Below are 144,179 nucleotides of genomic sequence, written 5' to 3' on the forward strand. Positions count from 1 at the left end.
GAGAAGCTGTCCTTCTCCAGCTTCAGGGACAGGCGCCCTCTAGCTGAGCCACTGTGCGCTGCATCCCGGCCAGCAGCCCCCTCTCCCTGCTCTCAGTGGTTTTCTCATGCCGGCAGTATCACATTGCTTACTACCGCTCAGATCTTCTTGAAGACAGGGAGGGCTTGGCAGGCAGGGAGAGCTGACCCACCTAATCCAAGCAGGCTTTGTATGCAGTGTGCACATAAAATACCGGTACATCGCTTGCCGTGATTGGCTGGTTGTTGTATACTGGGTTGGATTGGGGATTCTGAGGGAAGGCAGGGGGAAGCAGGAGCATCTGCACTTCAGACAATTCTAATGTTGGAATGGCAGATCTCTAATGAAGTTTGGTGTGCATCTTATCTGTGGTGAAAAAACAGAGTTTATCTGTGGAACAGATACATCTGGTGGTGAATACAGTACAGCACCAGTATCTGTACCGGTTCATACAGTACAGCACCAGTACATACAGTACAGTATACAAATGGCTAACAGTCAAGACCCCATCATGGCTCTACCAGCATTTTCCATATGGCATATACAGTACACAGTAAAAATTGGGCTGGGCATAACATTTTCAATAGATGGTTCCGCAAAAACGGAACAGATACGGAAGACATACGGATGCATTTCCGTATGTGTTCCGTTTTTTTGGCGTACCCATTGACTTGAATGGAGCCACGGAATGTGATTTGCAGGAAATAATAGGACATGTTCTATCTTTCCACGGAACGGTAAAACGGAAATACGGAAACAGAATGCATACGGAGTACATTCCCTTTTTTTTTTTCGGAACCATTGAAATGAATGGTTCCATATACGGACTGTATACGGAACGCAAAAAACAGCCAGCAAAACAAAAAAAAAACAAAAAAAAAACTGTAGTGTGAAAGAGGCCTTAAAGTTGTAAACTTTGCCATGGAACATAATAACTGCGCTGCTACAAGACAATATGGTGTAACAGAAAAGATGGTTTGGGACTGGAAACCAAATGAAAAAGCATTAAAGAGTATGCCAAGGGGTAAGTGTGCATTAAGAAGAGGCACCCCACATTGGCCAGAACTCGAAAAACATGTAGCAGACATGGTGAATGAGCATCGCCAAAACGGGTATGTAGTACCCGAAATAAAATACGTTTGTTTGCTCTTCAGTGGGCCAAATCTAACCCAGATCACAGCAACAGATCTAAGGCCACTGTATTCTGGTGTACTAGATTCTTGGAAAGGCACAATATGGTACTGAGGCAAAAGATGAAAATTGCACAACAATTACCTCCAGATCTTGATGCCAAAGTAAATAGCGTTGGAGGGGTAGTCTTATACGGCGAGTATAGCCCAAACCCTATATTTTAACTGGAAAAGTTGGGGGTCGTCTTATACGCCCAGTCGTCTTATATGCCGGAAAATACAGTATTTATTTGTTATAATTACAATCAGTATATTTATAAGAATTGTATTCCGATAACCTATTTATTCATCTACATCGTATACTAGCTCTATGCTCCCATACATATAATTATGGAACACTAGTGTCACAACCAGACAGCTGAGAAGCTCTGACAGAAGCCTTTCAGAACCTCCTCCTTGAGTTTTCTTTGTTTTTGGTTTTCAGTTCCTCATCTCGTTAGCCTCTCTCAGCTGTCATGTAGTTGGACTGATTGCATCCCTTTAAATTCCTCCCCATAATGCATTAGTGTGAGGTTTATACAGCTTCCTGGAGTGTGTGTGTGCATGCATGCTGATCCTATCAGTCTTCTACAAGTTAAGTGTTTTACATTCATTTGTGATTTTCTGTTTGCTGGATCCCAGGTGACTCTGACTCCCTCCGTGTCTAGTGTAGGGAGCCGGTGGTCGTGTCCCTTCACTATTGTAGGGTGTTCAGGTGTTATATAGTCGAGGTACGAGGATATGCGATCATCCACCATTGGGATTATTGCATAGGCTGAGCAGTAAGGGAGAGAGCCAGGTCTGATGCAGGGGTCTCCCTTTTTGTTCCTTAGTTTTGGATCCAGTGAGTCATATATTCATTTTGCATTGTCTTGTTTCCTGTACACCTTCCGTGACATTATAAACCGCCAAAACCCTCTCAAGCATGGATCCAGTTTCACTTTTGACTGAACGCTTCCAGGGTCTTTCATTGGAGGTAGCTGATCTCCGTAAGACTCTTTCTCAGTTTCTAGTGACCGGTTCAGCTTGCGTTCATGGAGTTTGTTCTGAGCCTAAGATCTCGCTCCCGGATACGTTCTCCGGGGGTACTGAGAATTTTGTGCGTTTCAGAGAGGCTTGCAAACTCCATTTTCGCCTTCTTCCCCATTCCTCTGGTGATGAGGAACGGAGGGTGGGGATCATTATATCGCTGCTCAGGGGTAACGCTCAGTCGTGGGCTTTTTCGCTGCCGGTGGGGGCACGGCCCCTCCGTTCAGTGGATGAATTCTTTTTAGCCCTGGGTCAGATATATGATGATCCGGATCGTGTTGCTTTGGCTGAGTCTAGACTACATCTGTTATGCCAGGGTAAACAATCCGCAGAGATATACTGCTCAGAATTTCGGAGATGGGCAGCTGATACTGGTTGGAATGATGCTGCACTCCGAAGTCAATTTTGCCATGGTCTTTCAGAGGGATTGAAAGATGCATTTGCCTTTCATGAGAGGCCTATCTCCTTGGATGCTGCTATGTCTCAGGCCGTTCGTATTGACAGCCGTCTTAGAGAGAGAGGAGAGATCTCTCCTTCCTGTCATACTCAGTCCCAGGACAGTGCGGCGGTCTCATTCAGTGCGCAGGGGTCTCAGTCGCTGTCAGCCCCTTCTGAGCAGGAGCCCATGCAGCTGGGGTTCATTGCCTCTGACAATAGAAGATTCAGCCCGCATGGGAAGGTTTGTTTTTGTTGTGGAGGTATAAATCATTTGGCAAATGTTTGTCCCTCTAGGAGATTCAGGCAGTTTTCTGGGAGTAATAAAGAAACAAAAAGGAAAAAATCTTTTAAAAATGTTCCATCTGTTACTATTGGCAGGGTTGAGGCGGAAATTGAAGGTTTTCCGTTTGCTTGTAGTTCCCGTTTTGTCCTGGCTGCCAGGGTGGCGCTAGAGAGCAAGAACATTTTTTGTGAGATTTTTGTAGATAGTGGAGCAGCTGTCAATCTCATTGATAATCATTTTGCGATAACTCATGGTTTCCAGGTGTGCTCTTTGGGAAAGGATATTCCTGTTTTTGCTATTGATTCCGCTCCACTTTCTCAGAAATCATTAAAGGGCATAGTTCACAATATTCGTTTAATTGTGAGTGATGCTCATGTTGAGGATGTGTCATGTTTCGTCCTTAGCGGATTACCTACTCCTCTTGTGTTGGGGCTACCCTGGCTCACTAAACATAACCCCACCATTGATTGGCAAGCGAGGCAAATAAATGGTTGGAGTGACTTTTGCAGAGAGAATTGCCTCACGACATCTGTTTCTGAGGTTTCTACTAAGACTGTACCACCTTTTCTCTCTGAATTTTCGCATGTCTTCTCTGAGAGTGGAGTTCGGGATTTGCCCCCGCACAGGGAGTACGATTGCCCTATTAATCTCATCCCAGGCGCCAAGCTGCCTAAATCTCATTTATACAACCTCTCCCAACCTGAAAGGGTCGCTATGCGTGCTTATATCTCTGAGAGTCTGAGAAAAGGACACATACGACCCTCGAAGTCACCTGTTGCCGCTGGTTTTTTCTTTGTTAAAAAAAAAGATGGTTCTTTAAGACCTTGTCTGGATTTCAGGGAGCTGAACAGTATCACTATTCGTGACCCTTATCCGCTTCCTCTGATCCCGGACCTGTTTAACCAGATTGTTGGGGCTAAAGTCTTTTCCAAGTTAGATCTAAGAGGGGCATACAACCTGGTCAGGGTCAGAGAAGGAGACGAATGGAAGACGGCCTTCAATACCCCTGAGGGCCATTTTGAGAATTTGGTTATGCCTTTTGGTTTGATGAATGCCCCAGCCGTTTTTCAGCATTTCGTGAACAGCATTTTTTATCATTTAATGGGAAAATTTGTATTAGTGTATTTGGATGACATTTTGATTTTTTCTCCTGATTTCAAAACTCATAAGGAACACTGACGTCAGGTCTTGCTCATCCTGCGGGAGAATAAATTATACGCGAAACTGGAAAAATGTGTGTTTGCGGTTCCAGAGATTCAATTTCTGGGGTTTCTTCTCTCCGCTTCTGGTTTTCGCATGGACCCCAAGAAGGTCCACGCTGTGCTTGAGTGGGAGCTTTCTGAGAATCAGAAGGCGCTGATGCATTTTTTAGGGTTTGCCAATTATTACAGGAAGTTTATTTTGAATTATTCCTCTATTGTTAAACCACTCACTGATATGACCAGAAAGGGGGTCGATTTTTCTTCCTGGTCGGTAGAGGCGCATAAGGCCTTTTCTAATATCAAGGAAAGTTTTGCTTCCGCTCCCATCTTGGTACAACCTGATATTTCTCTACCCTTCATAGTTGAGGTTGATGCTTCTGAGGTGGGTGTGGGTGCGGTCTTGTCTCAGGGTTCCTCTCCTGCCAAATGGCGACCGTGTGCCTTTTTCTCGAAGAAACTCTCCCCCGCAGAGAGAAATTACGATGTGGGAGATAGGGAATTATTGGCCATCAAATTGGCTTTTGAGGAATGGCGCCATTGGCTAGAGGGAGCCAGACACCCTATTACCGTGTTTACTGACCATAAAAATCTGGCCTACTTGGAGTCAGCCAAGCGTCTGAACCCGAGACAGGCCAGATGGTCTTTGTTCTTTTCAAGGTTTAATTTTGTTGTCACGTTCCGCTGTGCCTGTTTGTGCCTCTCGCTTTAAGACACAAGATTTTTAAGGAACACCACGATACGGTCCTTGCTGGGCACCCGGGGGCAAGAGCCACAGTGGATCTCATCGCTCTGAGATTCTGGTGGCCTGCGCTTCGTAAGTCGGTTGAGGGTTTTGTGGCAGCCTGCGAGACTTGCGCTCGTGCCAAAGTCCCTTATTCACGGCCATCAGGTCCTCTCCTTCCCTTACCCATTCCTTCCCGTCCTTGGACACATCTGTCCATGGACTTCATAACGGACCTGCCTCGTTCCTCGGGGAAGACTGTGATTCTGGTGGTGGTGGACCGTTTTAGCAAAATGGTGCATTTCATCCCTTTTCCTGGTTTGCCCAATGCTAAGACGCTGGCACAGGCATTTATTGATCACATTGTCAAATTGCATGGTATTCCTTCAGACATAGTCTCTGATAGGGGCACGCAGTTTGTTTCCAGATTCTGGAAGGCTTTCTGTTCTCGCTTGGGGGTTCGGTTGTCATTCTCTTCTGCTTTCCACCCGCAGTCGAATGGCCAGACAGAGCGCGTCAATCAGAATCTGGAGACATATCTGCGCTGTTTTGTGGCGGAGAATCAGGAGGATTGGTGTTCTTTTTTGTCCCTTGCTGAGTTTGCTTTAAATAACCGTCGTCAGGAGTCCTCTGATAAGTCACCATTTTTTGGTGCATATGGGTTTCATCCGCAGTTTGGGACTTTCTCGGGAGAGGGGTCTTCTGGTTTACCTGATGAGGACAGATTCTCCTCGTCTTTGTCATCTATTTGGCAAAAGATTCAGGATAATCTAAAGAGCATGAGTGAGAGATATAAGCGTGTGGCAGATAAGAGACGTGTGCCTGGTCCGGACCTGAATGTTGGTGATCTGGTGTGGTTGTCTACCAAGAATATCAAATTGAAGGTTTCCTCCTGGAAGTTGGGTCCTAGGTTTATTGGGCCTTACAAAATCCTGTCTGTCATCAATCCTGTTGCCTACCGTCTTGATCTTCCTCAGACTTGGAAGATCCATAATGTTTTTCATAAGTCCTTATTGAAACCTTATGTTCAACCCATTGTACCCTCGCCTTTGCCTCCTCCTCCGATTATGGTTGATAGAAATCTTGAATTTCAGGTCTCTAGGATTGTGGATTCTCGTCTTGTCCGCGGTTCTCTCCAGTACCTCGTTCATTGGGAGGGTTATGGTCCTGAGGAGAGGATGTGGGTCCCAGTGACGGACATTAAGGCCACTCGTCTCATCAGGGCTTTCCATAGGTCCCATCCTGAGAAGGTGGGCTCTGAGTGTCCGGAGTCCACTCGTAGAGGGAGGGGTACTGTCACAACCAGACAGCTGAGAAGCTCTGACAGAAGCCTTTCAGAACCTCCTCCTTGAGTTTTCTTTGTTTTTGGTTTTCAGTTCCTCATCTCGTTAGCCTCTCTCAGCTGTCATGTAGTTGGACTGATTGCATCCCTTTAAATTCCTCCCCATAATGCATTAGTGTGCGGTTTATACAGCTTCCTGGAGTGTGTGTGCGCATGCATGCTGATCCTATCAGTCTTCTACAAGTTAAGTGTTTTACATTCATTTGTGATTTTCTGTTTGCTGGATCCCAGGTGACCCTGACTCCCTCCGTGTCTAGTGTAGGGAGCCGGTGGTCGTGTCCCTTCACTATTGTAGGGTGTTCAGGTGTTATATAGTCGAGGTACGCGGATATGAGATCATCCACCATTGGGATTATTGCATAGTCTGAGCAGTAAGGGAGAGAGCCAGGTCTGATGCAGGGGTCTCCCTTTTTGTTCCTTAGTTTTGGATCCAGTGAGTCATATATTCATTTTGCATTGTCTTGTTTACTGTACACCTTCCGTGACAACTAGCCCCCAAGTGTTCTTCCACAAGTATAAATCCCTTATAGCGCTGCGAACAGCAGCGTCCCCAGTGCCATGAAAACATATCACGTGACCGAACAAGCGGCAGCGATTTTTCATTGGTAAGGGCCATATCTTTGTAGTGTCCTTTCTACCATGGAGATGGGTCACGTGACCGGGCTGCTTTCGATCAGATGACCCTCCTCCAGGCCCTGCACGTTCCCCCTATATGCAGATTAACACTGCATCTCTGGATTCAACACATAGGCTAGTTTATCTCCGCCCCCTTCATGAATATATACATCACGTGACCACCAAGATAGCGGTCACAAGACCCCAGGACCCGATATGCATATTTTGAATATAGAAATACAACATTAAATGCTCGTTTTCACGTAAAAACGTATAAGCTATATGTTTTATTGAATACTCTATCTAATATTGAACATTGATTCAATTTTTGATGACTTTTGTGCATTCTGCCTTAAGAATGAGACTTAGTGACATTCCCTCCTATTGAGGGTAGTTCACAGTTGCGTTTTTTTTGGCGATTTTTCTTATCCATCCATAAATATCCACCTTTTTCTATACAATATAATTTGCTTAACCTGATGAAGGGGAACTATTTGTCCCCGAAACGCGTAGTTTTTATTTACATGCGCTTTCTTCAAATAAAAAAGTATTTCATTTGAAGTACCACGACCGTCTCCACCAGTGAATTTGCACCATTGCAGAATCTTCTCCATGACAAGCATTCTTCGGGGGACTGGACATCCTTTCCAGAAGAAACCTTTCTTGCGGCTGCAATCCTGGGTAATCGGTCTATACCAGTGGTCGGCAAACCTTGGCTCGCGAGCCACAAAGGGCTCTTTAGCCCCTTGAATGCGGCTCTTACAGGGGCCCCCCAGAGCGGCCCACAATACTAGCGCTGCTAAGTTTTCTAACTCCGCTACGCTAAGCGCAGCTGCGCATGGAGTCCTGGGCGGCACGTGGTCCGGACTAATATGGAAAGGAGGGGGCCCCCCACCGGCGGCCACTCTGAGCCCTGATCTGCCTGCCTCTTTAAGAGACTCGAGCGGTGGCTGTGAGTGAGCGTGCCGCCGCTGCCGCACAGGCAGGCACGTCTTCGCGTCTGTCTGACGTTGCCACAGCTTCGCCCCCAGAGCAGAGAAGAAGAAGAAGGAGCGAGCAGAGCCAGTGGCAGCCAGCCACAGCACAGACTCTGCCAGGGAAGGCCCGCTGCCCGCTGCCCGCCGCCCCCACACAAAGAAGAATCTTCTGAGACTGTGACAGGAGGCAGCCAAGTAGGTAGGTCAATTAATTACAACAACTAAGTTACTGGATCCCATTCCTGCCATCTCACCCGTCCCAGTAATGCCAGCCAGTGTAATAGCCCGCCCTGATTCTGTTTTTTGGACTGTAGAAATGTGCATTGGATTGGGGGGGGGAGTCATGAGAGAGATGTCTGTGCATGTGCTGGCACTGGCACTACTGGAGAAATGTCCCATGGGGCCGCCCTGGTTCTGTTTGAACTGGAGAAATGTGCATGGGGGAGAGAGATTTGACAGAACCAGTGCGGCCCCATGGCACATTTCTCTAGCAGTGCCAGCACATGCATAGACATCTCACTCATGACTCCCCCCCCCATGCACATTTCTCCAGTCCAAACAGAACCAGTGCAGCCCCATGGCACATTACTCTAGCAGTGCCAGCACATGCGCAGACATTTCAGATTCAGGAGAGAGATGTCTGTGCATGTGCTGGCACTGGCACTGCTGGGAAAATGTGCCATGGGGCCGTGGCCGCCCTGGTTCTGTGTGGACTGGAGAAATGTGCATGGGGGGGGGGGGGGGGGAGTCATGAGAGAGATATCTGTGCATGTGCTGGCACTGCTGGAGAAATGTGCCATGGGGCCGCCCTGGTTCTGTGACATCTCTCTCATGACTCTGAGTCATTTGCCCCCCCCCCCCCCATGCACATTTCTCCAGTTCAAACAGAACCAGGGCGGCCCCATGGCACATTTTTCCAGCATTGCTAACACATGCACAGACATCTCAGATTCATGAGAGATATGTCTGTGCATGTGCTGCACTTCTGGAGAAATGTGCCATGGGGCCGCGGCCGCCCTGGTTCTGTTTGGACTGGAGAAATGTGCATGGGCGGGGGGCCTTATTGTTTTTCATGACTCTGAGTCATTCGCCCCTTCCCCAATGCACATTTCTCCAGTCCAAACAGAACCAGGGCAGCCCCATGGCACATTTCTCTAGAAGTGCCAGCACATGTACAGACATATCAGATTTATGAGAGAGATGTCTGCGCATGTGCTGGCACTTCTGGAGAAATGTGCCATAGGGCCGCGGACGCCCTGGTTCTGTTTGGACTGGAGACATGTGCATTGGGGGGGCCTTATTGTTTTTCATGACTCTGAGTCATTCGCCCCTTCCCCAATGCACATTTCTCCAGTCCAAACAGAACCAGGGCAGCCCCATGGCACATTTCTCTAGAAGTGCCAGCACATGTACAGACATATCAGATTTATGAGAGAGATGTCTGCGCATGTGCTGGCACTTCTGGAGAAATGTGCCATAGGGCCGCGGACGCCCTGGTTCTGTTTGGACTGGAGACATGTGCATTGGGGGGGCCTTATTGTTTTTTGCCCCAGGGCCTCATTTCACCTAGCAAAGCTGGAGAGGGCGTGTACATCTCATATCACCCATATTTCCTCCCACTATTAGGAACCTCCTCCTTCCAAACGTCGGAACGTGCTGTGTCACAACAGTAAATGACAAGGGTAGTGAAAGTTCCCGGGTAGGGAAAAAATTAGGCTCTTAAAAGAAATTTCAATTGCGGTTTTGTTGATTTTTGGCTCAGTTGACTAAAAAGTTTGACCACCCACTGGTCTATACCTATATATAACTCATCATTTGCACAACCCTACAAGGTGAGCCTCTCTCTTTTTTTATAACAGTTCGGCTGATAACTTGCCCAAACATACTATCCTATTGTACGCCTCTTTTCTCTCTTCTGCTATCCCTCTTGTGGTTTGAGTGGAGGTTAGAGACGTCCTCTTCTGTAAAGCCTCATGTGTGATCAGGACATGTTTTGTGAGAACTAATAGGACAGTGGCCATTTTGTTTCCCCTGATGATTGATCCCCAGACAAAACGATCCATTATAAATAATGAAAGGTATTTGAGAATATATTTATAAAAAAGAAATACTTAAAGGGAACCGGTCACCTCCCAAAACCATCCCAAGCCGCCAGCAGTACCTGCATGTAGCCAGCAGTCTGTTTCTGATGATGCCTTTCTTCCTGAAGGAAGATGCAGCAAAAGTACTGAAAACGTTGTTTTATCCCCTGTCGCTTCTCTACACATGCGTGAAGTCAAGGACGCAGCGGCCTCCTTGCTTCAAGTCACGGTAACCTCGCCCCCTTCCCTGCGACTGACAGCTGGCAGTTCGGCTAGCTTTGCCGAACTCTCGTGCATAAGCGCTGTCAGTCACAGCGAAGGGGCAGGGAAGGGGGCATGGTTACCATGATTTCCTGCATGTGTGGAGAAGCGTGCCGAACAGGGGATAAAAAAACGTTTTCAGTGCTTTTGCTGCATCTGCCTTCAGGAAGAAAGGCATCATCCGAAACACACTGCTGGCTACACGCAGGTACTGCTGGCAGCTTGGGATGGTTTTGTAAAGGGTAACTGTAATTTTTTTTATGTTATTGGATTGGTTTGACCCAGGTCTCATGCCCACGACAGTGAAAAAAAACTGTCGGTTTTTCATGACTATTTTGCATCTATTTTCTATCCGTGTGTCCGTTTTGCATCAGTTTTTCATGTCCGTTAAAAATAGACATGAAAAATTCATGAATTTGACCCACCCTTCTGAGAACACCCACAGGACGGTAGGCCACCAGCTAAATAAATGTCCCCCACAGTGTATATAATTTTTTTAACCGTCCCTAGCTTTAATAATGCCCCCAATGTAGGGCCCCATCTTAAATAATGTCCACCATAGTGTGTTTCTTTTTTTTTTTTTTTTTTAGGGTCCCCAGCTTTATAATGTCCCCCATGGTTTATATAATGCCCCCATAATGTCCCGCAGCCCAAAAAATAAATAAAAAAAATCACCTTATCCACTTGCTCACGCTGCAGCAGTCTCTTCTCTCTTCACAGAACGGGACCTGCCGAAGGTGCGCGAGGACGTCACTGCGCGCTCCCACGTGGTTACGTCAGCACGCAGATCGCAGGTCTATCGGCAGGTCCTGCTCAATGAAGAGACTGCCACACCGCAAGCAAGTGGATGAGGTGAGTTTTTTTAACCCCTAAATGGCCTGGGAACCCATTTTTAACGGCCGTGGACTCCTGTCAATCGGCCGTTAAAAACGGCCAAAAATAGGACATGCCCTATTTTTGGACGGCCGCTATTCACTGGCCGTTAAAAGAACGGCCATGTGAATAGCCCCATAGACTGTCCCTGGTGCTAAAAATGGCCGTGTGACGACGGAGGTCTTAGCCTCAGGGTAAGGGCATCGGTGGCCATCTTGAGAAGATAGTCAGAGAGAAGTCTTGTGAGGAGCGGTTGCTATGGACGGAATCTTATTAAACACGTGGTATGTGAACACAATAATTAGTGATTATAGATTATCAGCACAGCAGCAACAACATACAGGTCCTTCTAAAAAAATTAGCATATTGTGATAAAGTTCATTATTTTCTGTAATGTACTGATAAACATTAGACTTTCATATATTTTAGATTCATTACACACCAACTGAAGTAGTTTAAGCCTTTTATTGTTTTAATATTGATGATTTTGGCATACAGCTCATGAAAACCCAAAATTCCTATCTCAAAAAATTAGCATATCATGAAAAGGTTCTCTAAACGAGCTATTAACCTAATCATCTGAATCAACTAATTAACTCTAAACACCTGCAAAAGATTCCTGAGGCTTTTAAAAACTCCCAGCCTGGTTCATTACTCAAAACCGCAATCATAGGTAAGACTGCCGACCTGACTGCTGTCCAAAAGGCCATCATTGACACCCTCAAACAAGAGGGTAAGACACAGAAAGAAATTTCTGAACGAATAGGCTGTTCCCAGAGTGCTGTATCAAGGCACCTCAGTGGGAAGTCTGTGGGAAGGAAAAAGTGTGGCAGAAAACGCTGCACAACGAGAAGAGGTGACCGGACCCTGAGGAAGATTGTGGAGAAGGACCGATTCCAGACCTTGGGGGACCTGCGGAAGCAGTGGACTGAGTCTGGAGTAGAAACATCCAGAGCCACAGTGTACAGGCGTGTGCAGGAAATGGCCTACAGGTGCCGCATTCCCCAGGTCAAGCCACTTTTGAACCAGAAACAGCGGCAGAAGCGCCTGACCTGGGCTACAGAGAAGCAGCACTGGACTGTTGCTCAGTGGTCCAAAGTACTTTTTTCGGATGAAGACTGGGGAGAGGGAAATGCCAAAATGCCTGAAGTCCAGTGTCAAGTACCCACAGTCAGTGATGGTCTGGGGTGCCATGTCAGCTGCTGGTGTTGGTCCACTGTGTTTTATCAAGGGCAGGGTCAATGCAGCTAGCTATCAGGAGATTTTGGAGCACTTCATGCTTCCATCTGCTGAAAAGCTTTATGGAGATGAAGATTTCATTTTTCAGCACGACCTGGCACCTGATCACAGTGCCAAAACCACTGGTAAATGGTTTACTGACCATGGTATTACTGTGCTCAATTGGCCTGCCAACTCTCCTGACCTGAACCCCATAGAGAATCTGTGGGATATTGGGAAGAGAAAGTTGAGAGACGCAAGACCCAACACTCTGGATGAGCTTAAGGCCGCTATCGAAGCATCCTGGGCCTCCATAGCACTCAGCAGTGCCACAGGCTGATTGCCTCCATGCCACGCCGCATTGAAGCAGTCATTTCTGCAAAAGGATTCCCGACCAAGTATTGAGTGCATAACTGAACATAATTATTTGAAGGTTGACTTTTTTTGTAGTAAAAACACTTTTCTTTTATTGGTCGGATGAAATATGCTAATTTTTTTAGATAGGAATTTTGGGTTTTCATGAGCTGTATGCCAAAATCATCAATATTACAACAATAAAAGGCTTGAACTACTTCCGTTGTGTGTAATGAATCTAAAATATATGAAAGTCTAATGTTTATCAGTACATTACAGAAAATAATGAACTTTATCACAATATGCTAATTTTTTAGAAGGACCTGTATATGAAAATAGAATTTTGAGTGAAAATATGAGTTATCCTTTAAGTATTTTGCTTTTCTTAATTCCCAAAGAACCCCTTTAATTACACCGGGGAGTGCAGAGGTGGTAGTTTAGGAATATTTTCAACATTATCACTTTTAATGTGCTTAATGACATTGGGGAGGGGGGGAAACCATAAAAAAATTAAATAAAATTGCAAAGGTAGAATTGCGTTTTTCTATATATTATTTTAGTTTCTCAATACATTAAATGGTTCCATTCAAAAGTACAACTCATCCTGAAAACAAACAAGCCTTCATGTAATGACTCTTTACCACTTCCTGACAGCCCATTGACTCAACGAGCACTGTGTATACAGCTGAGGAAGCGATCTGCCGTTTCCTGTCCCGGTCCGGTGATCATGTGGCCGCCGGGGGAGTGCAGGAACTGATGGGTCTTCCATAGACCTCGATTAGCCCTGCACTGAGGCTGTACAGCACTGTATTATGCTGTACAGCCTCTCTGGGGGGTGTATTTCCACTGTAAATGGGGCTACTATGTCAGCCCCATTTACAGGAAAAATCAATAGTAAAAAAAAAATTTAGTTAAATGCCCCCCAGAGGTCTTGTATAACCTCATGGGGGACACAAAGTGTAAAATAAAAAATTAAAAAATGTTTAGAGAAAAAAAAATTCACATAAAAATATAATATTCCCCCCAAATCCGTTATTTAAAAAATATTAAAAATAGAAGAAAAAATTAAAATAGACATATTCGGTATCACCGTGTCCGCAACGACCGGCTATATATAATCATATATATATAATATCATATGATCTACCCCATCAGGTGAACTCTGTAAAAAAAAGATTTTAGCTCACCTCCCCAAAAACATAATGTTAATCAATCAAAAAGTTGTATGTACCCCAGAATGGCAGCAATAAAAACGTCACCTAATCCCACAAAAAATGAGCCCCCACACAAGAACATAGCCAGAAAAATAAAAAAATATGGCTCTAAGAAAATTGCAACACAAAAACATGATTTTTTTTTCAAAAAATGCTCTTATTGTGTAAAACGTAAAAAAAAATTGACATATTTCGTATCACCACGTCCATAAAAGTTGACTGTACAAAAATATCACATGATCTACCCCATCAAGTGAACAGTGTATTTAAAAATATATATTTTTGCCAAAACAGCTTTTTTTTGTCACCTCACCTCACAAAAAACAAAATATCAGTGATTTAAAAAGGCATATGTACCCCAAAATGGTAGCAATAACAATGTCACCTCGTCCCGCAAAAAACAAGCTCTCACACGAGACTATATACAGAAAAATAAAAAAATATGGCTCTAAGAAAATGCCAACACAAAAACATGATTTAAAAAAAAAAAAGATTTATTGTGTAAAACGTAAAAAAATTAAATAAATTGACATATTTGGTATCATTGCGTCCGTAATGACCGGATCTATAAATATATCACATGATCTACCCCATCAAGTAAAACGGTATAAAAAAAATAGAAAAATGACACCAAACTGTTTTTTGTGACTTCACCTCCCAAAAAATGAGATAAAAAGCAACCAGAAAGCCAAATGTACCCCAAAATGGTGCAAAAAAAAACAAAATGACAGCTTGACCCACACCAAAAAAAGCCCTTACACAGCTCATTCAACAAAAAATAGTTATCGCTCTTAAAAACCATGACAGAAAATTCCATGTTAGAAAATCCAGATGCCTCTCCTTCCCTTCTGAGCCCTGGCGTATCCCCAAATAACAGTTTATGACCACAATTGGAGTCTTAGGCCCCTTTTACACGGGCGAGTTTTCTGTGCGGGTGCGATGCGTGCGGTGAACGTATTGCACCCGCACTGAATCCTGACCTATTCATTTCTATGGGGCTGTGCACATGAGCGTTGATTTTCACGCATCACTTGTGCGTTGAGTGAAAATCGCAGCATGCTCTATATTGTGTGATTTTCACGCGACGCAGGCCCCATAGAAGTGAATGGGGTGCGTGAAAATCGCATAGCATCCGCAAGCAAGTGCGGATGCGGTGCGATTTTCACGCATGGTTGCTAGGTGACAGTCTATTCACTGTATTATTTTCCCTTATAACATGTTTATAAGGGAAAATAATAGCATTCTGAATACAGAATGCATAGTATAATAGTGCTGGAGGGGTTAAAAATAAATAAAAAAGTTAACTCACCTTCTCCTCTTAATCGCGTAGTTCTCGGTCTCTTTACTTCTTGAATGATGAGCTGTGGGCTAAAGGACCTGTGGTGACGTCAAATCACATGCTCCATCACCATGGTGATGGACCATGTGATTGGAGCATGTGATCTGACATCACCACAGGTCATTTAGCCCACAGCTCATCATTCAAGAAGTAAAGAGACCGGGAACTACGCGATCAAGAGAAGGTAAGTTAACTTTTTTATTTATTTTTAACCCCTCCGGCACTATTATACTATGCATATATCAAGAATATATGGGCTTGCCAGCCTTTTCCGTGCACGCAGGTGTTTGAACAATTGGGTGAGCTGGACTTTTCTTTGTGCATATTATACTATGCATTCTGTATTCAGAATGCTATTATTTTCCCTTATAACCATGTTATAAGGGAAAATAATACAATCTTCAGAACATCAATCCCAAGCCCGAACTTCTGTGAAGAAGTTTGGGTTTGGGTACCAAACATGCGCGATTTTTCTCACGCGAGTGCAAAACGCATTACAATGTTTTGCACTCGCGTGGAAAAATCGCGCATTTTCCCGCAACGCACCCGCCTCTTACCCGGGCCAAAAATAAGACGCCCGTGTGAAAGAGGCCTTAGGCCTAGTTCACACGAACGTTTTTTTTGCGGGTGTACGGGCCGTTTTTTTGTGTTCCGTATACGGTCCGTATACGGAACCATTCATTTCAATGGTTCCGCAAAAAAAACGTATGCCTTCCATTTCCGTTTTTCCGTTCCGTTGAAAGATAGAGCTTGTCCTATATTTGGCCGTAAATCACGGGTCGTGGCTCCATTCAAGTCAATGGATCCGCAAAAAAAACGGAACACATACGGAAATGCATCCGTATGTCTTCCGTTTCCGTTCCGTTTTTTCTGAACCATCTATTGAAAATGTTATGCCCAGCCCAATTTTTCCTATGTAATTACTGTAAACTGTACATGGCATACGGAAAAACGGAACGGAACAACGGAACGGAAACGGAAACGCAACGGAACTCAAAAACGGAACAACGGATCCGTGAAAAACGGACCGCAAAAAACTAGAAAAGCCATACGATCGTGTGAACTAGGCCTTACTGTATTCAAGAGAAAGTGGGTAGCAAATTGGGGGGGGGAGATATTCTCCTGTTATCTTTTGTGAAAAAGAAAGTTAAGGCCTAAAGCACCATTTTCTAGTAAAATAAAAGAAATTAAATTTTTCATTTTCATACCCAAGTATTAAAAATTCTATGAAACACCTGTTGAGTGAAGTGCTCGCTACACCCCAAAAAAATTCCTTGGGTGGTGTAGTTTACAAAATGTGGTCACTCTTTGGGGGTTTTCAGTGCTGGGGAAACCTCAGGGTCTCTTCAAATGCAACATGAGTCCAAAGACCATTCCAGTTCAGCAAAATCTGCCCTCCACAAACCATATGCTGCTCCTGCCTTCTGTGCCTTGTCGTGTGCCCAAACAGTGGTATACGACCACATATGGGGTGTTTCTGCAAACTGCAGAATCAGGGTAATAAATATTAGGGTTTGTTTTGTTGTTAACCCTTGATGTGTTCCCGGAAAAAAATTATTAAAATGGAAAATCTGCAAAAATAAAAAGGGAAATTTTGAAATTTCACCTCTATATTGCTTTAATTCCTATGGAATGCCTAAAGGGTTAACAACATTTCTAAAACCAGTTTTATATAGTTTGAGGGGTGTCATTTTTAAAATGGGGTCATTTATGGGTTGGTTCTATTAGGTAAGCCCAACAAACTGACTTCAGAACTGAACTGGTCCTTAAAAACTAACGTCCTAAAAAACAAGATTACATTACCAAAATTATGCCAACATAATGTAGACATACAGTCAGGTCCATAAATATTGGGACATCAACACAATTCTAAAATTTTTGGCTCTATACACCACCACAATGGATTTGAAATGAAATGAACAATATGTGCTTTGACTGCAGACTGTCAGCTTTAATTTGAGGGTATTTACATCCAAATCAGGTGAACGGTGTAGAAATTACAGCAATTTGCATATGTGCCTCCCACTTGTTAAGGGACCAAAAGTAATGGGACAGAATAATAATCATAAATCAAACTTTCACTTTTTAATGCTTGGTTGCAAATCCTTTGCAGTCAATTACAGCCTGTAGTCTGGAACGCATAGACATCACCAGATGCTGGGTTTCATCCCTGGTGATGCTCTGCCAGGCCTCTACTGCAACTGTCTTCAGTTCCTGCATTTTCCCTTCAAATTTGTATTCAGCAAGTGAAATGCATGCTCAATCGGATTCAGGTCAGATGATTGACTTGGCCATTGCATACCATTCCACTTCTTTCCCTTAAAAAACTCTTTGATTGCTTTTGCAGTATGCTTTGGGTCTTTGTCCATCTGCACTGTGTAGCGCCGTCCAATGAGTTCTGAAGCATTTGGCTGAATATGAGCAGATAATATTGCCGGAAACACTTCAGAATTCATCCTGCTGCTTTTGTCAGCAGTCACATCATCAATAAATACAAGAGAACCAGTTTCATTGGCAGTCATACATGCCTACGCCATGACACTACCACCACCATGCTTCACTGATGAGGTGGTATGCTTAGGATCATGAGCAGTTCCTTTCCTTCTCCATACTCTTCTCTTCCCATCACTCAGGTACAAGTTGATCTTGGTCTCATCTGTCCACAGGATGTTGTTCGAACTGTGAAGGCTTTTTTAGATGTCGTTTGTCAAACTCTAATCTGGCCTTCCTGTTTTTGAGGCTCACCAATGGTTTACATATTGTGGTGAACCCTCTGTATTCACTCTGGTGAAGTCTTCTCTTGATTGTTGACTTTGACACACATACACCTACCTCCTGGAGAGCGTTCTTGATCTGGCCAACTGTTGTGAAGGGTGTTTTCTTCACCAGGGAAAGAATTCTTCGGTCATCCACCACAGTTGTTTTCGTAGTCTTCTGGGTCTTTTGGTGTTGCTGAGCTCAACGGTGCGTTCCTTCTTTTTAAGAATGTTCCAACCAGTTGTTTTGGCCATGCCTAATATTTTTGCTATCTCTCTGATGGGTTTGTTTGGTTTTTTCAGCCTAATGATGGCTTGCTTCACTGATAGTGACAGCTCTTTGGATCTCATCTTGAGAGGTGACACCAACAGATTCCAAATGCAAATAGCACACTTGAAATGAACTCTGGACCTTTTATCTGCTCATTGTAATTGGGATAATGAGGGAGTAACACACACCTGGCCATGGAACAGCTGAGAAGCCAATTGTCCCATTAACTTTGGCACATATGTAAACTGTTGTAATTCCTACACCGTTCACCTGATTTGGATGAATACCCTAAAATTAAAGCTGCAAGTCTGCAGTTAAAGCACATCTTGTTTGTTTCATTTCAAATCCATTGTGGTGGTGTATAGAGCCAAAAATTTTAGAATTGTGTCGCTGTCCCAATATTTATGGACCTCGCTTGTATGGGTGTGAGGGATTGCACCTTCATTTTGTATCCTCGATTCCATTTTACTTTGCTGGTTTATTTTAGGTCAGAATGGAGAATTGCTGAGCTGTGTGTACTTGAGACAAACAAAGATATTTACTTGTTAGTTCTCAGAACTATGTGTGTCTGATGTTCTGGGAGTACAACTGGTTCTAGATACTTCTCAAGAATGAACAACTCAAGGATAAGATACGTTTTTTTGTAATTAAATGTGCTTGACTTGCAAGCATCAAAAAGAAGCTATTATTATTAATCACGTGATGCTTACATAAAATGACGATATCTGTGTTGGCTTGAGTTCTAGAAAATGGGTATAAATATTTTGTATCCGCCCAATGAAGATGAGAGAGATCATTTTGATACAACCTTGAGCCTGTGTCATTTATCTCTTCTGAGTACTCATACCTTTACCTGATTTGGACCCCAGCAGATCATAGAAGTAGCGGCTTTGCCCTACCAATTTTTGACGCCATCAACGTGGGGCTCAACGAGTGGACTCCTCCCAACAACTCCGACCGATTAAAGAGAGGGACCAGGATGCACAGATGATCTAAAAACAGTGCTGTTAAGGTAAGAAGCTTATTCTTACAAATCTATCTGTGTCTCCTTTGCCTTTTTGCCTGGGATCGGGACTGTGGGGAAGTATGAAAGGTCTACTTAAGGTCGAGCCATATTTTGAGACGTAAGAACCCCAACCACGTCATTCCTATGATCGCTGGGTATGGATAATATTGTTTTTTGGAACACTTTTGGGTTTGCACTTGATATCGGGATATATGTCTTAGTAGTCCTCTGGATTTTGTATAGCTTCACAGTGAATGCAGCACAGGTCAATCAGTAACCCTGGAACCCCTTAAGGTACTGCGGAAAGCAGGTAGGGGTTGGTATTCTGCTGTCCTATGTAGTGTACACTAGAGGAAGGAAGTCTAGAGGGAAAGCACCACGAGGAAGGGACAAGCAGGGAATTAAAAATACAGACGTCTGGAGATAATTAGTACATTCGGTTAATGGATTGGAAAGTAAAATGGGAAACTCCCATGCAATCCCTGAGGGCTACAAACTGACAAAGGAAGGTAGAGGATATGGAAGGTAAACAAAAAAAGAAAAAGACAGAGAAAGTGTTAGAAAAGGCTGGGATGAAGTATGGAACTTTAAACCCTAGAACATGGTAAAAGTTTAAGGAGTTAAATGGAGGGTGGATAAAGGATCATGCATGTGAGGAGATAGTGAATGCTTGGTGTAAAGTTGCAAATCATGTGTAGAATCAGCACTGGGTGTGCAGACATATTAGAGGAAATCTGTACTACGATACCAAGTCCGATCCTCAAGGGAAAAAGAAAGGGGAGCATGGTTTTCCCTCTGCCCCTCCTGCTCCACCACCGGCTTATCCGATGATGGTTGAGGGACTGGCCATTTGGACATGCCAAGTATGTGACACTCAAAACCCTGACTGGACTGACGTGTGTAGGGTCTGTGGAGCACCAAGACATAGACAACATTGTGCAGGACTGCTTCCAGTAACCGTGAGAACAAGTTTTGTCCCACAGCCTCCACCTCTGGCCGACTGTGCGGCTGGTGGTGGGGATGGGGAAAATCAAACTCCTCAGGGACCACCTGCCCAACCTCAGTACGCCCAGCAGCATATAGTTACATACGCACCATGGAGTCCTTAGGACCAAATGGGGCTTCTAGGTAGGGTCCCTGACCCACTGACAAGACCAATGCCCGCCCACCGTATGTTACAGCAGATTCAAGTCACTTACAGAGCAACATGGGCTGACTTAAATGATTTAATGGTTTTAAAAATGGGAGAGTCTTCTTACAGCCCCCTTAAGGAGCAGTTGTTTAATGAGAGGGTGAAGAATGAGCAAAATTTAGCATGGGGTGACTGGGAGAAGGCTGAGGAGCCTGAAGGATGTAGTACAGGAGACCAAGGAGGACGTGGTGTCATTTGAATCCAGACTACAGACTATGTGGACAGACATGGGATGGGACACGACAGGACCAATGGGACAGAAACTGTTGACATCTGCCTTCATGGAAGGACTGAGACCTGCTTTGCAGGTAAAATTGAAAGCCTGAAAACCAGAGTGGAGTGTAACACCATTACCTCAAATAGATGCTGCTGCTAAAGGTCTGGAGCTGGACATGTCTAGTTCCAAGCCCTCAAAGATAAACATGGCCCAGGGACAACAGAAACCATGGTCTGGACAGCAAGGGAGACAGAGGAGGAAGGATTTTAAATGTTACAATTGTGGAAAACCAGGACATAGTCTGAGAAACTGTTGTTCCCCTCCCCAACAGCCTCAACAATACCAGGATCATCAGACTCAGGGGCCTGCGTGCGACCCCTGCCTCTGTGGTTTAACAATAGGAGGCCAGCAACCCCGTGTCCTTATGTGCCTTAAAAACAACAAAAGCAGGATGTCAAATACAAATACTGGTTCAGTTGGGGAATCAACAAGTTCCCTTTCTGGTAGACACGGGGGCAGCCAAAACAGTGATAAATCCGGATTATGTTAAACCATGGCAGATAAGTGCACAGCGTTTTCCCCTCATCTGGTTTCACGGGGGAAGTAGTCTATGTTCCAGAAACATTGCCTATAAAGTTGAAGATCAAAGATAGCACGGTGGTAGCCCAGTTGTTGGTCAAAGAAAATATTCCTTTTAATCTGCTAGGCACTGATGTTTTGCAGGCACTGGGGGCACATATTCATTTAAATGAGGACAGTACTACACAGGTAGATATAGGAGCCTCGGATAAGGTTCTGTGTCAAGTTACGGCCCTGTACCTAGAGCCCGAGATTGGATGCCAATTACACTACAAGGATTGTGGGGAGTTACAGGTAGTCCTGGACAAGTTATGGGCATCCACAAAGTTAGACATTGGGAAACTTAATCTTACCCCTTTCATGGTTCATTTCAAACACCCCGTGTTAAGCAGTACCACTTGAGTCATGCCCAAGAGCAGTTAGTAGCCTTACAAGTGAAACAATATGAGAGAATAGGTGTCTTAGTAAGGACCAGTTCACCAGCAAATACACCCCTGTTCCCAGTTAAGAAGAAACCAGTAAAGGGACAACCAGTAACATACAGGATGGTTCATGATCTTAGGGAGGTCAATAAGGTCACGGTGCTGCAGACTCCCATTGTACCAAACCCACACACTTTGTTATCACAGGTACCACCAACTGCTACACACTTCATTGTGATAGACCTGACAAATGTGTTCTTCGGTGTTCCCCTACACCCAGACTGTCAATACCTGTTCACATTTACATTTAAAGGTAATCAATATGCATGGACAGTTTTACCCCAAGGAGCACAGAATTCACCTACCATGTACACACATGCCCTCCAGTCAGTTTTATCTGGATGGCAAATTCCTGATGACATTGTACTGTTGCAATATGTTGTGCACAGGAACTTGGAAAGGTTGCAGGGAAGCCATTCTGTCATTGCTGATTTTTCTTGCAGAAAGTGGATGTAAAGTCTCCAGAGAAAAACTGCAATACTGACAGTCAAGAGTTACATTTCTGGGACATTGTCTCTCAGAGGGTGCACGGCACGTTACTGAGGAGAGAAAACAAGTGGTGAAGGATATAAAACTCCCTCAGGGGCCAAAACCCGTCAGAATGTTTTTGGGTCTGGTCTCATACTGCAGACCCTGGATAAGGCATGCATCCATGCTTATGCAGCCTTTGTATGATTGCCTGTCATCAGAACCTTATTGTCTGACGGAACATGCAATCGAGTCCTTTTTCACTCTGAAACTGGCAATATTGTCTGCACCGGCATTGGGAATCCCAAACTATGATCAACCGTTTAACCTGTTTTGTTCAGAGCTCCAGGGACACAGTACAGCAGTACTCACTCAAAAACATGGTGATAGGCAGAGAACAGTTGCATATTTCTCTGCCAGCTTGGATCCTGTGTCCAGGGGAGCTCCTTCATGTGTAAGAGCTGTGGTGGGTGTCCAGCTCATGGTGGAAAAAGCATCTGACATTGTCCTTGACTACCCTCTAGTGGTACAAACACTAAATGACATTCAAGGCATACTCAGTCAGATTCCCTCCTCATGCCAGATAGCATTACCTTTAAGAGATGCACAACCCTGAATCCTGCTACAGTGTTACCAATCACAGATTCAGAAATGGGTTCTAGGGAGGTACAGGTCCATTACTTACAGAGTTAATGGAAACAAGATCATGATTGTGAGCATTTGATGCAACAAGAGACTTCTGGATTTTCAAATGTAAATGACAAACCTCTTGATAACCCTGATATCAAGGGGAGAAAAACAGAACTGGATCTCACATCCACAATGCTATGCTTTGATCTAATTAAACTCTCTTCTCAGCGCCATAATAAAGTGTATAGCCCCCCATAGTACATGTTGTACAATAGGCACTAGTGTACGTTTTGGTCAAAAGGCATAAGCCCACTCACCACGCCAAGGTCGCCTCTTTGAGTGGGACCTACTCTGACAAAAAAAGGCGCAGCACAATGCTGTGACAAAGCGGCACTGCCCTAGTAGGTGGCAGGACCCAAACAGCAACCCTGCTGTCTGACAATGCTACCCATGGCACTGGGTCCTACCAACCCACCAGCACAGCGCCACAAAAACAGAGGCCACCACGCAGTACTGCACCATGTAAACAGTTGTCTAACACAACATAAAAGAAGATGGAGGCAGCATATCCGGTAAAAAAAAAATCCCTTTAATGGGAGCCGCTTAAGTGAACAGACGTGCAGTAGGTCGTGACGTTTCGGCTGGTTCACAGCCTTTATCAAACACAGTGTAAAATCTAAAAGATCGTGCTTAAATACATTAAAACACACCCACTCTCATAGGAGTGGCCAATAACACAATGAATAGAGTGCTGATGTCATCAAAATGAGTACAATTGTGCCCCTACATCATGTCTAAATGTACGCCCACAGTGAGTATAAGATCCACTGTCCCATATACCTCCATGGCGCACATGTTCCTAGGCGTCCTCTAGCAGCCTGCACGCATGTCCAGGGAGGAGGGGTCACGTCATTGCATGATCCATGCTGGGTCACCCGATCGCAAGCGTCTCCGCCCATGCGATCATCGCGTCATCCCAGACCTCGCCCAGCGCGGGCGCCGTTGCCAGGGACGCCTATGACGCCTGTTAATCGATCCGCCCACCTCCCCGCGGTGTGGGCAATCAACTCAAAGCCGCGCATCCTCAACATCAGGAACCTTAACCCCGTGGTGCGGCATCCGCAGCTCACCGCCAAGACATCCGTGGATCACCCTATCTCGTCCGGCACATCCGGGGATCGTCCGGGGGGCGTGGGCAGAATCTCCCAACCTCCATGTCACCAGCCGAACCCGACCAAGGTGACGTCATGGCTCCGCCCCTCGTCATCCGGACGGCCCCGTGTTGCCAAGGACGCACACGGGATCCAACACCGCCCGCATCAAAGACCTGCAGCTATGGGTCCCCACACGCACATCAGGGGTGCAGGCATGAACAAATCACATAATGCATCCGTGCACCATGATATGATGTGGGTTGGAAACATATGTGCATGTGAATTAATACCAAGACAAGATACAATTAAAAACACTATACAGATAATCAATTCAGATCAAAGGTCACTCGGATCCATTACACATTTGTCACATAGAAGTCTACGTTCATTCCAAAGGGCTGGAGTGCTCTCATCTCAAAGATCCATTTAAGTTCTTTTTTGCGTAGAATCCGTTCCTTGTCCCCCCCACGCCTCAAGGGGCCAACTGAATCAATGATTCTAAATCTGAGTTGGTTGACCGAGTGTCCACGTTCCAGGAAGTGTTTCGCCACCGGTTTGTCAATCTAGGCTCTTCTAATGTTACTCTTATGGGAGTTAATATGTTCCCGGGCTTCCATTGTGGTCTCCCCTATATAAATGAGGCCACACGGGCAAGTGATCATATATATCACGTCCCGTGATCTACATGTAAAGAAATTCTTAATCTTATAGGCCTTACCACTATAGGGATGGGCAAAGGTATCTCCCTTTATCATGTTGCCACAATTGCAACAACCAAGGCAGGGGAAACATACCAACTTCCTTGGTGCCAGATACCTCTGCCCATCCCCATGTGGCTCACCAACCTCGGTCCTTACCAACTTGTCGCGCAGGTTGGCACCTCTCTTATATGCCATCATAGGGAAACCTACAAATTCGTCTATCATGGGAAGTCCTTTCTGTAAAATGTGCCATTCCTTACGTATAATACGCGCTATGTCACCACTGTTGGCTCCATACGTTGAAACAAACGGGATCCGTTTATGATCCCTAACCTTCTCCCTTCCCTGGAACGTGGACTCGCGGTCAACCTCCCCCACCATTTGAGAGATCCTCTCCACCAGTTGTCGTGGATAACCCCTCTTAAGGAACTTCTTCCCCATTTCATCCACCCTCTTCTCAAATAGCTCATCCTCTGATACCACCCGTCTCACCCTCAGCATCTGACTCCAGGACAGTGACTCCACCATCCGTCGTGGATGGTTACTCCTAAACTCCAATAGATTGTTCCTGTCTGTGGGTTTATGAAAAATGTCTGTCTCAATGTTCCCCTCCCTGAGATGTACCATCACGTCCAAAAATTGTAAAGAGACTGGTGAAGCTGTCATGGTGAACCCCAACCCAGGTACCATATTATTAAGAAACTGAAAAAACTGTTGTAGTTCACCATGCGAGCCCCCCCCCACACCACAAAAATGTCGTCGATGTAGCGCCACCAGCACCGGGCCACGTTCGAGCCTATGGCCACACCACGTAATTGTTGGTAATAGGTGCCCCCAAAGCGGAAGTAATTCTGCCTCAGGACCACCTCTAAGAGGTGGAGGACAAACCCACGACCTCCCAGGGAGAGCCCGGTGCCGGTCAGGGCCACATCGACGACATTTAATCCATATGTATGTTCAATTGAGGTGTACAGTGAAACTACATCGAAACCAACGAGGAGAGGTTCAGCAGGAAGACTCAGATCCCTGAGTTTCAATAGAAAATGGCTGGTATCCCTGATGTAGGATGGGGCGCTGGTGGCATGGACACGCAACACCCTGCCCGACACAATCGGACGGCCAGGAGGGTCGACCAAGCTTTTATGTATTTTGGGAAGTACATAGAACAGGGGAGTGACCGGGTGTTTAATCAGAAGAAATTCCCTGACATCCTAATCGATGATCCCCTCAACCAAGGCTTCATCGATAATATTTTCCAAGTTCCGCTTAATGTCCCATTTGGGATCATTCTGAAGCTCAATATACACCTCACGGTCACTCAGCTGTCTATGCACCTCCCGTTGATAGCTTGATGTGTCCATCACCACCAACGCCCCTCCCTTATCCGCTGGTTTAATCGTCAGGGTTTTGTCCTCTGCCAGCTGTCGAAGTGCCTCTCTCTCTCCCCTCGTCAGGTTCGCTGCAGTCCCCCTCTCCTTCTTATCCCTCAATTGATCGATTTGTTTGGATACAATTTCAATATATGTCTCCACAACATGATTATTGCGTGGTGGGGCAAAATCACTCTTGTTACTCAAAACAAGTGTTTTCAAAACAAAGTCAGCACTCTCCACTATATCAGATGTTGACATCGCCTTTTTCTCCTCCTTATCAAGGAAGAAGGCCTTCAGTCTCAATGTACGGTAAAAACGATGGAGATAAAGTTCCAATTCGAACCAGTCCCTTTCATGCCCAGGGCAAAAGGATAACCCAAGTCCCAAGACTAGGAGTTGGTCACTAGTTAGCTGTCTCTTCGAGATATTAACAACCAGATTTGCAGCTATGGCTGGTTGCGTCTCGTCGTCCGCCCTCGTGTGCTCTTGAATTTCTGAAATGGTGGAGGTAGATTTTCTCTGGGGTCTACGGTGTTTCCTTCCCCCCCTACGGCACCTTCGTTTGTGCCGTGTGGCGGGGGACCTAAAAAAGCAGTTTTGCCTATTTCGTCTGAGGAGTCAGATTCACCCGTTGTGAAGCCGAATCGACTCTGCTCAAACCTCCTCCCCTTCTTTCTGCGTGGTTTGTTGTGTGTCTGTTGCTGCCAATTGTAGACCTGGCCCGTCTGGTAATCCTCCTCCCCGGACATGCGTGCAGGCTGCTAGAGGACGCCTAGGAACATGTGCGCCATGGAGGTATGTGGGACAGTGGATCTTATACTCACTGTGGGCGTACGTTTAGACACGACACGATGTAGGGGCACAATTGTACTCATTTTGATGACATCAGCACTCTATTCGTTGTGTTATTGGCCACTCCTATGAGAGTGGGTGTGTTTTAATGTATTTAAGCACGATCTTTTAGATTTTACACTTACACTGTGTTTGATAAAGGCTGTGAACCAGCCGAATCGTCACGACCTACTGCACGTCTGTTCACTTTGTCGGGCATATTTATATCTGCACATTAAGGTCTGACAATATTAGAACCAAAATGGAGATTCACATTACCTTTAAGAGGCCAAACTCTCTGTTGGAATAAGCCAGAGAAGATCATGATGGTCACTGGCACACAATGTATATTGTTTTAAAAGTTATTGCCAACAGATGTGGTATCTTAAGAGAATGTAATGGGTCTCACATAAACTGTCTCAAATACCGGGGTCAAGAGAGGTTATTGCTTAAAAACACTGGTTTCTCTAAACATATCAGTCTGAGGAACAATGGGTGCTTGATGGCTAAGCCAGATCTGATAAGAGACATCCATAAAACACATCTGGTGTGGAATGGGTATCTTTTCGTATATATATATATATATATATATATATTCCTGTGTGCATTTATTTAGCGTTTGAACTTGTTAATGATTCATATATATTATGCAATATTAATGTATTATAACCAATTAATGATGTATCTTTTTGTATTGTATCTCACTGAGGGAATATAGAGAGCTAAGTTGTATGTTCTTAAGAAGGATCTATTCAGAGGAACTGATGGTATTTCAAACATCATTACTCGAATAGCTGTGACAATTAGGTGTATACAAACCAGGGCAAAAGCTAGAAGTTTATGGTTCTCTTATCTGACCATAAATAAGATGGTCTGTTGACTGTCAAAATGGATCCGTGATGTCTGGGAAAGTGATCCTAAAGTGTCAGAAAGAGTACCTCCTAATTGATTTAAGTTGGGAGAGACCAAAGGTTAAGAGGTGTAATAAAGCCGGATATATATGTTAATTCTAAAAATTGCTATATGATACAACAGTGCCATCAAGTGGTAGATGGGCAGAAGGAATGCCAATTAAATGACATCATCCCCATGATTACCATACGTAACACCCACCTTATCTAATTGGAAATCCCTAATCCAAGAGGGGATGGGCATAGATAAGGATGAGGATATCTAATGCAGTTTTTGGAGATGCAAAAAAAGGAGATCACTTGAAAAATCACTTGAGACAAAGAGGACTTGAGCCAAACATCACTTGGAACTTCTTCAGGGAGAACACTTGGGAATTCATTCATCAGCATCACTTCACACGTCAGGAACATACCACAGGACGGGATAGATCTGAATCTTGGAAAGCTGGGTCCCTTCTAAAAGCTCTTTATCCCAAAACAAGGGGTAATGTATGATCTATTTTACTTGCAGTAATTATAAATCGCTCCAATTGGCATATAGTTGAGACCCCATTATTAGTGGGTCAATAGTGTTAAAACAATAATTTTATGGGAAATTTTAATGAACGTGCACATCATTAGAATTTCTGTAATATTGCTATCAGAGTGGAATCTCTGATCGGATTTTATTATCCGTAGTTAGGTCAACGGGCGTATTTATAAGGTGTCTCTTACTGCCATATTCTCTGATTGAGCATAAGGGATTTTCCACAGATTCATTTCTATATTATTATTTTTTTTTGTTGTTGTTGCATTATAATATTTTGATTACCAGTATATTAATCGGTAATAATTTGGTAAAAAGAAAAAGTAGTATTGTATTGTACTTAAGTCAGCCTGTAAACGGTGGAGCACCATCTTATGGTCAATTTTGATATTATCTTTGTATTCATTTGTATGCCATTTATACTGCTTGTATTTATAATAAATTATATTTTGTATAATTAATTGCACCCTGTTTCATTAGATGCACAAATTAACTTTAGATCTCATCAATAAAAGAACTGGCGTTTATATGTCCGCCAATTAAATTTTCATTTTTTTATTTTTTTTGTTTTTCATAAAATATGGAATCATATTTTTATGGTTCCATATCTTATATAAAATAAATACCCGACAACTTAAGCGGCTCCCATTAAAGGGATTTTTTTACCGGATATGCTGCCTCCATCTTCTTTTATGGGACTTGTTACTCAGGGGCCCTGATGAACCTTGGACTCCAGGTAGGCTGTTGCATTCCGGATGACCTCGAGATCTGGTGAGTGCGACTCTACAACTATTTTTTGTTACTGTCTAACACAACATGACATTGCTATCAGGAGCTACAGGTCAATTACCACTCTTGATAACCCTGATTTGGGGTATTTTGTATATGGAAGCAGATTTATGGGAGAGGGTGGCCGGTTCCACACTGGATATGCAGTGGTCACACTGCATGAGTTAGTACTTGCTGAACCACTCCCTCCTCACATGTCAGCACAGGAGGTAGAGTTGAAGGCACTCTCTGAGGCGTGTAAAATGGCTAAAGACAAGAAGGCGAACATCTACACGGATTCCAGGTATGCTTTTGGTATTGCACATGATTATGGACCAATTTGGCCAGAGACTTTTTAACATCGGCAGGCCAGCCCATTAAGAACAAAGACTTTGTATTTGAACGAATGAACTCATTATTGTTACCTGAAGAAGTGGCTGTCATAAAGGTAAAAGCCCACACAAAACAAGTGACTAATGAATCAAAAGGAAACTACAGAGCTGACAAAGTTGCTAAACAAGCTGCCCTCAACCCCAGAGACACTGAGACTGTACCTGTGAATGCCTTTGAGCCTCAGGAGATGTCTGTGGAGATTTTGGTAAAACTGTCTGCTCAAGCAGATGAAGAAGAAAAAGAATCTTGGACTAAGAGAGGCGCTACCCTAAATGAGCAGGGACTATGGGAAGTTCAAGGTAAGATCTGCCTACCCAGAGTCCTGTATCCGATGATGTCCCAAGAAGCCCATTGGGGGACTCACCAGGCAAAAGGTCCTATGATCAACACTGTGGCCAAAAGGTGAATCGCTCCAGGGTTCTCCACCATGGCAAGCAGGTTTGTACAAAGTTGCATGATTTGTGCTTTGAATAATCCAGGTCAAGTGGTGAAGACTCCAAGCAAGCACACTCCGAGGTCGCTATACCCGTTCCAGAGACTGCAGATAGACTACGTAAGGTAGGAGTATATGAGTTTGTTTTCATGTGTGTTGATCTTTTCAGGGTGGCTGGAAGCTTATACCGTGTCTATAGCAAATGCAAAGAACACCGCACAGAAACTGGTCAGTGAACTGATATGCAGATCCCGACTCAGTAGAAGGCACACACAGTCTTGAGCCTGGAGATTGGGTGGTGATAAAGAGGCACATGAGGAAAACCTTTGAGCCCAGATTTGATGGTCCCTTCCAAGTCATGTTGAAAACTGCAACCTCCATAAAGGTGGAAGGAAAGCCTAACTGGATTCACACCTCACATTGCAAGAAAGTGCCAAACCCTGAGGATGGAGATCCTTGCACTGCTATTGCTGGCTCTTCTACATCCAATCTCTACATATGAACCTAAAAAGTGACTGGGACAATGCCCTTATTAGACATTATCAGCTCATGTTAAAGAATATGACAGATGCGGACAATTATAAAAACTGTTGGATCTGTACTCACAGTCCTGTGAGTTCAAAGACTATGCCTTATTTAGTGATCCCGGTGCCATGGTTAGAGCTTGCTAACAAACTGTAGAAACTTTTTATTTATCCATTCGAAGATCAGAGAATGAAAGTCTTAAGTTTAACTATACTGCAGTGCCTCTTCCTATTGCTGGATGGGTAGAGCGCCCCTGGTGGCAGGCCAATGTGACTGCAAAAAAGTACCACACTGTCAGAGTATGGGATTTTGATGGACAGAAGTGGGCCAGAAAGAAAGTACGAAAGCTTTATCTAGGACAGTGATGGCGAACCTTTTAGAGACCGAGTGCCCAAACTGCAACCCAAAACACACTTATTTATCACAAGGTGCCAACACGGCAATTTACCCTGAATACTACAGTCCAATATAGTATATCTTCCATGTACTTTATCACTTACCGTAGCTATAATAGCTACATTCAGTGAGCTGCCTGTGCTGTTCATAGTGCGCCCTGCGCTGATGAATAGCAGGAAAAGTCTAAGGCATATTAGACTTTTTCCAGGGCGTGGGTGCCCACAGGGAGGGCTCTGAGTGCAACCTCTGGCACCCGTGCCATAGGTTCGCCACCACTGATCTAGGAGATTTTGATTTTCCAGTATCAGTCTCTTTTGCACTGGCCCAGGGATACGATCAGACTGAAGGAGTCACTATAGTGGCGATACAAAGGACTCTACATAACGTGTCATGGGAGCATAACAACAAGTTTAAAGGGTCCATAAAGGATAGTGATGATTGTAAAGACAGCCATGGGGCTGTATTGACTCCTAAAACTAATGACAGTTATTCCTGCGGGTTTGGGGGGGAAATAGGCAGTGATAATGATGGTGGCCAAAAAGGTTTTTTTATAATGAAAGTGTAACCATTACTGCAGTTGCTTATATGCTTCTTTATCATGTAACCTATAATTATACTCTTCCTGGTGATCTGTATTTTGCTTCTGGAGTGGCAGCATATAGGTGGATTCCACCTGGAGCTTACGGAACCTATACTCTTGTCTGATTGACTCCAGCCACATTTATACTGTCACATGATAAGCTTAATATAAATGCTGTGCCTAAACATACAGTACATTATTTAAAAGAGCTGACAAATAAGTTCTTTAGTACTCGGTTTATTTACCCAATGATTATGCATATGTGGGATAAGCTAGTAGTAGCAACAGATTATCTAGATGACCAAATATGGGATGTGTTAGGCCTTGTAAATCAAACTAATGATGTACAATCTCAGTTAATCATAGTCACTAACCAGCATACTTTAGTTCTGGATTATTTCACTGCCAGGGAAGGAGGAATGTGTCAAGTGATAGGACCAACCTGCTGTCATTATATACTGTAGATCTACAAGGTAACCTCCAGATGAGGGTAGGTATTGAAAAGAAGAAGGAAATGAGAGATAAATGGTTCGATGAACATAGTGCGAATAAAGATTCTTGGTGGTCAGACACTTTCTCTTTTTTGAACCCAGCAAATTGGTTCAAAAATATTGATGGATGGCTTGTGGGCATAGTGCAGGGGATAAGACAAATTTTGTTGATTATTGCACTTATTTACATTGTGATTAAGCTAGCATTAATGTGCTTGAATAAAGTGTGACACAAAACCGGTAGTAGGAGAGTTTATTAAAATGTATTGAGATTATCCCTCATGCAGGTACGGATATGCAGAATCTGGGAAACCAGCAGCAAAGGGGAATGTCCGGCTGAAGTATGTGTACCTGTTGCCTGCAATGAGTGAATATCTCAAAATGGGGAAATTGTGAGGGATTGCACCTACATTTTGTATCATTGATTCCATTTTACTTTGCTGGTTTATTTTGGGTCAGAATGGAGAATAGCTGAGCTGTGTGTACTTAAGACAAACAAAGTTAATTACTTGTTAGTTCTCAGAACCATGTGTGTCTGATGTTCTGGGAGTACAACAGGTTATATATACTTCTCAAGGATGAACAACTCAAGGATAAGATAAGTTTTTTTAAATTAAATGTGCTTGACTTGCAAGCATCAAAAATAAGTTATTATTATTATTATTAATAATCACGCAATGCTTACATAAAATGACGATATCTGTGTTGGCTTGAGTTCTAGAAAATGGGTATAAATATTTTGTATCCACTCAATAAAGATGAGAGATCATTCTGATTCAACAACCTTGAGCCTGTGTCATTTATCTCTTCCGAGTACTCGTACCTTTACCTGATTTGGACCCCAGCAGATCATAGAAGTAGGGGGAATGTTAATTAATTAATATTTTATGAGGCATCACTATCTGTCTTAAAAGCAGAGATTCAAATTTAGAAAACAGTGAATTTTTTCAAATTTTGGTTAACTTTTGAATTTTTTAATAAATAAAGACATATTGACTCAAATTTACCATTAACATGAAGTACAATGTGTCACGAGAAAACAATCTCTGAATGGCTTGGATAACTAAATAGTCAGGTCCATAAATATTGGGACATCGACACAATTCTAGAATTTGTGGCTCTATACACCACCACAATGGATTTGAAATGAAACTAACACGATGTGCTTTAACTGCAGACTGTTAGCTTTAATTTGAGGGTATTTACATCCATTACATGCATCTGCATGCTACATCTCTCCTGAGCGCAGCACCATCTGGCTACTTCCTCCAGAGCGGCATTTGTGTTTGAAAAAGGCTATTGTGCCGAAACATTACACAAAGTGTTACTTGGCCGCATTACAATAAATACTAAGAATACCAAAGCAAATTTTGCTGGAGTTTATTTTATCCTTTACACGGATCAGTCGTCCTGGTTCCTTTGCAGAAAAACAGCCCCAAAGCATGATGTTTACACCCCCATGCTTCACAGTAGGTATGGTGTTCTTTGAAAGCAACTCAGCATTCTTTCTCCTCCAAACACGAGTTGAGTTTTTACAAAAAAGTTCTACTTTAGTTTTATCTGACCATATGACATTCTCCCAGTCCTCTTCTAGATCATCCAAATGCTCTCTAGCAAACTTGAGACGGGCCTGGACATGTACTGGCTTAGGCCTCTTTCATACTTGCGTTGTCCGGATCCGGCGTGTACTCCACTTGCCGGAATTACACGCCGGATCCGGAAAAACGCAAGTGAACTGAAAGCATTTGAAGACGGATCAGTCTTCAAAATGCATTCAGTGTTACTATGGCAGCCAGGACGCTATTAAAGTCCTGGTTGCCATAGTAGGAGCGGGGAGCGGTATACTTACCGTCCGCGCGGCTCCAGGGGCGCTCCAGAATGACGTCAGAGCGCCCCATGCGCATGGATGACGTGCCATGCGATCACGTCATCCATGTGCGTGGGGCGCCCTGACGTCACTCTGGAGCGCCCCGGGAGCCGCACGGACTGTAAGTATGCTGCTCCCCCGCTCAACACTACACTTTACCATGGCTGCCAGGACTTTAGCGTCCCGGCAGCCATGGTAACCATTCAGAAAAAGCTAAACGTCGGATCCGGCAATGCGCCGAAACGACGTTTAGCTTAAGGCCGGATCCGGATTAATGCCTTTCAATGGGCATTAATTCCGGATCCGGCCTTGCGGCAAGTCTTCAGGATTTTTGGCCGGAGCAAAAAGCGCAGCATGCTGCGGTATTTTCTCCGGCCAAAAAACTTTCCGTTCCGGAACTGAAGACATCCTGAACGGATTTCTCTCCATTCAGAATGCATTAGGATAAAACTGATCAGGATTCTTCCGGCATAGAGCCCCGACGATGGAACTCTATGCCGGAAGAAAAGAACGCAAGTGTGAAAGAGCCCTTAAGCAGGGGGACATGTCTGGCACTGCAGGATTTGAGTCCCTGGCGGCGTAGTGTGTTACTGATGGTAGCCTTTGTTACTTTGGTCTCAGCTCTCTGCAGGTCATTCACTAGGACCCCCCATGTGGTTCTGGGATTTTTGCTTACCGTTCTTGTGATCATTTTGACCCCACAGGGTGAAACCTTGCGTGGAGTCCCAGATCGAGGGAGATTATCAGTGGTCTTGTATATCTTTCATTTTTCTAATAATTGCTCCCACTGTTGATTTCTTTACACCAAGCTGCTTGCCTATTGCAGATTCAGTCTTCCCAGCCTGGTGCAGGTCTACAATTTTGTTTCTGGTGTCCTTCGACAGTTCTTTTGGTCTTAGCCATAGTGGAGTTTGGAGTGTGACTGTTTGAGGTTGTGGACAGATGTCTTTTATACTGATAACAAGTTCAAACAGATGCCATTAATACAGGTAACGAGTGGAGGACAGAAGAAGTTACAGGTCTGTGAGAGTCAGAAATATTGTAGGTGACCAAATACTTATTTTACCGAGGAATTTACCAATGAATTCATTAGAAATCCTACAATGTGATTTACTGTATTATTTCCCCATTCTGTCTCTCGTAGTTGAGGTATACCTATGATGAAAATTACAGGCCACTCATCTTTTTAAGTGGGAGAACTTGCACAATTGGTGACTGACTAAATACTTTTTTGCCCCACTGTAAATGTGTCTTATCCTTTTGTCTAGAAAAGCTGCTTGTTTTTCTAGTCCACCCTCCTACTGGAGTGAGACTGCAAAAAAAAAAAGTCTCAGTGATAAATCTAGAGTGAACCTTAATAAATAACCACACCCACTTTCCCATCGATACTTCAAAATTAAGCCTCACTCACACGTCTGTGCTCAAATCCGTGAGCAATTGGTCAGTGATGCATCCATGAAGGATCCGTGTTGGGTCCGTGTTTCACTGACACTGAACAGCTGAATTCTTTTTTTTCAAAAATAATTCAGTGGGAAGACAGTCTGGGACTTGGTGTCACCATTATTTGGGAAGGGGTACCATCTTTATGTGGACAATTTCTACACAAGTGTGCCCCTCTTCAGGCATTTGTTCCTAAAACAGATTGGCTGCTGTGGCGTCGCGCGGGCTTCCCCCCCCCCCCCCCCAACGGCTCGTTACCACCCATCTTGCAAGGGGGGAGAGGGCTGCCTTGTGTAATGAAGAACTGCTCGCGGTAAAATGGAGAGACAAGCGTGACATTTACATGCTCTCCTCCATTCACGCAGACACGACAATACTAATTGAACGAGCAACCAGTGTCATTGAAAAGCCCCTGTGTCCACGACTATAATTTGCTCATGGGAGGGGTGAACTTCAATGACCAGATGTTGGCTCCGTATTTAGTTTCCCGACGCACCAGATGCTGGTATAAGGTGTCTGTATATTTAATTCAATTGGCTGCATATAATAGTTTTGTTCTCTACAGTAAGGCTGGGAGAACAGGATCCTTCCTCAAATTTCAGGAAGAGATCATCAAGAACCTCCTGTATCCAGGAGGTTCCGTGGCCCCATCCACCAGTGTAGTTAGCCGTCTACACGAGCGACATTTCCCCAGTGTCGTTGCCGGTACCTCAACCCAACCGTCACCCCAAAAAAGATGTCGTGTCTGTAGCAGGAGTGGAATAAGGCGTGACACCCGCTATTTCTGTCCTGACTGCCCTGCCCTATGCTTTGGGGAGTGTTTCCGGAAGTACCACACACAGGTACACCTAAGCATAGGGATCACATCTCACAGGACAGGCACACAGGGTTTTTAGGGCCCATTCACACAGAGCTGATGCAAACCTCTCCTTTCACCTGGGACAAAGTGCATAATGTACTTCACCACATCTTTGGGTGATTTGCGCTTTGCACATTGTCCCATGGGGAAGGAGAGGTTTGTTCTATAAAAGTAAAATAAAAATCACCAGTATGCAAAAAAGTTAACGTTATGTTCAAAAAGTTCAAGTTTATATGTTCTATTCAAAAGTTATTATAAAGTTAATCAATTTATTGTGTTGCGGCCTGGTTTTTTCTTTTTTGTTTTGTTTTTTTTTACCTTCCAGGTGGACCAACCGATCGACTAGCTGCAGCACTGATGTGCATTCTGACAGAAGCATTGCGCTGCTGTCAGATTACACAAAAGTCGGTGTATGAGGCGCTGCAAGACGAGATTTCTCCTCTGCAGTAAAAGATACGTTTGCCAAGGCATATGAGCTGAGGAGGCGGCGGTGTTCATATGCTTTGGCAAACACTTTGTATATATAAAAAAATATATAAAAAATCCCAGCAATGATTTATTCATCCACATCGATTTATGTGAATGGAGAAATCGGGTTTGCCAGGGCATACGCGCTAAGTGGGTATGGATGTTGGGTGGAGCTTCTATGTCCTGGCAGACGCCTTTCCCCTCCTTTTTTTTTTTGCAGAGATTTTTTCATCCACATTGATCAATGCGAATGAAGAAATCTGTGCCGTTCATTTTTTCTTTCAGGCTGAACAGAAAAAAAAAAAATCTCATTACCCATATGTTCAATATAAGGAGAATAGCAGAAACTCCTAATGCTGGCCATACATGTAATGATTGCGGAGACCCTCAAATGCCAGGGCAGTACAAACACCCCACAAATGACCCCACTTTGGAAAGAAGATGCCCCAAGGTATTCGCTGAGGGGCATATTGAGTCCATTAAAGATTGAAATTTTTGTCTCAAGTTAGCGGAAAGGGAGACTTTGTGAGAAAAATTTTTCCACTAACTTGTGCCAAATTTTTTTTTTTTCTATGAACTCGGCATGCCCCTCATTGAATACCTTGGGGTGTCTTCTTTCCAAAGTGGGGTCACATGTGGGGTATTTATACTGCCCTGGCATTTTAGGGGCCCTAAAGAATGAGAAGAAGTCTGGGATCCAAATGTCTAAAAATGCCCTCCTAAAAGGAATTTGGGCACCTTTGCGCATTTAGGCTGCAAAAAAGTGTCAGACATGTGGTATCGCCGTACTCAGGAGAAGTTGGGGAATGTGTTTTGGGGTGTCATTTTACATATACCCATGCTGGGTGAGATAATTATCTCGGCAAAAGACAACTTTTCCCATTTTTTTATACAAAGTTGGCATTTGACCAAGATATTTATCTCACCCTGCATGGGTATATGTAAAATGACACCCCAAAACACATTCCCCAACTTCTCCTGAGTACGGCGATACCACATGTGTGACACCTTTTTGCAGCCTAGGTGGGCAAATTGGCCCACATTCCAAAGAGCACCTTTCGGATTTCACAGGCCATTTTTTACAGATTTTGATTTCAAACTACTTTGCACGCATTTGGGCCCCTAAAATGCCAGGGCAGTATAACTACCCCACAAGTGACCCCATTTTGGAAAGAAGACACCCCAAGGTATTTCATGATGGGCATAGTGAGTTCATGGAAGTTTTTATTTTTTGTCACAAGTTAATGGAATATGAGACTTTGTAAGGAAAAAAAATTCATTTTCCGCTAACTTGTGACAAAAAATAAAAAGTTCTATGAACTCACTATGCCCATCAGCGAATACCTTAGGGTGTCTACTTTCCGAAATGGGGTCATTTGTGGGTTTTTTCTACTGTTTGTGCATTGTAGAACCTCAGGAAACATGACAGGTGCTCAGAAAGTCAGAGCTGCTTCAAAAAGCGGAAATTCACATTTTTGTACCATAGTTTGTAAACGCTATTACTTTTACCCAAACCATTTTTTTTTTACCCAAACATTTTTTTTATCAAAGACATGTAGAACAATAAATTTAGGGAAATTTATTTATATGGATGTCGTTTTTTGAAAAAAAATAAATAAATTTACAACTGAAAGTGAAAAATGACTTTTTTTTTTACAAAAATTTTGTTAAATTTCAATTAATAACAAAAAAAGTAAAAAGGTCAGCAGCAATAAAATACCACCAAATGAAAGCTCTATTAGTGAGAAGAAAAGGAGGTAAAATTCATTTGGGTGGTAAGTTGCATGACCGAGCAATACACGGTGAAAATAGTGTAGTGCAGAATTGTAAAAAGTGGTCTGGTCATTAAGGGTGTTTAAGTTAGGGGGGCTGAGGTGGTTAAAAAGGATGGCCTTGCGCCTCTCAATAAAAAGGGAAGTATTAACATTCCCGGTAATACAAATGGCGCGTTGAACCCAGCCCCGGAGTTCCTCCGGGTCCACCTGTCTGTCCTCAGCTCTAGCGGTTTCCACCAGCTTGAAAATCTTGGGCAAAGGGCCAAAGACATCCAAGAGTTTGTCCTGGCAGGCTTTTAAGGCCAAAATTTTTGCCATTTTAGGGTCCACCACTGGGGTCTCACAGACCTTGTTAGGTACCAGGGGTCTCGGGTATTTCGCCCGTAGCTTATTACGGGCCTTCTTACTAAGGGGGCACCGCACATGGGCCTTCAAGTACTTGGCCACATGATGGTCTACCGGGAGTCACTCCGCCGATCTGGGATGATGGAGGGCATCTGGGTCAAAAAGGGTTCACCCACTATATAAGGGTGGCCGCAGAGGCAGTGGTGGTCTCAGCTTAGGGAGCTGCTGGCCGAAGGGGCTGAAAAGGATCAATCCACCGGAACGTCCCCAAGGTCCCGCGTCGCCTAAGACGTCAGTCGGAGCCTCCTCATCCGAACCAAAGTCTGACTTGGACTCTGGTTGTGCTCTGGCACATTTCCACAGGCGCGCTCTTTCTGCCTGGCGCGTACAGGCCCTTTTGCACGACATAGGCACGCTATCATGGGTGGCAAAAGTCACACCGCTCACATCGTTTCTGGAGGCTGACGGGTCAGGAGCTGATGACCCAGAGTCAAGGGTGGCATGGGAAACCTGAAATCTGGAAATAGAGGGTTGGGCCAACCGGGATAGTGTGGAGGACATAGATCCCATAGCCGCAATGATGGCGTCAATCATAGAGTGCTGGAGCGCAAGGACCTGGGAGTCATCTACCCGGGGATTATCCACTCCCGCAGGGGGGGAAGGGGCCAGGATTACCTGGGGCTTCTCCAGATGCATGGTCCCCAAGAGAAGGAGGGCTAAGGGGCAACCTTTGTCTGGACATAATGAATGCCTAAAAGATCAATAGAAAAAAAAACAATGAGAGCAGCAGGCCAACCAGACCCTGGATCCCTCCTGCAGCAAGGTAGACAGAAAAGGGGCAGAACAGTAGCCCAAGGGTAGGAAACAGAATAAAAGGGTACCAGAGGCCCGAGACCAGGAGCGATGTCAACCGTGACTGTCGGCCAGAATGAAGAGCGGGGCGACCGAAGTCTCGCAAGACTACGGGCGCGACATCCGCAATTGCCAGCCGGAATGAAGGGCAAGGCGCCCGAAGTCTCGTGAGACTACAGGCGCGTCAGCAGAAGAAGGAAGACTGAGAACTAGGAGGCGGGGCCAAGGGAAGAGTAGGTAAGCACAATGGCGGACGGACGCCGAAAGAGAGGAGATTGGGGGGGGGGGGGGGACAAGGAAAAGGGTGGAAAACGGATAAAGACACCAGAAGGAAGAAACCACACCAGTCCCTGAAGTAGAGACTGGTGTGGGAGCGATGGCGACAGGGGAGAAAAATACAAATAAACGCCGAATAAACCAGCCTAGAAGTATATAAATAAATATAACTATAGGCGACACCTGTGAGGGAAGAAAAACCCTAATAACCAAAACCACCAATCAAGTACAAAATACTGAAACAGGCACAACAAAGAAAATAACTGTTATGGAAAGCACTTATCTTGGTGGCAGCAGCAAAGAAAGAGGAAGGACTTAAGGATGTGGGGTCTATTATACTGGCACAAGATGGGGAGGGGCTTGTTGCCATGGTTTCTTTCCTTTAGGTCATGTTTTTATTTGCCGCTATTGGTGGAAAATAAAGAAAAAGAGTTAAGCAATACTCGCCTCCGTGTCCTTCATAAAATCATGACTTTACGTCATAGAATAGGAAAATCATGCAATTCACCGGTTTTCAGTGACTGTACAACAGTATTACTGATATTGTGCATAGATCTTGCAAATAATGTACTGTCGCCAGCAGGAGTGATGTAAGGGGGGAACCTTTCATGTTAGCGCAGTATTGTCTTGTAATCACTGCCATGAATGTAATCTGTCCACAATTATGTATCTATATATATATATTTTTTTTTTTAAACAATAAAGATTGAATTTATAATATATGTGTGTATTTATATATTTGGTGAATCATTATAGGCTGACACACATATTAAGCTACTGTTTTTTTGCAAATATCGGTGCTGCCCTTAATCCTCCAAACATCTCGTCCTGAGTTGTTCTTGGTTGTTGAAACTCCTCCACCTCCATGGTTTCCCTTACTGTCGATAATAATAAGTCCAGATCTTCTAAAGAAAAGATATTTTTTCTGGTCTTCACAAGAACCTGAGGGAAAGATAGATTCTTCTTCTAGCTCCCCATCCAAATAGTAAATATTTTCACCCTGTTCGTCTGAATCCGCTGCTAGCTGGATTCTAGGTTTCTTTGAAACTGGCGGTGAAACCGGTGGAGGAGGAATTAAGGTAGAGACTGAAGCCTGTACTTCCTCTTATCATAAACCTCCGATCAGAGAGGAAGGACAGCTGTTGCTCCTTCAGAAGTTTGGCAATACAATCAGGGCATAACTGTTTTTGTAAGATTCCTGTAACTTTCTTGTTTTCTTTTTATGTTCCGCCTGGGATCTACTGTATGTCCCGGATCCTTTTCCCCCTAGGAACAACCAGAGGAACTCTCCCTTAGTACTAATACATATTAATAAATAGAATAGAGCAGGGTCTGGTAGAGAAAAAAAAAAAAAATACACATACATACATACATACATACATACATACACACACACACACACACACTTACATAGCCCTTAGCAGGGATATCGCTAGCCACCTCAGGCTTGGTAGATATCTGGGCCTCAATCTGGAACAGCAGACAAGCTTAACTGCTTGCCTGTTCCCTTACCTTAAGGGTCCACCCCCCACCTGCTGCCGCTGTGCTCCTCCTTCCTTCTTGGGGACTCTATCCCCTAGGGGAAAGTCAACCCATCATGCGAGGCCCCACACCAGGCCTCCAGCATGGAACGCTGGGCATCACCACCTTGGATTCTAGTAGTGCGACGTCACTTCCTGTACACTGAGCGTTCCACGGGAGTAACGTCACCGCTATGCGCCCACGATGTAGAGGAGGAAAGCGGGGTGCCGAGCCCAGAGCCCCTGGAGGGGAAGCAGCATTGATTTCCAGATACCGTGGCCATATGGGAGAGAGGTAACTGGGAAAGGCTAGGGAACCTCACATAGAGGTACTTGCAGGGCCTTGAGGAACTGGGAGGAATGGCCAGACACCACCCGACCCAGTTCCAGCCCTAGTAACCCTGGCTACTTCCATACTTCTGCTTCTTCACCCTCAAGAGTGCCTCTCTTGCCTCTTCCCTATAGGAACAGGAAGAACACTGGATAGGGGCCTTTTAAACTCTCTTGCTTATGTTTGATATATAGTCCTCTGTCATCACAGAAAGGGCTGATCTGGGTCTACCAAGACTGAGCAGCTATTATATGCCAGAGGCCACCCACTGATCACAAGATCATGGGGTTCAGTAGAGAGATTGGTGGTGCCTCTTATTATGTGTACTCATTGAGTGTTGCGCAGGCTAGAAAGGATAAGACCAAAGTGGTCACCTCCATTGTCTCCTCAGGGAACCCAGCAAGTCACCCGACTGGCTCAACTGCACAAGCTTTAATGCCAACATGCTATAGTGTATATAGCAGTCTAAGGTTCTGTTAATATTGCCATCGCAACAGTTTTTACAGGTACAAATGATCCACTTAAAAGGATGATCCGAATTTGATATTTATTGCCTATTCTCAGGATAAGGTCATCAATATCAGATAGTCCAGGGTCTGACCCCTGCCGATCAGCGGTTTGAAAAGGCCACATTGCTCAGGCCTCTTATTAGGCCAGTGACATCACCATACATGGGTCACATGGCCTAGGTGGAGCTCAGTTCAGTATGCTGTCCGCAGCTGCAAGTCCATTCTGCAAATTATAGAACATGTCCTATTGTGGTCTGCAACATGCAGTCCACGGACCCGTTAAAAATAAAATAAAAAATACGTGGATGGGACACAGACAGTATGAGTATTTTGCAGACCTCAAAATACATTACATCTTAATTGGCAGAATTATTGAAAATAGTTTGTAGCAACAATTGTGCATGAGGCAGTGCGAGTACTGCTCAGCTTGCTTAATTATAATGGCCGCACAATGCAAAACCACCCCCATATGCCAGAACACATGCGCGCTGCCATCTTAAAAGTCCGGCAAGGCACAGGTAAGCCTTTACCTGTGCCGCGAGGCGGTCTGAAACAAATGCTGTCACCGGGAGCAGGCAGTTCCGAGAACAGCCACCAGGGGCCTTCATCAGGCTGTTCTCGGAACTGCCTGCTCCCGGTGACCGCATTTGATTTCAGACCGGCTTGCGGCGCAGGCACAGGTAAGGGCTTACCTGTGCCTCACTGGACTTGTGATTTAAGATGGGAGCGCGCATGTGTTCGCGGGCGAACTGGCCATCACTGTTTGTAAGCCAAAAACAAGGAGGGGGTCCAAAACATAGAACAGGCATTTTCTTATTATACTTTTTCTCTGTAGGGTCCACTTTTGGTTTTGACAAATACTGATCGTATGAAAGTGGCCTTAGAAAAATGATTACTCCTCTTATCGGTAATTTGATTTTCCAGAGTCCAGGACAGCACCAGGAGAGAGAATCCTCCGCCCAGGACAGGAAACCCACAGATATTTAAGAAGGAGGGGCCTCTCCATTTCTCCGTGGTCTTCAGACATAAAAGCATCCATGATATCCATCCGAATCCATTTGAGTTTAATTCGTGGAACTTTTTTTTTTTTTCTTTCATTTTGCGCACCCTGTGCACCATAACCAAGACCCATCACCAACACCATAACAAGGGAGGGAATATAAGAGTGCTCTCATGGACTCTGGAAAATCAAATTACCCCTTTCACACGGGCGAGAATTACACAGGGGTGCAATGTGTGAGGTGAACACAGTGCACCCACACTGAATCCGGAGCCTTTCACTTCAATGGGGCTGTGCAGATGAGCGGTGATTTTCACGCATCACTTGTGCGGTGCGTGAAAATCACAGCATGTTCTATATTCTGCGTTTTTCACGCAAAGCAGGCCCCATAGAAATGAATGGGGCTGCGTGAAAATCACATAGAATCCGCAAGCAAGTGCCGATGCAATGCGATTTTCACACATGGTTGCTAGGAGATGATGTTCGTAAATTGATTAAAGTCAATTTACTGTATTATTTTCCCTCATAACATGGTTATAAAGGAAAATAATAGCATTGCTAATACAGGATGCTTAGTAAAATGTTGCTTGAGCAGTTAAAAAAATAAATAAAAACAATTAACTCACCTCATCCACTTGATCGTGCAGCCGGCATAGTCTTCTTTGGTCGAGGGCCTTTGATGACGTAATCTCGCTCACCACGTGGTGAGCGCGGTGACGTCAGCACAGGTCCTGCTGAATGAAGATAGAAGGATCTTTATTCAGCAGGACCTGTAAGAAGAAGAAAGAAGACCATGCCGGCTGCCCGATCCAGTGGATGAGGCGAGTTAATTGTTTTTATTTATTTTTTAACCCCTCAAGCAACATTTTACTAAGCATCCTATATTAAGAACGCTATTATTTTCCCTTATAACATCTACACAACACCGAACTTCAGTGAAGAAGTTCGGGTCTGGGTACCACATTCAGTTTTTTATCATGCGCTTGCAAAACGCAATGCACCCGCGCGATAAAAACTGAACGCAATGCAATCACAGTAAAAAGTGAACGAATATGTGTGCGCACTGCACCGCAATGCACCCGGGACGCATACAGAGCAAATCCGGGACGCCTGTCTGAAAGAGGCATAAGAGTAATAATCATTTTTCCCTTCATCCTATAACAGCACCAGGAGAGATCCCACAGATAGAGAGTTAGGGTGGGATAACAGCCTGCAGGACCTTACAACCAAAAGAAAAAGGTCAGAAACAGAAGAGAGATCAAGTCTATAGTGCCTATAGAAAGTTACAGCAAAAGACCATGTAGCCACTTTGCAAATATCGTGGATAGACGCATCAGCTCTCTCTGCCCACGATGTAGATACCACTCTTGTGGAGTGCGCCATCCAACCCATAGGTACTGGTTTCTGTAAGGAAAGCTAGACAGATAGCCTGCTTAATCCACCTTCCTATGGAACCTTTGCTAGTAGCCTTTCCTTTATTACAGGCATGCTCAACCTGCAGCCCTCCAGCTGTTGCAAAACTACAACTCCCAGCATGCCCGAACAGCCTACAGCAGGGTATTGTGGGAGTTGTAGTTTTATAACAGCTGGAGGGCCACAGGTTGTGCATGCCTGCTTTATTAGGACCTGAATACTGAACGAACAAGGCACCTGACTTCCTCCATTCCCTAGTAGCATCCAGGTAAGCTAGAACACATCTCCTGGCATCTAAACTCAAACTATTTGACACCTGGGCTTAGTACGAAAGAATCACCTCCTGAGTCTTATGGAAATTCAACACTACTTTAGGAAGGAAATCTGTCTCTGGCCTAAGGACAATTCTATCCTCCTGGATAGAAGTATATGGGGGATTGATGAACAAGGCCTGGATCTTTCCCATCCTCCTAGCGGACATGATTGCTACTAAAAAAGCACATTTAAGAGTCAACATCCTGATAGAGATCTCAAAAATCGGTTCAAAAGGGTCCCTTCACCAAACTCTGCAAAACTAGATTTAAGTCCCAGGGAGGAACTTTCAAAATCCTAGCCGCAATGTCCCTTGCAAGGACTTTACAAAACCTCATGATAAGAGGATGAACAGCTAACCTAATGTCAAACATAAAAACTCTCAAAGCTGAAATCTGGACCTTTATAGTACTAAGGGAAAGAACCTTCTCTAGACCCTTCTGAAGAAAATGCTAACTCCTGGGAATAGAGACTATACTGTGGGACAGGATCAATTCCCAGGAAGGCAAAGAAAGCCTCCCAGGTTCTAGCATAGATCCTGGTGGTTACCGGTGAAGGCCCTTTACCGGAGGGTGGATGACTGGGCCCTGGTTTATTAGGTCTGGGATCTCTGGTAGCACCCAAGGCTCCCTGACTGAAAGAAGTCTCAGCCAAGTGCACCAAGGACGACGGGGCTAAAAAGGTGTTATCATGATCACCAAAGCCCTGTCCTCCCTTATCTTCTTGAGAACCCTGGATAATGACTGAAGAGGACAGAAGGCATAGAGAAGACCTTGGTCCCACGGCTGTAGAAAGGCATCCACTGCCGATGGAAACTCTCCCAGAAAGAGGGGGGGGGGGGGACGTTTCCACCTTCCTGTTGGATCTTGTAGCAAAGAGATCCACCGATGGTTCCCCCCAAAGCTGTACTAGCTGGGAGAAAACCCCCTGATTCAGAGACCTCTCTCTCTGGTATAATTTGTGGCAACTCATAAAATCTGCCTGTCAAATGTCCATTCCTCTGATATGAAGTGCCGACAAAGACAGGATTCTTCCTTCTAGTAAGGAAGAATATCTGAGCAGCTATTTGTTGCAACTATGGACCTGGGCCCTTCCTGACGATTCAGATAAGCTACAACGGAACCATCGTCTGACAAAACTCTTAGATGACGATTCTGGAGCAAGGGTAAAATCTCCTGCAAGGCTAGAAGAACCGCCATCAACTCTTACATTTGAAGAAGCAGCACATATTGATCTGTTCCAAGGGCCCTGCAGAACCCTGCCCTGGACGTGAGCTCCCCAGCCAACTGGACTGGCATCTGTAGTCACTACTATTGGGTCCACAATCTTCAAAGGAACTCCCCTTCCAAGATTGTCTGGATCCAACCACCATTTTAGAGAACTGCATGTCTGTCTGGAAATTGAAATCTTCCCGTCTAACTCCTCTCCCCTTCCTGACCATGTCTGGAGAATCTCTCATTGAAGGCTCCTGGAGTGAGCCTGAGCCCACGGAACCGCTGACATGCCCTTTCTGATAGGCAGAAGGATTCCATAGGTCTACTACTGTCCTTTCTTCTGCCTCCAGAGAAAATCCAGAGAGTGATTTCTGAGATGGACTTCTCCACATTGATTATCCACCCTAGCGAGTTCAGAATGCAGATCACCTGTTCCATCTGGGCGAGACAAGTCTGTTCGGACTGAGCCATGATCAAGAAATCATCTAGATATGGCACAAACAGGATGTCCTTTTCTCTTATATGTCCTGCCATTTCCGCTATGAGTTTTGTGAATATCCGAGGAGCCATGGAAACCCCAAAAGTGTAGCACCTGGAACTAAAAATGCCTCAGACATCCCTGTATCCTGAGTGCCACTCTTAAGAATTTCTGGTGAGCCGGACATATTGTGAGAGGATGATATGCATCCCTGAGGTCCAGGACCACCATAACAGTCCTTATATAGGAGGTCCACTACTGACTTCAATGTCTCCATTTTGAATGTCCTGTATACTAACAACTTGTTTAATCCTTTCAAATTAATGATGGTCCTAAAATCTCCATTTGGCTTTTATTTTTATTTTTTTACAAGAAAAAGGCTGGAGTAGAACCCCATACTTTCTTCTGATGCGGGACATGAGATAAGCACGCCTTTTAGAATAAGCTTCTCCACTTATCTTTCTAGATCCCCCTGAGCCCTCAGGCCCACCTCTGTTACAAAAAAAAAAAAATTCTCAGACAAAATCCCTCCTGTAAAGACTGTAGAATCCAAGCACTTTTGGACCAGGCTGGGAGGAAGTCCAAAAGTCTTCCTCCCACCCTGGCATCAATAGGGGGGTTCATTGTCTTTTTTGGCAGAGGCGGAATTTGGGTTTCCGAACAAGAAACCTTTAGATTTGAGTAAGAAAATTTCCACTTGGAATCTCTTATTCTGTCTCTTCTCTCTACCAGAAAATGTTCTATTCTGGCAAAAGGAGGGATCCTGCTTCCGAAACCTAGTGGGAAATCCTTTCTTCCAATCTCCTGCTTTCTCAAGAATATAATCTAAGGCAGATCCGAACAAGTATTTTCCCCTCAACGGAATATTACATAGCCTTTTCTTAAGCTACTTTCACTTTGTTCCATCATGGACGGATCCGTTCAAAACTGATCCATTTGTATTATCTTTAGCATAGCCAAGACGGATCCGTCTTGAACACCATTAAAAGTCAATGGAGGACAGATCCATTTTCTATGGTGCCAGATTTTATCAGTGAAAACAGATCCATCGCCATAGACTTACATAGTGTGCCAGCACGGATCCGTTTGGGTCAGTTTCATGCAGCGTTTTGGTGTCCGTCTCCAAAGCGGAATGGAGACTTAACTGATGCATTCTGAGCAGATCCTTTTCCATTCAGAATGCATTAGAATGCAAACTGATCCGTTTTGGACCGCTTGCGAGCGCCCTAAACGGATCTCACAAACGGAAAGCCAAAATGAGAGTGTAAAAGTAGACTTAGACGCCACGTCCCCTGACCAATGCTTAAGCCAAAGAGCTCTACATGCCGAATTAGCCAGGGAAGATGAACAAGCAGACAACCTAACAGCATCAGCAGAAGCTTCCACCAGAAAGTCAGCAGCCTTGGCTATAACAGGGATGGCTTCTAATATTGGTCTCTAGGAGTCTTATCCCTAATCTGGTCCTCTAACTGCTTAACCCATAAAATAAGGGCCCTAGCCGTACATGTGGCCGCAATATTTGGTTTAAGGAAATCTCCCGCCGATTCCCAGGTACACCTTAGGAAGCTATCTGCTTTCCTGTCCATGGCGTCTTTAAGCTGCCCTAGATCAATAGGCAAAGACAATCTGCGCAAAACCTTAGCAATTGGCACATCAATTTTCATTGTGCGGTCCCAGAGTATAGAATCCGCGGCGTCAAAAGGGTATTTGCGCTTAACTGACGAGGGAATAAAACTGCGCTCGTCTGGATTCTTCCACTCGTTTATTATCATAGCTGCCGCATTTTTGTGAATGTAAAAAATAAAAATCTTCTGCCTCCCAACCCCTCAAACATTACATCCTCGATATTCATTGTAGCTCTAATGGCTTTCAGAAGTTGATCAGCATCCTGAATGGGGGAAGAACGGTCTACCACCCCTACCCTCCTCCGAGAATGAGTTGGATAGAGCTTCCCCACTTTCTACCGCCAAGGTATTTTCATCTGAACTAGAGCCATCCGAAAAATTATGTACAGAAGATCTGCCTTTGCTTCTATGGGCTTCTTTTTTTAGATTTAAAGGGCATTACCCACTTCTCTAATCAGTTTTTTCATACACTTGAACATTGAGGGTGACTCTTCCACAATAGTGTTTTCTACGCAGGAACAACAGTAGTTTAACATAGGAGGGGGGGGTAATTCAGCTTTACATATCCCACATTCCTTATGCTTTGCCTTCACAGACACCTTCCTGGGTTTATCCTAAAACACAATATGCCATCATACACCCACATGTTAAAAAAAGGGGATGGGGGGGGGGGGGGGAGGAGGAAGAAAAGAAGCCCCTACCGTACATACCCCCCCAACCATACCAAAGGAGCAGGGGTAGACTGTGCCTCTCCAGCATTTTTCATGCTGCCAGAGGTCCAATACACGCCTTGGATCTGGTCCCTCCTGACAAGGATTATCAGACCGCTCTAGCTGGGCTCAAGTGCGGACGGGAGGTGCTTCCTCTACAAACGCATGCGCTCCTGTCCTCTTGCCCAAATGTGCCCCGCGCTACCTGCCTCATACAAAAAAAAAAAAAAGGATCCTCAGGAGGTTTCTAAGGTATGCCACCCTGCCGCTTCCAGTGTCTACAGGGAGCGCGTAGATGTGAACTCACCCAACACGCTTCCCTGCCCAGCCAGCGAATTAACATTGAAACTACTCCCCAGCAAACAGTTTGTAGGAATCCTCCCCCAGGACAAGAAAACTACTGAGGACTGGAGAGGCCCCTCCTTCTTAAATAGCTGTGGGTTTCCTGTCCTGGACGGAGGATCCTCTCTACTAGTGCTGTCATAGGACGAAGGGAAAAATCCATCTGAAAAGCAATTTTGCGCATCTAAAGATTTCTTCACTTTTGGGAAAGGAGGTAGAGCTTTGTGGGAAACCGGATGGGCACCAAGACACCTATTGGGTACCAAACTTGTGTCACCATTCTGGAATACATATCTGTCTCAAAGTAAGTCAACCAATAGTTGGTATAGAGTCAGAAAAGGGTCCATCCCTGCACCAGATTCATCATCCAGCCTGAGCCCCTGTGATAGACCTGGCTCCTTTACACAGACCAATTTTGCAGGCTATTGTCAGGAAGGAAGCGTTGTTTCTCGACAAACGCCTGCTTGTCAGTGAAGGAGACCGTTGCATTTACACCGAGTGATACCCTCCACAGTATGTATGGGCAGCAGACCCCGTTTACACAGCACGATCTGCTACCCCAAAACAATAATTTAGGTGACCGCATTAACAATTACCAGATGAACAACTGTCACTTGTTTATCAGGTAATTGGCAGCAACTTTAAACAACCCAATTTTCGCTAATAAGCATTCATTAGAGAGAGTGTTCACTGGCGACAACCTGCCTGAATATCAGGCAGTGTAAAGGGGCCTTAAAGGGGTTGTCTCACTTCAGTAAGTGGAAATCATCATGTAGAGAAAGTCAATACAAGCCACTTGCTAATATATTGTTATTATCGATATTGCTTCCTTTGCTGGCTAGATTCATTTTTTCCATCACATTATACACTGCTCATTTCCATGGTTACAGATCACCCTACAATCCATCAGTGGTGGTCGTGTTTGCACAATATAGGAAAAAACACTAGCCTATATGCGCTCCCATGGTCCCGACCACCAGAGAGGCTGACGCTTTTTCCTATAGTGTGCAAGCACGGCCACCACTGATGGATTTCAGGGTGGTCTGTAACCATGGAAACAAGCAGTGTGTATAATGTGATGGGAAAATGAATCCAGCCAGCAGAGGAAGCAATATGGACAATCACAATACATTAGTAAGTGCCTTGTATTAACTTTCTCTACATGATAAATGCACCTTACTGAAGTGAGACAACCCCTTTAAGCTTAAGTCATCTTTACGATTAGTACATTTGCGTCAAAAATGACAATTTTTCTAAATTGAATTAGGGAGCTCAGTCCTGCTGTAGACATCAGTAGTTTATTGTCAAATGTTTTAGTTTCAACACATTCAAAATATGGAAACTGAAGTAAAGAGACTATCCAAAAAAGGACTAGATTCTACTGGCATAATGTTTAACACATTACAGCAATAAAGATGGAAAACAAAAATAAAAAAATATTCACCACTGTCCTCTACAGCTAGGTAATCATACTACGCCAATTGTGCTGAAATAGAAGTGCAATGATGATAGGTTACTACAATAAACCAACTGCCCAACACAATGAAAGTGGAAAATGCGGCAATGTTGGATGAGGTACATTTACTGAGCGATTAAGACAATAACACTTAAATGTACACAGTAAAGTAGGTGAACGCTCACCAAGTAAACATTTCAGATGTATAAGGTTTATTCAAGGTATTCAAATATGAAGCAGACTTAAAAGCTTAATGGCTCTGATGCTCCTCTAGTACGGTAGGTTATACTCAGTCCCGTTCTATTTGCCATTAGACAGTTCTGGTTGTGACAGGGGTTAAACACTAACAGAAGAAAAGAAAAAAAAAAGAAAAATCTAAAAAAAATAAAAATAAAATATATAACACGAACTGCTGGCACACTTTCCTGTGGATACATTGGAATGACATGAAAAACCAGTCCAAGCTTTTGCTGTATACTAGGGAATTCAAGTACAATACTTCCAGGTAACAGATTGCAAATGTAAAACTTTTATAACACAAAATATATATATGCATATATAAAATTATAACCATGAGAAATCTGTGTCCCAGAAATGTATGAAATAGTGCAAGACTTGCCATCAAAAAACAGAAGACCTCATGTGACAAAGTAAAAAGGGAAGAAAGGAAAAACCAAAACAAAACCTGACATACGCAAGTTTGAGTTTTGCCTGGTGGACTGGAAAAATACCTTTGTGCACAATCATTAGTTTCAAGAGGCTCAGCAAACAGTTGCATAAGTCAAAAGCAGCATGTTACTCCATGTGCATTTCTCCTAGTACGGCTTCTCAAAGGTTTCCCGCGCTTCCAGAGGCAGCTTTAAGTGTTCACACTTTCTCCTTCAACGTCATCACTGACCATGACTACACCAGGTCGGCATCTTCTGCTACATTGGTCGTTTCATGGAATGTATGCTTATAGGCAGGCGGCTGTGCCAAAACTGTGCAATCCCACAATTTCCACTTGAAGACGTGCATCAAATATTTAAAAGGAAAAAAATAAATAAAAATCCCCAAGGTTATGAGAACTGCATTTCAGGACAGTTTCTTCAATAAAGGAAAATGTGGGGGGGGAATGACAAAAGAAACAATAGTTAAGAAAATGACCCTGTATCAGAATATAAAGAACACACACAGAGCTGCTGCTCGATCATAGGAGCACGGGCAGAATTCCTCTGCTTCCAAGTCCAATGGGATGTGAAGAGGTTAACAGAAAAGTGCGACTGGACGTTAGCGGGGCACCAGATGATCCACTTTATATGCACTTATGGGAGTCACAGTTAGGGCTTCAGAGACAGGACCATTAGTCCTTCTCACACACACTGTATAGCCCCCCCACTATTGGTAGCTGTATACCAATGGTCGTTACGGTGGAACAGAACTTAATAAAAAAAAAATTATAGTAATAATAACTACTGATGTACACGTACTGCAGTTTGGTTAGGCAGATTCCTGAATGTACTGAAGCAGTTTGGCTTTGCAGCACAGTAAATCATTCACTGTACAAAATCACCAGCAAGGACTGGAATGATGTATTCATAGAAGGCACCATCATGCTTATTACATTACCAGAGAACTAAATACAATTGAGTACACTTTGTTAGGTCATTTCACTGTACAAAGCTGGGGGGGGAAAGAAAAAAAAAAAAAAAAGGCTCGGTCAGCAGGCTGGGTCCACGTGAACCAGCCTGCCATCTTGTAGAACAGATGGGCAAGTGCAAGAATTTGTCATTATGAAACCGTTGACTACTTCTGAAGTCGGATCTGTCTGTAGTGGAGATACTTTTTTATAAGCACAGCACAGGTTCTTTGCGTTGATGGACCGCGTGCCATCACCTGACAGACTATTATTCTGTGTTCATGGTAGAAGCTCTTTAGTGGGTGTGAAGCGCAATTAACCGTTCGTTCCTTCATTGACACAGGTTACTACAGGGGAGGGAGGCACAGATTGCACTACTTTTGTTTCCAATAAAGAAACCATAATACTTGCAAAGTGCAACAGAACTGTATTAGGACAGGGGCCTCCAACGTCCATGGAAATACTTGCAGTGCTAATGGTCATCTCCGTCACCGAGTCGGGATGTATAAATTAACATTTTTAAATTTCTGTTGGGGGGAAAAAAAAATAAAAAAATGCGAAAAAACAAACTATGTCAATTGAAAAACAGCAAACAAAAAGATGTTTCCACATCAAGGAACTTATGGGGAAGAAAAGGGAAAAAAAAAAAAAAAAAAAGGCTGTGTCACATTCCAAAGCTAAAAATTAACAAGAATGCAAACACGACGAATAAATGTACCACTGTAGGTTTGACTGTGTTAATGACTGATTTTCAGCGACGTTGGCCAGTGAAACGGCCCTCCATGGATGCTGCTCCTCTGCCTGTATTCAGCTTCTGCACCATTCCACCTCGTGGAGGAGGGCCTCTTCCATCCCTGTCACGCATCATCCCACCCCCAATGATTCCACGGGGTCCTCCTGCACCACGGTCATTGCGACGCAGATCCCTGCGGTCATCCACACCACGAGTTTCTCTTTCACGGGCAGCCCTGGTTTTCTTTTCTTCCACATTCAGTCGGACTTCACCACGGAACATAATTGGCTAGAGAAGGTAACAGAATAAAAGGGAATTCAAGACAATTTAGTACACACGTGCCAGACCAAGTCATTTTCTTGGCTTTTTTTTTTTTTTAAACACTACACAATGAAATGACAGTATTTTTGGTTTAAATTTTTTTTTCCAGGATCCCAATTCATTGTACGGAACATTAAAAGGGGTATTCTGAGACAGTTTTTTTTTCTCATTTCATTACCGGCCCCTTACTGAGACTTTTGCATTGATACTTATTAAAATGTTTACTGAGAGAGCGATATGCTCACTGAATCACGTGCCGTACCTAGTCCACGTCCTAGCAGGTTACAACCCACAATGAACGTGTCCGTCATCATGCAGTGCCAGAGGCTGGTTAGGGGGCGAGATAGTGTTCTTTGCATGTGCTGTAGATATGAAGTGCAGGGGGCAGGCCATTAACGTGTCGGCAGTGATGACTGATGCATTAATTGTGGGTTGTAACCAGGCTCTAGGATCACGTGCACAATGTACGACATGTGATCAAAGAAGCACGAGGAGCATATCATTTTGAACAGGAGCACAGTGCTTACCCAGTAGGCAACTTTGAATAAATATCAATGCAAGATGTGTTAAAAAAAAATATAAAAATAAAATCTCAGAACACCCCTTTAACCACCTCCGGACCGCCTAACGCAGATGTGCAGTCCGGAGGTGGCAGCTCTGCGCAGAGTCACGCATATATGAGTCATCTCGCGAGAGCCGGGATTTCCTGTGAACGCGCGCACACAGGCGCGCGCGCTCACAGGAACGGAGGGTAAGCGAGTGGATCTCCAGCCTGCCAGCGGCGATCGCTCGCTGGCAGGCTGGAGATGTGATTTTTTTAACCCCTAACAGGTATATTAGACGCTGTTTTGATAACAGCGTCTAATATACCTGCTACCTGGTCCTCTGGTGGTCCCTTTTGTTTGGATCGACCACCAGAGGACACAGGTAGCTGTGTAAAGTACCACAAAACACTACCCCCCCCCCCCCCCCGTCACTTATTAACCCCTTATGAACCACTGATCACCCCCCTGTCATTGATCACCCCCCTGTCATTGATCACCCCCCTGTCATTGATCACCCCCCTGTCATTGATCACCCCCCTGTCATTGATCACCCCCCTGTCATTGATCACCCCCCTGTCATTGATCACCCCCCTGTCATTGATCACCCCCCTGTCATTGATCACCCCCCTGTCATTGATCACCCCCCTGTCATTGATCACCCCCCTGTCATTGATCACCCCCCTGTCATTGATCACCCCCCTGTCATTGATCACCCCCCTGTCATTGATCACCCCCCCTGTCATTGATCACCCCCCTGTCATTGATCACCCCCCTGTCATTGATCACCCCCCTGTCATTGATCACCCCCCTGTCATTGATCACCCCCCTGTCATTGATCACCCCCCTGTCATTGATCACCCCCCTGTCATTGATCCATTCAGACGTCCGTATGATTTTTACGGATCCACGGATACATGGATCGGATCCGCAAAACACATGCGGACGTCTGAATGGAGCCTTACAGGGGGGTGATCAATGACAAGGGGGTGATCACCCATATAGACTCCCTGATCACCCCCCTGTCATTGATCACCCCCTGTAAGGCTCCATTCAGACGTCCGCATGCGTTTTGCGGATCCGATCCATGTATCCGTGGATCCGTAAAAAAAAAATCATACGGACGTCTTAATGGAGCCTTACAGGGGGGTGATCACCCCACATAGACTCCCTGATCACCCCCCTGTCATTGATCACCCCCTGTAAGGCTCCATTCAGACATTTTTTTGGGCACAAGTTAGCGGAAATTTGTTTGTTTTTGTTTTTTCTTACTAGGTCTCATATTCCACTAACTTGTGTCAAAAAATAAAATCTCACATGAACTCACCATACCCCTCACGGAATCCAAATGCGTAAATTTTTTTAGACATTTATATTCCAGACTTCTTCTCACGCTTTAGGGCCCCTAAAATGCCAGGGCAGTATAAATACCCCACATGTGGACCCCATTTCGGAAAGAAGACACCCCAAGGTATTCCGTGAGGGGCATATTGAGTCCATGAAAGATTGAAATTTTTGTCCCAAGTTAGCGGAAAGGGAGACTTTGTGAGAAAATACAAAAAAATAAAAAATAAATCAATTTCCGCTAACTTGTGCCAAAAAAAATAATAAAAAAATTCTAGGAACTCGCCATGCCCCTCACGGAATACCTTGGGGTGTCTTCTTTCCAAAATGGGGTCACATGTGGGGTATTTATACTGCCCTGGCATGTTAGGGGCCCGAAAGCGTGAGAAGAAGTCTGGGATCCAAATGTCTAAAAATGCCCTCCTAAAAGGAATTTGGGCCGCTTTGCGCATCTAGGCTGCAAAAAAGTGTCACACATGTGGTATCGCCGTACTCAGGAGAAGTTGGGGAATGTGTTTTGGGGTGTCATTTTACATATACCCATGCTGGGTGAGAGAAATATCTTGGTCAAATGCCAACTTTGTATAAAAAAATTGGAAAAGTTGTCTTTTGCCAAGATATTTCTCTCACCCAGCATGGGTATATGTAAAATGACACGCCAAAACACATTCCCCAACTTCTCCTGAGTACGGCGATACCAGATGTGTGACACTTTATTGCAGACTAGGTGGGCAAAGGGGCGCATATTCCAAAGTGCACCTTTCGGATTTCGCAGGCCATTTTTTACACATTTTGATTGCAAAGTACTTCTCACACATATGGGCCCCTAAATTGCCAGGGCAGTATAACTACCCCACAAGTGACCCCATTTTGGAAAGAAGACACCCCAAGGTATTCCGTGAGGGGCATGGCGAGTTCCTAGAATTTTTTATCGCAAGTTAGTGGAATATGACACTTTGTAAGAAAAAAAAAAAAAAATCATCATTTTCCGCTAACTTGTGACAAAAAATAAAAAGTTCTATGAACTCACTATGCCCATCAGCGAATACCTTAGGGTGTCTACTTTCCGAAATGGGGTCATTTGTGGGGTTTTTCTACTGTCTGGGCATTGTATAACCTCAGGAAACATGACAGGTGCTCGGAAAGTCAGAGCTGCTTCAAAAAGCGGAAATTCACATTTTTGTACCTTAGTTTGTAAACGCTATAACTTTTACCCAAACCATTTTTTTTTTGCCCAAACATTTTTTTTTTATCAAAGACATGTAGAATAATAAATTTAGCGAAAAATTTATATATGGATGTCGTTTTTTTTTTTTGCTAAATTTTACAGCTGAAAGTGAAAAATGTCATTTTTTTTGCAAAAAAATCGTAAAATTTCGATTAATAACAAAAAAAAAGTAAAAATGTCAGCAGCAATAAAATACCACCAAATAAAAGCTCTACTAGTGAGAAGAAAAGGAGGTAAAATTCATTTGGGTGGTAAGTTGCATGACCGAGCGATAAACGGTGAAAGTAGTGTAGTGCAGAAGTGTAAAAAGTGGCCTGGTCATTAAGGGGGTTTTAGCTAGCAGGGTTAAAGTGGTTAAATTGAGCCACAGAGAAAATTGGCTGGGTAATGCTTTTTTTTTTTTTTTTTTTTTTTTTTTCCTTTCAAATTGTGTGTAAAGGAGGACTTACAAGTTATCAGTCACATTTGTGGGAAAGTCTTTGTTCTTATAGACATGTGCAGCTGCAGTATTTGCTAAAAGTAATAATGAATAAGGGAACCCTAAGATCATTTCATAAATTGGTATAAACTGAACTTTACCTGTCGTGAAACAGATCTTTAAGCAAGACTTTTTGTTTTTTTTATATTACTTTAGTTATTTAAAGGGCTTCTGTCACCCCCATTGTGCAATTTTCATTAGCTGACATTAGCCATTTGCTAATGTCAGCTGAGTGCAATAATACATGTCCTACCTTTGTCTGTGGCTTATTTCTTGTAAAAATCATACTTTTTATCACATGCAAATTTCTTCACTACCAGCAAGTTGGGTATGTACTTGCTGGTAGCCGCCGCATCTGCCGCTTCTAGACACGCCCCATCTCCTCTTGATAGACAGGGCCAGCGAACGCTCTCCTCCTCCTTCTGGCCCCATCTGCTGCTGAATTCCCGTGCCTGCGCCATAAAGGTTTCCTCGAACGACGCAGGCGTACTGAGTGAAGGACGCGCGCTTGCCAGCTCCTTCCTCATCGCGGCTGCGCCGATTACGTCACACTACACCCGGAAGAGAAGACTGCCGACATCAGCGATAATCAGCAGTCTTCTAATCCGGGTGTAGTGTGGCGTAATCAGCGCACTGAGGAAGGAGCTGGCAAGCGCGCGTCCTTCACTCAGTACGCCTGTGCCGATCAAGGAACATTATGGCGGAGGTGCTGGAATTCAGCAGCAGACGGGCCAGCGGGAGGAGAGTGCTCGCTGGCCCTGTCTATCAAGAGGAGAAGGGGAGTGTCTAGCAGCGGCAGATGCGGCGGCTACCAGCAAGTACACGCTCAACTTGCTGATAGTGAAGAAATCTGCATATGATAAAAGTATGATTTTTACAAGAAATACGCCACAGACAAAAGGTAGGACATGTATGATTGCACTCAGCTGACATTAGCAAATGGCTAATGCCGGCTAATCAAAATTGCACAATGGGGGGTGACAGAAGCCCTTTAAAAGAATGTTCTATAAAGCATTCAAATAGATACATACTTTTGCAAGCAAAATCCTTTGAACTGGTTCAGAATCATCAAACACGACAAAGCCAAAGTTGGGAAGCTTCCCTCCAACACCTTTGGTATTAATGCGTAGTTCCATCACATTTCCATAACCTGCAAAAGTTCATGACAATCAAATTGTTGGTATAGAGAAGTAAAAGAGTTTTATCAGGAAAGAAGGACAGCACATGCAGGATTTAAGCTGCAATACGCATCAGAAGTGCAAGCTCACGTTTATGATAAAATAAAAAGCTGATTAACATTACAAACAATGTACTGTTCCTAAGTTATAGACCGTTTACTACTGGATACAGTAGAAAGGCTGCAGGAAGAAACAACCTTTTTTTGAATAAGATTCTTATTGAAGATTTTCCATTTTAACAACAAAAGACAGAACACTGTCCCCCCCCCCATTCCCCCCAACATATCCCATGGGACAAGAGAAAGTGTAAAGTATCACAACGTAATATGCGATAAAACATTTCCGTAATTTTACATATCACAGTACTTTAACTCATAATCGTGCAGCTGTGAACAATGTGTTACATTCTAGATGAGTATGTGGATATGCAGAAGTATACAAAAGATCCTCCGTTTTCCCGAGACCCTCCAAATAAATTATCCCACGTACTTTTATGTATTCTCTCTGCCCCCCCATTCCATTCTTTACTAATCATCCCTCATTCACTCCCTCTCTCATACCTTTACATCTGTAGATTGTAGTGTTGAATCCATAGTGACCATATCTTTTCAAACTTCTTTAGACAGTTCCTTTTTTGGTATACATAGTTCTCCAAACTAATCAGCACGTGTATTTTTTTTCCAATTCTTCCACTGATGGCGGTTGTCTACTTAACCAGTGAAATGCTATTACTTTCCTAGCCTGATACAATACTCTAATGATAGCTAATCTTTTCTCCGGCAGTGAATTTGGAATATTCACACATCCTAACATACATTCCGTCACTTTCATACTGGAGTTCAACATCAAAAACTGTTTTCACCAATTTACCTACCCCCACCCAGTATCTCCTCAGCCTAGGGCAGTTCCACATCAAGTGAATGAGATCTGCGTTCGCTACATCGCACCTCGGGCAGCAAATCGTCACTCCTGTACCCCATTTTTTTTCATCAGAACCGGAGTTTTATATACTCTGTGTAGTAACAAGAGCTGAGACACCCTTTGAGCCTCACTAACCGCAACTTGAGTAAAATCCTCCAGGACAGCATCCCATTGTTCCTCCGTTAAGTCAGGGGCATCCCTCTTCCATTTATCATACAGCTGGAATTGTTGCTTCTTAAACTGCGCTTCCACTTGATTTTACCTCCACTTGATTTTACCAGGTCTACTAACTATTTTTTCTGGTTGTAGATATAAATAGAATTGGGACTTCTGCAGCCCAAAATACTGCTGCAGACTAGAGAATTCTTTAAGTAAGTTATTATCAAACAATTGACCCATATACTTCAGTCCTAAAGTATTCCATACCTTTACCCCACTAACCTTGTTTACCTCAGTATACATAAAATTCGGCCATATAGGAGTGATATCTGAGTAGCCTTGAATACCTATGATTTCTCTGGCCTTCCACCATGTGTTGTGAATAGAATGAAGTATCCTAAGTGCACTACCCTTTGCATGAAAAGTACCCTCCTCCAGAGCAGATCTCAGGTAAGAAACAACCTTAAAAGGGCTTTCACCGCTAGGAACGGTGAAGAGAGGCTCACTAAATCAGTTTAATACACTGCCACTTCCAGCAAAGTGCACCTCCCCACCAGTCTGTGATGCAGAAGAGGTCTCCTTATACAGCTGCATCCAACGGCCTCTGCCATCTTGGACTGTTGAGAAAGCGATAGGCTGCAGCTGTCACATATGGTATAAGTGTACATCACCACTGCAGCCACGTAAACAAAAGACCAGCAGGGAGGACTGGAACACGGCAATGATACTGGGACGATTCTACCAAAATCACTTTGGAATATTTAGCAACAATGGCGAGTGCAATATAAACATATTTTAGTTATGAAATGTATTTTCACTTAACACAAAAGTTACTCACTCATAAAAAATTCCTTCAGTTCACTTTCATCAATATCATGAGGTAAGTTCCCAACAAAGAGCTGGTGACTGTCAGGGTAGCGGAACATACGGCGGTTATCAGAATCTCCCTGTTCTGTGTCACCTCGACCTGTCATCAGAATCAAAGATCATTTAACAATTTTATTTTTGAAGAATCCCCATCATTACTTGGGCCTTAAAAGTGTTGACCGACCCACACACTTAAAATGAATGAAGGACCGGAATAAGTTTAACTAAAGAAAGCCACTTACATGTTAAAGTTCTTTGTTCCAACGATGAGGGTCCAGTCCCCTGAGCCCCCTCCCCATACCTAACCACTTAGAAGTCGTGCTCAATAGCACCATCTTAAGGGGGTTAACCTGCCAGTACCCGAGCCATTTCAGATCACACCCATTGCAGGAGCCCAGCTGTGTTCTCTGGTGCCGAGCCCAACGTTGTACTTTTAAGAACTGCTGCCAGTGCCATACTATTATGGTTGTGGATGTTAAAGTGTTGAACTGAGCCCCCATTTAACATGATGTGCTTATAAGCACATTCTGAGATGCAGGATGATGTGGATTAACTCTACCCTTTACTCTTCACTGCCCTTACAGTTCCGGAATATATTGGATAACACCGACAGCATTGTGTCAGTGTTACCCAATACATTCCAGAACTGTAAGGGTTACATAGTATTATAAATCAATATCATGCTATGCGACCCTGGGAGTGATGGATGTTCAGGATGGAAGCGGTCTCATACTTACGCTGCAAGTCTGAAACGTAACACTCTTTTACGTGAAACCAGCCTTAGGGAAATAGGAGGGCCTCTCTATCCTCCTCTCCTTCAATTTATCAGCACAACCCACTATCCCCCCTTCCTCTAGGGAGGCTGCTTGAACTTGGAATATCCCAGGTTGTGTAGCAGCTAGACATGGCCATCTTTAAAACAAAACCTGGATTACATCTAAGCTCACAGGATCGCACTGCTAGCTGCTCTTCAAGCTTTAGAAAATCAGTGTTATCTGCTACACAGCCTGAGATCCAGCCATCAGTAGCAAGGATGTTGGAGATATGCCCTTGGCTACTGAAATGCCACCTTGAAAAGACATAAAAGATACATTCTTGGCAGGGAAAGGGCTAAGGAGCACTCTAAATCTATAGTTGTGCAAAATAAAAATATCCTAGAGTCACCATTTTTTGCGAACCACTACACCCAAAAAGCTAAAAACAACTGTCAGGCATGGCAAACCTGCAAGATCAGGCGAACAGACGCTTTATAGGTTTAATGGTGGTAAATCTCAACTAAATCTTATCCCATCTAGATTGGGACTTGCAGCCGTAGATTGGGACATGTAGTAATTTCACTCCGGCCGCCTCTCTGCATGTTTGCCGTGCTGCTGCCGGAACTCCGGCCCGCCCCCATTATAGTCAACTGGGCCAGAGTGGTAGTCCAGGGGCACGTGTGTACTAGCGGCAGCACAGATCCGACAGGCTGTTCACTCGCCGGAAGAGACTGCCGGAGTTCCTTGCCGCTAGTGTGAAAGTAGCCCAAGTCAATCTTGCATTGAAAAGGATTTGGGGATTCAGTCTTACAACTACAGCAACTATAATAAAACCCAAATCCTGTAACAATGTAAAATATAGACGTACATCATATAAGAACATAGGGCTGCAAAATACACATTATGTTTACCTGTCCTCAGGCCCCTTGGCTGAAATGATGGGCGCTCCCGTGGACGCTGTTCCCGTGTACGAAGAGGCTGTACTTGAAGTTCTGGTTTACCTTCAGGACGTGTCTACATATAACCACAAAAAGTTTAATTAGCTACATTTCTTAACCAAATACCATATGTGTGTGGGCCATATTAACTGATAAGTGAAAGAATTCTAAGTTCCCATTAAAAAGGGGTATAAAGAACTTCAAATAGAACACTTGTTTTAAAATCACTCAGTCAGAACAAATCTGGACAACATCTGCATGGAGGTTGTGTGTTGTGTGGACTTTTTCCCATACTCCAAAAGAGACACTAATAGGGAACTCAGATTGTGAGCCCCACTGGGGACAGCTTGATGTTAATGTCTGTAAAGCTGTGGAATATGTCAGCACTATAAAGTGCATAAAATAAATAAAATGTTATAAAAAAAATAAAAAACTATTTCAACCTCATTTCAATCAGACTATGTCAATGACTACGTCTACTGAACATCAGGCGTTTAAAGAACAGATCAATTACATAACCAAAATGGCCACAGTTCAATTACCTGTGAGGCAGGAGCTTTTATTACGTGGGGTGGAATTCCCGATGATGGGAGAGTCCCACTGGGAGGCAGGTTTTTACTGGTCACTGATGCCCACGAAAAAGCCTACAGAAAACGATGAATGCTAAAAGCTTAGGAAAATGTACACTTCATTCTATTTGGATCAGTGACAAAAACAACTAAGTAAATATACCTAGGACAAACACTGGAACAATATAGATTTACTGCAGCAAAATGAATTAAACCAAAAAACAGTAAAATGAACAGTTCAGGGTTTTTTTGGGCTACAATTCTGCATGTAGACAGTCCTGTGGGATATAAGATTTCGAGGGCCGTCCCTAAATCATTTTTATTTTGGCTCATTACATCAATAGGAGACCAACAGATAGGCTTTTCACCACCAGGAGGTTACAACTGCAGATAAACTGGCGTAACGCCAGAGCTCATTTGAAGTGTAGGCCATTTAGGCACTAAATATAATGTAGGTTTAGCAAGTGCAGACCACTGCTAATCAGTGTTTTATGACAACCCCCTAAATACACTGACTGCATGGCACTGGACCAAGCAAGAGATAATAAAGCCATGCATGGCAATATAAACTATAATAAATTACAAAAACAAAATAGATATAGTTTTCAACGTGGATATAAAAATGGAGAGAAATCACACTGGTCACAACACCTATCCAAGGAACAGCTGCAGTACATGAGAATGTCAGACCTGTCGATGGCAAAGGCTCTGTGGTTCCAGTGTCGCAACGTTTTTAATTACTGTGCAAGTCTAGTAGTTGCAAGTTAAAAAAAAAATAATTGCATGATCCATTCACAGCATGAAATCATTGGTCCATTGTGACCACGGGAATGTTGGAAAAAAAGTTATAGGCAGTTAAAGAGACCCTATCTTCAGAAAAGATTTTCTTCATAGGGTACAGTCCTCACTAGAATAGGGAAAGTATGACAGCTGTATTGTACTCTTGATAGGCCTAGGCAAACATGCCCACTGAAGAGCACTACACGTATCAGTGTGATTCTCTAATGTAATCACTCATCCCCTTCCTTCTCTAGTAGGAGTCAATGGTCTGACTGAGAAAAACGAGCAAGACTGTCTGGCGTTTTACAAATCCTAACAAAGGAGGAAGTCAAGAGTCAGGACAGTATGTAGAATACATGGAGCGACTTCCATAACCTATATCCAAAAAACCATGCACCCCATTACATGGAACAAAATCACATATAGGCCGTTAATACATGATAAAACCAGATTTTTGTACTTGCCGTAAAATCTGTTTCTCTTCATTGGGGGGGGGGGGGGGGGGGGGGGGGACGGGACAGGCGTGACCTTGGGTCTAGCTGTTGCTGCTAGGAGGAGACACTAAGCACAAAGTGGTGAGCTCCTCCTCTTCAGCTATACCCTTCCTACAGGGACCAAGCTATATCAGTTAGTGCTAAAGCAAGACAAAAAGAAAAATCATACCATGTACAAACCCAGAACCACACAGGCCAGAAAAGGCACATAAACAAGAGAATGGGTGGGAGCTGTGTCCCCCAGTGAACGGAAAAGAAAAACAGATTTTACGGTAAGTACAAAAATCTAAATTTTCTCATCCGTATCATTGAGGGGACATAGGTTTGACCTTAGGAGATTACAGAGCAGTCGCCGGGGTGGGCCTAACAAGAAACCCTCCTGTCCCAGACATGAGTCAGCAGATACAAAAAGGTGTGTACCCTATGAAACTTGGAAAAAGGCGTGCAAAGACGACCAGGTCGCCACCTTGCATACCTGAAGGGCCGAAGCCCCGTGATGCACCGCCCACGAGGCACCCACTGCCTGAGCAGAATAAGCAGTCACTCGGAAGGGCGGGCCCTGGTCCTTAAGGCAGTACACTTCTACAATAGCCAAACGAATCTATCGGGAAATGGAAGTCTTCTACGCTGCCAGCCCCCGTCTCAGCCCTTCTGGAATAACAAACAGGGAATCTGTCCGCCAGAAAGATGCCGTCTAGGACAGATGGACTTGAATGGCCCGTACCAAATACAGAGTACTGAGCAACTGCTCTCGAGGATGAGACGAGTACAGACAAAATGAAGGGAGAATAATCTCCTCATTTAGATGGAATGCCAACACCACCTTCGGAAGGAAGGACTGAACAGGACGAAGCTCATCCTGATGGAGGATCAGGAAAGGCAACGGGCATGACAGAGCCACAAGTTCTGAAACCCTATGGATAGAAGTGATTGCAACCAAAAAAGCCATCTTGTAAGACAGGAAGCAAAGACACCTGCTGCAAAGGCTCAAACGGTGAAGACTGAAGAGCGTTGAGTACTAGATTAAGATCCCAAGGATTCAACGAAGGACAGAAAGGGGGCGCAGCATGCACTACGCCCTGCAGAAAAGTCAGAACCGCCGAAAGCGAAGTTAAATTCCGCTAAAAAAGAATGGAGAGAGCTGACCCAAGTTCATGCCCCACTGCAGGAAAGCCAAGAGTCGCAGCAAAGAGAACTGAACGGGAGACCGCTGATGCCGCTCGCACCAACTTAAGTAGGACTTCCAGGTCCGGTGGTGGATCCGGGAAGATGGCTTCCTGGCACAAATCATGGTCTGGACCACGGCATCCGAGAACCCCCGGGCCTTTAGTACGGCGGCTTCAACAGCCATGCCGTTAAATGTAGCAACCCTAAAATCGGGTGGAAGATGCCAGGGTTCCAGCTGTCCGGCGTTTTCTGCCCCCCTGGCTCCAGCCGGATCACCAGTTTGTGTGCGGTCCCTTGGGGAGGGATGCTACACCGGGCTCATTAATGGGCTCTTCCAAGGATTCTTCTACTCCATTGCTGGAAACATCAGCAGGAAATACTTCAATTACTCTTACCGGTAATATGTCTTCCATGACCCCATGACAGCACCTGTGAGAGATCCTCCCCCTTCCGGACAGGAAACAGGAACTTGTCAGCTCTTTAAATTGGTCCACTGCCTTCCACCACTCAGTATTTGACAAGATTCCTGGGACCAGCAATACACCTATATATAGTGAAACTAAGAATACAAGCAAAAAACAAACCAGAAAAAAACTGCACCAAATATATGCCAGGCATATCTCTTCTTTGGCACAATACTAAAATATAGATTTCTCTTTTTTAATTTTTTTTATATATATATATATATATCTATATACACACACTTTTTTTTTTTTAGGGAGGGAATTATGTAGGTACTGTCATGGGCTCATGGAAAACATTACCAGTAAGAGTAATTGAAGTATTTCCATTACGCCCCATAACAGCACCTGTAAGAGACTAGACTTACTATTAGGGAGGGACTACAGCCTGCAGCACCTTTCTCCCAAAATACATATCCTGTACAGATGAAAGGTCCAACCTGTAGTACTTATAAAACGTAGAGGGGGAACTCCACGTTGCTGCCCTACAGATTTGCTCAATGGTAGCGCACCCTTTTTCTGCCCAGGAAGAGGCTACTGCCCTGGTGGAATGAGCTGAAATAAATAAATAAATAAATAAATGGTACCTGGCAATCTGATTGCAAATATGTCAGACCTATCGCTCTCTTGATCCACCTGGCTAAGGTACGGCTTGTGACTTTCGAGCCTCTGTTCTGACCCTGAAACTGAACAAAGTTGTGGGGTTTTCCTAAAGCCCTTCGTAGCCTCTAAATATGCACAGACACACCTTCTGACGTCTAAAGCATGAAAGGACCTTTCCCCCCCTCGTTCTTTGGGTCCTGACAAAAGGAAGGAAGAACTATTTCCTGAGATTTATTGAATACTGAAACTACTTTGGGCAGGAATGCAGGATCCGGTTCGAATACAATTCTATCCTCCAGAATCCGAGTATATGGTGGGGAAGATGACAAAGTGGATAGTTCTACTCGTCTGGCGGATGAAATGGCCACTAAAAATACAGTTTTATAGGACAGCATCTTTAAAGGGATGTCCTCAAGGGGCTCAAACAGAGCCTTGGTTAGAGCGGATAGAACCAGGTTAAGGTCCCACGGGGCTGATTTAGATTTAACTGTAGGACATAGTCTAGAGGAACCCTTAATAAACCTTTTGACCCAAGGATGAGTAGCTAACCTAAAGTCAAATAGAGCACTCAGTGCCAAGACCTGGACCTTGAGAGTGCTGGGTTTAAGTTTTTTGTTAAGGCTTTCCTGTAAAAAATAAAAAATTTAATTAAAAAGGGATGTTGGGCGAGTTCAAGTCTAGGCCTGGCCCTGCAAACCAAAGGAAGGCCTTCCATACCCTCAGATAGATCTCGGAGGTGACCTTTTTCCTACTGGCTAGAAGAGTCCCAATGACTTGTTCTGATAGGCCTCTAGACCTGAAGAATGTCCTCTCAAAATCCAGGCTGTCAGGTGGAGGTTCTTTACTTCTGGATGATGTAGAGGGCCGATATAATAAGTCCTGTCTTTCTGGAAGTATCCAGGGATCGGCTATTGATAGTCTCCTCAACCAGGCAAACCAGACTCTTCTTGGCCAAAATGGTGCCATTAGTATCACTGTTGCCTTCTCCCCCCTGATCTTCTGGATCACTCTGTGCAATAGGCTGATGGGAGGAAACGCATAGACTAGGCCCTTCCCCCATGGCTGTGAGCGCATCTGTGCCTATAGTCTGATCCTCCCTGCTCAGAGAGAAAATAAAAAAAATTAAAAAAAAACACCCTTTTGCACTTTGTTCTCTAGCAAGGCAAATACATCTATTGTGGGAGATCCCCATAGGGCCTCCATTTGGTGAAATACCTCCTGATTCAGACACCAATTCGCCTAGCTGAATCTGTGTCTGCTGAGAGTCCGCCTGGTGATTCTCTGAGCCTTTCAAATGAACTGCTGAGAGAGAAAGATCTTTCCCCTGTATTAGCAAGATCCTGGATGCTAGCTGCATTAGTTGAGATCTTGACCCTCCTTGTTTGTTGATATAAGCTACCACCAAGGCGTTGTCGGATAGGATCCCGACATGTTTTCGAGGTAATGATGGGAGACTTTCCTTTAATGCGCACAGGACTGCTCTTAACACCCTGGCAATTTGGGACTGGGCACTCTGGGTTTTTGACAAAGAGCCTTGGAAAAAAACCAAAACTGAATGGGCCCCCCATTCCCAAGGGCTTGCGTCGGTTATTATTAAGGGGTCGTGTTTCAACCACTCTACTCCCTGACTTAGGTTCTGAATTTTTAGCCACCAAGTTAGGGACCGGGTTACTGACCCCGGGATCACCATCTTGCGATCCATCTTGCGGGATAGCAACCTCCCGTCCCATTTGGACAAAATGTGCCATTGAAGTGTTCTGGGCCTGAATTGGGCCCAACTCACAGCAGGAATACAAGCAGTCATCAGACCCAGAATAGACATTGCTTTTCTTAGGGATACTTCCTTGGTTTTGCTGAAAGACACGATTTTCTGCTGAATAACTTTCTTCTTGTCTACCAGAAGATAAGATTTCTGCGTCTGGGAATCTAATAAGATGCCTAGGAAAACACATTTGGAGGTTGGAATCAGGGACGATTTGTCCCAATTTATTAACCAGCCCAGGCTCATCAGGGTCCCCTACCAAGAGAAGGTCGTCCAGGTATGAGATTATAATGATGTCTGATCTTTTTATTTCTGCCATTAGCTTTGTGAAGAGCCTCGGCGCCTGGGATATCCCAAAGGGAAGTGCTCTGAACTGCAAATGAACAATTGACTCTCCCATCTTCACCGCTACCCTGAGGTATTTTTGAGATGATGGATGGATGGCCACGTGATAGTAGGCATCCTTTATATCTATTGAGACCATCACGCAGTTGGGAAACAGATGGAGGACCGTAGAAGAGATGAATTCCATCCTGAATTTCTGGTAGGTCAGATATTGGTTAAGACTCTTCAAATTTATTATCAGCGTGAACATCCCGTTGGGTTTGGGAACCAAAAATAGGGTTGAATAAAAACCCTCCCCTTGTTCGTTCTCTGGGACTGGAACAAGGACTGCCTTTTCCAGGAGGTTGTTTATTTCCTCCGTAAGTGCCGGCTGTTTTGGACAGCTCTAGGGATAAAGAATTTTGTCGGGCTTCTCCCATTCACCTTTAATCCGGTCTTTGATACAATCCTGAATGGGGAACACCCTAGACTTTTTGGGCTTTAGGCTCTCAAACATTAGTTCTAGCCTAGACCTGGACTCCGTAGTATCCTCCACCATCGTCTGAGCCTTCTTCTGTCTGGTTGAGCTAGGCAGGGATTTTTTTAAAGTCTTCCACAGAAGAACGAACTTCCTTTTTAACCAACTCTTGGATGCTTTGTAATAAATATGGCAACTCATCTGCTATTAACTTATCCAAACATGGTTGGCAACATGTTTTGGGGTAAGACTGGCCCAATTTACGCTTGCAAATTCCACACTCCTTAGCTCGCTTGTTTTGTTGGTAGCTTTTCTTGGGGCTTCTTTAACCTGCATTTAATAAAAACAGCCCTAATCAGTCTAATTCTGACCACAATAATAACTCCCCAAAGGGAGATGGTGGGGGTTAACCCCTCTTACCCCCAGGAGTACCATGCTGGATTCAGAGAGCTGCTCCTGTCAGTGCACAGTTGCACTTCCCCTTCTTCCTGCATGATGCTGCTTCAAGGGGGGCAATGGAGGGAAGAACTGGCCATCCGGACCGGTAGCCGCTTGCTGCAGCTTCCTCCATGCTGGCAGGCCGGCGTTCCCTTTTTCAAATGGGCCGCGCAACGCCCGCCATGTTCAAGCTCCTCCCCTTCCGGCCGGTGGGACGCATGCACCACTTCCGCTGCGACGCGCGCATCTAGCTTGGCCTGCCGCAATGAGAGGAGGAGAAGATCCGCCTCACACCGAAACTTCGCCGGCTAGGCAGGGACAAGTGAGGCAGCTACAGGCATCCCACCATGGCTCTGAAGAAGGGAGAGGGAAAAAAAAAAAAAAACTGGCTTCTCACCGGCCCCTAGTGAAGACTTACGCCGACAGGTACCTCCACTAGGTTTCCATCATTTTAACCCTAGAGGTCCAGGAAACAGGAAAGAACTGAGTGGTGGAAGGCAGTGGACCAATTTAAAGATCTGGGAAGTTCCCGCTTCCTGTCCGGAAGGGGGAGGAGCTCTCACAGGTGCCGTAATGGAAATTGTAAATTAACAATACAAAAACAACCACACTCCCAACACGTGTAGAGGGTTGACTGACTGGTGATGGCAACACGCTATACAGATGGCTGCCTGGCACAAATCATGGTCTGGACCACGGCATCCGAGAACCCCCGGGGCTTTAGTACGGCGGCTTCAAACAGCCATGCCATTAAATGTAGCAACCCTAAGATCGGGTGGAAGATGCCAGGGTTCCACCTGTCCGGCGTTTTCTGCCCCCCTGGCTCCAGCCGGATCACCACCATCGGTGTGCGGTCCCTTGGGGAGGGACGCTACATCGGAACAGAAGGGACTTGCGGTGGATGACCGCGGTGATCCGAACACTGGAGGGGGGGGGCGGGAATAGAGAGTCTTTTAGGAACCTCTGATCCTCCTTTGCTTCTTCAGAACCCCCGGGTCTCCCGGGTGGGAGTGCAGGCAGCTTTTAGGACCAGCAGACCTGGTGAAACTTAGTCCCAGTAGGAAGAGTATAGCTGGAGGGAGGAGCTCACACCTTTGTGTTTAGTGTCCACCTCCTAGCAGCAACAGCTATACCCAAGGTCAAGTCTGTGTCCCCCAATGATACGGATGAGAAAAAGGTTTTGATGGTAGCATCCTTTTAACTACCCTTTTCTATTTTTGATATGACAATATAACTGCAACAGAATGTCATTGGTTTAATAGGACCACGTGACCACATCAGCCTGAAGAATTAGTACAGCAAGAGCTTATTGGTTAGTTCAGGTCACGTGACCAGAGAATTTTATGATAGAAGGCTAACCACGTAGTACTGCTATTGTGTAACAGTTCTATTAGTTTTTCATGACAAAAAAAAAAAACTTTAAAAAAAAAAAAGTTCACTCTGCTCCAATAATGCAGAAATGAGTCGAAAAGGTTATATATATTCAAATTATACTCAAGGTATTATTGAGTAGGTTAACAGACTTGTATATGGATGTCATTTGTGGATGGATTATACAGAATTGGAGATGGTGAAACTGATCAGTTACACATTCCTGCATGTCCTGGAAGAAGCCAAAAAGGGAGAAACCTTGGGTCGGGTTACTGCATTGTCTTAAGAATTTTGAAAGTGAAATTATTATGCACATTCTGGTCTACACTGTTGTGTGGAATTTCTTTAAATTTAATTGCATTTTCTTTTAACTTGGAGGATTAAAAGAGGGGTTTATTCACTACAACTCTGCACAGTAATGAAAAATGCTGCAACACTGCAACTACTTTTGGAAACAGGCGTTCATGCCTCATGTATAGAACTGCTGCTGTTCCTTGCACTATCATTTTTGACCTGAGACTTCTGAAAGCTTTATGCTGTTTTTTTTTTTTTTTTTTTTTTTTGCAACTACAAGTCTTTTTTGTTTTTAAAACTGCATTCCACTGCGTGCACATGTTAGTATATTGGCATCGCTTTTTAACTACTATTTACATATTAAATTCTAACAAAAACACTAACATGAAGCAAAAGTAAACAGTTAATATAACCTTGGGAGGCTCTTGTGGGAGAGCAACTGGCTCAACGGGTGGTGGAGTCGGGGACTTTTCTTCAAGTTCCTCTATGCTCTTCTCTTCCTGCTCAGGTTTCTCCTCATTCTTCACCTCTGGTTCTGGCTCAGGCTCGGGTTCATTAATGGGCTCTTCCAAGGATTCTTCTACTCCATTGCTGGAAACATCAGCAGGAAATTGTAAATTAACAATACAAAAACAACCACACAATCTCAACACGTGTAGAGGGTTGACCGACTGGTGATGGCGACACGATATCCATTTACCATTGCTCTAGTATACACACACAGACAATATGGACACAAGTATTGGGACACAGCCATCACACCTACAGGAGCTTTTATAATATCCCAGTCTAAATCCAGAGGCATTAAAAGGGAGACTGTCACCTTTTTTTCACCAATATATCCAAGAGTGCTGTACCACAGAAGATTGCAGACACATTCCAAACATACCTATGTGTACTATGGGTCTGTATTCCATGTCCAGGAAAAGCACTTAAGGATGTGTGAATGGACCCTAAAGTGTTTTTCAGATCCGCAAAACATGGACACCTACAATGTGTGATCCGCAATTTGCAGACCGCACATCACAGACACTATAATAGAAAATGCCTTTTCTGGTCTGCAATTGCAGACAAGAATAGTACATGTTCTATTTTTTTTTCAGGAACGGAATTGCGGATCCTGAAAAAAAGGAAAAAAAAAAAAAAAAAGGGGGCTCCCGAAAATGCAGATGCAGATTCCCGCCCCATTGAAAGTGAATGGGTCCGCAAATTGTGGAACGAATGCGGACCAAAATTACGGACGTGTGACTGGACCCTTAAAGTGCTTTTCCTGGACATGGAATACAGACCCATAGTACACACGGGTATGCTTGGAAAGAGTCTTCAATCTTCTATGGGGCAGTGTTGCTAGTTGTATTGGTGAAAAGGAGGTGACAGACTCCCTTTAACCACTTCAACCCCGCTAGCTAAAACCCCCTTAATGACCAGGCCACTTTTTACACTTCTGCACTACACTACTTTCACAGTTTATTGCTCGGTCATGCAACTTACCACCCAAATGAATTTTACCTCCTTTTCTTCTCACTAATAGAGCTTTCATTTGGTGGTATTTCATTGCTGCTGACATTTTTACTTTTTTGTTATTAATCAAAATTTAACGATTTTTTTGCAAAAAAAATGACATTTTTCACTTTCAGTTGTAAAACTTTGCAAAAAAAAACGACATCCATATATAAATTTTTCGCTAAATTTATTGTTCTACATGTCTTTGATAAAAAAAAAAAAATGTTTGGGTAAAAGTTATAGCATTTACAAACTATGGTACAAAAATGTGAATTTCCGCTTTTTGAAGCAGCTCTGACTTTCTGAGCACCTGTCATGTTTCCTGAGGTTCTACAATGCCCAGACAGTAGAAAAACCCCACAAATGACCCCATTTCGGAAAGTAGACACCCTAAGGTATTCACTGATGGGCATAGTGAGTTCATAGAACTTTTTATTTTTTGTCACAAGTTAGCGGAAAATGAAGATTTTTTTTATTTTATTTTTTTTCTTACAAAGTCTCATATTCCACTAACTTGTGACAAAAAATAAAAACTTCCATGAACTCACTATGCCCATCACAAAATACCTTGGGGTGTCTTCTTTCCAAAATGGGGTCACTTGTGGGGTAGTTATACTGCCCTGGCATTCTAGGGGCCCAGATGTGTGAGAAGAAGTTTGCAATCAAAATCTGTAAAAAATGACCGGTGAAATCCGAAAGGTGCACTTTGGAATATGTGCCCCTTTGCCCACCTTGGCTGCAAAAAAGTGTCACACATGTGGTATCGCCATACTCAGGAGAAGTTGGGGAATGTGTTTTGGGGTGTCATTTTACATATACCCATGCTGGGTGAGAGAAATATCTTGGCAAAAGACAACTTTTCCCATTTTTTTATACAAAGTTGGCATTTGACCAAGATATTTAGCTCACCCAGCATGGGTATATGTAAAATGACACCCCAAAACACATTCCACAACTTCTCCTGAGTACGGCGATACCAGATGTGTGACACTTTTTTGCAGACTAGATGCGCAAAGCGGCCCAAATTCCTTTTAGGAGGGCATTTTTAGACATTTGGATCCCAGACTTCTTCTCACGCTTTAGGGCCCCTAAAAAGCCAGGGCAGTATAAATACCCCACATGTGACCCCATTTTGGAAAGAAGACACCCCAAGGTATTCAATGAGGGGCATGGCGAGTTCATAGAATTTTTTTATTTTTTTTTGCATAAGTTTGCAGAAATTGATTTTTTTTTAGTTTTCTCTCACAAAGTCTCACTTTCCGCTAACTTGGGACAAAAATTTAAATCTTTCATGGACTCAATATGCCCCTCACGGAATACCTTGAGGTGTCTTCTTTCCGAAATGGGGTCACATGTGGGGTATTTATACTGCCCTGGCTTTTTAGGGGCCCTAAAGCGTGAGAAGAAGTCTGGAATATAAATGTCTAAAAGTGATTACGCATTTGGATTCCGTGAGGGGTATGGCGAGTTCATGTGAGATTTTATTTTTTGACACAAGTTAGTAGAATATGAGACTTTGTAAGAAAAAACAAACCAAAAAATAAATAAAATATTTCCGCTAACTTGGGCCAAAAAAAAAAAAGTCTGAATGGAGCCTTACAGGGGGGTGATCAAGCATATAGACTTCCTGATCACCCCCCTGTCATTGATCACCCCCCTGTCATTGATCACCCCCCTGTCATGCTCCATTCAGACGTTCGTATGATTTTTACGGATCCATGGATCGGATCCGCAAAACACATGCGGACGTCTGAATGGAGCATGACAGGGGGGTGTTCAATGACAGGGGGGTGATCAGGGAGTGTATATGGGTGATCACCCCTCTGTCATTGATCACCCCCCTGTAAGGCTCCATTCAGACGTCCGCATGTGTTTCATGGATCCGTAAAAATCATACGGATGTCTGAATGGAGCCTTACAGGGGGGTGATCAATGACAGGGGGGTGATCAGAAAGTCTGTATGGGGTGATCAGTGGTTCATAAAGGGTTAATAAGTGACAGTGGGGGGGGGGTGTAGTGTAGTGGTGTTTGGTGCTACTTTACTGAGCTGCCTGAGTCCTCTGGTGGTCGATACAAACAAAAGGGACCACCAGAGGACCAGGTAGCAGGTATATTACACGCTGTTATCAAAACAGCGTCTAATATACCTGTTAGGGGTTAAAAAAAAAAAAAAAAAAATCACATGTCCAGCCTGCCAGCGAGCGATCACCGCTGGCAGGCTGGAGATCCACTCGCTTACCTTCCGTTCCTGTGAGAGCGCGCGCGCCTGTGTGCGCTCGCGTTCACAGGAAATCTTGGCTCTCGCGGGAGGACGCGTATATGCGTCCACCCAGAAGAGCAGGGCCGCCGCCAGGACGCAATCCTGCGTACGGCGGTCCTGAGGAGGTTAATATGGAGCCCCCCCGCTCCATATTAAGGGAGTCTGTCACCTCCTTTTCAACAATACAACTAGCAACACTGCCCCATAGAAGATTGCAGACGCTTTCCAAGCATACCTGTGTGTACCATACCAGTTATATCCCTTTGCAGATAAAACAGCTTTCACTCTTGTAGAAAGGGTTTGAAGGAGATTTTAGTCCGTGAACATGGGAATTTTTACCCATTCATCCAGAAGAGAATTTGTAAGGCTAGATACTGAGGACGCTTGGCATTGTGCTTGGTGAAGTAAGGCTTGCATACAGCTGCTCGGCCATGAAAATCCATATCATAAGGGTAACTACACAGTTTTTGTGCTGATGTTAAAGGGGTTGTCCCACAGAAAATATTCTAGTTTTCAAACCAGCACCTGGGTCTGAATACTTTTGTATTTATATGTAATTAAAAAGTTAGCAAAGCCACAGAGTTATTCAATAAAATGTGTCTGTGTAGCGTCACCCGCTGTTTGCTTTTTTTCTTATTTCTTTAACCTGCTCACTGAGATGGCCGCACATGCTCAGTTTCATCCTTCAACTGGCTCCTGAGCTGTGATAGGAAGAGCATGGACACGCCCCCTTAGCTGCAGCAGAGAAGACACTCCCTTTGAGCTGCCAGCTTGACATCAATCTATGGGGAGATCTCTGGATCCATGTGAGGTACAGGGCTGGTTCTAGCTTTGTTAGAAATAGGTTGTCATGTACTATATGATGTCGGATTCGAATTTTTTACATTAGTCATGGGATAACCCCTATAAGGCCAGAAGAAGTTTGGAAGTCAGTAGTTATGAAGTCAGGAGAGCATTGGCAACATTTATGCATCTCAGCAATCTCGACTTCATGGCTGAGTTGCTGTGGTCCCTATACGCTTCCACTCACAGTGGATCAGAGAAAATTTAGGAGGGAAGAGGTTTCATGAACTGACTTGTTACAATAGTGGCATCCTGTGAGCTCTTTAGAACGACCCATTCTTTCACAAATGTTAGTACAGACTGTTCCAACACTTCTGTCCATACAACGTGCAATTCAATATAAAAATAAATAAATATGAATGAAGGGAGCAAATCAGCAGAGACTTACGACACTGGGTGAGCATCATAGTATGTACTGTTTGCACTCTCTTGTACTGGTTCAGGAGAAGGCTGCCTCTCCTCTTGTTCCTCTTCCACTTCCTCCTCAGATTCTAAGGAAAAAAAAATAAAAAATTAATATTACTTTTAGCGGTAATTTGATTTCTTGTAGTCTCCACAACGGCACTGATAGGAGCTTAATCCCGCATCCCAGAAAAGGAACAGCAGAAGCCAAAATAAAAAGGACACCTCCTCTAACCTACCCCAGTTAATAACAGAACCGAAGATAAATTATAATAAAAGACAAAAAGAATATTATGAAAATAAACAGTGAATAGGATCCACCACACATATATACATATTTATATATTCTAAGAAAAATGAGCGGCACTCCAAGAATAAAAGTAGTGAACCCTTTATTCACACCGGTGGTGCAACGTTTCGGCTCTGATCGCGAGCCTTCCTCAAGCCTCAGGCTTGAGGAAGGCTCGCGATCAGAGCCGAAACGTTGCACCACCGGTGTGAATAAAGGGTTCACTACTTTTATTCTTGGAGTGCCGCTCATTTTTCTTAGAATATCATCAGGGAAACCAGTCCATTCCCTTTGGGACGTGCACCCGTCTTTTCCCTTGGGAGCCAGTGCCGCCATTTTTCATATATACATATACAATCGACCGATTATCGGATTTACCGAGATTATCGGCCGATATTCAGGATTTTGAACACTATCGGTATCGGCATCTATTTTGCCGATATTCCGATAGCGTATGGGGAACACAGATCGCGCTGCTGACAGTGCCCTCAGTGTTCCCCTTAGCAGCACAGGGGAGAAGGAGCAGTGTCTCCTCCCCCTGTGCTGCCGCTGCCGCCAATGTAAGGACAGGGGACAGGAGGAGGGGAGGAGCTATGGCCACTGCTCCACCAATGAAGATTAATCTATCATTCATTCATATACAGGAGGCGGGAGCTGCAGGATCACATAGCCGGCTCCCCACCTCTATGAGCTGTAGCTGCGATCTGCGGTAGTTAACTCCTCAGGTGCCGCGGATCGCAGCTACTGCTCATAGAGGTCGGGAGCCGGCTATGTGATCCTGCAGCCAGCTCCCGCCTCCTGTATATGAATAAATGTGAGATTAAGCTTCATTGGTGGCGCAGTGCACCCCCCCAAGCCCCCCAGTATCAGACATTGGTGGCGCAGTGCGCTGCGCCCCCCCCCCCCCGTATTAAGCATTGGTGGCGCAGTGCGCCCCCCTCCCCCCCCAGTATTAAGCAGTGGTGGCGCATAGGGACCCCCCACCCCAGTCGCAGTGCGCCCCTCCACAGGATCCCCTCTCCCTTGCTCCTCCGAGCGGAGCCCCAGCAGTGTAATGCTGGGGCTCCGATCGGTTACCATGGCAGCCAGGACGCTATTGAAGCCCTGGCTGCCAGGGTAAGCTCCATGCTGCTGTGTGCACAGAGCACACAGCAGCAGGGACAGTGTGAGCTCCTATTCACCCCAATAGATCTCTATCAGGGTGAATAGGACAAGGGTTCCAGTCCCTAAGGGGGCTAAAAGTTAGTTAAAAAAATAAGTTACAAAAAAAAAAAAAAAAAAAAAAAAAAAAAAAAAAAAAAAAATATTAAATATAAATGAAAAAGAAAGATTTACAAAAAAAAAAAAAATACACATTAACAATAAACATTAATTTTCAGCAGATTTGTGGGAATTTATTTTTTTTCTAAAATGAAAATTCCCAGAATATCGGTATAAATTATCAGCTATCGGCCTGAAAGTTCACAAATTACCGGTATCGGTCCTAAAAAATCAATATCGGTCGAAAATATATAATATATATATATATATATATATATATATATATATATATATATATATATATATATATATATATATATAGTGGCGGAAATAATTATTTGACCCCTCACTGATTTTGTAAGTTTGTCCAATGACAAAGAAATGAAAAGTCTCAGAACAGTATCATTTCAATGGTAGGTTTATTGTAACAGTGGCAGATAGCACATCAAAAGGAAAATCGAATAAATAACTTTAAATAAAAGATAGCAACTGATTTGCATTTCATTGAGTGAAATAAGTATTTGAACCCCTACCAACCATTAAGAGTTCTGGCTCCCACAGAGTGGTTAGACACTTCTACTCAATTAGTCACCCTCATTAAGGACACCTGTCTTAACTAGTCACCTGTATAAAAGACACCTGTCCACAGAATCAATCAATCAAGCAGACTCCAAACTCTCCAACATGGGAAAGACCAAAGAGCTGTCCAAGGATGTCAGAGACAAAATTGTAGACCTGCACAAGGCTGGAATGGGCTACAAAACCATTAGCAAGAAGCTGGGAGAGAAGGTGACAACTGTTGGTGCGATTGTTCGAAAATGGAAGGAGCACAAAATGACCATCAATCGACCTCGCTCTGGGGCTCCACGCAAGATCTCACCTCGTGGGGTGTCAATGGTTCTGAGAAAGGTGAAAAAGCATCCTAGAACTACACGGGAGGAGTTAGTTAATGACCTCAAATTAGCAGGGACCACAGTCACCAAGAAAACCATTGGAAACACATTACACCGCAATGGATTAAAATCCTGCAGGGCTCGCAAGGTCCCCCTGCTCAGGAAGGCACATGTGCAGGCCCGTCTGAAGTTTGCCAATGAACACCTGAATGATTCAGAGAGTGACTGGGAGAAGGTGCTGTGGTCTGATGAGACCAAAATAGAGCTCTTTGGCATTAACTCAACTCGCTGTGTTTGGAGGAAGAAAAATGCTGCCTATGACCCCCAAAACACCGTCCCCACCGTCAAGCATGGGGGTGGAAACATTTTGCTTTGGGGGTGTTTTTCTGCTAAGGGCACAGGACAACTTATTCGCATAAACTGGAAAATGGACGGAGCCATGTATCGTGAAATCCTGAGCGACAACCTCCTTCCCTCTGCCAGGAAACTGAAAATGGGTCGTGGATGGGTGTTCCAGCACGACAATGACCCAAAACATACAGCAAAGGCAACAAAGGAGTGGCTCAAGAAGAAGCACATTAAGGTCATGGAGTGGCCTAGTCAGTCTCCGGACCTTAATCCAATCGAAAACCTATGGAGGGAGCTCAAGCTCAGAGTTGCACAGAGACAGCCTCGAAACCTTAGGGATTTAGAGATGATCTGCAAAGAGGAGTGGACCAACATTCCTCCTAAAATGTGCGCAAACTTGGTCATCAATTACAAGAAACGTTTGACCTCTGTGCTTGCAAACAAGGGTTTTTCCACCAAGTATTAAGTCTTTTTTTGTTAGAGGGTTCAAATACTTATTTCACTCAATGAAATGCAAATCAGTTGCTATCTTTTATTTAAAGTCATTTTTTCGATTTTCCTTTTGATGTGCTATCTGCCACTGTTACAATAAACCTACCATTGAAATGATACTGTTCTGAGACTTTTCATTTCTTTGTCATTGGACAAACTTACAAAATCAGTGAGGGGTCAAATAATTATTTCCGCCACTGTATATATTTTCCAGTGGGAGCACCAGCCAGAGTGTGGGTGCAGGGTCAGACGTAGGGTAGCGGCAATCCCCAATAATGTAGGAAAAGAAGAAGTAGGACTGCACTCCGGAATAGTGCTAAAAAGCTAACTGAAATTTATTCACCCATTTTATGGCAAATCTTGCGACGTTTCGGCTCACAAGAGCCTCAAGCTTGAGAAAAACATTGCAAGATTTGCCATAAAATGGGTGAATAAATTTCAGTTTGCTTTTTAGCACTATTCCGGAGTGCAGTCCTAATAAATAGATATAGATATATATCTATCACACACACACTAAAGAACACTTATGGAGGGGGGGGGGGGAATACTGATGCAATTGTGGAGGCTACAGGAAAATTACCGGTAAGAGCAATTGTTATCTTTCCCAACACACTGGCACTGATAGATTTTTCAGAGAACAGATTTTAGGGAGGGACAGATGAAAGGACTTTCTGTCCAAACGCCAGATCCTGGTTACCCATAATATCAAGTTTATAACAAGATAAAAAAAAAAAAAATATGCCCTACATATCTGATCCACAGAAGCAGATCCCTTCTGTGCCCAGGAGGTGGACAGAGCCCTAGTGGAATGGGCCTTCAACCCTAAGGGAGTAGAAACATTTTTCTGTCTATTTTTTAACTTTTTAGAACACAGGACTATTGTTCGTTTTATCCATCTGGCTATTGAAGCCTTAGGCCCCTTTTACACGGGAGTCGCGTGTGAGGGCCGGACAATATGCGGGAAATGTGGAAAATGTGCGATTTTTCCACGAGACTGCAAAGCGGTTTAATGCGTTTTGCACATGCATGTGTAAAATTTGCACATTTGGTTCACAGAAGTTCGGGGATCGTTGTGGTGTAGATTTTTATACATTTTCACTTATAACAATGGTTATAAGGGAAAATAATAGCATTCTTAATACAGAATGCTTAGTAAAATGTCCATTGAGGGGTTAAAAATAACAAATTGAACTCACCACATCCACTTGATCGCATAGTGGATTTCCTCCTCTTTCTACTTTCTTCAGGACCTGGCTAAAAGGACCTTTGATGACGTCACTGCGCTCATCACATGGCCCATTACCATGGTGATGGACTATGTGATGAGCGCAGTGACGTCACCACAGGTCCCTTCCATCAAAAAAGAAAGAAGACATGCCAGGCTGAGTGTTCAAGTGGATTAAGGGGAGTTTATTAATAGTTTATTTTTTAACCCCTCCATCACTATTTTACTAAGCATTCTGTATTAAGAATGCTACTATTTTCCCTTATAACCATGTTATAAAGGGAAATAAAGATCAGGTCCCCATCCAGATAGTCTCCTAGTAACCACGCAGCCCCATTCACTTTCTTAATAGCCTGCGTTGCATGAAAAACGCACATTACAGTGGGGCAAAAAAGTATTTAGTCAGCCACCGTTTGTGCAAGTTCTCTCACTTAAAAAGATGACTTAATATCATTTGTATAATGTGTGTTGTACCACCTATGATTTTGGATTGCTTTGTTTTAGGCTTGGTCTCACATGCCTGTATGAATCTGATACATCGTAATGTAACATCAATTGTGCACGGTCCTACAGTGGTCGTGTATTCCATGTTTGTAATACATCTTTTATATGTTTAAAATCAATAAACAGATTTTAAAAGAAAGAAAAAGATGAGGCTGTTGCAGCGTCCCACTCAGGACACATGGGAACTGCAAAATAGCTTTAAAACGGTATTCTCATATTGCATGTCATTTTGTACTACAACACCTGTTGCATCTCTGTTCATAGGCTGGTCTGGTGTAATTTATACATCCCACCACTAGATGGGGATAGCACAGGTCATAAATACCTAGGTCAGGCCTAGTGAGACAGTTTAGTGTTAGTTGAGAGATGAGGAACCGTGGGTATAGCCATGTCCTCTAGGAGGAGTTGACACTAGTAAAAGCTGTTAGCTCCTCCCCTGGCAACTATACCCCCTCCAGCCTGGAGAGAGAGCTTCAGTTTGTGAGAAGCAGTAGGAGAAAAAAAAAGAAACATGGAACACCAACCATGCCAAAAGACCCACTGGGGTTCAAACCAGCAATAGCCACAACTGTGGTCAAACAACAATACTGGGTGGGTGCTGTGTCCCCCAATGAAGAGCGAGAGATTTTACTGGTAAGTTATACAAAAGGGACCGGAGACTGCCAATAATGATCAGAGCTCTGACAACGTCCAATAATGTAACTCCCTTCTGTAGGGAGTGAAGGAGAGGGACAGTGAAGGAAGGACAATTTCTTCATTGATATGGAAGTCAGAGACCACCTTTGGGAGAAGGAATGGGCCGGAGAACCACCTTATTCTTGTAAAGAACCAGGAAGGGTTTTCTGCAAGAGAGCACCCCCAACTGAGACGCCCGTCTGATAGTTGTGAAAGCCACAAGAAACCACTACCTTCTAGAACATGAGCTGGAGTGAGATCTCCCGCAAGGGCTCAAAAGGGAGAAGACTGGAACGCTGAGAGAACCAATTACAGATCCCAAGGCGGTAAAGGACGGTACAGAGGAACCGTATGTTCCACTCCCAAAGGAAGGTTGTCATGGCACCAGAGGATGGTGGAAGCTGTCCAAGGACAGAAGCGCCAACACCTGACCCATCAAGGTACTAAGGCCTAAACCAAGGTCCAACCCTGAATAAGAAGGATAGGACCATGGGGAGAGAAAACGGAGTGAGGGGATGTCCCGGCTGTCACAGAAGCCCAGGAAGGACCTCCGGGTCTTATAATAGATCCTGGGCAATGCAGGCTTCCTGGCCTGAGTCACAGTGCTGATGACGTCCGCTAAACACTGTCTCTTCGTCAGAATGGCAGTAACAGTCACGCAGTCAGCAAAATGCTGATGTAAGAATGCACTTTGGGAAGGTTGTCTCTGAGTGGCAGTAACATCTTCTAGAAAGATAACGAGGTCAGCGTACCACAGGCGACAGGGCCAATCCGGAGTGACTAGGATTTGTCGGAATGCCCTCCGACATGCTCTCCCGTAGAACCCTGGGTAGGAAGGGAAGGGGGAAGAAAAACGTATGGAGGGAAAACACCCGCCAAGGAGATATGAGGGCGTCCCCTCCGCATGCTTCCGGAACTCTTGCTCGGGAGAGAAAGGTGGAAGCTTTCGTGCAGATACCGTAGCACACCCGGACCAATGGAGGAGTCCCTGTAGAAGGAGGGATGTGGTGGCGCCACAGCCTACCAATCTGGGCCGGAGCGTGCCTAGAAATGGAAGACTACTAAGAGAATACCCCATGCAACAGATGAGGGAAGGTAGTAACGCAGGAACTACCAAGGCATGCGGGGTGGCCATGAACCATGAGCCAGAGGAGGAAAAAGACAGAAGAATAGGCTAGGTCTAAGCCCATTTCCCGTCCGAGACCGGCGCTATACAGAAGTAGCCAAGGAATAAGTGGCTGTGTAAAAACTCCACCTGAGGAGGAAGGCAGGCAAGGGGAGTCACACCGTATTGCTAGCCCCATACCCCAGCAGAAAGGGGGGCCACGCGCAGAGGCCACCGAATTCAGTGCTAGAAGAGCCCACCACCTGACAAGAGCTTGCAGCAAGAACCCAAATATGTAGTGGTAACTCAATACCGCTCCTACAGTAGTAGCCGTTGCTTGCCCAGTCAGCGCAAAACTGAGGTTGAGGTCTGACTATCCGTAGAAGCCACATACCATACTGCCCCAGTTAAGTAGAGCTAACCTTAAAGACTCTACCTGGAAGGGCGCTGTAGAGGAGCAACTGCCCAGCCAGTGCCAGGGTAGGGCCCATACCTGAGGGGGATGTCCCACTGCAGCGACTACGAACTCAAGCATTAGCAACAAAACTGCAACTGTGGAGAGTGCCAGCATAAAGCACTACCTAGAGGAGGAGTGGTGGGTAGAAAAATAGTCAGTGAACACTCGACTTGCTGGAACTAGTGCATATGGAGAGTCCTGCACCCCGTGGGAGTGCAATATATTGCACCTAATTAAGGGGGGTTCATACCGCACACAATGTAACCAGTTAAAATGTAATCGCGCCACCTATAGAAGGGGCTAATGCATATGGTAGGTACCGAATCCAGGGGAGATGCAATTTCGCCACCTACAGAAGGGTGCACGTATACGCCCGGCACCGAAATCAGTGTTATTGTACTTAGGCCACCTAGGCAGGGGACAGTGTATAGGGCCAGTACTGCATCCCGAAGAGGTGCGATTACTCCGCCCATGGAACAGGGAAATGCATACGACAAGTACTGCAGGCCACCCTAGACGCAATCCTGGGAGACTGCTTCAGATTCACATCAGGGCCTGGATACGGATTCTTCCCCCCCTTAGACTGACCCTCTCTGGGGAGTGTGAGTGTGGCCCAGGGAGGAAGTCAGCCAAATTGTCAGCAAACGGCCCCAGAGGGCGTATTGGGAATTCTGCAGGGGTCCCTGTATTGCGAAGGTGCATGCAGAATTATCAACCAAGCGGCCGTGTAGGGCGGATTGGGACTATGAGAGGTCCTCCTGTGACCGGGACAGGGCACGGGCCCAGTCTGGTACCGCACGGTTATGATGTAAAGGGTTAAACCTTGAATATTAAGAACTGCACTGTTTATCTAACCCCTTGATGACCCTGCGCCGGCCTAATAAGAAATGGCTGGCCAGGAAGGGTTAAAAGTGCCTGAGACCGGGGCGGTACTCAGCTGGCTTCTGGGGGAGGGGACAGCTAGGCGGGAAAAATTGAGGCCAACCCACGCGCCCCCTCGGGATGAAGTTGCAGCCTAGTGCTGCAAAGCCGGGCGAAGTTAATACATGGCAGACTGTAAAAAGAGCGCCCTGAAAACACTGTCGGACGGCCGGGGGAAAGGAGGGGAGGCTGGAGCGGAGCATCCTGCTTCCGCACAAAATCGCCCGCCCCCGGGAAGGAACAGACGCTACCGCCTGCCGCTGGAACCCAGAGTCAGGCAAGGTAGCCAGCCGGAGTCCCCCATGCCCTACAAATAGTCAGCGGCGCACGAGTCGTCCGCGATAAGTTCGTGCCGGCATTAACCCTTTCGGAGTTGCGTGCTTGGCACCCGCTTCCAAAAGGGGTGGAATATGGTGCTGGGTAGCAGGAGCCGCTAGGCTCTCTCTCCCACCGAGTGAGCAGTCCTGAGGAGGAAAATTTTCCTCGGAGGCCAAACTATTAACCCCCTATGAGCCGGACCTATGGCGGGGGGGACTGCCTTAGGGATCTTGTGCATACCGCAAGCCAATAAATGCCCCAGGCAACCTTGTGTGTCCCCTGTAAGACTTAAGTTGTGGCCTTGTTACTGCCCGCACTAGTTAACCCTTGGAAACTATGCCATGGGGGAGGGGGTTAATACTTACCTAGTCCCGTGTACTCACCTCATCTTCTGTCTTGCCGCCATCTTCACCCTTCAGCTACTGGCACCGTAGTGGCAGGACGCTGGAAAAGGGGGGCTTGATGGGTGACCCCTTGGCTGGTGGGATGCAGGGGAGCGAGGCTGCCCTGGTCCACCTCGTCTTCTGTGGGGGAGGCAGCAGTGCAGGTGACCGTCACTGGCGCAACTCGACCCCGGGGGAACAGGAAGGCGAGGCGTCCACTGTTTTCCCATCTGAAAAAAATAAATAAAAAAATCTTCAGGAGATCCCCGGCAGAGCAGGGAGGTCTTGCCTCCTATTGACACTAGAAAAAAACTGGAGCTCTCTCCCCAGGCTGGAGGGGGTATAGCTGCCAGGGGAGGAGCTAACAGCTTTTACTAGTGTCAATGCCTCCTAGAGCAGTGTTTCCCAACCAGTGTGCCTCCAGCTGTTGCAAAACTACAACTCCCAGCATGCCCGGACAGCATTTGGCTGTGCGGGCATGCTGGGGGTTGTAGTTTTGCAACAGCTGGAGGCACACTGGTTGGGAAACACTGTCCTAGAGGACATCGCTATACCCACGGTCTCTGTGTCCCCCAATGAATATGGGCGAGAAAAAAATTGTAGACCTGCACCAGGCTGGGAAGACTGGATCTGCAATAGGCAAGCAGCTTGGTGTGAAGAAATCAACTGTAGGAGCAATTATTAGAAAATGGAAGATATACAAGACCACTGATAATCTCCCTCGATCTGGGGCTCCACGCAAGATCTCACCTCATGGGGTCAAAATGATCATAAGAACAGTGAGCAAAAATCCCAGAACCACACAGGGGGACCTAGTGAATGAGCTGCAGAGAACTGGGACCAAAGTAACAAAGGCTACCATCAGTAACACACTACGCCGCCAGGGACTCCAATCCTGCAGTGCCAGACGTGTCCCCTGCTTAAGCCAGTACATGTCCGGGCCCATCTGAAGTTTGCTAGAGAGTATTTGGATGATCTAGAAGATTAGGAGAATGTCATATGGTCAGATGAAACCAAAGTAGAACTTTTTGGTAAAAACTCAACTCGTCGCGTTTGGTGAAGAAAGAATGCCGAGTTGCATCCAAAGGACACCATACCTACTGTGAAGCATTGGTGTGTAAACATCATGCTTTGGGGCTGTTTTTCTGCAAAGGGTCCAGGACGACTGATCCATGTAAAGGAAAGAATGAATGGAGCCATATATCATGAGCTTTTGAGTGAAAACCTCCTTCTTTCAGCAAGGGCATTGAAGATGAAATTTGGATCAACGTCATGCTGAAAGAGCCAGCCACAACACACAGCCCGGGCAATGAAGGAGTGGCCTAGCCAGTCTCCAGATCTCAACCCCATAGAAAACCTTTGGAGGGAGTTGAGTCCATGTTGCCTAGCGACAGCCCCAAAACATCACTGCTCTAGAGGAGATCTGCATGGAGGAATGGGCCAAAATACCAGCAACAGTGTGTGAAAACCTTGTGAAGACTTACAGAAAACGTTTGACCTCTGTCATTGCCATCAAAGGGTATATAACAAAGTATTGAGATTAACTTTTGTTATTGACCAAATACTTATTTTCCACCATAATTAGCAAATACATTCTTAAAAAAAAAAAAAAAAAAATATTGGATTTTCTGGATTTTTTTTTTTCCTCATTATGTCTGGCATAGTTTAGGTATACCCATGATGAAAATTACAGGCCTCTCATCTTTTAAGTGGGAGAACTTGCTCAATTGGTGGCTGATTAAATACTTTTTTGCCCCACTGTATAGAGCTTGCTGCGATTTTCACGCAACACACCAGTAACGTGTGAAAATCACCGCTCATGTGCACAGCCCCATTGAAGTGAATGGGTCTAGATTCAGTGCGGGTGCAAGGAGTTCACCTCAAGGATTGCACCCGCACGTAATTCTCGCCCGTGTGAAAGGGGCCTTAGAGGCTCCAAGACCCCTATTTTTTCCCTGAAACTGGACCAGGAGATGACCAGACTTTCTAAAGGAATCTGTGGCCTCAAGGTACTGTAAAAGAGAACACCTGACGTCTACATGATGAAACATTCTTTCCTGATCTGAAGGAGCACAAAAGGGATGGTGTGACAAATACGACGCCTCGTGCCCGCTTGACGTCGCCTACATCGAGCTCACGAGACGCGGTATGGTCATTGGTTACCAAAAGCATGTTGTTACACCCACCAGAGGAGCAGGTAGGGTCAGCTTGGTACAGTTTACACAGACACCTCCTGTCCACGTGGGCACAGAGAGGCAACAAGCTGAGAGAGCCTTTTCACTGCTGCAGCGAAACAGAACCTTCTCAGCCCGGGAAATCTGCCACCAGCTTCTCTTTGATATAAGCCCGGTTTATACGGGATTATATAGGGTGAGAAAACCAACCCGCGGTAGCTTATAACTAGGCCGAAACACGGACGTGGGGATTCGTGATCGAGGTACAAGATCACATAAGATTAAATGATATATTTAATCGCCTTAAGAGCACACTAGATATAACAATATACACAGAGAATATATACAGTGGTCTGAGGTTACAGATACAGGTACAACAGGGTTAAGCAGAGCAAAAGTCAGTTACCGAGTAAGATGAAAGTAGGGGTGGGGGATATGGCCTAAAATCTATATTGCGATATAATTTTAAGCATGTGCGATATATATTGCGATATATTGTTTTCTATATTGGGGGGGGGGGGGGTGATTTACCTTTTTTTTTTTTTTGGCCTCCTTAAGGGCTAGAACCCTTGTCATATTCACCCCAATAGAGCTCTATTAGGGTGAATAGGACTTTACACTCTCCCTGCTGCCCTGTGCTTTGTGCACACAACAGCAGGGAGCTGACCATGGCGCCAGCCTCTCATGTGCCCCCCCAGCCTCTGATCTTCTCCCCCCCGCCCCCAGCCTCTGATAACGCAAACCCACCAATCCCCCCCCCCCCCCGCCTCTGGTAACGCAGAATCATTGGTGGCGCAGTGGCCAGTCCCTCCCCACCTCCTCCTACTCTGTCCTCACTGGTGTTCAGCGGCAGCCGCGCACAGTGGGGAGGGAGGGACTCCCTCCTCCTCCCTCCGCTGGCCGGCTCAGGAGAAAATGGTGCGCGCGATCATATCGCGGTCCGGTGATATGGCGAAAATCCATATCGTGGCCCAAATTCATATCGCATATCGCCTATACCGCCCACCCCTAGATGAAAGTTCCTATGGGTTATAATGGTGGAATAGTCCTTGGCTGCGGTCACGTGGGGGCAGTGAGGTCACCTGGTTCCCAGTCTCTCCAAACACATTGGCACAATGTGACCCCCTTCAGAAAAGGCACCCCTGCTGGTTTGCATGGGCTTATGACCTGTAGCCAGCGGCTCCCCTCCCCGCCTATGGGTAGGATCCATCCCTCCTTCTCTGGTGCTGGCAGCAAATGACCCATAAAACCCCTTAGGGCTCATAGTCCCAGACCAGAATTTCGCTGGAAGATATATTTTCATGAATAGAGAACACCCGTCTTTTCTTTTCCCCCAAAGCCTGAAACATTTGGTCAGGCATAGATAAGGGTTCTTTAGTGTCCTCTAGTTTCATAGTTGCCCGAATATTTTTTTAACAGGAAGTCTATATACACTACGGGGAACATAAAGGATAGCCGGAGCCATCATCGAGGATGGAGCCACGCATTTCGAAGTAGACGGCTGGGGAGAGGAGGGTGTCATACGTTGGTCTATCGCTGAGTTGACCTCATCCCTCATTCTAAGGTTTTCTATAAAAAGATGGTGACTCTTCCACCACCACATTTTCCATGCATGGTGGACATAGGGTCTTCCCCAATCAAGAAGAAAAAATAAAAAATAAAATAAAAAAGAGCTTTGTGCATATCACACATTTCTTATTTGTGGGTACACCACCCGAGGATTTTGCAAGGCCAGCCTCTTTTATACATTAGCACTAGACACACACCAGCAGCCAGGTTGTGATCATGCGATAGGAGAATATCCATCAAACCCCCCAAAAAAATGGAGACAGTCTCTTAGCCGGCTAAGGGCCTTGCAGGTCTCTGTGGTGCGTCAGCATCAACGGAGGACATCTTTGCAGGGATCAGTAGTCTGGATCCTTGCCACAGCATTCCACTTCAAGTAAAGCAGAGCCATTTTAAATTTAGCGCCCTGCTTGTTGGCTCCGCACCCACGCCTGCTCTGAGCGCACGCCGCGCTGCCTTCTGGCTATGTCTCCCCGGCCAACTGAGTGATGACTTCAGCCATTGCTGGAAGCGCACCCAGAAAGGGCAGTGTGGCACATCACAGGAATCCTCCTGCCCACAGAGGATTCCTCCAGCGAGACGCGCAAGGTGTCGATCCCCTCTACCTGGAGGTAGGTGCAGCCCGGAATGCACAGCGCGGGACTTACTCCTAGGGACAGAGAAGGCGAGCCCACGCTCCACCCAGAAGCTCTGCCCCCTGCTCAGCCCTCCCTAAAAAGGGGAAGGATCCCAGGCTAAGCACATCAGACTCTGGTCAGCTCTGAACGGACAAGGCTTCCACCCGTCCTGAGGGACAGGAAACAACAACTGGGGTAGGTTGGAGGGGGTATCCTTTTATTTATTTTTTTCATTCAAGCATCGTGTGGTTTTAAATATCCAGCCTCAAGCAGTGTGACAACACATCACTTACCTTCATCCAACTCCACTTCAGAATCACCAAAAACTTCATCTTCATAGCGAAAGATATCATTGTGAACGTAGAATTTATTTGGAACAGATCCCTACATGAAAAATTACATTAATGAGCTTACTGAAATAGAAGGATGCAATCAATGTAGAACCCTGCTATCACACATACATCCACAGGATAGTACATTACTGCAGTGCCTGAAAGTAAAAAAATAAATAAAAAATAAAATAAAAAAAGCTTTGGAAGTGGCGCAGAAGTATAGTATATGTAGTATACACTACGGACGTGTGACCCTTACAGCAAAGGTTCATGCATTAAATGTTAATATGCTCATCAAATAGTGTCCTTGTATAGGTATTATGCATTACAAACCAGACCAAAGTAGCTAGAGGAGGACAATATACACAGACGACTAGAATTCACACGCTGTGGATTCTGTATGGAAAACCTGCAGCAATTTACAGTACAATGCATATGGATGGGCTTATCGAGAAAGGCAATCTACCGATCGCTGGAAAAGACAAGCTGACCGTTTCCTAATGAGCAGCATGTCAATTCTATTCCACATTTAGACCAAGGGTTTCGGCCTCTGCAACGCATTGGGCGATATTTGCACTGAAATCTGTAAAGAAGGATTTCTGAGCAGATCGGCACTAAATCTGCAGTGGAAAAGTCTCTAGAGCCTATAACAGCAGCTGACTGGTCACTTTTTCAGTCTTGTCATTAAACGGTCAGCGGTTCGGGCTTTGGGCTGGTGCCCTCATCTAATGACAGGCCACCGAGGCCAGCACTGAAGATACCAATAGGATGTGACATGTCTGTCTTACCGTTTAAATAGGCTGACCAAATTTATACAGTGTTTAGGGGGGGGGGGGGTTTAAAATAATCTTCCCCACCAGCTGGACGTGTAGAGTAAAATATACTAACCTGCTCCCCAACACTCTGTTCTGGTTTTGAGGGTCCACCGCTATCTTCACTGCACTTTAGTCCCTGACCCGAATATCGATGCAGCAAAGACGTGTCCCCAAGCAGTTGTGATAACTGAGTCATGTGCTGTTTAGATACACGTCGCTGTTGTGGCCAGTCATTGGCTGCAGAAGCACCACCTGTGCTCATCCATGCCAGAGGTTTGCATGCAGGGACTGAAGCATAGCGAACACAGCGGTGGACCCACGGAGCAGGAACCAAGCAGGTAAATATGCTTCTCTCAAAAAAGGTCCCACTGGGTGTGTGAGATTTACAACAAAAATAAAAATTTGGGTGTTTAACCATTGTTCACTATAGAAAACCATCAACTGGCTCAAACACTTACTTCTGGAGCAAGGACAAACGTCTGCATGAATTTTCGCATTGGCTGACCATTGTTGGAAAGCTCCCCCATAACTTGGACAACTACTCCATCGTTCAGTGTAGCATGTGCATCAACATGACGGATCTTGGTGCGACATTCGCTGAACTGAAGGGACATCACCTTCTTGTGAATCTCCTGTAATTACAGCATAATAAAACACATTACAGAAACATTTTTCTTCAGTACTTTCGTACTGTAGGTGCTACATGTTGTGATCTTTCTCTATCAGGCGAGCTAACCAGACGTCAAGGGAATCTCTTTACAGAAAAAAAATAAAATAAAATATATAAATTATAATATTTTTATTTTTTTCTATGGGTAGTGCGCCCACCTCAAGTTTGTCCGCACTCCTTGTAGGTGCGGGTCCCAGAAGTAGGACTCGCAGCTATCAGACAATGGGGGCATATCCAAGTATATGCCCCCATTGTCTAAGATGGGCTAACCCCTTTAATTCCACTTGAACGCTCAGCCTGGCATGTCTTTTCTTGATGAAAAGGACCTTAGGTGACATCACTGCTCGCATCACATGGTCCATCACCATAGTGATAGACGATGTGATGAGCACAGTGGCATCAAAGGTCCTTTAGCCAGGTCCTGAAGAAAGTAGAAAGAGGAGATCAGCTACGCGATCAAGTGGATGGGTCAAGTTAAATTTGTTTATTATCTTTAACCCCTCAATGGACATTTTACTAAGCATTCGGTATTAAGAATGCTATTATTTTCCTTTATAACCATGTTATAAGGGATAATAATAAAATATACAGAACACCGATCCCAAATCCGAACTTTTGTGAAGAAGTCCGGGTACCAAACATGCCAATGTTTCTCACGCGCGTGCAAAACGCATTAAATCACTTTGCACTCGCACGGGAAAAATAAAAACAAATAAAATAAATAAATGAAAACCGCACATTTTTCCACAACACACCCGAATCTTGTCCGGCCCTCACACGCGACTCCCGTGTAAGGGCTCTTTCACACTTGCGTTGTTCTTTTCCGGCATAGAGTTCCGTCGTCGGGGCTCTATGCCGGAAAAATCCTGATCAGGATTATCCCCATGCATTCTGAATGGAGAGAAATCCGTTCAGGATATCTTCAGTTCAGGACCAGAACGTTTTTTGGCTGGAGAAAATACAGCAGCATGCTGCGCTTTTTGCTACGGCCAAAAATCCTGAACACTTGCCGCAAGGCCGGATCCGGAATTAATGCCCATTGAAAGGCATTAATCCGGATCCGGCCTTAAGCTATATTTTTTATAAGTGAAATAGGGTAAGGGGAGCGATTTAAACTTGTAATAGTTTAATGTTCTTTTTTTACTTTTCCCACTTTTTATTTAATAACCATTAGCCCTTAGTGACCACTAATACGCCTTTTTACTGACGTAAACAACTGGCTTTAATCAATCATTACATGTTCCCAAAATGGTGCATTAAAAACTATAACTTATCCAGTACATTGATGAAAAAACAAAAAAAATTAAAATTATAGCTCATGGAATGAGATTTTAAAAAACGTGCATGGTCACTAAGGGGTTAGGGAGCTAGAACCGGGATCTTTTTATTCCTTGCCCTATTCACCCTAAGGCCTATTGCACACGACCGTATGGCTTTTTCAGTGTTTTGCGGTCCGTTTTTCATGGATCCGTTGTTCCGTTTTTTGTTTCCGTTGTGTTTCAGTTTCTGTTCCGTTTTTCCGTTCCGTTTTTCCGTATGGCATATACAGTATACAGTAATTACATAGATAAAATTGGGCTGGGCATAACATTTTCAATAGATGGTTCAGGAAAAAACGGAACGGAAACGGAAGACATACGGATGCATTTCCGTATGTGTTCCGTTTTTTTGCGGATCCATTGACTTAAATGGAGCCACGGACTGTGATTTGCGGGAAATAATAGGACATGTTCTATGTTAAAACGGAACGGAAAAACGGAAATACGGAAACGGAATGCATACGGAGTACATTCAGTTTTTTTGCGGAACCATTGAAATGAATGGTTCCGTATACGGAACGCAAAAAACGGCCAGTAAACGGGAAAAAAAAAACGGCCGTGTGCAATAGGCCTAAGAGAGATTACACTGCAGGGGCTCCGATCGTTAGGTAGAAGGAGCTGCGTCCCACTGCCTTACCTCACAGCGCTGCGATCTGTGTTGATTGCAGCACCTGGGGGGGGTTAAACGACAGGATTTGGCAGATGCCCGCTGTACGATAGAGCCGCCACCCGCCATGTATGGAGCAGGCTCACAGCAGCAACCTGCTTCATAAATTCCCTCAACCACAATGATGTACAGGTATGTCACGGTGTTGAAGGGTTTATAATTTGTTTATATAGTAAACGGTTTATTTAAACCATAGGCCAATTCCTTTTAAGAAAATGGCTAAAGTCATGCAATGAAGCAAGATCTCAGCAATGTTCAGATGACCGTATTAGAGGAAACCAGTCATGAAATTCATTGCTAAAACCAGGTACAATGCCTTGCAGGGCTGGCTCAGCTGAATGTAATGATACTTCATACTGGAGAAAAAGTACTTTTAATCCATATGCAAATAAGCAGTTAAGTGCACCAAGGGTGGGCCTCCTGATTCCTCCGTCAGACCCCCTCTCTTCTTGATAGACAGGATGAGGTTCCTACATAGTCATCTTACCGGGCCCCGTCAATCTTCAAGAGGCTAGCAGAGGAAGCTGAAGGCACTTAGGCCACCCTCAGTGCACTTAACTGTCATTTACATATGAATTAGAAGTAATATTTCTCAAGAATGAAATGGATCATTAAATTCAAATAAGCGAGCCCTGACATTGTGTGTGGTTTAACAGTGATATTTTTGGTGACAGACTGCCGTTAATTCTTAGCAATATTTGTAGACATACCGCCTGCCCATACACGGCCTCTTGAGGCTTTCCACTGGCATCCAATCCTCCATGCACATAAGAGGAGTTCCGTCCATAAAACCTGGTTGAAAACAAGCAGAAACCATGCATCTCAGAGACAATTATTAAAGGGCCACTAAAGCCAGACTCTAAACCAAGAACAACAACCACAAACAAAACGTAAAAATAACCTCTTATGCATTTCAGATGCCACAATTGCAGACCATGAAAAATAAATTCGAGAAGCAGTGGATTGTGGCCTCAGGCTGCAGACGTGACTTCTCCCCCATCCCCTACTAGTCTGATGTTAAGAGGGAGGTGGGTGCAGTCTGGATGGTTTTGTCAACAGTGTGCATAGCCATTTTGTTGGAAGGAATCTGCTAGTTACTAATAAAACGCAACTGCACCAGCCATAGTATAGACCTAGTACATACAGATGAATAGCTAAATGTCCCCGTTCACTGCAGAATGCTAAAGATTTGCCTGTCAGCAGCTTTGTAGTGTGTGAAGTATGCTGGAGATCAATCTACATATATACTCACAAATGTCCTGATATAGTGTATACAGAATGAATGTACACCTCCATTACTACTGTATCCCAAATGTTCAATCCCTTCATATAGCTAGTCATTCAGGGTCAAAAGCTGGGTGACAAGACAAATCTGTTGTCCTGGCACTGCATGATAGTGTATAAAACCAGTTTGTCCCCTATAACTCCCAAGATATTTTACCCAGCTTTCCTGAATTAGTAAATCCCCAGTATTGTAGCTGAATTTGGTAGCCAGGAGTCTGGAAATTCTGAGCAAGAGTCCCAGTGACAAATCCTCCATTCTGTAGCATAGCTAGTCATTCAGGGTCCTTGGAAAGCTGGGTGACAATTTAGCTGGAATGAAATGTGATGCTCTACCTGTGCAAGAAGTCTGGTGCTTTGTTTAGAAGGGTGTAGTACTGTCTGACAAACTCCCGCCCTACAAGCAGGGGACTTGGCTTCTCCATCACCATTGCTTTGGTACAGGAAAGGATATACTGCAATGAAGAAAACAAAATACATTTTAATTATGGCAAAAAGAGTAGCATATTACTGATATACTAAGTTCCCAACGCTCACACAGCTGGGGAGATCGAGTAAACCAGTACAAAGTGGAGGAGTTAGGCCTCATTCACAGTCAGTTATTTCTATCAGCGATTTTGAGCCAAAACCAGGTGCAACTCTAATCACAGAACAGGTGCAGATCTTTCTTTCCCTTGAGCCTTTCAAGCTTTTTTTTTTCCCCCCCCCAATTTACAGGCCGTTTTTTTGCATTCCGTATTCGGTACCATTCATTTCAATGGTTCTGCAAAAAAACGGGATGTACTCCGTATGCATTACGTTTCAGTATTTCTTTTTTGTTCCGTTGAAAGATAGAACATGCCCTATTGCCCGCAAATCAAATTCCGTGGCTCCATTCAAGTCAATGGGTCCGCACAAATTTTTTTAACCCATACGGAAATGCATCTATGTCTTCCGTATTCGTTCCGTTTTTTGACGAACCATCCATTGAAAATTTTATGTCCAGCCCAATTTTTTCTATGTAATTACTGTATATGCCATACAGAAAAACGGAACAGAAAAAAAAAAAAATTAAAAAAATTATATATATATATATATCAGACCGCAAAACACTGAAAAAGCCATACGGTCGTGTGAAAGAGGGCTTCTACCTTATCTCTGTGGAAGCTCCAATCCTGGTTTTAGCTCACAATCACTGATGTGTGATTAAGGCTTTACTGTCAAGAAAAAGAATAGTTAGAATCCGACTGGGTCCAGGAAAGTTGGGAGACCACCATACACATTGGATGGTCGCCAGGTGACATGTGTAATGTGTATGGCCACCCACTAAATGACAGCTACCAGCCCCCAACGGCACAGTTAAAAGCGATAAGATCCACTAAAGGTTGAAAGTCCTCTTTAACCTTTGCACCATTAGATAAACTCCTCCACTCTAACCCTCAGCAATCAGCGAGATTACCACATCCACCTTTATGGACTTAAAGGGTTTTCCGGTTAGAACAATGTTTAAGCACACGTTTACTCACTGCCCCCCGAAACAGAAGATTCATACTTACCCGTTCCCGTCTCTCTGCACGGCCTCAGTTTTTCAGTCCCTGCACTGTTTACATTCAGTGGTGCATGGGCATGGTCAGCAATGACTGGCATCCATGGTGACGTGGCCACAAGCAGATCACCCCTGAAGCCAGTCACGGGAGGAAAACAGTGCGAGGACCGGAAGATAAAGACAGCGAAGGGATGCAGCGGCATGGAGCAGGCATGAATCTTCTATTTCAGGTGGCAGGCTGTGGGCACTTGCTTAAAATCCTGGGAGAACCCCTTCTAAGGGTTAATTCACACGACAGTTGCCGTATTGCAGCCCTACAATACACAGGGCACCGTCCGTGTGCATTCCGCATTACCGAAGAAGACCCATTCACTTGAATGGGTCCACAAATCCGGAGATGCGGTGCAGAAGCATGTATCAGAACCCCAGGAAGCACTACAGAGTGCTTCCTGGGGTTCCGTTCCATGCCTCCGCACCGCAAGAACTTGCTCTAGCTTTTTGTGGAACGGATGGATTGCGGACCCATTCAAGTGAATGGGTCCGAGATCCGCATTGCAGCTGGCCCACAGTCGGAGCCCATGCATTGTGGAGCGCACGGGCAGGGAGGGCCAACGGTCATGTGAACAAGCCCTGAGGCCAAGTTCACATCAGCATTCAGCCTTTCCGGTCTCCTGCTCAGTTATGTGGATTCGGCACATAACTGAGCCGAACAGAGCCTATGGGCCCCATAGACTATAATGGGATCTGTTAGGTTTCCACTCAGGAAGATTTTTGAAGGGGAGACAAAACAAACCCCATTATATTCTACTGGGGTCCATAGGCTCCGTTCGGCTCAGTTATGTGTCAAATCCATTCGTAACAATAACAGAAAGGCTGAATGCCGATGCAAACTCAGCCTAAGGCCCATTTAAAAAGGCCAACACAGCAGGAAATTATCAGGAACGAACTGTTCATTCTTGATAATTGACTGCTCGTCGAGAGGTGCATTTAGGGAGCCGCCACACGTTCAGGTCTTTTTAGGTAGATTCTGAAGCCGAAAGCAGGAGAGGCTCATAAGAGGGGAGACAGTATACAGGAGAGAGACGATTTCTCGCTTTTTGAATCCCTTCCCAGTTTTGGCTTCAAAAGTCCTGGCACACAGCGAGGTTGGGACACTTGTGCAGCAGTTACTGCATCAAGAAGCATGCCTTCACAATGCGATTAGCGAGTTCAGCCAGCTACAATAAATTCCTCATTTACAGGATTTCTGCTCCTCAGAACACCAGTGGCGGTCATGGCGACATGTCATTTTTATTTCTGCTCATTACCTTGTGACTAGAAGCATCTAGCGTTATTAATCTTTTTATCTCATTCTTGGCATATGCCAATTTTCATATAGAAGTCAAGAGGGATGCCCCTTGCCGTGTCCTGCCCACCAGTGGCCATGTCATCCTCCTGTGTGTCCACATCTCGCTCACGTGTCACCCAGGCGTGCTCCTCGAGTGCATCGGGGGACTAGGCGCTTCTAGTCATAAGGTAATGAACAGAACTAAAAACAACTGAGCGACATCACAGGTTCCCGTTAATAAGGGTGCTAAACTAGCTACATTTTACAGGGGTGTCCTCCAGTTAAGGCTACTTTCACACTTGCGTTCGGAGCGGATCCGTCTGGTTTCTGCACAGACGGATCCGCTCCTATAATGCAAACGCTTAGATCCGTTCAGAACGGATACGTTTGCATTACCATGAAGAAAAAAAAAAAATTTTTTTTTTTTTTTTTTTTTGTTCATGATAGTGCAAACGGATCCGTTTTGACTTTACATTGAAAGTCAATGGGGGACGGATCCGTTTGAAAATTGAGCCATACTGTGTCAACTTCAAACGGATCCGTCCCCATTGACTTACATTGTAAGTCTGGACGGATCCGTTTGCCTCCGCACGGCCAGGCGGACACCCGAACGCTGCAAGCAGCGTTCAGGTATCCACCTGCTGAGCGGAGCGGAGGCCAAACTGAGCCAGACTGATGCATTCTGAGCGGATCCGTATCCACTCAGAATGCATTAGGGCTGGACGGATCCGTTCGGGGCCGCTTGTGAGAGCCTTCAAACGGAACTCACAAGCGGAGCCCCGAACGCAAGTGTGAAAGTAGCCTAAACCGTACAGTGCATGTTTTCTCTTGTGGTTTTAAAAACACTGAAAAAGTGCTGAAAACAGGTGTAAAAACTGTTCTAGTCACAGGCTGGAACAGGCGCACAGACTGCCGGAGATGCGCCTCCTCTAGCAGCACAGAGGGGAAACAAACGCCAGTGTAAAAAGTAAAATGACCCCCATCGTTTCTGGCCAGCAGATGACCGTTTAGACCCCACAATCTGCTGCACAGAAATGATGATGCTGGTGTCCACAGCAGCGACGCTTTCACCTTATGAACAAGTGTCTGCTCATTCCCTGTAATCCCTGCCAACCTGGGACGCCAGCTTACAGGAATATCATGGCACACCTGGGCAAAAATGGTCTGTCTTCCAGTCTTATGAGCATTCTCAGTCTCAAATACCAGTGTTCTCTCTGGGTCTGACACTGCCAGAAGCTACATGAATGCTGTCCAGCCCCATTACCTATAATGGGGACGGGGGAGAACCGGCCACACTAACCCTGGGTTCACACCTGAGCGTTGCGCAAACGCGCGTTTTACGCACGTTTTTGTCGCGCGTTTTTTGTAATAGTAAACGCGCGTTTGACGCGCGTTTGTGTCATTGACTGCAGTGTCCTATGGCCACAAACGCTCGTCAAAACGCCCCAAAGAAGCTCAAGTACTTGTTTGAGCGTCGGGCGTTTTACTGCGCGTTCGTACGCGCTGTAAAACGCCCAGGTGTGAACCATTCCCATAGGGAAGCATTGGATTTCATGTCTTGAGCGTTTTACAGCGCGTAAAACGCTCAGGTGTGAACCCAGGGTAAAAGCTATGCTTTCAGCAGTATTTGTCCAGCCGATTCTCAGCACATTTGCCAGGTTGCGGCTGGATCTCCGCTGGTCCCCATTATAGTTAAAAAGGGTTTTCTGAGACTTAAAATAGTGATGACCTATCCTTTTAGGTCATCAGTATCTGATCGGTGGGGGTCTGACACCCAGGACCCCCCCCGATCAGCAGTTTGAGAAGGCACCGCCACTTCGCTGTGCTCACCAAGCACAGCGCCGCACATTGTATAGCGTTTGTGCTTGGTATTGCACTCAGCCCCATTCACTTCTATGTGGCTGAGCTGCTCCTAGGCCACGTGACATCACTAGGCCTAGGGAAAGCTGGCGAAGGCTGCGGTGCTACTGCAAGCGTCAGTGCCTTCTCACACAGCTGACCTCCACTGATAGTGACTAGCTTTCCAGAGGACAGGTCATCAGTATTAAAGGATAACTGTTGTATTTTTTATTTTTTGGGGAGTATTGGATTGTGGTGATTAATATCACCTTGGTGGCCCTATTTCAACTTTTCACTGTATTTAATTACCCCTTAATTCCACAGTTTTGTTCCCTGTACTGCCTGCTTTTACCTGTGCTTAAAGGGAGTCTGTCACCACATTTTAGCATGTTAGACCGTTAAAATAGGGTTATGTGATCCAGCCAGAACATAAAAACGGTACCTTTGTGGTAGAAAACTGACTTTTCTTTTTGCCGAAAATGAAGTTATAAGATTATGTTCTGAGCCCTCTCAAGTGCCCAGGGCGGTCTCTCAATCCTCAGAGCCCCAGGCAGGCACCTCCTAAACGGCTCATAACCCCGCCCTCCGTGCACCTCTGCCCGCCCGTTTACTTCCCTCCCCTGTCCTTTTCCACTGCGGCTGTGCGGTCCAAATTGTAGCGGGCGCATGCGCAATGCGATGCCCGCTCCTGGCAGGGCATCGCAATACCTACTGCGCATGCGCCCGCTACGATTTGGACCGCACAGCCGCAGTGGAAAAGGACAGGGGAGGGAAGTAAACGGGCGGGCAGAGGCGCACGGAGGGCGGGGTTATGAGCCGTTTAGGAGGTGCCTGCCTGGGGCTCCGAGGATTGAGAGACCGCCCTGGGCACTTGAGAGGGCTCAGAACATAATCTTATAACTTAATTTTCGGCAAAAAGAAAAGTCAGTTTTCTACCACAAAGGTACAGTTTTTATGTTCTGGCTGGATCACATAACCCTATTTTAACGGTCAAACATGCTAAAATGTGGTGACAGACTCCCTTTAAAATCAGGTTGCTAGGCATGGTCCGTCTATCTGTTGAAGGACGGAGGAAGCAGAAGCACACAGCGTGCAAGGTCAGATTACTGACAGCCAGGGAGTGTAAGTAAATGATTAAAGCCAGGTCCTCCCCAGCAGCTGATAACAGTGCCTGGGCTGTGTGCACTTCTCCCTGTCCCTGCGCTTGGCAGATGCTCCCTCACTCAGCAGACCTGGACAATGCAGAGTTGGAGCAGCGCAGACCAGGGAAGGGAGATCTGTCGTCTGCTCAGTGTATAAATGAAAGCAACATGTGGTAAGAGGACCCCTTTGTGCTGCAGGAGATTAACCCTTTAGGGGGGAGGGCTCTGGTTACTGACACTTTTGGGGGGCTATTGTTACTGGCTAGTGATGGCAGGCAGGATTAGCCTCAGGGGGAGGGCAGTGGCGGCCATCTTAACTGAATAGTGAAATTGCAGTTTTATGCAGACTGGTTGCTAAGGGCTGAATCTTATTAAATATGGGGTAAGTCAGTCTAATAGTAACCGATTCTGGAATATCATGTTATTAGTAACTACATATATGAAAATTGAAATTAAAGGATAACTGTCACATTTAGACCATAAAGTCTCAGAAGACCCCTTTAAAATTTTAAAAGGGGCAGAACGGCATTCATGTAGCTTTCAGCAATGCTGATACAGCCTGCCCAATAATGGGAAACTAGCCTAGTGATAGATGGCGTATACAAATATATACTGTGCGTGGCAGACGACAGCCTTTGAACTGCTGGGAGCACCGACCACAACGTGTTACACATTTACTACAAGCGGTGCCCTCTTTGGCTAAAGTCTATAGTGCATTATTAAACACACAAATGCCCACTTCTACTAAGGAGTGCACCTGGATTTTTAGATACATCGCGCCCAAAAAAAATAAAAAAAAATATAATATTATTAATAATATGGAGCAATATAATGAATCGATGTTTAGAGAAAGTTTCTGCCCCTAGTCTGAAAAGGGGTGTGGTTTATTGGAAAAAGGGTCATAGCTTTTGCAGAAAAGAGGACAACCTAAGATAGAACTTTTGCACCACAATTCTGGCATAAAAATGTGCCTGAAAGTAAGCCAACCTGTGGTTGGTATAGAGTCAAAGGGGGAGATTTATCAAACTGGTGTAAAGTAGAACTGGCTTAGTTGCCCATAGCAACCAATCAGATTCCTCATTTCATTTTCCAAAGGAGCTGTCCAAAGTGAAAGGGGGATCTCATTGGTTGCTATGGGCTACTAAACAAGTTCTACTTTACACCAGTTTTTTTAATTTTATTTTTTAAACGTCACATTCTCTGGGTACTGTGTTGTTACTCCTGTCCATAGGCTTCTTAAAAGGGGGATTCCCATCACAGACAATGGGGGCATACCGCTAGGATATGCCCCCATTATCTGATAGGTCTACAACGAGAACGGAGTGGAGAAATGAATGGAGGGTGCACTGCGCATGGGCAGCAGCCCCCCATTCATTTCTATGGGGCCGTCGAAAATAGCCAAGCGCTGGCTTATGATCAATCCTGAGGATAGGTGACCAATATTAAAAGCCCCGAGAACCCCTTTCATAGAAAATTCAGGCTTGCACCGGAACATACCTGTAATAGGCATGGTAGCCTTGTACAGGCCCAGGTTACAGCTTCCCCGCTCTCAGCAAGGGGGAAGGCGTTCTGGCTCTCTCAGATGTTGTGGTGGCAAGGGATTAAACGTCTGCAATCAACATTATCGCAGACATTAACCATAGCTATGGCGCCTGGCACTTCTGCAATAAGTGTATGGCAGCAGTAATAAAGGGGTTTTCTGCAAGCCTTACGTATTAGAAGAGTAAGCTGTCCACATGGTGTCCTGCCGCTGGGACCACCGCCAACCAGCTATAGTCTGTGGGGAACCTAGCAGAAAGATCCCCCATCACCAATCACTGGCCTCTTCCATGAGGCCAAAACCCCACCCACGGCATCCAATGGCCATATGACTCTGGAACCAAGTCCTCGGTTTTACCGGTAAAACCATGCGGCCGCTGCGTGTGGGCAGGCTTTCAGCTGCATCATCTCCACCCACTCTAAATCTGATTACCCACCAAATGAGTGCCAGTGGTGCGCGGGTCAAGCACTATGTAAACAGGCACGTGCCGCCAACCACAGCATGTACACGTAGCTAAACAAGCAGCCGATGATCTGGAACGAACCGATCATTTCCAACCGCTAGTCTGCTAATTAGCCCCTTGCAACTGTACCCTAAGTGACCTATTTCCCTGCAGCGCCCCCACAGGGGAAGTGAAACATTACACTACTACCATTCATGTCAGCACAGGATGGGTCCCCCAGAGAGGCCAGGAGATGATGACTTCCCCAGTTATTCACAGGGTCTACAAAAATGGTAGTAGTAAAGATGGAGCAAAGGGCAACCTACCTGCAGGTAGAATAACTCACCTCTGGGGGGAGCTCCAGGCCGGGTAGGCAGTGCACTAATACACGGTAACCTTCAGCCCCGCAGGAGGGCACAGCCTGAGAACTAGAAGGCAGCCGGTACCGACCACACAAAGACCGTGTGACGGGAAGGGATCCAGTGTCGCACTCACCTCAGCCAGAGCCCGTGAGACGGCCGCTATGCCCACACACAGGAGGAGCCCCGCCTGACGAGAGAGGCACGTTGTTTTTGTTGTGTTCACCCTCAGGCTACGGGCGTCTGCTGTAGGGCGGGGAATATGGTGTCGTGACCGTGACGTCACCAGAGTGACGCAGCGTTCGGTCAATTACGCGGCCTCCGTGAGATCAGAACCCAGCAGCCTTAGCGCGTTTGCGTGCCCTACAGGCGCAAGGTAACGAAGGATGTCACGCCTCCCACTGACGTCACGGCGCACCTGGGCGGAGCTAGTTCATCCGCCTGAATGTTGTTGTTTTTTTTTTTTTTAAACTTTATTGATCGCAAATAATATACAACAAAGAAAAAAAAAACAATACCCACTGGCATTAGGCTGCTTTCACACCAGTGTTTTGGCTTTCTGTTTGTGAGATCCGTTAAGGGCTCTCACACGCAGTCCGAAACGGATCAGTTTTGCCCTAATGCATTCTGAATGGAAAAGGATCTGCTTAGAATACATCAGTTTGCCTCTGTTCCGTCTCCATTCTGCTTTGGAGGCGGACACCAACATGCTGCTTGCAGTGTTTTGGTGTCCGTCTGACGTAACTGAGCCAAACGGATCCGTCCTGACACACAATGTAAGTCAATGGGGACGGATCCGTTTTCTATGACACAATAGAAAATGAATCCGTCCTTCCTTGACTTCCTTCAGTGGTGTTCACGACGGATCCGTCTTGGCTATGTTAAAGATAATACAAATGGATCGGTTCTGAATGGATTCAGACGTTTATAATTTGAACGTATCTGTCTGTGCAGATCCATGACGGATCCGCACCAATGTGCCTCAATGTATGTGGATATATAGGAAAATTAGATTGAGCCCCAATAGGGCCACTGACTAGTGATGGGAAGTTCGAATCTTTCAAATGAATCAGTTCATTCAAAAGAACTGATTCATGAATCAAATCTTCGATTCACTTGCTGAGTCGGCTGACAAGCTAGTGATCCGAATCTCAGGAGTTAAAAAACAAAACAAGCATCCAGGGGTGAGGAAAACTCAGGACTGGAGGTGAGGGGTAATTAATATAACTCAAATGGTTGCAGACCAGGTGGGTTGGGGGGGGCCCAGCCTTCACTCTAGGATCCTGTTACACAAGACCTGCTAGAGTCTCTGCTACCTCACACTGAGCTGTTCCGTGTGGTCTGGAAAACCACAAGTGAAAAATCCTCAGCCTCGTGAATTGCCGCGTGTCCTCCCACTGTAGGAGGCGGATTTAGCACAGATTCAGCAAGGTTTTTGCAACAGAATCAACACTGAAACCCATGCAATCCATCGTGTTAAAGGGGTTGTCCACTTTTTTAAATATTGATGACCTATACTCAGGATAGGTCATCAATATCAGATTGGCGGGGGTCCGACACCCAGCACCGCCGCTGATCAGCTGGTTGAAAAGAAGGCCGCGCTCTTGCGAGTGCAGCCTTTCCTTCATTGTTTAGGCTAGGTCTACACGACGAAATTTGACGCGCGACAGATAGGGCGCAACAGTTGTCGCGCGACATGGAATCAATTTTCTGCGACTGTCGCAGTCGCAGCATGGCATGTTGCAGTGCGACACCATAGACTGCCATTATAAAAATTGTCGCGCGACATTGGTGCAACAAAATGTTGCGCGACAAATTTCGTCGTGTAGACCTAGCCTTACCATCTCGCTGGCGACATCGCAGCAGTGAGCAGGTGTAATTACTAGTATTCTGGCCCATTCACTTCTATAGGACGGCTCCTTCATATTCAAGTCCCATAGAAGTGAATGGGACATATTGTAATTACAGCTGCTCACTGCGAGCAGGTAAACAATGAAGGCAAGGCAACACTCGCAGCTGATCAGCGGGGTGTCGATAGGATGACCACTCAGGCCTCCCTCACCACTACCACTCCGCAGCCGACGGGGATTAAAAAAATTAAGGTAAAATCAACTTTGTGTCAGCTGCAGGGGTGGGAGGGAAGAAAGGTGACTTTCTCCCTGCAGCTCATGCTCAGACAGCACAGTGCTGCTGTCTGAGAGTGAGCTGTTCAAAAGAACATCCCTGTGTCCGTCCAGGCCTTGTGCAAGACGGAGGACAGGGAGTCTGAAAGCCGGCCTAAAACCAGACCTCTGGCCACCCTAGTGTCAAACCTCCACCGATCTGATATTGATGACCTCTCCTGATGCTAGGTCATCAATGTTAAAAAAAAAAACCCTTTAACATACTTTTAGTTTTGGAGGAGGTTTTAAGGCAGATTTTCCTGCAAGTTTGGCTGATAAACCTGCATGAAAATCTGCATCAAAACCTCTTCCAAAAAAACATAGTGTGAACCCACCCTTAGGCCTCATGCACACGACCGTTGTTTTATTCTGTGTCCGTTGTGCCAGTCAGGATTCTGCATGCAGTTTTGGAAGCCGAAGCCAGGAGTGAATTCAAAAAAGAGAAGTTATATCCGTCTTGCATACCTTCTCTGCTTTTATGATCCACTCCTGATTTTGGCTTCCAAAACCGCATCAGGAAATCTGACCGTGTGGCCGTACCCCTATGGCGACATTCACATATGCGGCAGGCAATCCATCTGGGGCCCCGCCAGATCCCTTTTAATAAATTGGGGTCAGGTTTTCGTCATAAATGCCTACATTTTGCTGGATAAAAACCGCTGAGTGTCCTTTCTTGGCTGGAAACCACAGCAGGTATCTGCACAAGGAATGGGGCTAAATCCATGGGCGGATCTGCTGCGTGAACGTACTCCAATGGGGTGCCAGAGAGCAGCTGACTGTATGAAATAAAGAAACAACCTTCACTTGCCTTTCAAATGTCCTACCGCTGTAATTCCTGTCACTCCGATCCCCCAACACCAGTCATGTGCTGTTCATCATTAATTACCTTGACCGCTGTAGACAATCACTGGCCTCAGTGGAACATGAGCACTGAGTGATTGGCAGTAGTAGTCATGTGAACAATAAACAGTAAGTAATTGCTGTAACTCAGCGGGGACTGGAGCGGTGACATGGGAGCGGCAGGATATTTAACCCCTTTCCACTCAGTGACGTACTATCACGTCACTGAGTGCTGGTAGTTAATGCTTAAAGGCCATGTACACCTTTGCATCATTGCATTGTACTTATTTTGAGCTAAAAATCTTTTTTTAAATCAGTCTTTATTAACAATATGGAACCCTTTTTTCTGTACAGAGCTGACATGTCCTACTAGGTGTCTGTGGATTTTCTGTCTTTTCCGTCATCTGAGGAGCAGACGGGCTCCTTATCTCTGCTCTCTCACATTATAAACACTCGTTAGAGCTCAGTTCTTATCTGACTGATAAGAATGTGGCTTAAATAAGTGTTTATGCCCAGTGATGGCCAGTTCGCATTGTTCGCCCGCGAACACATGCGGGCTGCCATCTTTTCTCACAAGTCAGACGAGTCATAGGTAAGCCCTTACCTGTGCTTGTGCCACGAGCCAGTCTAAAACAAATGCGGTCAGCGGGAGCAGGCAGTTTCCGAGAACAGCCCGATGAAGGCCCCCGGCGGCTGTTCTCGGAACTGCCTGCTCCCGGTGACCGCATTTGATTTCAGACTGGCTCGCGCACAGGCACAGATAAGGGCTTACCTGTGCATCGCTGGACTTGTGAAAAAAAGATGGCAGCCCGCATGTGTTCGCGGGCCAACAATGCGAACTGGCCATTACTGTTTATGACCTCTTAGAAGTTTAGATATAAGGATTATTAGATGACCGGCTGTCACAACCAGACAGCTGAGAAGCTCTGACAGAAGCCTTTCAGAACCTCCTCCTTGAGTTTTCTTTGTTATAGTTTTCAGTTCCTCATCTCGTTAGCCTCTCTCAGCTGTCATGTAGTTGGACTGATTGCATCCCTTTAAATTCCTCCCCATAATGCATTAGTGTGCGGTTTATACAACTTCCTGGAGTGTGTGTGCATGCTGATCCTATTTCCCAGTCTTCTACAAGATAAGTGCTGTACATTCATTTGTGATTTTCTGTTTGCTCGATCCCAGGTGACCCTGACTCCCTCCGTGTCTAGTGTAGGGAGCCGGTGGTCGTGTCCCCTCACTATTGTAGGGTGTTCAGGTGTTATATAGTCGAGGTACGAGGATATGCGATCATTCACCATTGGGGTGTTCGCATAGGCTGAGCAGTCAGGGAGAGTGCCAGGTCTTATGCAGGGGTCTCCCTTTTGTTCCTTAGTTTTTGATCCAGTGAGTCATATATTCTTTTTGCATTGTCTTGTTTCCTGTACACCTTCCGTGACATTATAAACCGCCAAAACCGTCTCAAGCATGGATCCGGTTTCACTTTTGACTGAACGCTTCCAGGGTCTTTCATTGGAGGTAGCTGATCTCCGTAAGACTCTTTCTCAGTTTCTAGTGACCGGTTCAGCTTGCGTCCGGTTCAGCTTGCTTTTATGGAGTTTGTTCTGAGCCTAAGATCTCGCTCCCGGATACGTTCTCTGGGGGTAGTGAGAATTTTGTGCGTTTCAGAGAGGCTTGCAAACTCCATTTTTGCCTTCTTCCCCATTCCTCTGGTGATGAGGAACGGAGGGTGGGGATCATTATATCGCTGCTCAGGGGTAACGCTCAGTCATGGGCCTTTTCGCAGCCGGTGGGGGCACGGCCCCTCCGTTCAGTGGATTAATTCTTTTTGCCCTGGGTCAGATATATGATGACCTGGATCGTGTTGCTTTGGCTGAGTCTAGACTACGTCTGTTATGCCAGGGTAAACAATCCGCAGAGATATACTGCTCAGAATTTCGTAAATGGGCAGCTGATACTGGTTGGAATGATGCTGCACTCCGAAGTCAATTTTGCCATGGTCTTTCAGAGGGATTGAAAGATGCATTTGCCTTTCATGAGAGGCCTATCTCCTTGGACTCTGCTATGTCTCAGGCCGTTCGTATTGACAGGCATCTTAGAGAGAGAGGAGAGATCTCTCCTTCCTGTCATACTCAGTCCCAGGACAGTGCAGCGGTCTCATTCTGTGCGCAGGGGTCTCAGTCGCTGTCAGCCCCTTCTGAGCAGGAGCCCATGCAGCTGGGGTTGATTGCCTCTGACAATAGAAGATTCAGCCCGCATGGGAAGGTTTGTTTTTGTTGTGGAGGTATAAATCATTTGGCAAATGTTTGTCCCTCTAGGAGATTCAGGCAGTTTTCTGGGAGTAATAAAGAAACAAAAAGGAAAAAATCTTTTAAAAATGTTCCATCTGTTACTATTGGCAGGGTTGAGGCGGAAATTAAAGGTTTTCCGTTTGCTTGTAGTTCCCGTTTTGTCCTGCCTGCCAGGGTGGCACTAGAGAGCAAGAACATTTTTTGTGAGATTTTTGTAGATAGTGGAGCAGCTGTCAATCTCATTGATAATCATTTTGCGATAACTCATGGTTTCCAGGTGTGCACTTTGGGAAATGATATTCCTGTTTTTGCTATTGATTCTGCTCCACTTTCTCAGAAATCATTAAAGGGCATAGTTCACAATATTCGTTTAATTGTGAGTGATGCTCATGTTGAGGATGTGTCATGTTTCGTCCTTAGCGGATTACCTACTCCTCTTGTGTTGGGGCTACCCTGGCTCACTAAACATAACCCCACCATTGATTGGCAAGCGAGGCAAATAAATGGTTGGAGTGACTTTTGCAGAGAGAATTGCCTCACGACATCTGTTTCTGAGGTTTCTACTAAGACTGTACCACCTTTTCTCTCTGAATTTTCGGATGTCTTCTCTGAGAGTGGAGTTCAGGATTTGCCCCCGCACAGGGAGTACGATTGCCCTATTAATCTCATCCCAAGTGCCAAGCTGCCTAAATCTCGTTTATACAATCTTTCCCAACCTGAAAGGGTCGCTATGCGTGCTTATATCTCGGAGAGTCTGAGAAAAGGACACATACGACCCTCGAAGTCACCTGTTGCCGCTGTTTTTTTCTTTGTTAAGAAAAAAGATGGTTCTTTAAGACCTTGTCTGGATTTCAGGGAGCTGAACAGTATCACTATTCGTGACCCTTATCCGCTTCCTCTGATCCCGGACCTGTTTAACCAGATTGTTGGGGCTAAAGTCTTTTCCAAGTTAGATCTAAGAGGGGCATACAACCTGGTCAGGGTCAGAGAAGGAGACGAATGGAAGACGGCCTTCAATACCCCTGAGGGCCATTTTGAGAATTTGGTTATGCCTTTTGGTTTGATGAATGCCCCAGCCGTTTTTCAGCATTTTGTGAACAGCATTTTTTATCATTTAATGGGAAAATTTGTATTAGTGTATTTGGATGACATTTTGATTTTTTCTCCTGATTTCAAAACTCATAAGGAACACTTACCTCAGGTCTTGCTCATCCTGCGGGAGAATAAATTATACGCGAAACTGGAAAAATGTGTGTTTGCGGTTCCAGAAATTCAATTTCTGGGGTTTCTTCTCTCCGCTTCTGGTTTTCGCATGGACCCCGAGAAGGTCCGCGCTGTGCTTGAGTGGGAGCTTCCTGAGAATCAGAAGGCGCTGATGCGTTTTTTGGGCTTTGCCAATTATTACAGGAAGTTTATTTTGAATTATTCCTCTATTGTTAAACCACTCACTGATATGACCAGAAAGGGGGTAGATTTTTCTTCCTGGTCGGTAGAGGCGCGTAAGGCCTTTTCTAATATCAAGGAGAGTTTTGCTTCCGCTCCCATCTTGGTACAACCTGATATTTCTCTACCCTTCATAGTTGAGGTTGATGCTTCTGAGGTGGGTGTGGGTGCGGTCTTGTCTCAGGGTTCCTCTCCTGCCAAATGGCGACCGTGTGCCTTTTTCTCGAAGAAACTCTCCTCCGCAGAGAGAAATTACGATGTGGGAGATAGGGAATTGTTGGCCATCAAGTTGGCTTTTGAGGAATGGCGCCATTGGCTAGAGGGAGCCAGACACCCTATTACCGTGTTTACTGACCATAAAAATCTGGCCTATTTGGAGTCAGCCAAGCGTCTGAACCCGAGACAGGCCAGATGGTCTTTGTTCTTTTCAAGGTTTAATTTTGTTGTCACGTTCCGCCCTGGGGTTAAGAATGTGAAGGCAGATGCCCTGTCACGTTGTTTTCCGGGAGGTGGGAATTTTGAAGACCCGGGTCCCATTTTGGCTGAAGGTGTGGTGGTCTCTGCTCTTTTTCCTGAATTGGAGGCAGAGGTGCAGGAAGCCCAGTCAGAGGCTCCTGATCTTTGTCCTCCTGGGAGGTTGTTTGTGCCTCTCGCTTTAAGACACAAGATTTTTAAGGAACACCACGATACGGTCCTTGCTGGGCACCCGGGGGCAAGAGCCACAGTGGATCTCATCGCTCGGAGATTCTGGTGGCCTGCGCTTCGTAAGTCGGTTGAGGGTTTTGTGGCAGCCTGCGAGACTTGCGCTCGTGCCAAAGTCCCTCATTCACGGCCATCAGGTCCTCTCCTTCCCTTACCCATTCCTTCCCGTCCTTGGACACATCTGTCCATGGACTTCATAACGGACCTGCCTCGTTCCTCAGGGAAGACTGTGATTCTGGTGGTGGTGGACCGTTTTAGCAAAATGGTGCATTTCATCCCTTTTCCTGGTTTGCCCAATGCTAAGACGCTGGCGCAGGCATTTATTGATCACATTGTCAAATTGCATGGTATTCCTTCAGACATAGTCTCTGATAGGGGCACGCAGTTTGTTTCCAGATTCTGGAAGGCTTTCTGTTCTCGCTTGGGGGTTCGGTTGTCATTCTCTTCTGCTTTCCACCCGCAGTCGAATGGCCAGACAGAGCGCGTCAATCAGAATCTGGAGACATATCTGCGCTGTTTTGTGGCGGAGAATCAGGAGGATTGGTGTTCTTTTTTGTCCCTTGCTGAGTTTGCTTTAAATAACCGTCGTCAGGAGTCCTCTGATAAGTCACCATTTTTTGGTGCATATGGGTTTCATCTGCAGTTTGGGACTTTCTCGGGAGAGGGGTCTTCTGGTTTACCTGATGAGGATAGATTCTCCTCGTCTTTGTCTATTTGGCAAAAGATTCAGGATAATCTAAAGAGCATGAGTGAGAGATATAAGCGTGTGGCAGATAAGAGACGTGTGCCTGGTCCGGACCTGAATGTTGGTGATCTGGTGTGGTTGTCTACCAAGAATATCAAATTGAAGGTTCCCTCCTGGAAGTTGGGTCCTAGGTTTATTGGGCCTTACAAAATCCTGTCTGTCATCAATCCTGTTGCCTACCGTCTTGATCTTCCTCAGACTTGGAAGATCCATAATGTTTTTCATAAGTCCTTATTAAAACCTTATGTTCAACCTATTGTACCCTCGCCTTTGCCTCCTCCTCCGATTATGGTTGATGGTAATCTTGAATTTCAGGTCTAAGGATTGTGGATTCTCGTGTTGTCCGCGGTTCTCTCCAGTACCTCGTTCATTGGGAGGGTTATGTCCTGAGGAGAGGATGTGGGTCCCAGTGACGGACATTAAGGCCACTCATCTCATCAGGGCTTTCCATAGGTCCCATCCTGAGAAGGTGGGCTCTGAGTGTCCGGAGTCCACTCGTAGAGGGAGGGGTACTGTCACAACCAGACAGCTGAGAAGCTCTGACAGAAGCCTTTCAGAACCTCCTCCTTGAGTTTTCTTTGTTTTGGTTTTCAGTTCCTCATCTCGTTAGCCTCTCTCAGCTGTCATGTAGTTGGACTGATTGCATCCCTTTAAATTCCTCCCCATAATGCATTAGTGTGCGGTTTATACAACTTCCTGGAGTGTGTGTGCATGCTGATCCTATTTCCCAATCTTCTACAAGATAAGTGCTGTACATTCATTTGTGATTTTCTGTTTGCTGGATCCCAGGTGACCCTGACTCCCTCCGTGTCTAGTGTAGGGAGCCGGTGGTCGTGTCCCCTCACTATTGTAGGGTGTTCAGGTGTTATATAGTCGAGGTACGAGGATATGCGATCATCCACCATTGGGGTGTTCGCATAGGCTGAGCAGTCAGGGAGAGTGCCAGGTCTTATGCAGGGGTCTCCCTTTTGTTCCTTAGTTTTGGATCCAGTGAGTCATATATTCTTTTTGCATTGTCTTGTTTCCTGTACACCTTCCGTGACACCGGCACAAAGTGAAAGTACTAGTCACACAGCTAGAAAAACAGTTAACCCTTTGTGACAGAATGGCTCAATAATTGTTTTAATATAGACCAATTGAAAATATAATTTTATAACAAGACACGGAGGCTTCGTATTGCATAACACTTTCTTTACTTCATACCCAGCAGCAAAGAGTTAACATGAAAAATTAAGGGCAAACCCCCAAATAACCCCTCCCATAATCAGTCCATAAATAGGTCTTCCTTCCACACATCTTCCTCTTTCTTTGCTGCTCCCCAGCAGATGAGTACCCCTTATTCTTATGTTGATTTTATTGTATTGAACGCTAGAGATTTTTGTTAGCCTACGATTTTGCTGTTTTATCATTAATATCTTGCTTTGTTCTCTTTACCCAGTACAGGGGCAGACTTTTGTCCTTCTGTTTTAGTCTGTTTTCGCGTTTTGTCTTTCCACTTGCCCAGTTCAAGCTCTTGTGTCTCGCTCGTTAGCACGGTTTTTCCTTCGCTTTCGTCACCCCCCCCCCCCTTCTTTCACCTTGTCCTCTCCCTCCTGTTCCTGGTCTGGCCGGCGCCATTGCTCCTCTGTTCCTATAGCGGTCGCGCTAATTGCCGTTCGAAATCTCGCGATCCGCGGGATTTCGGCGGCGTTCACTGGAGGGGACAGGTCGCGCCGAGCCCGAGATTCTCGGGCGCCATCTTGCTCCTCCCGTCTGCCTCCTTCTGTTGCTGGCAGCGCAGGCGTTTTGCGGCCGCCATCTTTTTACACCCTGTTGAGGAGGGGGGCGTGTTCCCCCCCCTCCCCTCCCTCTTCCTGTTCCGGTCCTCCGTCCCTGCACGCCACATCGTTGCCGGAGGCTGATTGAGCTTGGTCTCTGCCTTTTTCTTGCTGGTCTGTCTTCCCACAGGAGTGACTAACTCCTTATCATGTCTCTCACCAGTGACATCCACCTGCCCCTAGTAAATCCTAACCCCATCCCCATTACGCCTCCTATTGATTCTAACCCCAGGCAAGCTGAGCCTCAGGTTCTGGATTTGCAGCAATCCATTTCCTCAGCTATTGCCAACGCCATGGGTAATATGTCTACTATTATTTCTCAGTCAGTTTCTCAGGCGCTTAGAGCGCAGAACCCAGTCGCCACTCCCGCCGCTGCCCCGGCTCCTACTACCTCCAGAACTGTTGATACAGATGGCTTAGCTCCATCAAGAGACGACGTGCTAAGGTCACGTAAAAGAGCCTGCCCGCGCCAGGCGGAAAAAGCGCGTCACTGGAAGTCCGCTCGGTCTCGTCCCGAGCCTAGCTCTGACTCTGATATTGAGTCAAATGAGGAGGATTTGAGTGAGGATCTTTATGCCTCTGATATGGATCTAGAAGGGGTCCAGGTGGCTGACGGGTTTACGGGTTTCTCCCCCCCTCCCCCCCCCCTCTGGCGCAGGTCCAGAAGCTGGTACCTCAGGGCCCGACTCCCTTGTTGATCCCCAGGGTGAACCCCTGTTTGACCCCGACAGCCTGCACCATCCCAGGTCGGCTGAATGGTTGCCCATACCTCACGTTGCCCAGTATTTGGAGAATAGAGTGAGGAAACCGCTCTCCAAAGAGACCCGGAATAAGTTGAAGGCAGAATGCCCCCGACCCCTAATACCTAATAAGGTGTGCGAAACGCCAAACGTGGATCCCAAAATGATCCAATTTCTCTCAAAGTCGGGCTTTAATCCACGCAAAGGCCTTGATTCGGCCCTCAGGGCTTGTCAGGACAAGCTCCTGGACAGCCTGGGACCCCTGACAAAAAATTTTGAAATGGCGGAAACTGCCAGATCTGAGGGTACGGCCATAGACCCAGAAGAACTAAGTGGCTGGGCGCAACGCGCCATTTGTTTAATAGGGAATGTCAATTCCTCCCTCTCCATCGAACGGAGGAAAGCTCTTCTTATGAAGATTGAGCCCAAATTATCCAATATGGCGCTAACTGAGGCGGGCAAGGAGGCTCAGGGGCTCCTTTTTGGAGATAATTTCATCAAGGATTTAGGGAAGTTTGTGGGAGCGTTTACCGCTCTTGACAAGGCGCAAAGCTCCATGCGCCGGGTTTTCTAGGGGCGTGTCTCTAGCAGGGCCGGCAGCTTCAGGGGCCGTCTGTCCGGCCATGCCCATTTCCAGTCGCGCGGAAACGCTCGAGGCCCCTATCAGCAACGTTCGTCGTTCCAGGACCAGAGGCAGCAGTCCTCCTTCTTCCCTTCTAGAGGCCAATCTTACCGTCCAAGGGGATTCAGAGGCGCTGTTGGTTCCAGACGTCCACTCGGTAAGTCCTCAAAATCTATGGTTTTCTTCCAGCCATTGTATCGGGGGCAGACTCCGACATTTTTTGCCCGCCTGGCGCCGTGTCACATCCGATCCGTGGGTGCTGGCCACGGTTCAAGGTTTCCAGATAGAGTTGGTGGTTCCACAGTTATCGCTTCCAGAACCTCATCCGCTGGTCTTGGCGGACTCGGCCCGGTCTCTCTTGGACCTGGAACTCCATTCCCTTATGGTCAAAGGAGCGATAGAGAGGGCTCCTCCCCATTCAGTCGGGGTGATCAGCACTATCTTTTTAGTGGAAAAGAAGGGAGGCCAATTCCGTCCAGTAATAAATTTACGGAGTCTGAACAGATTTATATGTTACCGCCATTTCAAGATGGAAGGGATTCATCTACTCAGGGACCTTCTTCTCCCTGGGGACTGGTTGGCGAAGTTAGACCTGAAGGATGCCTACCTGTCATGGAACCATGAACCAGACGTACAACAAGAGATAAGTGGAAAATAAGAAGGTTTTATTGAAGAGCAAGCCGTAGCAAAGTCCGAACGGATGGCTAAACCGAAGCAGGGTCTTGCGGAGACAGAGGTCAGGAACCAGAAGGGTAGTCAGACGAAGCCAGGAACAGGAACCAACGGGGTAGTCAGACGAAGCCGGAATCAGGAACCAACGGGGTAGTCAGACGAAGCCGGAATCAGGAACCAACGGGGTAGTCAGACGAAGCCGGAATCAGGAACCAACGGGGTAGTCAGACGAGGCCAGGATCAGGAACCAGAAGCAGCAGCAGTCTTGGAAGCATGTGAACACAGGAGGACCAAGCAAGGAACTGAAGCCACAGACCTCCTATATATATGAGCTAGGCATCCAGCTCCTCCCAGTGGGAAGGAGGAGCCGCAGGGTGGGAGGCTACAAGAAAACCCAGAAACCAAGATGGCCGCCAGCACATGTCAAACGAAGGGAACAGCAAGGAGGTAAGACCATGACAGTACCTCCCCCTCAAGGGCCCCTCCTCCGCGGAGTAAGGAACGGTTTCTGAGGGAAGCGTGCGTGGAAGGCTCGGAGCAAGACAGGAGCATGGACATCTGCGGAGGGAACCCAGGAACGCTCCTCTGGACCATAACCACGCCAATGGACCAAAAACTGCACCCGGCCGCGGACCAGGCGTGAGTCCAGGATATTGCTCACCTCATACTCCTCACGATTGCCCACTTGGACCGGACGAGGCCGAGGAATCGAGGAAGTGAAACGATTACACACCAGTGGCTTCAACAGGGAGACATGAAACACGTTGGAGATCCGCATGCCAGGAGGAAGCGCAAGGGCATAGGCTACCGGGTTTACCCTGCGAAGCACTCGGAAGGGACCAACAAAGCGAGGCGCCAGCTTGGGAGTGGGCACTCGAAGGTTGAGGTTGCGGGTGGACAACCATACGCGGTCTCCGACCTGGTAGGAAGGAGCGGGCGCTCGTCTGCGATCAGCCTGGAGTTTCTGGCGCTGCGCAGAGACCTCAAGGGACCTCTGGATCTGTACCCAAGAAGCACGTAGGACGGAAAGGTGATCCTCCACAGCCGGAATATCCTGGGGAGAGAATACCTCCGGTAACACGGCAGGTTGGAACCCATAATTGGCCATGAAGGGAGACGTCCCAGAGGAAGAGTTCACCGCCGTGTTCCTGGCAAACTCAGCCCAAGGCAGGAGGTCAACCCAATTGTCTTGGTGATCGGAGACATAGCAACGAAGGAATTGCTCCAAGGCCTGATTGGATCGTTCTGCGGCCCCATTGGACTGAGGGTGGTAGGCCGAGGAGAAAGAGAGATGAATCCCCAACTGGGAGCAAAAGGCGCGCCAGAACCTGGACACAAACTGACTCCCCCGATCCGACACAATCTCCTTGGGCAAACCGTGCAACCGGAAGACCTCCCTGGCAAAAATCGAGGCCAACTCTTGTGCAGAGGGTAACTTCTTGAGAGGAACACAGTGGCACATTTTGGAAAACCGATCCACAATCATGAGAATGACCGTATGGCCTCGGGATGCAGGGAGGTCCACAATGAAATCCATCCCCAGGTGTGACCATGGACGCTCCCCGGTGGCTATGGGTTGCAAAAGGCCCAACGGAAGGTGCCGAGGGGACTTACTCTGGGCACAAACGGAGCATGCCGCTACATATGCGGCGATGTCGGAACGTAGAGAAGGCCACCAGAACAGACGTGAAACCGCCCAGGACAGCTGATTCTTTCCAGGGTGCCCCGCGGCCTTGGAGTTATGGTAGGTTCGCAACAACCGAGTGCGCAACTCCTCAGGCACAAAACATCTGCCGTTGGGTCTCCCAGAGGGAGCACCAGATTGAGCCGCCAAAATCTGCTCACCCAGAGGAGAAGTCAGGCTGGTGCGAATAGCGGCCAGGATCTGATTCGGGGGTATGACCGTAGTCGGAATCGACTCCTCCCCGGACAGCTCGGAGTACTGCCGTGATAAGGCATCCGCTCTGATGTTCTTAGGAGCCGGGTAGGTAGGAGACCACGTAATTAAAACGTGACAAGAACAGAGCCCATCTGGCCTGACGTGGTGTCAATCTCTTGGCCTCAGAAAGGTAGGTCAGATTCTTGTGGTCCGTCAGGATGAGAACCGGAACCACCGAGCCCTCGAGCAAGTGCCTCCATTCTTTAAGGGCCTGCACGATGGCCAATAACTCCCTGTCACCAATCTGATAGTTGCACTCCGCGGAAGACAGTTTCCGGGAGTAAAACCCACAAGGAAGCAGAGGACCCTCTGGTGTTCTACGCTGAGACAGGAGGGCGCCTACTCCCGTCTCAGACGCGTCCACCTCGAGGACAAAAGGCAACCCAGGGTTGGGATGCGACAGAATCGGAGCCGACACAAAGGCGGACTTTAGAGCCTCAAAAGCTCGGATGGCCTCGAGCGGCCAGACCTGCGGATTACTGCCCTTCCTGGTCAGATCCGTGAGAGGCTTGGCTAGCATGGAAAAGTCCCTGATGAACTTCCGATAATAATTGGCGAAGCCCAAAAAGCGCTGCAGGGCACGAAGCCCACTGGGCTGGGGCCACTGTAAGACAGCCGAAACCTTCTCAGGATCCATGGAGAACCCCTCAGCGGAAATGATGTAACCTAAGAAGGTTACCTGGGATCGGTGAAATTCGCATTTCTCAAGCTTACCGAACAGCTTGTTCTCTCGTAAGCGTTGCAACACTCGTCTGACATCCAGAATGTGGGCCTCCATGGATGCAGAATATACCAAGATGTCATCCAAATAGACCACCACACACTGCTGCAACAGGTCACGGAAAACATCGTTGATGAATTCCTGGAAGACTGCGGGCGCATTGCACAACCCAAAGGGCATAACCAAGGATTCATAATGACCGGTCCTGGTGTTAAACGCGGTCTTCCACTCATCGCCCGCCTTGATCCTTACCAGGTTATATGCCGCCCTCAGGTCGAGTTTGGTAAAGACCGTGGCCCCTTTGAGGCGATCGAACAGCTCGGAAATCAAGGGTATCGGGTAAGCGTTCTTGATCGTGATGCGATTGAGACCCCTGTAATCGATGCAAGGCCTCAACTCGCCGCCCTTCTTTTTCACAAAGAAAAATCCAGCCCCTGCCGGGGACGAGGATTTGCGAATGTGTCCGCGTGAAAGCGCCTCCCTCACGTACTCCTCCATGGCCTCATTCTCCGCTACCGACAGTGGATAGACTTTGCCACGAGGAGGAACGGCACCGGATTGTAACTCTATGGCACAATCGTATGGGCGGTGCGGAGGTAGGGCAACCGCGCGCACCTTATCGAATACATCCCGGTACTCTTCGTATTCAGGAGGCAACAGAGAGTCCGAGGAAGTACACAGCAACTTGACAGGCCCATGGATGCAACTAGCCCCACACTGCGGTGACCACGAGAGGATCTCGACCGATCTCCAATCGAAAGTCGGATTATGCTTCTGGAGCCAGGGGTACCCCAAGACCACCGAGTAGTGTGGAGACGAAATAACCTGGAGACAGACCGACTCTCTGTGAACGGCACCAATGGCCATCCCCACTGGAAGGGTCTCATGAGTCACGTGTGGCGGCAGAAGGGGTCTGCCGTCTATCGCCTCAAGAGCCAGTGGGGAACCTCGAGGCTGCAGAGGAATGGAATTGGCGGCAACGAACACTCTATCAATGAACAAACCACCAGCACCAGAGTCCACCAACGCCTGGGTCGTCACCGAGCCCCCGACCCAGGAGAGGACAACCGTGATCAGTGGTTTGTCAACACGGGAAACCGGGGACGAGGAGACTCCACCCAAGATCTGCCCCCGACAGGACCTCAGGTGCGAGCGTTCTCCCGGACGGTTCGGACATTCCAACCGAAAATGCCCACCGAGACCACAGTACATGCATCGGCCCTCGCGTCTCCGGAGTACCCTCTCCCCCTCAGACAGGCGAGCAAACCCCCGCTGCATGGGTTCACCCCCAGACAAGTCATCCCCAGGAGGCGTGGGAGGAGAGGGAGGCACGGGTGGGACAGCAAACGTAGGCGCCAATCTGTTAGGAGACCTCCGCAGGCTCTCCTTAAAGGAAGGTCTCTCCCTGAGTCTGGTGTCAATCAAAATCAGGAAAGAAATAAGAGACTCGAGCTCCACTGGTAGGTCCTTAGCTGCAACCTCATCCTTCAAGGCATCCGAGAGACCATGAGAGAAAGCAGCGACCAGAGCCTCATTATTCCAGCCCACCTCTGCTGCCAGGGTACGAAACTCAATGGCGTATTCAGCTACGGATCGTGAACCCTGTCTGATGGACATAAGGAGCTTCGCAGAAGAGGCAGCACGAGCCGGCACATCGAATACCTTCCGAAGAGAAGCAACAAAACCGGAAAACTCGGCAACCACCGGATTGTTGTTCTCCCATAAAGGGCTGGCCCAGGCCAAGGCCTTGTCCGAGAGCAGCGAGATCAAGAAGCCCACCCTTGATCTCTCAGTAGGAAAGGCATGTGGCAGCAACTCGAAGTAAATGCCCACCTGGTTAAGGAAACCTCGGCACTGAGTTGGCTCTCCCCCAAAGCGCTGTGGAAGGGGGGCAGAACCGGTCATACCCTGAAACCCCACAGGCGCAGCAACAGGTGTCAGGGTAGACTCTGGCGCAACAACCGGAGCGGCAGTAGGAGCGGGCCCAGGAGCGACAACCGACCCATCGGCAACGGAAGCTAAATGAGCCGTGCGTTCAAGCAGGGTTTGCAACGCCACAGCGAACCGACCCAACAGGTGATCCTGCTGATCAAGTCTGGCAACCAGCGTAGGTAGCGAGGGTGGCCCTGTACCGTCAGAATTCATGGCTTGGTCCTAATGTCATGGAACCATGAACCAGACGTACAACAAGAGATAAGTGGAAAATAAGAAGGTTTTATTGAAGAGCAAGCCGTAGCAAAGTCCGAACGGATGGCTAAACCGAAGCAGGGTCTTGCGGAGACAGAGGTCAGGAACCAGAAGGGTAGTCAGACGAAGCCAGGAACAGGAACCAACGGGGTAGTCAGACGAAGCCGGAATCAGGAACCAACGGGGTAGTCAGACGAAGCCGGAATCAGGAACCAACGGGGTAGTCAGACGAAGCCGGAATCAGGAACCAACGGGGTAGTCAGACGAGGCCAGGATCAGGAACCAGAAGCAGCAGCAGTCTTGGAAGCATGTGAACACAGGAGGACCAAGCAAGGAACTGAAGCCACAGACCTCCTATATATATGAGCTAGGCATCCAGCTCCTCCCAGTGGGAAGGAGGAGCCGCAGGGTGGGAGGCTACAAGAAAACCCAGAAACCAAGATGGCCGCCAGCACATGTCAAACGAAGGGAACAGCAAGGAGGTAAGACCATGACACTACCTGACGGTACCGATCTCCCCCCAGTCCAGACTTCTCCTGCAGTTCCGCTGGCACAACCTCCTCTGGCAGTTCACGTGCCTACCGTTTGGCCTCTCATCCGCCCCTTGGTGTTTTACCAAGTTGATGAGGCCCGTTGTAGCTTGGCTCCGCAGTCAGGGTGTTCGTCTGGTGATTTATTTGGACGACATCCTCTTCATGGCTCAATCCCCGTCCAAGCTCCGCTCTCACCTACACTCTGCAATGTCTCTCATTACAGGTCTTGGTTTTGTCATCAACACCGAGAAGTCCTGTCTGCAGCCTTCCAGGTCAATAGAGTTTCTGGGTTTTGTTGTGAACTCCACCGAACTGTCCCTCTTCCTGCCTCGAGCCAAGGTCAAATCCATAAGGAAGGAACTTCGTCACGCTCTGAGACTCCCTCAGTTGTCCCTTCGGCACTTAGCTCGCATTATCGGTCTCCTCTCCTCTTCCATCCAAGCGATTTTCCCGGCTCCTCTTCACTACAGGGCGTTGCAACGGCTGAAGATTGCACACTTGCAAGCAGGGGCTTCTTATGCGGATCCGGTGTCTCTGGATCTCGAGACGAGGGACGAACTGGCGTGGTGGATATCCAACCTCGACGCGTGGAACGGCAAGGCCATCGTGGGACCCCAACCCGATATGATTGTGGAGTCGGATGCCAGCCTTCTCGGCTGGGGTGCGTACTGCAATGGGGTCTCCACCGGAGGTCCCTGGTCAGGCACCGAAACTCACCTCCATATAAATGCTCTGGAACTATTGGCAGGATCTTTCGCCATACGCAGCTTCACCAACGACAGGATATCGGCGTGCATCAGGCTCAGGATGGACAATGTGTCTGCGGTGCGTTATGTGAATGCCATGGGGGGCACCCATTCTTCGATACTGACCCATCTGGCGAAGGAGTTTTGGGCCTTTTGCCTCGACAAAGGCTTCACGGTGGTCGCAGAACATATTCCAGGACTTCACAATACCTTCGCGGACTGGAGCTCTCGCCACTCGTCGGATTTCAGCGACTGGAGGTTAGATCCAACGGTATTCTCCTCCATCTTGTCGATTTGGGGACCCCTGTCTATAGATCTTTTTGCCTCTCGATGGAACGCGCAGCTTCCACGTTTCTACAGTTGGAGACCGGACCCCCTTTCGGAAGCGGTAGATGCCCTCCTACAGGATTGGTCGGATCAGCAGGCTTACGCGTTCCCTCCATTTGCTCTCATCCCGCGAGTGCTGTCTCAGGTTCGGCGTCAACGGGCGGAGGTGGTGCTGGTGGTACCCTTTTGGCAGGCCCAATCGTGGTTTCCTCAACTCCTGGAACTTCTTGTGGAGGACCCCCGGCTTCTTCCATCGTTTCCGGATCTCCTTCGCGGACCCCTGGACCAACGTCACCCGCTGGTGTCAGACGGCTCCCTCACTCTCCTCGCGTGCAGAGTTTCGGGGATCAGTGGAATGTCTCGGGCCTATCGAGAACGACTCATATCCTCTTGGAGAACGCATGGGCCCCCGGCACCCGGCGGGCTTATCAGTCAGCCTGGAGGCGATGGTCTGATTGGTGCATGGGCCAGAGTCTGGATCCCTTTACAGCGCCTGTGACGGACATGCTCGAGTTCTTGTCGTCCCTTTTTGACGAAGGTAAAGCCTATAGGTCCATTAACCTCTTCCGTTCCGCCATATCTTCTCGCCACCAAGGTTTTGCGGGCTGTCCGGCGGGTCGACATCCCTTGGTCTGTCGTCTTCTTAAAGGTTCTCGGCTATCTCGTCCGCCCAGGCCCCGTTTCACTACTTCCTGGGATGTTATGCTGGTACTTCGTTTTTTCTCGGCTTGGCCTCCTAACTCGGATTTGTCCTTTCGTCAGCTTTCGGCCAAACTGGTCACCCTTCTTTGCTTGATTTCCTGCAAAAGGGTCTCGGACGTGCGAGCCTTGGATTTCGATGCCTTGTCTTTTACTCCTGGTGGGGTGTCCTTCAACATCTCTCGCCGCACCAAAACGAGTATACGGTCGGTTTCCTATCCGGCCTTTCCGGATAACATGTCCCTTTGTCCGGTGCAATGTTTGCAGGAATATTTAAGACGCACGGCTTCCTTGCGTAATCCGCTTTCCCCACAACTTTTCGTTTCTTTCCGCAGACCTTTCCTTCCGGTCACCGCTGTCACCTTATCCCGTTGGGTCAAGTGGATTTTATCTCTGGCCGGTGTGGATACGTCGATTTTCACAGCGCATTCGGTTCGGGGAGCCGCGGCTACCTCCATGACGGTCGCCGGCGCCCGCTTAGAGGATGTGCTTCGGTTGGCGGATTGGTCTAGGGCTTCGACATTTAGGGAGTTCTACTTCAGGCCGCCTCCTCATGCTTTTTCTTCTGTGATGTCGTCGCTTTAAACTTGCAATACGAAGCCTCCGTGTCTTGTTATAAAATTGCATGATTTTCCTATTGTATGACGTAAAGTCATGATTTTATTAAAGACACGGAGGCGAGTATTGCCCACCCTATTTTTTCTTCCCCCCCTTTTTATGGTTGGATTCGGAAGTTCATATTCTCGTATTCTTTGTTGAATGTATTTATATTATTTATTTACTGTCTATTATATTTTGTGTTTGGTGCTTTATTCCTTTTGTGTTTTATATTTGATTCCTCTCGCCACATGATTGGATATGATTTCAGATTCCACGTATTACCGTCTTTTATTTCTGTTGTTTTCTCAGGCTGATTCCTGGTCTTCGTTCTGTCTTGGTTCCGAGAAGTTCGTCGTCTGGCTTGCCCGCTGTTCCGGTTCAGTTCTGAGGTTCAGTTTCTAATTCCGCGGATCCCAGTTGGAGTTCGTTTAGAGGTGTTTTCGGTTTCGTGTTTCGTTGGCTAGTCACATCAAAGAAAGAGGAAGATGTGTGGAAGGAAGACCTATTTATGGACTGATTATGGGAGGGGTTATTTGGGGGTTTGCCCTTAATTTTTCATGTTAACTCTTTGCTGCTGGGTATGAAGTAAAGAAAGTGTTATGCAATACTCGCCTCCGTGTCTTTAATAAAATCATGACTTTACGTCATACAATAGGAAAATCATGCAATTTCTAGCCAAAAATGAGTAACATGCAATCCTAAAAAAAATGTTACTTACAAAGGTGTACATAGCCTTAAGGCCCCATGCACACGAACGTTGTTTGTTTCCATGTCCGTTCCGTGTTTTTTTGTGGATAGGATGCGGACCCATTCATTTCAATGGGTCCGCAAATAATGCGGATAGCACACCATGTGCTATCCGCATCAGTATCTCCGTTCCGTAGCCCCGCGAAAAAATAGTGCATGTCCTAATTTTTTCTAGTTTGCGGACAAGGATAGGCATTATTACAATGGATCCGCAACAATAACAGATCCGCAAAAAGAACGGATTCCATACGGAACGCCATCCGTTTTTTTGCGGATCGCAAAACACATACGGTCGTGTGCATGAGGCCTTAAGCTGATGGCGTGCACTTAGGAACGGCATCTGTGCCTTTGCTTGCCGGTGACAGTTGTATTATACTCGAAATTGAATTGTTTTTTCACACCGTGGCCGCCATTTATTTTTTTGTTATACAATCAATACCAGATGTACCCCAAAATGGTGCCTTTAAAAAATTCTTCCCCCATTTAAAACAAGCCTTTATATAGCTATGTTGATGTAAATATTAACAAGGTATGTTTATTGAAATGCACAGATCAAAAATGGTGAAAAAAATCAGAGAGCCTTAAAGGGGTTGTCCAGGCTTTTAATATTGATGACCTATATATACTCTGGATAGGCCATCAATATCAGATCAGCGGGGTCCGACACTTGGAATCCCCGCCGATCAGCTGTATGAAGATAAGGCATGAAGATAAGACAAGAGACGGAACGCACGCACGGCGCATGCCTTCTCTTCATACTGATCGGCGGGGGTGTCGGGTGCCGGACCCAAGCTGATCTGATATTGATGACCTATCCTGAGTTTAGGTCATCAATATTAAAAGCCTGGAAAAGCCCTTTAAAGGCTTACCTTACAGGGTTAAAAGGTGATTGTGGGTTTTCTTTCTTTCATAAAGACCCCTGCTCTGTGGTAAAAAAAAATAAAAAATCCTGAAAAACATTTAATAAAGAAATAACTACACAATAAGGCCTCTTGCACATGAACGTACTTTCTTTCCGTGTCCGTTCCATTCATTTTTTTTTGGCGGGCCGTATACGGAACCATTCATTTCAATGGGTCCGCAAAAAAAACCAAAAGGTACACAGCGTGCATTCCGTTTCCATATTACCGTTCCGCAAAAAAATAGAACATGTCCTACATATGGTCGTGTGCAAGAGGCGTAAGTATGTGGTGGACGGTGGTGGTTCATGAATTCCCTCAGTCAGTTTCATGGGCCTGGAGCCCGGAGATTAGTGTCTTAATTGATGTGGAGAACAACCTTTACGCTGGGTTCAGACCTGAGCGTTCGCCATGGAGCGTTCTGTATGCGCGATTGTACGGGCGTTTGCAATTGCGCATACAGAGACAAGCGAACGTCCATTGTCGTGCGTTCCCGCTGAAGTCTATGTACGGGAACGCGCGACAAGACGCCCCAAAGAAGCTTATGTACTTCTTGGGGCGTCGGGCATTTTACAGCGCGATCGTACGCGCTGTAAAACGCTCAGGTGTGAACCCAGCCTAAAGGTATATTTCAGCTTTATAACGCAGTACTGTACTGCACTGCACTTACCTGCCGCTTGATTCTATGAATGAGGGCCTGATTTCTGCTCCTTTTGGTCCTCAAACTGTAAACTTCTGGATGGGGTCTGTTGTGGAAATTTTATTATATGGATATTTTACTTTAGGATGTGTATTTAATATATTGTGTATTGTCATCATGTCTCTCAGTGTCAGGGTAAACCATTGGAGTGGATATCTTCCTGTGCATGTCCTGTGAAGGAACGTGCGCTTGTTGTCTCTAGTGCGCCTGATCAGCCGCTGGAGATAATCATAGTAACTTTATCTGGCATTGATCACTGAGCAAGGCTGGATAAAGTTCGCTCCAGTGGTATTGTATACATGTGTTTGTTAGCTGGCTATGTTTCCTGTATGTCATCACTTCCTGTATCCTTGTCTTGGGCCAGCCCTTTTACACCTTTTGTTTTAGTCAATAAAGGACGGACACTGAGCAGGGCGGGAGAGTTGCTCAGGATTTCAATCAAGATGGTAGCATTTGGGTGGTTCTCTGGCTGCAGCTGAGGGAAGATGGGCTTACCTTTTTCCTTACACAAACTTTGATGCGAGCTGATTGCAACTATTGATTTGTCTACAACAGATGGCGAGCTCAGGAAGGAAATAATTTTTTTCCCCTGTTATCGGCAGAACTTAAAGGGCTTCTGTCAGCCCACTAAACCGTTTTTTTCCCCCGGTTAATATTAATCCCTACACTGCAAGCTCCCTGTACATATGCTAAATATTCATTTTTGTTCAGTAGATTTTGTTAAAAATCAAGTTTTATAATATGTAAATTACCTGTCTACCAGCAAGTAGGGCGGCAACTTGCTGGTAGCAGCCACATCCTCCTCATCATGACGCCCCCTCTGCCGTTTGATTGACAGGGCCAGGGAACGGGATCGTTCTCTGCTGGCCCTGTTTGAATTCAAAATATCGCGCCTGCGCCGTACCTGTCTTTAATCAGCGCAGGCGCACTGCCGGGTGTAGATGTGACGTCATCGGCGCAGGCGCATTGAGGATGGAGCGGCCGACAGAGCGGCCGCCTCTCAGTGCGCCTGCACCGATTAAAGAAAGGTACGGCGCAGGCGCGATATTTTGAATTAGAACAGGGCCAGCAGAGAACGAACCCGTTCCCTGGCCCTGTCAATCAAACGGCGGAGGGGGCGTCATGATGAGAGGAGGATGCGGCTGCTACCAGCAAGTAGCCGCCCTACTTGCTGGTAGCAAGGTAATTTACATATTATAAAACTTGATTTTTAACAAAATCTACTGAACCAAAATGAATATTTTGCATATGTACAGGGAGCTTGCAGTGTAGGGATTAATATTAACAAAAAAAAACGGTTTAGTGGGCTGACAGAAGCCCTTTAAAAGGAGACACAGTTTAATTTTCAAAAATCTAAAAGGCCGGCATAAGGTAATATCCTTTTCTTTACTCTCATTTTTGAGAAAGTTTTGCTCTTTGTGAACTGAAATCTGTGTACTCCAATCTGCTGGTATCAGAGGAAAGAAAAATCTGTTCAAACAACCTATGTGGTTGTTGTCTGCCGCATCAGGGGGTGTGAGGGATAAGGTAAGCGTTTTTCCATTGTGTTGATTGTACAGAGATTGTATGATGAGCAGTACAGGGTATTGTGTTATTTGTAACTTCTTAACTTTTATGTTAGGCTACTTTCACACTTGCGTTTGGAGCGGATCCGTCTGGTATCTGCACAGACGGATCCGCACCTATAATGCAAACGCTTAGATCAGTTCAGAACGGATCCGTTTGCATTACCATGAACAAAAAAAAAATATATATATATATTTTTTTTTTGTTCATGATAGTGCAAACGGATCCGTTTTGACTTTACATTGAAAGTCAATGGGGGACGGATCCGTTTGAAAATTGAGCCATACTGTGTCAACTTCAAACGGATCTGTCCCTATTGACTTACATTGTAAGTCTGGACGGATCCGTTTGCCTCCGCTCGGCCAGGCGGACACCCGAACGCTGCAAGCAGCGTTCAGGTGTCCGCCTGCTGAGCCGAGCGGAGGCCAAACGCTGCCAGACTGATGCATTCTGAGCGGATCCGCATCCACTCAGAATGCATTAGGGCTGGACGGATGCGTTCGGGGCGCTTGTGAGAGCCTTCAAACGGAACTCACAAGCGGAGCCCTGAACGCAAGTGTGAAAGTAGCCTAACTGTGATTTTGTAAGAGGCGATTTTATAGAGGTTTATAGAGGCAGCAATTGGTTTTAGTGTGTGTATGACCATGTGCTTGTCGGCCTTCTTGACCATGCTTGTCGGCCATCTTTACGTTTGTCGGCCATCTTAGTTAGTTTGCTATGGAAAGCGATTTGATTGTTTTTGCCTGAAATGTTAGTTTTGTCAAATACTTATCTTGTCTTTTTGTAACCTTTCTATGTACAGTTTGATTTTGTGTTGGTAAGTTTTGTGCTGGATATCAGTGGAGTGTTCGGTTATGGTATAGCGCAGTGACCAGTCTGATACAGGAATCATTGTGTGAACATTAGTGGCAGTTTAGCGGTGAAATTGTCATATAGCTGATGATTCTGCTTAATGTTTGTATATCTGTGGCTGTTACACTGAATTGTAGACTTGTTTGGCATAATTAATACGGGTACTACAGTGTAGAAAGGTTCTGGGCCAAAAGTATTGGGACAACTCCTAGAAATTGGTGCTAGTGTGTTGTATTTTGTAGCAACCGTTGTGGTGTTTGTTTTTTGTGCAATGGAAAGCATTTTTAAAGAAGTTGCAAAGTTGAAGGACACGGTGGCAATTCTTCAGGCTATGCAGGGATCTACTGATCCATGGCTGCAGGCCCAGAAATGTGTAGCAAACCTGATCGGTACCAGAAAATGGCACAAAAGGAAAGGCAAGTATGCTGATTTTTGCTGCTGGGTGGATAGCGGATAAATATCAGGAGTCTTGCAGGCTGAAGCTGAGTTTGGAAGGAGAAGTGGAAGATTTAAAAGTGCAAATTCTTAAATTGAGATCTCTTGTCCAGCAGGCAGCTGAAGCTAGCGCTGAGTATGAATGTACTGTGAGCTGTGCAAGGAGAATGAATGGTTATCTAAAAGCCTGAGGCATGCACAGGGTGCTGTAAGGGAATGGCCAGAGTTATTGAAACAACCGTTAGAGAGTAATGTGTCTGGGGTTAGAGGCAATGTATGGGCTGAAAGCATGGATAAGTCTGAGGACTGTGGGTCGCATGGTGGAACCGACTCAGGGATGGAGATGGACAATGTGTCTGACCCTGGAGTTGGACGTATTAACACAAGGCCAGAAGATTCCTCAGATGAGTCCGTGGTAAGTGGACTCAATACAGATCGTAATGTGGGAGCTACTCATGCTAAGATGGTTAATGTTGTGCGCCAATTCAAATTGCCATGTGCAAGTTATTGTGGAGGGAGGCGAGCTATCCTTTGTTTCGCATGCAGGGAATACGGTCACATTGCACGATATTGTGACGTTGCTAATGGCAACAGACACAGGTATGTTAAGTACCCCAGAACCACACCTAGAAGTAAAGTGGCTTATTCGGCGAGGTGGGGTAATGGTCCCAGATATGCTTCTTTGCAAAGGCAGAGAACCCAGGGACAGCCAAGATCTTGGATCAATGAGGCGGATTTTAAATCACAATATGAACGATTAAAATGTGAAAGAAACCGGTTTTGGGACCTTGTGATGTTGAATCCTGCTTCTCTGGTCAAATGAATCTGAAGCTGTTTGGGGCTGGGCAAATTAACATTTCAATTACTGGGTGGGTAGGAATTTCTCCTGTACGGTTTCAGGAGAACCCTCCAGGACATTGATTTGTTAATTCAGTCCTATACAATTGTGTTCCGAAGGTTTTAGTTTTTGTATGCATTTGGGTTAAGGTAGAATTAACTTTTTACTAAAGCTCAATGTATGTAATCGAGTTTTTTTTTTTTTTTCCTTTTTTTTTCCAGTTATATTTGTCTATTTTTGTTTGGGTATTTCTTTGATTAATTTATATTTACATTTTTCTTCTTTTACTCATTTTTATTTTTTAGGTTTTTATTGCATATTTGGTGCTTTTCTCTCTCTCCCTCTCTTTTCTCTGTAGATTTGGTTAGGAGTACTGGGGGGTCTCATGATATTGTGTGGGAACTACTGTCTGAATTCAATGGCTGCTGCTGAGTGAGAGGTTTTATATCATAAACAATTTGAGAAAAAAAGGAAATGGGTCGCACATCCACTGCAAACGCTATGATCTCATCCCTGCAGTTCTGCAGGAGACAGCACTAAATAGCGCATGTGTACCACCTCTATGCTACACGCTAAATGAGGCATTAGTGTACATTTTGATCAAAAGGTGTAAGCCCACTCACCGCGTCAAGGTCGCCTCAATGAGTGGGTCCTAACCTAAAATTGGCGCGGTGCTGCACGGCGACCACCAACGCTGTGGCGCCATCCCGGCCGGCGGCGGGACCCAGTGGCCAAACAGCACCCCTGCTGTCTGACCATGCCAGTCCTAGCTCTGGGCCCCACCAACCAGCCAGAAAAACAGCACAGTGGCCCCCGTGCAGCACCGCACCATGTGAACAGTTGTCTAAGCTCACCTGCTCTGAAGCCCACAAGAACTCCAACTGAGAGCATGATAGGTTAATTTAACCCTTACTACAGGATACTGGGCTAATTAAAATCACCTGACTAGTGGACGGAGTGCTGACCCAGGGACAGAAGCTCTATATAATAAACAATTTGAGAAAAAAAGGAAATGGGTCGCACATCCACTGCAAACGCTATGATCTCATCCCTGCAGTTCTGCAGGAGACAGCACTAAATAGCGCATGTGTACCACCTCTATGCTACACGCTAAATGAGGCATTAGTGTACATTTTGATCAAAAGGCGTAAGCCCACTCACCGAGTCAAGGTCGCCTCAATGAGTGGGTCCTAACCTAAAATTGGCGCGGTGCTGCACGGCGACCACCAACGCTGTGGCGCCATCCCGGCCGGCGGCGGGACCCAGTGGCCAAACAGCACCCCTGCTGTCTGACCATGCCAGTCCTAGCTCTGGGCCCCACCAACCAGCCAGAAAAACAGCACAGTGGCCCCCGTGCAGCACCGCACCATGTGAACAGTTGTCTAAGCTCACCTGCTCTGAAGCCCACAAGAACTCCAACTGAGAGCATGATAGGTTAATTTAACCCTTACTACAGGATACTGGGCTAATTAAAATCACCTGACTAGTGGACGGAGTGCTGACCCAGGGACAGAAGCTCTATATAATAAACAATTTGAGAAAAAAAGGAAATGGGTCGCACATCCACTGCAAACGCTATGATCTCATCCCTGCAGTTCTGCAGGAGACAGCACTAAATAGCGCATGTGTACCACCTCTATGCTACACGCTAAATGAGGCATTAGTGTACATTTTGATCAAAAGGCGTAAGCCCACTCACCGAGTCAAGGTCGCCTCAATGAGTGGGTCCTAACCTAAAATTGGCGCGGTGCTGCACGGCGACCACCAACGCTGTGGCGCCATCCCGGCCGGCGGCGGGACCCAGTGGCCAAACAGCACCCCTGCTGTCTGACCATGCCAGTCCTAGCTCTGGGCCCCACCAACCAGCCAGAAAAACAGCACAGTGGCCCCCGTGCAGCACCGCACCATGTGAACAGTTGTCTAAGCTCACCTGCTCTGAAGCCCACAAGAACTCCAACTGAGAGCATGATAGGTTAATTTAACCCTTACTACAGGATACTGGGCTAATTAAAATCACCTGACTAGTGGACGGAGTGCTGACCCAGGGACAGAAGCTCTATATAATAATAAACAATTTGAGAAAAAAAGGAAATGGATCGCACATCCACTGCAAACGCTATGATCTCATCCCTGCACTTCTGCAGGAGACAGCACTAAATAGCGCATGTGTACCACCTCTATGCTATTCGCTAAATGAAGCATTAGTGTACATTTTGATCAAAAGGCGTAAGCCCACTCACCGCGTCAAGGTCGCCTCAATGAGTGGGTCCTTTTCTGGCTGGTTGGTGGGGCCCAGAGCTAGGACTGGCATGGTCAGACAGCAGGGGTGCTGTTTGGCCACTGGGTCCCGCCGCCGGCCGGGATGGCGCCACAGCGTTGGTGGTCGCCGTGCAGCACCGCGCCAATTTTAGGTTAGGACCCACTCATTGAGGCGACCTTGACGCGGTGAGTGGGCTTACGCCTTTTGATCAAAATGTACACTAATGCCTCATTTAGCGTGTAGCATAGAGGTGGTACACATGCGCTATTTAGTGCTGTCTCCTGCAGGGATGAGATCATAGCGTTTGCAGTGGATGTGCGACCCATTTCCTTTTTTTCTCAAATTGTTTATTATATAGAGCTTCTGTCCCTGGGTCAGCACTCCGTCCACTAGTCAGGTGATTTTAATTAGCCCAGTATCCTGTAGTAAGGGTTAAATTAACCTATCATGCTCTCAGTTGGAGTTCTTGTGGGCTTCAGAGCAGGTGAGCTTAGACAACTGTTCACATGGTGCGGTGCTGCACGGGGGCCACTGTGCTGTTTTTCTGGCTGGTTGGTGGGGCCCAGAGCTAGGACTGGCATGGTCAGACAGCAGGGGTGCTGTTTGGCCACTGGGTCCCGCCGCCGGCCGGGATGGCGCCACAGCGTTGGTGGTCGCCGTGCAGCACCGCGCCAATTTTAGGTTAGGACCCACTCATTGAGGCGACCTTGACGCGGTGAGTGGGCTTACGCCTTTTGATCAAAATGTACACTAATGCCTCATTTAGCGTGTAGCATAGAGGTGGTACACATGCGCTATTTAGTGCTGTCTCCTGCAGAACTGCAGGGATGAGATCATAGCGTTTGCAGTGGATGTGCGACCCATTTCCTTTTTTTCTCAAATTGTTTATTATATAGAGCTTCTGTCCCTGGGTCAGCACTCCGTCCACTAGTCAGGTGATTTTAATTAGCCCAGTATCCTGTAGTAAGGGTTAAATTAACCTATCATGCTCTCAGTTGGAGTTCTTGTGGGCTTCAGAGCAGGTGAGCTTAGACAACTGTTCACATGGTGCGGTGCTGCACGGGGGCCACTGTGCTGTTTTTCTGGCTGGTTGGTGGGGCCCAGAGCTAGGACTGGCATGGTCAGACAGCAGGGGTGCTGTTTGGCCACTGGGTCCCGCCGCCGGCCGGGATGGCGCCACAGCGTTGGTGGTCGCCGTGCAGCACCGCGCCAATTTTAGGTTAGGACCCACTCATTGAGGCGACCTTGACGCGGTGAGTGGGCTTACGCCTTTTGATCAAAATGTACACTAATGCCTCATTTAGCGTGTAGCATAGAGGTGGTACACATGCGCTATTTAGTGCTGTCTCCTGCAGAACTGCAGGGATGAGATCATAGCGTTTGCAGTGGATGTGCGACCCATTTCCTTTTTTTCTCAAATTGTTTATTATATAGAGCTTCTGTCCCTGGGTCAGCACTCCGTCCACTAGTCAGGTGATTTTAATTAGCCCAGTATCCTGTAGTAAGGGTTAAATTAACCTATCATGCTCTCAGTTGGAGTTCTTGTGGGCTTCAGAGCAGGTGAGCTTAGACAACTGTTCACATTGGTGCGGTGCTGCACGGGGGCCACTGTGCTGTTTTCCTGGCTGGTTGGTGGGGCCCAGAGCTAGGTCTGGCATGGTCAGACAGCAGGGGTGCTGTTTGGCCACTGGGTCCCGCCGCCGGCCGGGATGGCGCCACAGCGTTGGTGGTCGCCGTGCAGCACCGCGCCAATTTCAGGTTAGGACCCACTCATTGAGGCGACCTTGACGCGGTGAGTGGGCTTACGCCTTTTGATCAAAATGTACACTAATGCCTCATTTAGCGAATAGCATAGAGGTGGTACACATGCGCTATTTAGTGCTGTCTCCTGCAGAAGTGCAGGGATGAGATCATAGCGTTTGCAGTGGATGTGCGATCCATTTCCTTTTTTTCTCAAATTGTTTATTATTATATAGAGGTTTTATATCAGTCACTGCAAAAAGGGCTTTGTGTGCTGTTCAGCTAGACTATATAGAATCATATCTGCGAACGAAAAGTGAGTTGATGAGCATTTTTTAAGGAGACAAGGTGATGTATATCACCTGGGCATACATACCAATAGCTGTGTGAACAACCCCATTCCCCACAGGAGTACTGTGTGTTCTCTGTGCACCCGTCGTCCCCACAGAAGGTACTGTGTGTTCTCTGTGCACCCCTCGTCCCCACAGAAGGTACTGTGTGTTTGTTTCCTGTGCACCCCTCGTCCCCACAGAAGGTACTGTGTGTTCTCTGTGTACCCCTCGTCCCCACAGAAGGTACTGTGTGTTCTCTGTGTACCCCTCGTCCCCACAGAAGGTACTGTGTGTTCTCTGTACACCCCTTTTTCCACTCCAGGTCAATTGGAAGCCCTATCCTGTGGTCAGCTCACTATTTAGAGCCAAAACCGAGGCTGGTATATCTTATTAGGAGACTCAGAGGGCCGCCGTGTGTCGGCGAGAGCCCTTTTCATCACACTGATTACTCCTTTTCCTGAGGTCTAACTAGGGTGAACAGAGTCCGTGTGTCGGTGCCAGAAACCCTAGGGCAACTCAGAGGCGAACGAAGAGGAGTAACAGCCGCCCAGCATGTGTCGCGGGACAATTCCTTGCGTAGGTCGCGGGACAATTCCTTGCGTAGGTCGCGGGACAATTCCTTGCGTAGGTCGCGGGACAATTCCTTGCGTAGGTCGCGGGACAATTCCTTGCGTAGGTCGCTAGGAAAATTTCTTGCGTAGGTCGCGGGAAAATTTATGTAGGGAAAAATTAGGGATCAGAAGGGTACCACTTCTGACTACTATAGGATAGCCAAGCAGTACATGAAATCCATCTATGGAGGAGGAGTTGTTAAGCCCCCTCAAAGATTGGCACCAAGGGACTGTAGGTTCAGAGTGGACCATCCCCAAAGAAGGGACCTTTGAGGTCTGGATTGGGAAAAAGTTTGTCTGTAAATTCCCCACTAGACTCCAAAGCCATGGTTCCCTCCAAAAAGCAGAACTGTGGCTGCACGAATCCATCGATCTCCAGCAACAGGGCATTCAAAAGCCCCAGACAGTGCGAACTAACACTGTCATGTACTCCCATCCCGCTAAGACTGCAGAGTCCATGAGAAGCGCTTTTCTTTTTCTCTATCTCTCTCTCTCATCCCTCCGTCATCTCTCCATCTAACCTTGAGACGATGCACCATGTTTAATCCAGCTTCTCTTCGTCCTAGGTTTAAGGACGATGAGAAGGGGGGGAAAGTGGTGCAGAAATCAACGATCTTCAAACTTTCTAACCTCTCAAATGTCAATCAAACACAACTGCCTTTTCTTTGCTGGTACTTGGGTCAGATTTTTGCAAAGTAGGTAAAAATCACGGCCGATCCATGGCCTGAATGTTCTGCTGTAACACTTTTATTCCATCAGGTATCCCTTCAGGCAGCCCCACGGGTTATCACCCGATGTCCACCACCGGATTCGGGAATTGCTCCCGGACCCAGACTCAATAACTAGTGTTCATTCTAGCCAACCAGGTGATTGAGTCGTGCTAAAGAAACATCCGAGGACGGGACTAGAGCCGAGATATCTTGGGCCATTCCAGGCGCTGCTGATGACGCAAACCTCTCTGAAGTTCGAGGGACGAGACAACTGGATCCACACCGGTCACTGCAAGAAGCTGCTCAACTAAGGTCAAAGAATGCAGAGTATCACTTTTGTTTATTTGTTACAAGGAGGCATTTGTTGATAGACGATATTAATATTAGCTCTGGCTCCTGCTCCTTGCTTTTTAATCCTGTATGGGTATCCGGGCAGCTAGGCGAACCGTAGATTTGTGATCCTCCAGTTGTGAGGAAGGTATATGGTTATGCCAGGCTAGCAGACACCATTGACAAGGGTCAGGCCCATACTGACAGGAGCAGGGCAGGGGTGGAGCTATGACAAGTGAGAGTCAGAATCCTTTTTAAAACTTTGGGAGGTCTTGGGGCTCACTGGTTTTCCATTGGATCCGGGCGAAAGGAAATAGGACATATACTTATGTTTTTTTGTCTCCATTCCTTCTATACGCCGGAGTGAGATGTTCTTGATGTCTAATCGACTGATATACCGAAGCCCGAACAGACAAGACGCCCTTAAGACCAAACCATGGACCAGATGCAGAGGATCCCAAACCAGCCGGCGACCAACGCGAAATGCCACCTCCTAAGTCACCTCCCGAAGAAAAGAAGCTACGTGTCAAGATTGACGTTCTGTTTTCCATCTTCTGTTTTGTTTTATGGATTCAGGACTTTTCGTAGACAAGACTGTTTTTTTCAAATTAGATCATCAAGATTCGTCAAGGGACACTGGGGAGCATATGACAAAGAGGAGGGACTGTTGTGGAAATTTTACTTTAGGATGTGTATTTAATATATTGTGTATGGTCATCATGTCTCTCAGTGTCAGGGTAAACCATTGGAGTGGATATCTTCCCATGTATGTCCTGTAAAGGAACGTGCGCTTGTTGTCTCTAGTGTGCCTGATCAGCCGCTGGAGATAATGACACTGTACTGTAAATAAACATGCATGTGGATCATAGTAACTTTATCTGGCATTGATCACTGAGCAAGGCTGGATAAAGTTCGCTCCAGTGGTATTGTATACATGTGTTTGTTAGCTGGCTATGTTATTCTTGTCTTGATATGTCATCACTGTATCCTTGTCTTGGGCCAGCCCCTTTTACACCTTTTGTTAGTCAATAAATGACGGACACTGGGCAAGGAGGAGGGGGGGGGGGGGTGGTGAGAGTTGCTCAGGATTTCAATCAAGATGGTAGCATTTGGGTTTTCCAGGGGCTGCAGCTGAGGGAAAGGTGGAGTTACCTTTTTCCTTACACAAACTTTGATGCGAGCTGATTGCAACCATTAATTTGTCTACAACAGGTCATATGCACTGCTGCAGCCAATCAATGGCCTCAGTGGCAACATGTCCCTAAATGGAACATGACCAAGCAGTACATATGGCTTGATACGGTTTGATGAATTATCAAGTTTTAGTAACCATTTCATAATTGCCCTGTATGCCCTCCACCTGCTGTACGGATAGCATTGAGATGATAGTTGAATTTGCCCCAAACACCTCCAAAGTGTTTTCTTCCACTGTAGTCTTCACTGCCATGTTTCTATTCTTGATGTTACCTAGATTAGTTGCTAATGGTGGCACAAAAACAAGGTCTTTGATGTATCTCCACAAGAAGAAGTTACAAGGGATTTTGGGATCAAAAGTGTAGCTCCAAGTTGTGGGGTGCTGCGCAATCGCACAACATCGTGGTGGTGCGCAATTTAGAAAATGTCAAACCTGCAGGTGCCAATGTAAGCAATGAAAAAAATCAACCTGCTACAGAGGGATCTGGTTATGTTGGAGGCTTGGGCAGAGAAGTGGCAGGTGAAGTTTAACACTGACAAGTGTAAGGTTATGCTCATGGGAAGGAATAATGCAAGTCACCCGTACATACTAGATGGTAAAACACTGGGTAACACTGACATGGAAAAGGACTTTGGAATTTTAGTGGACAGCAAACTAAGCTGTAGAAACCAGTGTCAGGCAGCTGCTGCCAAGGCCAATAACATAATGGGTTGCATCAGAAGGGGCATAGATGCCCATGATAAGAACATAGTCCTACCACTTTACAAATCACTAGTCAGACCACAAATGGAGTACTGTGTACAGTTCTGGGATCCTGTGAACAAGGCAGACATAGCAGAGCTGGAGATGGTCCAGAGGAGGGCAACTAAAGTAATAACTGGAATGGGGCAACTACAGTACCCTGAAAGATGATCAAAATTAGGGTTATTCACTTTAGAAAAAAGACGACTGAGGGGAGATCTAATAACTATGTATAAATATATCAGGGGTTAGTACAGAGATCTATCCCATCATCTATTTATCCCCAGGACTGTGACGAGGGGACATCCTCTGCGTCTGGAGGAAAGAAGGTTTGTACACAAACACAGAAGAGGATTCTTTACGGTAAGAGCAGTGAGACTATGGAACTCTCTGCCTGAGGAGGTGGTAATGGTGAGTACAATAAAGGAATTCAAGAGGGGCCTGGATGTATTTCTGGAGCTTAATAATATTACAGGCTATAGCTACTAGAGAGGGGTCGTTAATCCAGGGAGTTATTCTGACTGCCTCATGAGAAGCTCACCCCCCCCCCCCCCCCCCCCGAAAAAGAGGAAGATTGGCTTTTACCTCATGAGAGTTTTTTTTTTGCCTTCCTCTGGATCAACTTGCAGGATAATAGGCCGAACTGGATGGATAATGTCTGTTTTTTTACAAACTATGTTACTATGTCGAAAATTCTCGGCTGGCACGATGAGTGGACTTGAGTTGGCTACACAGAAAATGCTCTTGAGTTCTTTTCACGTTTTCCTCTATGCTCTTCCCCTTACATAAAATGGAAACCGTGCAGCTCACCACCACGATGCTCACCATCATTCAAATCACCCCTTTCGCTTTCTGCTTCATCAGGGGCGATTTGAATGATCTTATGCAAACAAATCAAAGTTTTCTCTTGTGAGTATAATAAAAGTCTGGCTTTTGAGTTACTGTTTGGAGTTACTTCACCGTTGCAGTTCCTTTGTTGTTTGCACTGAAAGGAGGAAATACACGTAAGGCGTGAAGCCAAGAGACTTCAGGAGATATGTCCAAGCTTTGATCCTGTGAGTATATTAATCCTGATCTTGAATGCTAAAGGTGCCTCACTAAATATTATATGGTGTGCCTACTTAAGGAATGAATTACCCTCAGCATTAAAAGGTGGTGACTGACTACAAATTTGGACACTACCATTGCTTTGGAGTGCCATGTGTATATGAACTTATCCCTTTCTCCCTACATGGTGGTGAGCTGCGCGTTTCCTTTCTTTTGAATTGAGATGGGAAAGTGAACTATTTCCTGAAACCTGCTGCAACTTATAAGTAACAATACTTCAGTTTTTTCTATATTCTTACCCAATGTCAGACTGGGGTACCTAGGGCCCTCCAGTGTAACTGATTCTGGGGGCCCACCCTAGGGCTATTTTTTTTTCCATGTCCGTACCATTTTTATTTTTTTGTGGCCTATATGTGAAACCATTCACTTCAATGGGCCCGCAAAAAACAGAAATGACTTTACAGTGTGCATTCCGTTTCTGTTTGATAAATGCCATTTACTGAAGTGAGACAACCCCTTTAACCCCTTTAAGCATAAATGTCTGGCAGATAATCTACAGTATATTTAAAAAGGTTGTCCTACCATAATGACCTACTGCCTATCTACAGGATAGGTGATAAATATCAGAATGCTGGGGGTCTGACTGCCGGAACACTCACTAATCATAAAAAGAGGGGTCCTGAGACACTCAGTTACATTACCGCCAATCTATGTACACAAGGGTCTTAAAGGGGTTGTTTCACTTCAGTAAGTGGCATTTATCATGTAGAGAAAATTATTACAAGCCAATTACTAATATATTGTTATTATCCATATTGCTTCCTTTGCTGGCTGGATTCATTCTTCCAAAAATTAAAATTATATATGGCTTGTTTCCATGGTTATGACCACCTTGCAATCCAGCAGTGGTGGTCGTGCTTGCACACTATAGGCAAAAGCGTCAGCCTCTCTGGTGGCCGGGACCATGGGCAACCCCTTTAAATCCTCCACCACCAGTATCTCTTTAAATGGCAGAAGTGATGCCTGTAAATACAGAATATCATCACTGCCGCCATGTAAGCCATAAGTCAATACTGGAGAGTGTGACGCACTGTGCACAATTTTTCAGGCATAAGTCCAACCCCCTTTGCAGGTCATAACCTTTAACAAAGCCCAAGCAAAGGTGCTAGAGGAGCAACGTGAGCAAAGGGCACAAACGGAGGGTCATAACTGAAGCAGAGGCATTAGGCTCACCTGAGGCAGGGTAATAGTGGGGTTTTCTGGAGCAGGGGTAACTGTAACTGAAGAGGCAATATTAGTGGTGCATTTAGAGTGGGGGCATCTGGAGCTGGGGCACTTATGGGGGGTGCACCTAAAGCAGAGGCATTAGGGTTGCCTGAGGCAGGGTAATAGTGGTAATCCTGGAGCAGAGATATTAGGGGGGCAACTGGAGAAGATTCAATATTAGGGGTGCTTTGAGTGGGGGCATGGGGGGCATCTGGAGCTGGGGCACTTATGGGGGTGCTCCTAAAGCAGATGCATTTAGGGCAAAGTCCCCCCAATGCCACTCTGAACTCTGCAGCGAACACCACACATTAATAGATCTGTGTCTGCTATAAACAAATCCCCTATTTCCCCCTTAAATTCTCCTACAGTTCACTACTGTCACACACCTGAGAAATGAGCCAGCACCGCAGAGGAGTCTTTCTCTCCAGCAGCCACAGTTTCCTGACAGCAGGTAGGGCAGGAGGATGTCCAGACATGTTCTCTTCTCCTTCACATCCAGCAGCCCCAGAAGACTAGAAGATTCTGTGGGGCCTCCTGTACAATGTACACCAGTAGGAGGCTGCATCACTTTGCGATATTGCCACCTAGTGGTAACAATAATTATCTCTCCTGAGAAAGGAGAAATAATTACTCCTGCATCTTATCTCGGGCGCAGGAGACTGGGTGCCACAGAGGAATCCCTGGTGGGCCAGTCTGAGCCTGTTCTTACCCCTAACATAAGTATCAATGACGAATGGTCTCACGCTGCACTGCAATTGCAGATTCAGTCTTGCCAAATTGCCGGATGACCATCTTGCAAATGACTGCGGTTAGGGGCTCTTTGTGCACTGGGACAGGCATCTATCCCAATTATTATTTGAAACTATATGCCCTGCCCTTTCAAATGATAAGAGTTTCATTCATGGGTGGTTTGTTGTTGCAGAGATATATTGGTCCATTTTTTTTTAAACACCTTGTAAACAAGACCTCAAGATATTGACTAGAATTATGGTTGACGGTTTAGTGATCCCCTTCCCAAAACTAACAGGACACCTTTGAGAGTTATGAAGGATTGCCCAGCTGTGGCAAATATTAGGTTGTTAGCGGGTCAGGGTATTGTATTCAGTGAAGGTTCTGGCAGGAGTCATCTGAAAATGCCTTTGACAATGTTAGGTGGGAATGGTTGGGGTAGTCTTGGACTGGAGGGCTTTTAGATTTATAAACATTTCATCTTTGGGAAGAATGTATACCCCTTGGTTCCTGTCTTCTGTTATCTGTCTCCAAAAAGGAAAGAGACATTGTCCCATCTTCCTTTTTACATTGCCCTGAATGCACTCAATTTATATCTATTAAAAACAGATGTGTATAAGGACATCATGATTGGGAGTCCCCACCAGAGATCAGACAGTGGAGTCTGCAGCCTAAAAGCTGTGGAAGAACATCATACTGCCATGTGGGTGCTCAGTACAGCACCTTTTTAGACCCAGGTGGCCCATCTTGAAGGTAAAGTTATGGAAGAATTGTCCTCATCCTGGACAACATAGATGAGTGCTTGCCATGCAACCAGACATGTACATCACCACTTCTCTGCTTCAGTCTCCTATTCGTCATAGGTGTGCAGTTTCTATGAACCAGCAGCATCCACCTCCTCTGCTCCAGCCCAGAAGCTCCATCCTAGCTTTCCTGCTCAATGGCTTCAGGTTGCCAGGACAACTGGTGCCAAAACATGACATCACCAGAGGGGCTGTTTAAATTGCTTCCGGTTGCTGCCTGGTGATATGGTTATTTAATTGGCAGGTTCTGTTCTAGAGTTTAGTGAGTTTCTAGCCTATTACCCTTGTTGCTGACCTTGGCTTGACTACTGTTCCTTATATTATCACTTGTTCCTCTGCTTGTCCCATTGACTCTTGCAGACTACCTTTTGCCAACTCCTGCCCGATATTTGACTATGTTTCCATTTCTGCTGCACCATTGCCACCAATTCAAATAGCTTGGGATTCCCTGCAGCTGTCCATATCTCTGTGTGGCGGTTAGAGGGTGAAAACCAAGGTATCCCTTAGACTTTGCACCTCGGCTTAGTCAGCATAAATCGGATTGTAGCTCAGAGTGTTCATTGCATATTACAAGTGTAATAACAGTACATTCTGCAACTGGGTGTTCACTGTTCCTGAAATGTTTGGGAGAAATGTATGCTACCCTCTAAGGCTACTTTCACACTCGCGTTTTGGGCAGATCCGTCATGGATCTGCAAAAACTGACCCGTTACAATAATACAACCGCATGCATCCATCATGAACGGATCCGTTTGTATTATCTGTAACATAGCCAAGATGGATCCGTCATGAACTCCATTGAAAGTCAATGGGAGACGGATCAGTTTTCTATTGTGCCAGATTGTGTCAGAGAAAACGGATCTGTCCCCATTGACTTACATTGTGTGCCAGGACGGATCCGTTTGGCTCAGTTTCGACAAGCGAACAACAAAATGCTGCAGGCAGCGTTTTGGTGTCCACTTCCAGAGCGGAATGGTGACTGAACGGAGGCAAACTGATGCCTTCTGAGCGGATCCTTTTGCATTCAGAATGCATTAGGGCAAAACTGATCCGTTTTGGAGCCCATGACGGATCTCACAAACTGAAAGCCATAACGCTAGTGTGAAAGTAGCCTAACCCTAACAATGCTGATACGCACAAGAGCTGAAGAATAGATGCTGCAGACCTAGATGTATGGTCAACGTAAAAAGGTACAAGAGATGTATGATTTGGCAGCCCAATGCTTGCGCTCTGAAACTCTGTTAATTAGAAATTGACAGAACTGTTACTATAGATGGAAGACATAGTCATTGTGCCCAACAGAACTATAAGGGAAGCCGGAAACCTCAGGTGGAAATGGACACCCACCCTCTGCGAGTCAGACGGGGATTAGAGGTAAAATCTAAGGGATCATGGGGACCTACCGGAACTCTAATTCAGCTTTGCACATTTGTGAATCAACCTTTTATACCAGCCCTAGACAGTTCACCTTCTTCAGACCCAGCAGCTGTAGATGACAAATTGTGGGTGCCACCTCCACAGACTCAACTTATTCTTTTGGAAGATCAGTCGTAGCGGACAAATTGTGGGAGATTGGCCCAAGATTAAATGACGATGTAACATACTCCAAGGTTGCCAGCAACGAAAAAGCTGTAGCATGTGCTTTTCTCCTGGTAAGGCTACATGCACACAAACATTGTTTGTTTCTGTGTCCGTTCCGTTTTTTTAGTGGATAGGATGCGGACGGACCGCAAAACAAATGCGTTCGTGTGCATGTTGCCTAACTTTGATTTCTTTTGCAGGGTCGGATGAGTTTACTATGAACAGGTTTAGTGGCCCCAAATCAGATGACAGGTTCCTTTTAAAGAATCGTGCAGTGATAAGTATTGAATTGTTGTTTTGCAAGTCTGGTGGCTGCAACATTTCCTGCGACACCCTCAACAAGTCCTGACACATTACAACATACTAGTCTAGATTAATTTGGCATTATTAGTGGTTCTGCGCCTAGAATTTATCTAAAAAGTAGTGCAAATTGGCACATCTAGAGTTTCTATATTTTTTCATCTTCTACAAAGAACAGCAGTTCACGCTGTTATACAAAACAATACAAGCTTTATTGAAATATACATTATATGAACATACAATAAAATAAAGAAATCTAGAATAGATCAAACCCCATCAGCCTCAGATCAGACCCCATCCGCCTCAGATCAGATCCCATCAACCTCAGACCAGACACTAAAAAAAATAAAAAATGACCTTGGTTGCTCCGGACAGTGCTGCCACTCACTCATCTCTCCCTGGTCTTCTTCCGGACCGCGCTGCACTGTGACCTGACGTTGCACAGTGTCATGTCATAGTGCACGTAGGAGTGCACTATGACTTGAGGATGTGTGCAGTCAGGACACAGTGCAGGGCCCAGAAGAAGACCAGGAAGGGTTAGTAAAGCCAGCTCAGAGCTTCCATCACCGTTCACTACGCCTCACACATGCTGATGACTGCTTCCATAATGGAAGTAGTCATTAGCATTTGGAGTATAAGACGCACTTCCACTTTCCCCTCACTTTTGGGGGAAAAAAATGTGTCTTACAGTCCTAAAAATACACTATATCATTTTTACTATGCATCTGAGGGGTTAATTTCATGCAACCAGTGTTATCTCTGATTGCAGACATTAGCCTCGGACATCTGCTGTAAAAAAAAAGCAGCAGAAACCCGGCAGCTATGGCGCCTGTTGCACTTGCGAGTGGGTGCCAATTTTAAAGACTGGACTTCTGCCGTACACAGATAGTGTTAGGGAAATATCCCTTCACCTATGATTGTTGGAATCCAAATTAAAAGGGATACAAGCGCTCGGGGAAACTGACAGTCATTGGATATAGCTGCATCAGATTTCTCTTTAATTTAAAGACAAGCTCACAATAATATAGGCTTGAAACAGAAAAAAAAACATCACATGACATTTGCTGTTATAAGATATAGATCATAAGACCATACACTGCGTATGTTTCCATTCCTCTCTCCTCTCCCCCTCGTACTTCCTGAGGCTCAGACTATGCTATCTGCTAGAGAGGAAACTGTGGGTGCACACATGAGCTGACCTTTTCATGCCTTGGTTTAGATTAACCCTGTAAGCTCCAATCAAGACACTGACCTAGCCTCAATTAGCCCTCCTAAGCCTTTCCCCTTCCCACACTGACACCGGAGTTCCATTATTGTTTAAAAAATTACTGATGGCAGCTCGCCTATTAGTTCCTCAAAACTGGTTGACATCTGACCTCCAATCAATAGACCATTGGATAAACCAGGTCGATACCATTTACAGATTTGAGGAAATAGCCGCTTGGAAGAATCGTTGTGTTCAGTGGAATTTAGACAGTTCAGTCGAGGTCGTTGACCGTGCTTTGATCCTTGTACTTAGATCCATGAGATATGATGACTATGAACATGTATTGCGCTCAGAGATAACATCTACTTTTGTTACCTAAAATTCTAATATGCTGCAGACTGCACCACATTATACAGTCCTGATCAAAAGTTTACGACCACTTGAAAAATGGCAAAAAATCATATTTTACATTGTTGGATCTTAAAGGGAGTCTTTCACGCCGATTCACCCTATTAACCTAATAACAGTCTTATGTCCACAGCATCCCCCCTATTAAAACTGTGCTTACCGTTTGTTCCTTGCTATCATCGTTCTGCAGAAAAACACTTTTAATCCACATGCAAATTAGGCTGTGAAGGTGCCAAGGGACGGCGTTACAACGGCCGGTGTCCAGGCCCCTGGGTCATTTTCATACGAAGCCACTCCCCCTCCACCGCATCTGCCCGCCATTAGTCTCTGCTCTAACCTCCCTCCTCGCGTCCGTAATCCCACGCATGCGCCGATGAACGCGGTATTGGCGCGTGCGCATTGAATGACCACAGTCGGGCCGGGGCATCACAGTTTACGTTCATCGGCACATGCGCAGGATTTTTCTGCAGAACGATGATAGCAAGGAACAAACGGTAAGCACAGTTTTAATAGGGGGGATGCCGTGGACATAACACTGTTATTAGGTTAATAGGGTGAATCGGCGTGAAAGACTCCCTTTAACAAGGTTCCAAGTAGAGCTTCAACATGCAACAAGAAGAAATGAGAGTGAGACAAATAATTTCTTGACCATTCAATTAATTGAAAATAACGATTAAACTGAAACAGGCTGTTTTTCAGCTGATCCAAATTTTAGGACCACATGCCTTTAAAAGGCCAAATCGGTGCAAAGATGTGGATTCATTGTCATTTTCTGTCAAGTAGTCACACGTTGTGATGGCAAAGGCAAAAAAACTCTCCCTTTTTGAACGTGGTCGGGTTGTTGAACTGCATAAGCAGGGTCTCTCACAGCACGCCATCGCTGCTGAGGTGGGACGCAGTAAGACAGTCATTTGGAATTTCTTAAATGATCCTGAGGGTTATGGAACGAAAAAGTCAAGTGGAAGACCCCAAAATTTTTTATCAGCACTGAGCCGGAGGATCCAATTGGCTGTCCGTCAAGACACTGGACGATCCTCGACCCAAATTAAGCCCCTTACTGGTGCTGACTGCAGCCCCATAACCATCAGACGGCATCTGAGACTGAAGGGCTTCAAAAACAAAAAACATCTTCAAAGACCACGTCTCCTTGAACGCCACAGAACTGCTTGTTTGGACTTTG

The 144,179-nt window shown here is 45.8% G+C and overlaps 1 protein-coding gene across 3 annotated transcripts; it reads right to left on the reverse strand.

Annotated features, from left to right (window-relative positions):
• Positions 1-50,435: 50,435 nt before the first annotated feature.
• Positions 50,436-102,310, reverse strand: G3BP2 (G3BP stress granule assembly factor 2). 3 transcript variants are annotated; one of them, XM_044303126.1, is made up of 12 exons: positions 102,062-102,310; positions 94,088-94,206; positions 93,181-93,262; positions 90,273-90,446; positions 88,961-89,051; positions 75,427-75,529; positions 70,846-71,023; positions 62,234-62,335; positions 61,665-61,767; positions 59,970-60,098; positions 57,905-58,023; positions 50,436-53,248 (listed from the first exon to the last, which is right to left on the reverse strand). In XM_044303126.1, exons 2-12 carry the CDS (start codon positions 94,180-94,182, stop codon positions 52,979-52,981), a joined length of 1,446 nt encoding a protein of 481 aa, XP_044159061.1. In that variant the 5' UTR covers positions 94,183-94,206; positions 102,062-102,310; the 3' UTR covers positions 50,436-52,978. The 3 variants fall into 3 exon arrangements, with proteins under 3 accessions (XP_044159061.1, XP_044159072.1, XP_044159083.1); XM_044303137.1 differs by having other exon boundaries at positions 101,913-102,310; XM_044303148.1 differs by lacking the exon at positions 62,234-62,335.
• Between the last annotated feature and the right edge of the window lie 41,869 nt (positions 102,311-144,179).

This window comes from Bufo gargarizans, chromosome 1 (assembly GCF_014858855.1).
Source record: "Bufo gargarizans isolate SCDJY-AF-19 chromosome 1, ASM1485885v1, whole genome shotgun sequence".
Lineage (NCBI taxonomy): Eukaryota > Metazoa > Chordata > Amphibia > Anura > Bufonidae > Bufo > Bufo gargarizans.

What these genes read in the sequence shown, in the direction of transcription:
- G3BP2 (XM_044303126.1), bottom strand. Translation starts at nt 94,182, where the DNA reads ATGGTGATGGAGAAGCCAAGTCCCCTGCTTGTAGGGCGGGAGTTTGTC. An exon ending in CGTTTGTCCTTGCTCCAGAA is followed by an intron (nt 89,052 to 90,272) that starts GTAAGTGTTTGA and finishes TTTTTCATGTAG; the next exon opens with GGATCTGTTCCAAATAAATT. An exon ending in TGAAGTGGAGTTGGATGAAG is followed by an intron (nt 75,530 to 88,960) that starts GTAAGTGATGTG and finishes TTTTTTCCTTAG; the next exon opens with AATCTGAGGAGGAAGTGGAA.